The sequence below is a fragment of the Oryzias latipes genome, chromosome 10 (genome assembly GCF_002234675.1).
Source record: "Oryzias latipes chromosome 10, ASM223467v1".
Lineage (NCBI taxonomy): Eukaryota > Metazoa > Chordata > Actinopteri > Beloniformes > Adrianichthyidae > Oryzias > Oryzias latipes.
The window spans coordinates 27,330,332-27,472,011 of record NC_019868.2 but is presented as its reverse complement, the minus strand read 5'-3'; the positions used below and the strand labels follow the sequence as shown (position 1 = coordinate 27,472,011).

Genomic DNA, 141,680 nt, shown 5'->3' with positions numbered 1-141,680 from the left:
AATCCCAGGTAAAGTCTCTGCTTCAACTCCCGCAGTGAAAGCTGCGTCTCAATCTGACGCCCGTGTTTGCATCTCTCTGACAGAGTTTGAAGCCAAAGCCCCTCCTCCGCCACTTTACCTGCTTTTCCTCTCTACCTGTTCACCTGTTCATATCCTCTGTAGCTGGGATTTGTTTCCCCCGCGCTCCTCAGTGTGTTCTACACATAGAGCACAAAATACGATAGTAGTCAGGACGCTCCAGCGCAGCACAAGGATGAAAGAGCCGGACGCAGGTTATAGCGGGGATAGAGCGGGTTAAGCAAATGAATGGAAGAAGGCGCTCCGCTGAAGAAATATTCAATATTGTACACATTTTATTATTGGTCTGAACTATCTTTTATTTAGAAAAATCTTTTATTTTATCAGTCCAGTACGAAAAAAAAAAAGGGAGCCCGTTTAGCTCGTGCTGGTTTGCGGCGCCTTCCATCCGTGAAACCAGGGTTCGACTCCGGGCTGCTCCCTGTTCCCTTCTCTACCCCTGTGCCGGTTCCAAGCCCGGTTTGAGAAGGTTGCGTCAGGAAGGGCATCCGGCGTAAAACATTGCCAAGTTTACCATGCGACTTGTTCGCTGTGGCAACCCCTGATGGGAGAAGCCGAAAGAGGAAGAAGAGTACGAAAAAAAAAACATCAACAAAAGCTGTGTTGGGCGGTTTTTGGCTGGGTCTGGCGGTTTTCAGATGACTTTTCGGCTGGAAAACTGTGACTCTATCTGGCAACGCTGGCGCGAACTCTCAGTCTGTCATCAGCGAGTTGGTCTCTGCCCCGCGGTACGTCAAGTTCCCGGCAGAAGATCGGAGTGTTTATTGAAGCCGCCCCGCTTGTCTCCTCCTGCTATCAGCCCTGCAGGTCTCGCTCGATAAATACGAGCTCATTACGAAGCTGTTTTTTACGTGGCTCGCGCTTCGTACGGAGCCATCAGCGCTTTTGAAGTGCCATGAAAAATGAATAAACTAAAAAATATTTAATTATTATAAAATACTCATTATTTTCCAAAGTCACAGGGAGCCACAACAGATGCATGAAAGAGCCACATGTGGCTCCGGAGCCATGGGTTGCCGACCCCTGGTCTAAAGTAACACAAAGTTTAAACTTCCTTTTTGTTTCTTAGAATTACATAACTCCTCTTTTGCTGGACAATCATTGTACTTCACCTTTTTAACATGTAGCAAGGGACCCTAAAGGAGCCATTCCCCGTTTTACTACGTTTTACTGTGTTTTGTTTTACTTTTATTATAGTATTTTATTACTTCTTTGTGTTTTGATATGATTTTATGCTCCTTTCGTAAAAGCACTGTTATTTGTTCTGGGAAAAGTGCTTTAAAAATAAAGATATTCTATTCTTTCTGAAAACATTTTAATAATTTATTGAATACTGGACATAACTGCAAACCATAAGCTTTCCACTGCCAGGAATCTATTAGGAACAAGTTTACATTTAAAAAGGTGTATTTTAAAACAGTCAGAAAAATGTCTGTAGATTTTTTGATTTATTTTTTAAATCTGACTGATACAGATAAACCAGATAAACTGAAATTATGCAAATATCGTCCAATACCGATACGGACACCGATGTGTCGCCATCCCTACTACGCTGTGGTTGGGAGATTTTAAAGGTATTTTGCCCAAAAATGATTGAAATTCCAAAAATAAATGAGGTTAAAGAGCCATAAGTATTGAATTTGACCCATCCCTTTGGAGAAAATAAGCTGTAGCCACAGGCTCCGCCCCCTAAAATTCATAATTGTCAAGTGGGGATCCTGTGGATTCAAATCCACAAAATTCAAGCCAAATACATCAAGGTGGTTTATTTAAAGCTAATTTAAAAATGTAAAAATTTTTCAAACAAAATATCGTATAAAGGTGGACTCCTCAAGCATTTTTAGTTTCAAATTTTTAGGTCATTTGGGGAGATTATTAAATTAGAAAATCAGATTTTTCTTGTGTGATTTGTTATTAGTCTACAGCGATAAATGTGTGCATTTCCGCTGGTCAGAAAGATTCTCTGCGTGCACGTACAGCCCCCCCAGTGTGTTTGTGTGTCTGTGCACGCTGATAGACATCGTGGAGCCAAATAGCTGAAGGCTGAAGGCATTAAGAGAGGAGAGGAGGACATTAATCTAAAGAAAATTAAAATCTGGAGCGGTACGTTTAGGATGGAGAGCGACCGCCACTTCTGATAAGGAGTGGTTAAGGGGAGCACAGATTTAGATAAATGGGCAGGAGAGAGGAGGAAGATGAGGTAGAAGAGAGACGAGGGGGGACAGCCAGAGGGAAGGAGCAGAGGAGGCAGGGAGGTGAGGAAAACTAGGCTGTGAGGAGAACGCAGAAAAAAGCGAGGGAGAAAGAAGAGAGAGGGGAGGACGGTGAGAGAAAAAGGGTGGAAAAAAGGATCAAATGAAATCCCTCAGACCTGCTCTGCCTGCTAACACCATCCTGGCTGTGTGAGAGCGAGCTTTATGCAGCGCATGTAGATAGCGGCGGCTCTGTGGTCTCGAGCATCAATAACATCAGATTATCTGGAGTGTGGTCTGGTCACATGCAGCAGCACACGCGGTGAGTGATAGCGGTGCCACAGAGGTGGCTGTCTGGGGTTAGCAAAGCTGTGCTCAACAGAATGTTGGAGATTTAAGACTCCAGGAAGCAGGTGAGATATGGAGCAGAACCAACTGCAGGCTGCAGCCTCTGCTGTCCACCCCGCCGAGAAGAACATCGGCCCACTCACAGTCGTAGTTCACTACACCGGCCACTTTATTACGTCCACCTTGCTAGTACCTGGTTGGACCCCCATTTGGCCTTCAGAACTGCTGGAATCCAAGGTGGCATGGATTCAACAAGGTTCTGGAAACATTCCTCAGAGAGTTTGGCCCATATTGACATGACATCATCACGCAGTTGCAGCAGATTTGGCGGCTGCACATCCATGATGCAGATCTCCCGTTCCACCACATCTCTATTTGGTTGAGACCTGGGGCCTCATTTATAAAACTTTGCGTAGGATTTGCGTCAGAAGTGGCGTACGGATGAAACATAGGACGTGCGTACGCACAGAAATATTCGGATTTATAAAACCGTGCGCACGCACATCCTACGTATCTTTCCCTTAATAAATCACAACCAATTCTAAATGCAGCGCAGCTTTTGCGGCTTCATGACACGCCCATAGTTGCCCATAAATAGTCCGTGAAACGCCCACAAATGAATATTCATTGATTGAGAAACCACGGCAAACACAGAGAGGAAATGAAAAAAACGGAACTTCACTCAATGTGAAGTAGAAGTTATCAATGACGAGGTGGAAAACAGGAAAAAAGTGTTGTTTGGAGGGCACAGTGTGGGCATTACTAATGCCAAAAAGGCACGCGAGTGGCAAACGGTGGCAGACGGCGTTAATGCTGTAGCCTCACAACCTCGGACCGTGGCCGAAATAAAAAAGAAATGGTCGGACATCAAAGTCGAGGCAAAAAAAACTTCTGGCGCTGCATCGCCAGAGTGTGTCTGCCACGGGGGGGACGGGGTGGGGGGTGGGACACCGGAGCTGACCCCTCTTGATGACAGACTGGCGGCAATAATTGGGGAATCCCTTAAGTGGAGTGGTGACTGAGGTGCAGGGGGACACGACGCGCCAGATGCACCGGGTGACACCCCCCCAAAAGCGCCAACAGGACGGCTCGAGGAAGTCGGAACCGGCTCATAAGCCAGCAAGTGTTCTTGCTGTCCAAAGATGCGTTCACTCCGAATTCTTCCATTTGCCACATCTTCTAAGAGCGCAAGATCAGCCATTGTGCGTCATTACGCATTGTGATGGGGCATTTTATTTCCCTCCATTTAATTACATCTGACAAGCTGCAGATGTCAGTAATAATCGACGTGGAAAAGGGAAATTGTTCAGCGCAAATGTAATTTCTTGTTGCTTTCTGAATGGTTGAGACATACGCCATACATGGTTTTATCAAAAATAGAACAAAATAAAGGCATATGCATGAATACTATAATTACGTAGCTTATGAAGAAATGTTTTACTATGAAAACAACTTTCTCCAGTGAACAATTAATGCGTCTGTCCGTCTGTCCGTCCGCACACCCGCACCTATATCTGCTCCGCCAGACGGACACACTGACGAGAATATCAGTTTTGTACATTATTCCGTTCTGTTAACTATATTATTTATGAGGATGAATTGCACAACATGCCAATATTGCAGAACATATTTCACTTTTCGTTTGCAAATAAGTGTTCATTTGAATTTCTGTTGTAATTTTCGTTTGATTTTTTTGTTTGTTTCACTGCTGATCGATCAAACGGGTGTTTGTGTAGGCTGTTAATTGTAAGACTTGCTTTGTGAAGTCTTCATGTTATTTATGAGAGGCAGTATTGTCATTTTCACTTTCACGTGTTTCTTCCATCTGCCGACGGTGTCGCCGTTTCTCACCGTCACCTGTTTTTGTGCGTACGCCTGGGTCAGAGCTTGCGTGAAGGACCGCACATTTTCCCGTCAAGTTTGCTTTTTATAAATCTCAACTATTGAGTAGAGAGTGGCGTACGCCTTCTTTTGTGCGTACGCAACGTTTATAAATGAGGCCCCTGGTGACCGTGGAGGTCGTTTGAGTCCAGAGAACTCATGGTCATGTTCCAGAAACCAGTCTGATATGATTCCAGCTTTATGACATGGTGCCTGCTGGAAGTAGCCATCAGAAGATGGTACACTGTGGTCAGAAAGGGATGGACATGGTCAGCAACAAAACTCAGGTAGGCCGTTATATTGGAGCAATGCTAAATTGGTACTAAGGGGTCCAAAGTAGGCCAAGAAAATATCCCCCAAATCATGACACCTCCACCAGCCTGAACCGTTGATACAAGGCAGGATGGATCCATGCTTTCATGTTGTTGACGCCAAATTCTGACCCTACCATCTGAATGTGGCAGCAGAAATGGAGACTCGTTAGACAAGACAACATTTTTCCAATCTTCTGTTGTCCAATGTTGGTGAACCTTTGTGAATTGTAGCCTCAGTTTCCTGTTTTTAGCTGACATCTGAAATCCATATTCAATAATCTGAAATCCTCAGACCAGCCGACTGGTACAGAGAACCAAGAAGTGCTAGTAAACAGTGGAAAAAGAAAATGAAGAACCACCCTCCTCCTGCTTGTCCTGTGTGAACCCCATGGGTTAAACATTCAATCACGCGCGTCACATGCCTGGTGTGAACGTAACCTTATCAGAACTGAGTTTTAGTCATCAAACATCAGCCAGATACTTCTAACCAAAAAATAGTTGTGTGCAGACCATTTTTTGGTTTTATTTTTGTTTTGTTGATGTGTGAACTAAGTTATGTAATTTAATTTATTTACGACACTTTCATGTTTTAACCTTTATGATATCGACTACCCCCCACTCTAACCCCTTACCCCCCATCTCTGACAACTCACTCTGTTTCTTTCTCTCCTCTTGTTTCTTTTTTTACGTCCGGTCCAACAAGGAATGCATACAAATGTAATTTGTATAAATAAAGCTTAGCCTCAAATACAAAAGGGGTTTATACAAACATACTCAGTCTGCCTGTAGATCCATAAACCCCAATTTTAACAATAAAATCTGTCCACTACAAGAGGCACTCAGGTCTGATCTACTTGCTCAGCTGTTGGACAGGACAAGTTGAAAAAAAAAATATATATATATATAAATATATGTATATAGTGTACCATATATATATATAAAAAAGCCAGAACCAAATCAAATTTTTTAGTATTAATTAAACAGAAAGTCAGAGATCTCATGTCCACCCAAGATCCATAGAAGAAGATTGAGGCTTTCGTCTGGGCTGGACTCCTTAAAACAGTCTTCTGATTTTCAGAATGTTTAAAGTTGTCCCAAAACTATGACTCATTCAAGAAAGAAATAAAATAAAATAACAGACAATGGTGAGAATTTTTCAATACCAACTCTGATTTCATGAGAATAAAATACAGGAAGTCTGACTTGTGCAAATAAAAGGTTTGATTTCACCTAATTATTAAATTCAAGCTTCAGTTTGAACTCTAGTGGAACTTGAAACATTTATAGAACAAAGCTGACATCTAACCACAAAAGAGATAACACTTTAACATAAACACAACATTTTTCTAAACAATTGTTCTGATCTAAAAGGTTTTTTTATCCAGTAAAGAAACGTCCTCCTGTGAAAAGATTTCAAACTTTGAGACGTCTTTGCTCCGATCCACAGCTGGAGACTCCTGGTTGGGGTTTTTTCCCCGTTTTGTTTGAACCTGATAACTAAAAAGAAGGTCCGATCCAATATTAACCCAAACCAGGTGAATAAAGCTGAGATGTCATGATCATTTAAGCTTCTATCAGAAAAAATGAATGGTGCGTTGCACTAAGTGTCCAAATGTTGTGCGAACTGAACCAAATGGCTGATCTGGAACTGGATTTGAAACGGTCTCAGGACTCGCCGCTGCAGTCGCGTGGCATCCACTTAGCACCGCAGTCAATGTGAGGAGCGTTTTATTCAAGAGGAAAATCCTCCATCACGGATTATGGGATCAGTCAGGTACTCTAAATGTGCGTTTGTCAGGTGGACTGACAACTTTAGGCCACAGTGAGCGGCCAGTCAATCACTCAGAACAAAGCTCTGAAGCCTGCAGTCAAGCCTGGTGGACCAGGAGAAGGAGTGATTGTGTGTGAGGCTGTGTGTGTGTGTGTTTGTGTGTTAGAGTGACGACTGCAGCGGCGGCAGGAGAACCACTATAAGCAGCTGCTCTCAGATTCAGTGATATTATACCACTGAGATAATACCGTTTAAAAAAATAACGTGATTTTATAGCAGAACAAAACTGTCATTTTCACTATAAAACAATACTGAAAACTATACTTGCTATAATTCTCATTAAATGCTTCATTATAATGCATTTGTTAATGAAAATGAAATGTGTTCTGAGGGCCACAGTCTGGGAATTACATTAAAAACAAATTTTCTGCAAGTAAAAACTGCTTATAGGACCACAACATTTAAGGTACAAATGGAATTTACAAATGCAAAATTAAAAAAAAAATGTCAATTGCCATCTCTCGGTCGGTGGAGTGTCCTTGCCCCAGGTGGAGGAGTTTAAATACCTTGGGGTCTTGTTCACGAGTGAGGGAAGATCGGAGCGTGAGATTGACAGGCGGATCGGAGCGGCGTCCGTAGTTATGCGGTCGCTCTATCGGTCCGTCGTGGTGAAGAGAGAGCTGAGCCGAAAAGCAAAGCTCTCAATTTACCGGTCGATCTACGTTCCAGTACTCACCTATGGTCTTGAGCTATGGGTTCATGACCGAAAGAACGAGGTCCCGAATACAAGCAGCTGAAATGAGCTTCCTCCGCAGGGTGGCGGGGCGCTCCCTTAGAGATAGGGTGAGAAGCTCGGTCACCCGCGGAGAGCTGGGAGTAGAACCGCTTCTCCTCCACATCGAAAGGAGCCAGTTGAGGTGGCTCGGGCATCTAGTTCGGATGCCTCCTGGACGCCTCCCTGGAGAGGTGTTCCGGGCATGTCCCACTGGGCGGAGGCCCTGGGGAAGACCCAGGACACGCTGGAGAGACTACGTCTCTCGGCTGGCCAGGGAACGTCTCGGGGTCCCCCCAGAGGAGCTGGAGGAAGTGGCTGGGGTGAGGGAAGTCTGGGCATCTCTGCTCAGTCTGCTGCCCCCGCGACCCGGTCCCGGATAAGCGGAGGAAGATGGATGGATGGATGGATGGATGTCAATAACATTTTTGCATTTATATACCTTAATTATGGCTTTAAAATATCCATTATGGTGACATTTAAGTCATTTTTTCTTCTTCAAAAATATAAGAAAAACAGTTTCTGAAACCATTAACGGCCATGGATGTGAGAGTACAAAAGAATGTAACGTGACATGCAAATAATTAATAACTATTTTAATAAAAAAAAAGAACCATACATTCATAGAAGACTATGTTTATATGTTCATTTATTTATACATATCAGTTTGTGTTTTAATTTAGGAAGTTTACACTGCCCTAGCCAAGATGCATTCAAGAGACCACTTTGTAAAGAGAGTCTAAATAAACCACCCCCATATCCATATCGTATATTTGATTTTATCATAGTTTAATCTTAAAATTGTTTTGTGGGTTTTTTCCAAATCATTTTGTACCAGTAAATGGGCCAGCAGTTGGAACTAGCACCGTCGAGATAGAGTGACGTCATGCTGGAGCGTGCAGGTCAGTTTAAAAGGAAACAAAAAAAAAGTTTGTTTTTAAAGGGAAACCATCTGCATATGTTTGCAGACGCTACTGTACTTGAGAGAACCTGTGAATAAAATACACAAAATGTTCAGTAGTCCATTAAAAGCGTGCAACAACTTTTAATGAAAAGTCTAATTAAATGTGCGTGAACACATGTAAACGGGCGTTTCAGGCTTCTGCGTCCAGAACTCTAGCTTCACGCGTAGCTGCACGGGTTCTTTTGACCAATCAGGAACTTGGATTTGGTAGTGGCCTATGGCGTCCCTTTTCATTCCCAGAAGTACCAACACTTTGAAAATCAATTATCAAGGAGAAATGAATAATTGTGTTCAGTCTAGTCTTTCATACATCGCAATAGAGCTGTGAAAGAAAAAGCCTGGAGCAAGATTTCACCCCTTCCAACTGTTCGATAACAACAGTCCGGTGTGAACGCCGGTTCAGCGGCGCGTTAAGAGTGTGTTCTTGAATGTGCCTCACAAGGCAGGTGTAAACATAGCTAAGAGTCTAGTTCAGACAAGTCCACCAGGAACAGGATGCATAATTTTAACCCTCTATACAGCCCACCACATCCAAGAATGAGCTATATCAATCAATCTTTTCTGTCTTCCGTGTCCTGTTAAAAAACGTATTCAGCTTGGAAAATGTACATAAATCTTTGATCGAAATCAGATCTGTGTTTTCATTCTCCAATACTGGACTTGTTTATTTTATGAAGGTTGGAAATTTGAGAGAAACAAGAGAGAAAGTGTGAAAATGTTCATGTCTGTCTGAGAGAAGTGGATAAAGTGCATAATGAGGAGCACCACAGCCTTAAAACACCTGTAAGATATGCCGCGGGCTGCTTGCAATTCCCGTGATAAACCCACCATATTGGGGTAAAAAAAAACAACTTGTGTTAACAAAAACGTCCCATAATCCCTTCCAGGTCCAACTTGATCTGAGCTCGCGATGGTCAGCCTTTAAGTCCTACTTCAATTCACCAGAAGACCTTTATGCATTTTTGTGCAGCAATGGGCGAGTAATTATGCTCAACTTTAAATAATATTGAGGCACATAGGACCTGAGTTTTATAGTCGTGGCATTTTTTGTCTACCTGCAACCGTCCGACCAGTTTGCATGCTAACAGCGAAGCGAGAAGAAGCCTGCAGCGCTGCTGGACACGCCGACTGGTTTCCCGGGGCAGCTGGAGTTCCTGAATAACAGTTTGATGAGGTGTGTTTAGCTGATATTTTGCGGTGTGTAGGTGATTTCTAGTGATAGTGTGAAGGTTGGCTAGCTTTCCATTAGCCTGGACAGCATTCAGTCACCTTCACTTTCACCCTTCCTCAGGCCATACATTAGAATTCCCTCCATCCTCAGTGTGCATGTGTGTGTGTATGTGTGTGTGTGTGTGTGTGTGTGTGCCGTTTGTCTTGTAGTTGTTAGCCTCTCTGTGAGTTGGTGTGTAAATGTGTGAAAAAGTGAGAGCAAGTATTAATCTCCTCAATATTGCCTCCGTGAAATTGACATTCGACGGTAATTGTGTGGAGAAAGCCTTTCGCTCCTTCTCTTGCTCTGATTGGCTGAGGATATTACACACCCAGACGCAGACACACACGGTGTGACCGGTCACACTTCCTGTTGGGCAAAGGTAGTGATACAACAGCAAAACAAATCCCAAAGCTTTACCATGAACGGAACAATATGGAATAAGTGAAAAAAATGATGGATTTGCTTTTTTAACTTCTTAAAATGAGGACAATTTGTGAGGATGTAAAAAAAAAACTGTACGAATTTAATAGCAACAATGATTACCAAATTAATACCACAATAATGAATTACATACATTTACATGCATATAAATTCAGGTGATGTCCAATTCATAATCTATAGGGGTCACTGTAAAATGGAGATCGTTTCACAGGTTTGTTGGAAATGTTTCCCAGATTTAATAAGCTCCAACCACGAATGAATAGATCTGGCTTTGGAGCTTTGCTCCTAGTCATGTCAGATTGTGATCCGCCGGGCTTCCACTCTAAACTCCCATCCATGTCTTTATGGACCGTCTTTGTGCTCCGGTGCTGGAACAGCGAATAATCATCTCTAAACTCTTTCTAAAAATGTATTTCTACAAAAGTATGGAACACAGAGTGCGGCCAAGCAAGTACAAAAATATTCATCATTTGCTCATTTTCTACTAGTTCTGTTCATGTGGTGAGATAGAAAAATGTGTGAAAACTATCCAACAAAAGATTTAATTAAAAAAAAAAAAAAGACAGCTGGATAGGGTTTGTGGACACCAGTGCGTATATTGACCTTTTGATGGAGGATTTGCTTCAATAAGGTGACCATAAAAGACCAGCAAATGTGACAATTAGCCAGCGGTTGGCTCTCCTCGTCTCTGCCCGCTTCCTTCCACCTCTAAGCACCTTGGACAGGACCTACAGCCATTCCTCCTGCTGATTAAACCTAATAATTAGTTGTGTGTGTGTTTGTGTGTGTGCGTTTGATTTTTATCATAGTTTTGAGGACATCCTATTCTTCTCCAATCATGGGGCAGCTCCCTGTGGGCATTCACTAATTAAAATCAATAGTCTTCTCAGACTGACACCGACAGTCCGGCTACAGAGAAACAATGTGATCAACAGAAGGAAATACAAAAAAAAAGAACCTGAACTAATTTACCAGCTTCTACCATGATGGACATGTTTAAAGAAACAAATAAACCAGATGTTTTTGCCTGAAACGCATCCATTTCCATAGCTAAGAGGCGACTTTGACGTCTCTGTTAGCGAGATCAGGTGAGGAGAGGAGGATGTAGGAGGTAGAAGGTCACCTTGTTGACCTGAAGATGTGCCCAGAGATAAAGTCCCAATGCTTTTGTGCGTGCTCAATAGGCAACACCTACTGCAACAAAGCACAGAACAATCTTTAAACTAAAAGGAAAAAATAAAAGAGTAGAAGAAGAAAGCCTTTTGAGTGTAAAAGAGCAGTTTGTGAGTGTGTGTTTGTGTGTAACTGATGTGTTAATAGTGGATTGGGTGTAGATGATAGCAGTGGAGCAGTGTTTAGTCCCATCCCACATATTAACAGCTGCTTTCCATCCATCAATCACACACAGTCGGCGTGCCCGAAACACGCCAGCAAATAGACACATTCATCAAAACCTCTGACGATTGCAACACACAAACACACACATGGCTGCAGCTACAGTAAGTGCTTCTGCAGGCTCTCTAATAGTGTTGTGGTTGACAGAGTTCTGTGTGATGAATTGTGTGTCTCTTCCAGACTTCTCAAAGTTAATTTTCTAAAGACTGCTGCCCATTGGAGAGGAGAGGAGATCACAGGAGGTTCGGAGTGTGGTCACTGTGTGTCTGTGTGTGTGTGTTTGTGTGAGTGTTTGTGTGGGAGCAAGATGAGATGTCAGTATCATTCAGCCGGGATTCGGTCTGGATGCTATGGCCGCTGCTGGCAGCTGTTTAGATGAAAGCTTTACCCTCATTTGCTCCATTTCTTTTTTTCTTTTTTTTTGTCACCACATGAATTAAAGTGAAAGTTTAATGATGGTGGATAAACTGGTGGGATCTGATTTGTGTGAAAACTACAGTGATGTTGAACTTGTGTGCAACGGGGGATGGAAAAGCCCCCTTTTTTTTTTTTAAACCACATTCAGGCAGTGATCAGGAAGTATCCGAAGCATCGGAAATGGCAACAAAGATTAAATATAAATCAAAGTCGCTCACATATATTGTAGAGAGTATCATCGTTTCTTTGACTGTTGCCTTGATGGGTTTAAACCTTTAAATCTCTGATAAGATTTCAACAAAAATGTCTCACAAATGCAACATGATGCAACCAAACACAACTACAAACTCCTTAAAATGCAAAAAGCCAAGACGCAAGAAAAATGAAAAGGTGGCAAAGGTTTTCCAAAGGCAATGAAAGATGCATTATTATCGTTACGGCACATCCACACACAGCTGTCCGCTTTAAGGCAGGAGTTCATGAGGGGTGGGCCTGTCAGCGTTTACACTCTCTCCTGCTAGCTTACAGCCCCTCACATCCCCCAGGCTAACATTACAAGTGAAGCAAAAACGGTGAGCAATGTCGTAGATAATCAGTCGTACAGTTTGGATCCAGATTCCAGCTCAGACGAGGAAAACGTTCATGGATCCATTTGTCTGCAAGTGGACGCATCGGAATGAGCAGAGCACGGACCTCGTCGCCTTTCCGTCACAAATAAGTTCTTTTTCTAACAGAATTCTTCTTCTGCTCCAAATTTACAACAATTTAAACAGAGAAATACGTCAAAAAAGAAAATTTGCATTAAATTTTCTTTTAACTCATTCATCATTAAGAAAAAGGCCACAAGAAAATGTTAAAAGCACCATTTTCATCATCGTTGGGATGGAAAGTTACATCATCCCCATGCAGCACTGATCACTGTGGTGATAGTGACTGTCTAGAAACAGGAAAAAAAATGGAAGAAGTTATAAAGAGGATTGGAAAATATCCGAAATTCAACATCTGATTATCAGAGAATCAGCAGGATGAGCAGATTGTGTTTTCTTTTTTTTAAAGATTTGGTCAGAGCTGCTCTTGGACTAGTAGTCATTGCAAATGCACTAGATTGTTTGATTCCCCCCTGAAAGTGCAGTGTGAAACGAAGCTAACTAAAAGTCTCGTTATAAAGGGTCGTCTGTGGGGGCGAGGGGGGGGGGGGTTAAACCAGTGAAGATCATAGACCGCTCAGTGAACCCGTAGAGAAAAAAGGTTCATGCACATATTTTTTTGTTTTTTACAGCCGACAGGTACAAGTGAAAACGTATCCAACGTATCCACAAGAGGCCGGGATAGGCTTCAGCAGCCCCGTGACCCTGAAAGGTACAAAAATGGAAGAAGATGTATGAATGACATGAACTGTGTGTCAATTACATAATTTGAATGTGATATGTGCACCGTGTACGTGATATAAAGGTTTTACATCGGTGGTACATGTGTGGAAGGGTCGTGAAAAGCCACAAATTTGTGTATACATCTCACAAAAATCCCACACAATTGCGTGGGATCCATGTAATAAATGCATAGAGACTACGTAAAATACGCGTAAACAGCGCAATTCTGAACCAACCAAAGATTTTGAACATCTCAAAACTGAATTGGCCGAAACCCTAAACGGACATCTGCGCACATCGACGAAGGACGAATGCAAGAAACACATCTGAAATACGTACATCACGCACGTATCATGAAAGACCGACATTTCATACGTGGAAAATGCCCAAAATGTATGCGTAACTGTGTGACGTGGCCTTCAGTAAGAGTGAAGAAGGTTTGATTTGATTTGATTTGATTTGAAATGGTTTATTTCAAGCAATCAAATAGAAATAATACACAAAAACAATATAATCATCAGTTATACATTCATACGGTAACTAATCAAACTTAGGATAATTAGACATTAATAAATATTGCTTGAAAGGGAGTGGAAGGAAGCAAACTTATATAATCCCACCCCGTTATACTATAACCATTTTATTACATGATTTATCAATATCCGGTACCTAGGTTTTATCAGACAGAATTAATAATCATAAGGTATCAATAAAGCACATGCCAAAGATGAATTACTTAAGTACTACGTCAAAAATAACTATTTTAGAAATCAACATGGCAAATGCAGCATCTGAAATATATGCAAATTATGTTAAAACATAATACTATATCAGTAAAATAGACACAACACTGTTTCAGGAATTTTCATAGCAAAAATTTCATCAAGTATCAAAAGTTAAAAACATGTGCAAAGTTATGCTACATTAGGAAAGATTTTTGAATCAATTTATCAATTTTAGGAACTAGTGAAGTACTATCATCAAAAGTCAATCAATTTAACAATTTTCAAAGGTGATTAATCATTTGTTTTACTCTTTTTGTATTTTTTTTTTGTATTTTTCTTTTTTTTTATATAATAAAGTAATGCTGTGGGGGAAAAATAAAAAGGGTCCATAATTTGTCGAATTGTCCAAGGTTGGCATTTCTTCTTTTACTGATAACAGCCGATTTTCTTGGTTTAAACAGTTAATAGTTTTCTTCCATGTTATGTCTGCAGACATTAGATTCAAGTCCATATCCTTCTTCAGCTGATATCAGCGACGGTGAAAGTTGAGGTCAAGTTGTCTGCAGGTCAGAACCCTGCTGTTATTCAGGTGACGTCAGACATACAGAGAAAGTGATGATTCCAGGTGTCATATTTCTTGAAATTATTTGGCTCTTTGATTTATTACTCCATGTTGTTTCAGACGACCGTGATCAAGCACTTCTCAAAGTCTTTCATGGTGTTCACGACCAGAACCTTGGACCGGTCCTCTGGACCGAGTGGTTTGACGTAAATCCTGCAGCCTTTAACCCAAGTGTTCTCAATCTGCTTACGCTTCCTGAGAAGCCGTGCATGTTTTGAGATTTCAGCATTCCTTCTGGTCAGATGGTCGTTCAGATAAACAGCCGAACCTTTCAGTTGTTTCCTTTGGTTCATCAAAGCTAGCTTGTGTTTGTGATTCACAAACCTGATGAGGATCGCTGGTTTATCCGTCTCCTTTTTCCTGGGGAGCAGGTGGCAGGTCTCGATGGTATTGAGATCCAGGGAAATCCCTTTAGATGTGAGAAATGAATGTATTTGCTGTTCCAGCGTCGCTGCACCGAACTCCGTATTAGAACTGCTAGCTACGCTAGCGCTAGCATTAGCAGTGCTAGCTCCAGCTGCATTCAGCTTCGCTCGAGGCTTGATTGGTACTCCAGTGAGAATGACATTATTCATCCTTACTTGCTGTTCCACATCGTCCAGTCTTTTCTCCAGAATCTCGACCCGGTTTTCTCGCTGCTCGTTTTGAGCCCGAAATCTTCGGAACTCTTCCATCATCTCCCAGAGTGGTGTTAGCTTAGCCGACACTTGATCCATAAAACTTTTCAGCGTTTCTTGAATAATGTCAAGAGACTTTTTGAGATCTTCATATTCCTGGGGTTTCTTCGGGGGCATGGTCAGCTCTCTTTTTTGGAGAAAAATCAACTTTTTAAGTAATTTGAAGATAGTTGTATTCGCAGAGAGGCACGCCACGCGTGAGTCGCAGACGCGGCGTACAAATTCGTTTTTAATCCCCCAAATCCTTTGGACTGCGTAAGGAGCCCGTTAGTGCTGGTCATGTGATACGTGCACGCTCCATACGTGCAAGCCTGACTGTTAGAAAATTAGACAGCGTGTGGGACATCCTATAGGCAGGTACGCATTTTGCGTGCAGTTAGCAATGAGCCAGTACTCGCACATTACAAACGACTAGCGTGTGGCGTAAGGACACCGTGTGACATCTTCACCCGCACACGCCTCACAAATGCCATGGAGGCACATTCCACACGGCCAAAGAAGCTGAAGCTGAGAAAAGTGCAGATGCGCTGATATGCACACACTCACACAAACAACATAAACCCGCTGGTTCTTCTGCTGAAAAAAGGGTCATAACGCCGTCTGCTTTGCTTTAGTAATGTGCCGCTGGGTCCCTTCTGTATGGAGTTAGCATGCTCTCGTCATTCAGGTCAGGGTTTTCTCAAATACGCCAAAAACGTCTTTCACCTATAGGGGACTCTGAATTGCCCCTATGACCCCAGACACCTGATCTGTCCAGGTTGTACCTCCCTCCTCCCAATGACTGCTGGGAAAGACTCATCCATGTTACCCTCTCAGGATTAAAACAATTAAAAAAAAAGTAAAATGTGTGGCCCTATAAGTATAAATGTGAAGCCCTCAGCAGAACCTCACAGGAAAATTAGGAGTTTTAAATTCAGCTGGGTTCATAGATGCTGGCTGGCTGCTGCTCCACACATTTGCTGACAATTAGCCAGTCAGTCCTGTTTGTGTGTGACAAAGTGCTGCCATTATCCCCCGCTGACAAAACCTCTGAGGGCAATTTCTAGAAATTATTTCAACAATAGCGCACGCCAAATGTCACCATTCCCTAATTATGTTTATGCTAATTGTTAATTAGTGTCTTAATGGGATGATCTTAATTAACAATAGGCTTGCAGTGGCTGCTAGCATCAGAGCTGCTATAAAAGGAGATGTAATTGCTGCGCAGAGCTGATGAACATGGATTTATTGGGCATTTTAACCGCTGTGCTTGTCGTTTAATTCTATGATGGATAGAATCGCTGAGAGGAGCAGATAGCATACAGGCTGAGGAGAGGGGGGCCCGGCAGAGGGGACATGATGCATTTGTACAGGTGTGCAAACACCTGAAAGCTCACAGCTGGAGGGTCCGGTCCAGGATTTCTGCGTTTCCACAGGAGCAGCAGCAGATTTAGGAGGTGGACTTTGAAGTCCATCTTTTGATCTACTTTTAAAGCGTTTCCAGTGGTCTTTTAATTATGACTATGCTCTTTTTAGCCTATAAATAATTTTTTAAAAATTATTTTGTTAGACATAATTCCTGCAGAGCGTCAGAAATTCGCCACTGGGTTGTGGGCGGGACTGTTGGTGCAGAGCAAGTCCGCCCCCTTTCCCCACCCTGTTGCTCAGCTCCTGATTCCCAATTAATAATATTTACTTCAACGTCTATTCTGGGGATTTACTTTTGGAAAAGGTTTTCAACTCTTACAGCGGGTTTTTCCGCTTTCTTTCCTTAAGTTCTTGTTTTTTAGATGTCACTAGAGTGACATTTAAAAAGAATGACAAAAAAAGGTTTTTATTTTAAAATATCAGTGATCAGGTCTACCTTAAATCCCGCCTGAAATGGTTATATTTTTACATTAAGCTCAAGAACATTTAATCATTTTTAACCCTGTAACACCGGGACTTCTATCATCTGTCGTAACTATTTTACTGTTTCCACAATTAAATTATTTCCAGCTGATTCTGAAGCCGAGAAAAGCAGCTTTGCACTGATATGACAAAGTGTTGCATATGAAAAGCTGCTTTTCAGCTTTATGTAGATTGTTTGAAGAGCTTTGGTACGTCAAAGAGTGTGACATCTCCGATGATTAAGGCCGCTAAAAGTTTGTAAAAGTTGGGCACATTTTGTATCATTATTATGATAACTTTTTATAACAATGTCTTCAACCATCTGCACCATTCCATTGCTTCCACAAAGCTCATATTTTCATACAGAGTGATCCTTTCTATTTTTCTATCTGTACTTTCAGCAACAAAAATCAAAAGATTCCATTTCGGCCAAAGTTTTTTTTGTTTTTTTTTTAAGGAATTATTTAAGTAAAATCTAAATATTTGTTGATTTAGACAACCTGCTTTTTGAATATCATATGTAAGGGGTTAATGGCCTTTGAAGTGCGTCAATTCTGATAATTCACACTTCAAAGGCCATTAACCCCCTTATACCATGGTCACTTACAAAAGAAATACATATTCAACCAGTTTTTAGTACTTTAGTCTTGTTTTTTTTCAGTTTGGATCTATTTGTGACACCGACCTCTGATCTCGACTGCAGCGGCAAAGGAAAGCGATATTAATGCTGGTCTTCACGACGTGACCGGAACTTCTTTTTTAGGTGTGCATGATCACTTTTTTATCCACACCCAGCAACCAATCAGAATCGAGAAGTCATGGTATAACATTAATTTAAATGGGTTTTCCATTAAACCAGGAAATAGAAGCCTGTATTTAGTAAAAATGATGGAGGTGAAAAGTCTATCAGTTCTCACTCTACCAATTTCCAGATTGCACAAAAAGCGTCTGAGTGATTCCGAACTGAACTTTATTTGAGCTTTTTTTGCAGAAGTGTGTCAATGTTGTGAAGCCGTAAAGGTTAATGCTGCACGGGGAATGAGTGGATTTCTGTAAACAAATCGCTAAAAGAGGGTGAAAGGCCATCCTTTTTCTCCCTTTTAATTAACACGAAGAAGCCGTGTCGACGCTCCGCTCCGTAAATGGACTCCTTCATTCATCTTTTTGCTGGGATGTGTGCGCCATCAGTATGTTGATTGCCTCGTGGCGTGTCTTTTTTACGGTGGGTGTGTCTTGGTGGCGCAGAGGTCATAAACTGCAGAGTGGATACATTGTGTTGTGGAGATAAAAGATTCCAGTGGACAGATCAATAGGCCATATCAGCCTGCTGTTAAATTACTGATAACACTATTTGCTTTATTTGCTTTTTCCTGCCGCTGCACAAACGCCACAAATTCTGCGCCTGCAGCTCGGATGTTTGTGTCCACATTGGCGTGCATTTTGTGTCTCTTTATTTTGGTGAATCCATACAGAACAAACTCAATTTATCTGAAGTTTTTAGCAAAACAGAAAAATTGCTGAACCTGAATAAAAACTGGAGATTTGGGACATTTTCTGTTTTGTTTTTTTATAGAGAAGAGAGGCAGATAATCTGGTATAAATATGGACTTTATCAGGTTTTTTTCCCTTTAGATCTTTTCTTTCTTAATGTTAAACAAAATCATGATGAAAACATTAATTTCGTGTCAAAGGTCGTCACACTCGGTTTAGGTAGTGATGGTGTTTCTGAGAGCTCAACATACCAACATTCAGGGCACTGCAGAAACCTAGAAGGATTTTCAGAATAAAAGCTACAGCAGACATGTGCAACTCCATCAAAAGAAGGAGTCGACCGGTCTCGGGCGGGAAATTCTCTTGGTAAAGACGCGGAACGTTTTTCACGATAAAACAGATTGACGGCTTTAGTAATGCAAACTTTGACAGAGCCAGGTTGAAGGTGAATCTACGCAGATGAAAAGAATGCTATAGGTCTGAATAAAGAGAAGACGCTCGTCAAAAATGCGGATTTTTTTTTTGTTTGTTTATTAATCAATTCCATTGTAAGATTCAATAACACCATTTAATTTTATTGTAACACCAGTTTTTTTTAACTTCATTTAACCTACATTTCCTTATAACCGATTTTTAAATTTCAGGCAAATCGTGGATTTTGTGCTAAACGCAGCACATTTGGCTTACACAAAAAATACGCAATGTCTATTTGCCACCTTAACAATATAGGCTGTTCATGCACAAAATGCAGTCTTCAAACTTGATGGAAACCTATAAAATACTATTACATGTATATTATACACGTGTTATAAAATCTTGGATTGGCTAACGTGCTTTTCTCAAAGAGGGGATTCTAAGGTAGGCCTACATTCATTCCAAATTTTGTTTTGAATCATCTGCAGCCTAAAGCTCTACATCTGTGATTTGTGAATGTCTAATTCATTTGTCTTGATCTTATTTTTTTGGATTCTAAATAGTGTTTAAGTGAAACTGCATTTCTTTGTGTTTTGATTTTTCCTTCGGGGAAACACCGGCTCACCGGAGCAAATTATTGTTCTATTGCCTCACAATGAGGAACTACTCCAAATAAAACAATGCTTTGGGTGTTTTCAACATTTTCGTGTATAATTTTTCTGATGATGGAGGACATTTATGAAGTAAATTAAGCAAAAATTTGTGTTTCTGAGTTTTTCTCCATTCACATCAGTATGAATCAGGAGCACCAACGGTCCCGCCCAAAACTCAGAGGCAAATTTCTAATGGGCTTGTGCCGCACTGCAGAAACTCATAAAACAACACAGGTTTTTTTTCTTTTTTCATTTTTCGCTAAAAACAGCATAGTCATCATTAAAAGACCACTGGGACTGCTTTACAAAAGATCAAAAGATCGGAGTGAAACTTTAAAGAAAGTCAAAAATAATTTTGCACTAACGTTCAGTTTAGATCCAGATCCCAGTTCAGACGAGGAAAACAAAGACGTTCATGGATCTGTTTGTCTGACAGTGGATGATCAGAATGGAGCAGAGCAGGGAGACTGTGGCCCCGCCCTTAGGATTTTCCACATCACATGTAAAACCTTTTTTTAAACAGCATTAGTTAATCTGCTCCTGATCCACAACGATTCGAATAAAGAAATACTCAGAAAGGCAAATCTGACGATCTTAATTTCCTTTATAAATGTCCCCCATCATCAGAAAAATTCTACAAGAAAATGTTAAAAACACAATTTTTCATCAGAGTGGGTCTTTAACAAAGAATTATTGTTCCTCTGTTTGTCCAAAAGTTTATTTTCTGCTTCATTATACAAATAAATTCCCTAAGAACCAAGAACTGGAACTTGGATCCTTTTTTTTAATTTTTTTTATTTCTCGCAGTTAAAGTTTATCTGAACTTTACAGACTAAACTCAAATACATGTTTGGCCCCAACGTAGACATCTATATACCATGAATACATTTTATATTTACATTTTGTAATGCAAAATTTTTAGCTTAATAAATAGGAAGTGTTTCTGATGCTTTTATTCTGTCTGTAAATCTATTATATTAAATATACAAATATGGGTTTTTACATGTAGGGATTCTGTCAAGTTCTTTCTCCTCCATTTAAATGATATTATATGTGATGGCAGTTTTTCTCCAGTCATGTCAGTAATTCAGGTCCTGCTTTTTGTTTCCTTCATTGATGATAAATGCTTTACAGCCAGGAGTGTTTTCCTGAAAGCATGAACTACTAAAACACATCAACATGAGATCCCAAACTGAAATGAAATATTTGCAGATCAGAGAAGAAAGTGGTTTTGTCCGAGTCCTAAAGAGGGCGAAGTGAATGTTGTGTAATGTGGAGCTGCAGGACAGCAGCCTGCGGTTTCATTAGCCGCGGTATCTGCTGAAGGGAAGGTTTCCTTCTCCGTGTCCTTATAAATGTTGTGGAGTGGCCAGCTATGACCTGACGGCTGTTTGTGTGCGTACCAGCATGTGCACGTGTCCTCGCTGCAGTAAAGTGTATTTTATTGGAGTTAACACTAAGGTCAAATAAAGCAGATTTATTTCTACGGATTACTAGCTCTCTGCTGGCTAGTCCATAAAACAGAAACCAATCACTGACACACACACACACACACACACACTCGTGCAGAGGCACTGCAGAGCTGCGCAGCGGAGATATCATTGCTACAGTGTGAAAGCGCCACTCAGAGAGTGAGGCGTTATGTTGGGCCGCTTTAGCCCCGAAGGCCCTCAGAGGTCTTAAAGTGATTTCTGCTCTGAAAGGCTGGACAGCTTCTCATCTGGGTCGGCTCTGCAGAAATCCATTTACCAGCCACTTCAGGTGCTCTGATTCAGCGCCGCCTTGTGACGCACAGGAACACATCACTAATGTGAGAGATGATCATTTTCAGTTTACGGATGAAAACGTTTTAATGTAAAAGCACTTTAAATGACCTTTTTTGTCAATTGATCTGAATTAACAAACAGGGCAAAGCAGCAAAGAGCCCGTTTAAAAGTCTTTCCCGGTTTCACATTTTAAAACTTTACTTGATATAACCAAAAGTTGCAAAACCATTATTTAGAAGTAAAATACTTTTTTTTTTTTCCAACAGATTCAGTTGTGATTAGACATCAATTTCCCCTTAACCTATTCATAAGGACCACCATGAGAACAAAAAATTGAGTACATTTAGGAGAATAGAGTGATAAAATTATGAGAAAAACGTTCAAAATTTTCAGAAATAAATTGATAGAATTAGGAGAGAAAAAAGTCAACATTTTACAAAAATAATGTCATACAATTATGAGAAAAAAAGACTGAATTTTTAAAGAATAACCTTATAAAATTGTGAGTGAAAAGTTGAAATTTTACAAGAAACGAACTTGAATATTTATGAGGGGGGAAAAAAAAAGTCTAAATTTGACGAGAATAAACTTGTAGATTTATGAGCAAAGAGTTGTAATACAGCTAGAGCTTCATAAGTTATAAATGGAGAATTAACTAAAATAAAGTCAAATGCATACGGCAAAAATCTGTTTACAAAGACAAATGGCGTGAACAACAATATAAGGAACAATATCATGTTTCAGCATGAGAGTAGAGCCCTACTACAAGCTGTTACTTCACCAATGTTCTCACTAATGAGTCAACAAAGACTTTTTGGAAGAATATGGAGATTGAAAAAAAAATTGCTGGAATATCTCCGTCTTCAGAAAAGAATTGTTGACCCACAATTAGCGGATTTACGGAAAGCACGCTGTTCACGCTGTCAGCATTATAGCTACAGAGATCCAAATGCATTTTTGGCACACACACACACAGGAGAACTTCTTTAGGTCCGCCTTCCTAAGACTGGGTCGGACCCCCATTTGCCTTCAGAACTGCCTTAATCCTTGGTGGCATCAGTTCAACACGGTTCTGGACACATTTCTCAGGGAGTTTGGTCCATATTGACATGAACGCATCTCCAGTTCCACCACCTCCCAAAGGTTCTCTATCGGGTTGAGATCTGGTGACCGTGGAGGTCGTTTGAGTCCAGAGAACTCATGGTCATGTTCCAGAAACCAGTCTGAGATGATTCCAGCTTTATGGCATGGTGCCTGCTGGAAGTAGCCATCAGAAGATGGTACACTGTGGTCAGAAAGAGATAGACATGGTCAGCAACAAAACTCAGGTAGGCCGTGATATTGGAGCAATGCTAAATTGGTACTAAGGGGTCCAAAGTAGGCCAAGAAAATATCCCCCACACCATGACACCACCACCACCAGCCTGAACCGTTTTCTGCATTCACTCATTTGCTTGTGTCTACATCTTTCAAGTAGGTTAAAGTGTCTGCATTAACTTTAAAAGTCAACGGTTTTTTTTCCTTCTCAGCAAAAAAAAAAAAAAGGTTTTTGTGCCATGATAATAATAATAGTATTAAAATGGAAAACTAAAATCAATGTTTGCGGTTTAAATTCACTTGGTTCCTGAATGATAACTACATTTTACTGAAATTTCACTGAAAATTTGGACCAAATTTCAACAAATTCTGACTTTAAAGTGGAAGAACGAAGTACTGAAAAGTTCCAAACAAATAGATACTGTGCTTCAAATGTGAGTTTTCTTCTTCCCCATCAGCCATGCTTCAACTTTGACCTAGTTTAGTTTACTGTTTGAATCTATGAGACCAAGCTTGTGCACGGTCATTTTACGAAAGTTTAGGTTCCTGGAGGTGAAAGCGTCGCCGTAATCATTTCTGGAATCGATGGATTATCCAGCAGACTTTTAGCTGCAAAGTCTGATGGTTATCCATCGATTCCATCGATTAGCAGACAATAAAGAGTATTTCTGACCTTAAGACAACACTGATGTCCGACATAATTTCTTGCTTTGTCAGGAGCACTATAGCTCATAAATATTGATCCGTGGGTCCGTGCACGTGGAAAACCACACTGCCGGGTCAGCAGTTTTAGCCTCATCGTTTGTTTGATCAACCAGAACCTCAACCCTCATATTGTATTCCTGGGGCAGGAATATGAGAAGTAATAAGCCATTGACGCGTCCGGGGAACGGACTGTAGCTCTTAAATGCCAAACTGATTCTAAATGTGACACCAAAAAGTGGATGAAAAGGTGTTTGTATTTGCCAACAGTTGAAGAATTTGTCCGTTAAAACATTTTTTTCCTAATGTCTACGCTTCATTTTACTTGATATGGAACATTTCAGTGAGGTAATTACATTTGATAACAAAGTAGGTCAAAAATGTTTTAAAAGAATCTTCTAACAGATAAAACTAGTTGCAAGTAAATAAATAAATCTGCCGTTATTTTTGTTCTCTTGGTTTTGTCTCTTTCAAAATAAAAGTTCCTATTTTACTAAGAAATCATTGTCTTATTTCACGTAATACAAATACATTTCACTAGAAAATTCTATAAGCAGACCTGATTGGGTTCATGTTTTTTTAATTTAAATCCATATCTGGTAGATATTATGAAGACTGATGAAGGTAAAGATTCTATTTCTGGTTTCTTTTCTTGAAGCGCTCCCTGAAGGATGGTGATGTTTGAAGGTGTGTCTAAACCTAAACTGTTGATTAGTAACACACGCGTGTAAACCCTCATTGATCAGCAGGTATTAATGGCCACTGTCTCCAGATCTATGAAGAGGTGAGTAAACATCAAGACCAAAAATGTACAGTTTAATGTTTTTGGACTCCTAATCGTGGAACTTTAGTGTGTTTAAGAGGTGTGCTTAGATCCAATGCTTCACTGTATGTGAGAACTGGAGTGAGTGTAACATCACCCAAATGGCCAATTCAGTCGCCGTCCTTTGCTGTATGGACCCGCCATGTTGGATCCAGATGCCGAAAGTGCGCAGTGATTGGTCCAAGTCAATGTGCTGCTGCTACTACTAGAAAGCAGGCTACACAAAATCTGTCAAACATTTTGAACGCTGGATGGGGGGACCAACAGACAATGGTTCTTCTGACCAATAGAATGACTGCGTAACATTTTTTGCATTTCTCTACAGACGTCTAGGGGATTTTGGTTTGGTACTTCCGGTTTGGAATGCCAGGGGGGAGGAGTCACTCAGTCCAGTTCTCATATACAGTCAATGATTACAATGCAGTCTCTACAAACAGGATTGTCCTGAAAAACATTCAGGTCCTTTAATGTACGGTGGAGGGATGATCATGGTATGGGATTGTTGTTGTTTATAGCTCAGGTCGACCTCCTTTAAAGGCCAGAGGGTCCATTCCTCCTTTTGTTACTCACTTTATAGACTTTTCTCAGCCAAACAAACATTTTCAGACTTTTCTCTCGTGTTTAAACTCACACTGTTCAAATCTTTGTAGAAAAATAAGTCCTGTGTTGTAGAATGAAAACAAAAACTTGAAAGCGTGTCGCTTCTATTGAGAGGCCGCAGACAAAACAGCGCCTGACATCATCAGCCGGAACTTTACAACTTACCCGTGTTTGGAGTTGTAGAAAAACTTTTATTCGCATGGAATAAAACTGTAACTGTTGGGTCGCCAATTAATTTTTTACATTTCTTTTTTTAATTAGCGATGTGGGGCGACTTCCAGTTCTGGACTCCCGGTAGTGGCTGTTGATGTCTCGCTTCTATCAGCCTCAGACCCAGCAGATGCTCATCGACACACAGTCTGGTTCTGCTGGAGGTTTCAGACCATTTAGAGGGACTTTTCCTCTCCACTGTCGCCCGGTGCCTGCACAGTATGAGGATTACAGCGCTTAATCAACAGTCTATGTTAAATCAAATGGATTCCTGCAGGGGGACCGCTATGTCTTGGGGTATTTTTCAGTTTAGAAAAAGAAACCCGAAGCGGTAAGGGTGCATTAAAATGATTTTCTTATTGAATCTAATGCTAGATAATGCTTTTTTATGTTATTTCTTTATTTTATATATATTTATTTTTTTGTATTAAAAGTTAAATTGTGATGTAATGAAAGTTAAAACCTAAAAAGAACAATAAGCTATTACTTGGATGATTAAATCCTGCAAAGAAAAAGCATGAAAAGTATATTTTTTAACCCAAACTGTCCACTTTAAAGACTCAGGTTGCTTCTGTGTTGGTTGATTTCTTTTTTTTTTTACCTTTAAAATAAAAAAACAAAAATGCAGAAAATTGCAAGCCGGTTCCTTCATTTGGTCTTCAAGAAGAAAAAGGTTGACAATAAATTTAGAAATGAAAACAATAAATGTAAAAGCTGCAGTCCACAGAAAAAGCGATGAATGCTTTAACTATTTCTGACCAACAACTAAGGCGGGAAGAATCCTCCATTAATGTTCCCTTTTGCGGGAATAAAAATAAATAATAAAAATAAAAATAACAACCAAATATGAATGAATCACCAGCAGAAAAATCCGGTGGGAAAGAGGGACGGAGGGACATTTGGTGGAGAGACGAAGAGTTTAATGATTCCAGATGAGATGAGTGGTCCGGCTGACAACTGAAATGAACAGGAATCAATAGTGAGAGCGTCTGTCTGCAGCAGATAAGACGCACACACACAATGTTGACTATTAAAGACGACAGCTTGAGATATTACACTATTAGTTATGCTATTTTTAATCAGCTATCATATTTAATTAATTCTTCAGGTCAGATGCTATCTGAGTGTCTAACTGAGGGTTTGAGCGCGTGCGTGATGGCGGCGGCGGGGGGGAGGGGGTGGGTGGTCATCACTCCTGTAATGGGGAAACGGAGGAGTGTTAATCTAAAGAACCGTGAAACGACTTTAAAAAATAGAAAAACGGGAGGAATGGAGGAGGCAGACAGACGGGTGATGAAACCAAAAATGAATGGAAGTCTGAGTTTAATGTCAAGAAATCAAACAATTCAGGTCTTTTACTGGAATTTCACATTTGACACTGTTGGTGTGAAAAATTATTTAACCCTTGTGTGAGCCTAACATTCCGTTCACTCCAGAAATAAAAGCAATTGCATTGAATTTTAGAATTTTAAATCTATTGTGTTACTGATAAATTCAACTCAGTTTAATTCAGTTTTTAATTATACTTTTGTTTTGGTTACACAATACAGAAAAACCTCTGAACGTTACCACACTTTAAAAAAAACAACAACACACAAACCAACTGTCATAACTAGTTTTTCTTTTTACATTGTAAAGGTTTTTTTTTTAGGTGTTAATACGAAGTCATTACTTCTGAGTCATTTATATTAAAAAAAGAAAAAACTGTCAATCTAGTTTTTTGCAGGAAGTGAATCCTAAAAGTACTTTTTCATAACAACAAAATGTTGCTTTGACTTTGTGGAAAAACACTGTGTGTCGACTGTTTAGCACATGTATGAGCAAATAGAAGAGAAGGCACAGGATGTGTTTCTCACATGAGCAGGACTTTGCTTTTGCTTTGCTGTCCTGCTTCAGGGGCAGAACTGGAACCTTTTACTTTTGAGCAGCCCAGCTGCTTCCTGTTTTTAATGTCGTGTGTGTAAGCAGGTGTGTCTGTGAAGAGAGTTTGTTTGGCCTTAGAACCTTTTCTGGTGTTAAAATACTAATTCACGGGTCAAAAATGACCCATAAGACGATATTTGTTTCCTAGGGCTGTTCTACATATAAACAAAATCACCTTTCCTAATGCTTTTATAATTCATGGGTCAAAAATGACCCGTAAAACATACCTTGTACTGTAGTAGTGTATGACTCACATGTATACATAAAAAAAAAATCATTCCCGGGTCAAAAATGACCCATAAGATATGAACAAAAACAAACAATCCCTTTTTCTATTTCTTTTTCACGGGTCAAAAATGACCCATGACACAATCTTTGAAGTGTCATTGAGACCAACCCGTGAGCTCAGAAAATATGAGCTACACTTCAGCAGCACATGCCAGGTCTGCTTTCACTGAGGAGGAGGCATGTGAGGGAGTTGGACCCCCCCCCCCCCCCAACCCAAATGAGCATCTGAAGTCATCAACCGGTGTGAGATGACACCTAAACACACACAGAAATGAGCAAAGGCTTCCCATGAGCGCGTCTGAGATCCTGCAGTTGTCATCACGGCGCTCCAAACCGGCCGCCAGCAGATCAGGCGGCTCAAGCTGCTAATTATAGTAATTATGATTCATTACTGGCTGAGATTAATTTAATAAAGAGGAGGCTGCAGAGCTCGTTAACCTTCATTAGAATAATTATAGACACACGACACACTCCAGCACACACACCTACGTGCACAGTGAGGGGGGGGGGGGGCTGGGGAATCCTCCCAACGAGCCAACATGAGAGCAGCTGATGGGGAAGGTTTTATGAAGATCATCATCATCATCATCATCATCAGATTACTGTCTTCAGCTGCAGATTCCCTGAATTCCATCGATTCACATAGATGTCAAAGGGCTCGGTTCCGTTCTGACCCAGACGTTCCTCCAAATGAGTCCAGACAGAAGGTAAAACTTATTTATTGATACTTGACCCATTTTGTGCTCCTAAATTGGGGGCATAAACCAGAATTCCCCCTTCCTCCTTCCTGTCCCGCTGCACCTCTGGGCTGCTTTATAGCTCTCCTCCTCTTAAAATGCTAATATTTCCCAAGGTGAATAAGATATTTAATATATTGAGGTTTTTAAAATAAAGCCATAAAGGCAGGAAGTTGAAATGGGCTGAGCTCTCTGATTGGCTAATCGTGTCCCATTGTTTCAGCCATTATTTTGTCCAACTTTTAATTTCTTCCTCCAAAGGATCATTGAGCAAGGCAATTACATGGAGCTGACCTTGTGTATTAAGGCAGAGGAGGAGGACGTCCCATCACCTCTCCTCTTTTCTCTATCTTTTTTTAATGTCTTCCACAACAAAATAAAAAAAAAAGTAGTGAGGAGCCTCCTCGAATATTAAGTCCCTCGCATTAGAATAAACACGTCGCGTGTTAAATCAAAATCCAATTCTGTGCTCTATTATTTTCTGGCATAGTAATGACTGCCAAGGATTAAGAATCGATATTTCACCGCGGCGGGGACATCACCGCCTTTATTCAGGCCGTAATTGAGTTTGGAGGAGAGGCCCTGCCCTCCATCTGCATGCGGGATAAGAGCTGCCTTTATGTTTAAACACTAACTAATAACGGAGCCGTTCACGCGGCGGGGCGCGTGCAGCACCGCGTCAAATATTTTCAACCGTTTTGTGTGTTTTTTTTAATTTCTGCTTTTTTTCTTTTACTTCTTTGTAGAAAAAGATTGAAAGTAATAATAATAATAAAATAACAATAGTACTAACGGCGCAGAGACGCAGGGGCCGCCTCACGCACGTAGCAGCGAGATAATAGCCAATTAGGGCACGCGGGATTAATTTGTAGCCAATTAGAGACGCGGAGGTGAAGAAGAGCGCGTGAATATGCGCGAGAGCCCCGGGGGGAGGGACACAAGAGAGGAGGGGAGAGAGAAGGGGCGCGAGCTGCTCTTAGACTACCTGAGAGCGCGCCTAAGCCAGGTCAGACACACGGCGCGTGCGGAGCTCCGGTTTGGGATGCGCGCGTGAGGGCACGTAACCATAGGCAGCAGACCCCCGGAGAAGCTGCGCGCGCGGCGGAAGGAGGAGCAGCAGGAGGAGAGGCTCGTCGTCTGGCCGGACCAGGACTCGCGTGGGCCCTCTGTGGAAAAGTTTCGGGGCTGCGGAGACCCTGATGGGGAGCGGGACGGGACCCCCTTGAGGCGTCAGGTCCTCCCCGTCTGCACCTCCTCTTCCTTCTCCCCCGATCCGGATCCGCACAGGCAGCAGCGTATGGGACAGTAAAGTGATGAACAGGGACAGAGCGGTACCGGGACCGGATGGAGTCCAGGCCGTGCCGAACCGGGACAGGGCGCCGTGCGGCGGGGACGGGGGGCAGAGTTTGGGGGTTCCAGAGACCGGAGAGACGCTGGACGGAGCTCCCGCCGAGGACAAGCGGCTCTTCCCGGGCGCTCTGACCGGAGGCAGAGACGCTCAGGCCGCGGAGAACCACTCCGAACCGCCGCCCACCAACCCGGTGCTGGCCGCGCCACCACAGGTACAGACCGAATCACGGACTCTCATATTTATAAGAAAGAAAAAAGTAACCAAAAGAAAAGTCAAAGAAGAATACAAAAAAATGTATTTTGTTTATTTTCTTTAGAATGAAAATATCTGGAGTTCGGCTCAATAAAAGCACATTCATGGTAGATATATTAAAAGATTTAAATTAATTATTTTAACATTTTTAAAACCACATTTCTGAAAATCTATCTGACAGTTGTCATTTGTGTTTAAACTTAAATTTGAAAATCAAATAAGACTTGAAACCTGTAGAAATAAATCATTTTTTGTAATTTAAGAACAAAAATATTGGGATCTTCTATTAATAATTATTATAAAAACATTCAATACATCAAGACAAAAGTAAAAAAAAAAAAAAACATTCATAAAGTATGTTAAAAAGATAAACTCCAAAACAGTTTCCGGTTGTTGTTTTTTTTAAGATTCTTTCTGAAAATAAGAGCATTCCTCCGAAAAGCACAGAACAAACATTAAACATTCATCGAGAGAGTTTCTTGTTGAAAATCATGTGGGATTACGGGACCCACCGGATTACTAATCCCAGATGATCTCTGGGTTTTGAGCGACAGGAAAGGCAGTGTGTGAGAAAATGAAGTTCACACTTAAAGACATCGAATTTAAAAAACTAAATTAAGAATATGACCATCAGTCAATAACAATATGCAGTGAAAAAAGGACATGACAGATTTTTTTTACTCCTAATCTCTGCCATTGATTTGTTCTTGTTATGGTTGTTTGCGTAAACCTTCAAATAGTAATTATATCAATAATAATTCCTAAAGATGCATTTAATTGATCTCGTGTTTTAGGGCCCCACCGTCCACCGAACCACCTCCTTCTCCGTTTTGGACATTTTGGACCCAAACAAGTTCACGAGCAGCCGGCGGCACCAGCAGCTCACGAGCCTCCGCGCCGAGCGCGAGCGCGAGCCCGGCGACTATGAGGCGCGGAACCAGAGAGGAGGTTCGGCGGAGCGGGAGGTCCGGATGGAGGCCAGCAAAAGCTGCTACGGAGCGGAGGAATACCAGAGCAGTAAGTCCGAACTCAGGAAACAAACAAACAACACTAACTGTTCGCGCCTATTTCTATTTGTTTCGTTTTCTTACAACCTTTTTTTCCTATTCAGAGAAAAAATAAAACCTTTTTTTTTAAACTTACAAATCTTCAATTATGTTTCATTCTAGTTTAAATGCCTCAAACCAATTCATAGCGATCATTTGACTACATTTTCGTTTCTATTTACAACTTAAATTCATTTTTAAATTCAGATTCACGTGAGGATGCGTTCAATGTCGGGAATAAATAACAGCGCTGAAGCGGCGTTCACGGACAGCTGAGACACAAAACGACTAAAAGCTCATTTTAAAATAATGATTTAGTCCATTCAAACACAGAAATGCAAGCGTTTAAAACAGGAAGTAAGATTTAACTTTCAAAACAAAAGGGCGCATCTTTAAGAGCATTTGAATAAGATTTGTAACAGGCAGTGCACGTGAATGTGCGCGCGTGCGTGTTATTGATCCGTGAATAGCAGGTCTTTATTGTGGGAAATTTGAAGTCCATTATCTGTAATCAGCTGCTGATATTTTACACGTGTAACTTTTTGATCATCTGGTTCTTTAAAAAAATCTATTGAAGTTCGTTTTTAACCAAACAAATGTATATATGTTTTTTTATTTACTATTTAGTCCCTTTCCCCTTTTATAAAATGTATGTAATTTTTCTAAAAACGAAAAAAGTTCTGATAGTTTTATGTAGAGAAAAATGGAAAAAGATACATTTGCATAAAAAGACAAATTAGAGAATGTTTGTAAACTTCTAAAAATTGAAACCAGCTATCAAAACTATTTAAAAAAACAAAAACAAAATATCTTTAATCTTAAAGTGTTTTGTCTCTTTTTCGTTTTCAAAACTGTATTAAATATTTTTTCAGTGATTTTCTTTTTTTTTGGTGTTTGAAACAAAGTTCTCAAAAATAAATGTGGTTTTGTTTCACTGAATTTTCAGATTATTTCTGTGCTTTAGAGAGAAAAAAAATCAAATAAAATTAAATCAGAAAAAAAACCTTTAAAGATCAAAGATGTGACTTTTGTGACAGTTTGAATTTTTTTAAACGGGGGTAATTATATAAGCCAATCTGTTAAATGCTATCAAACAAACATCATTTTTATGGTTTATTTTTGTATTAAAACTGCTGGCCGAAGTGTTGCGCCTTCTGTTTGTTTCGGTACGTTGTTTCCGCTTCATTTTCTTACCGTAAATTCATCTTTTTCTCCGCTTATGGATGTTTTTCTTGCTTCCAAGTCTTGATCGACTGAACTTCCAGGACATTTTTTCTAAAAAATAAGAGAACCCGCGCTCCTTTTTCTTCCACATCGTCGTTTCTGGTCGGCTTCTGTCCAGCTGATCGGGCCTTCCGTCATTTTTCTCACGCATGCTCACAACGACCCAACGGAACTTCCGTTAAAACTTTAAATTAAATAAATTAATGAATATATAAAAAGAAAGTACACTTCACTATTTGGTTTAGGTTTATTATTTTAATATATTAAAAACACATTTAAAAAAAAGTTTTATTGGACAATTTGGCTTTTACCAAATCACAAAAAATAATAAATTCGTTTTATAGTTTAACTAAATATTTTTATCTGAAAACTCTAAAAACAATTAACTTTACTAATCAAATAAAGCTGTGAACAATAACAGTGTGATTCAACTTAGGCCCAAATTTACTTTGGTTTCTGTAAAAAAAAAATTATTTTAACTTGGAATCATAATTTTCCCTTTTTTTTTTTTACCAGTAAAATGGACACAAAAATGAAAACCACTTGATTTACTTGAGTTTTTTTGTCTTATTTTTCCTCTGTAAATGTTTCTTGAATTTATTTTGATAAAACTAAGTATATTTGTGCTTTCTGGGTTAAAACAGAAATAAAAATATATAACAATATGTCTTAGATACATGTGGATAAAATCAGAAATATAAAAGGTGTTCAGGTATGTGGAGAGATGCATGATGGGAAAAGTCTTGTAAACTATTGTGAGGAAGAGGCAGGACACTTCCTGTCAGGCCTGTGGAGTTCTGCAGCTTCCATGTTTTTCAGAGCAGATGATTCTCCATGCATCCCTGAGTGGATCCGATTAGTTTTTGCAGAAATTCTGCAGACTGTTGCACGTTTAGTTTGAGCTAAAATGAAATTTCTCATTGAAAGTATGGCTGCTTGAATGCAGATTTGCAGCTTCCTGCGGTTGGACTCAGGTCTTGGTTGTGTTTTTCAGAGGAGGGGTTTGTCTACAGAAGCCCGGAGGAGGACGACTTCCACAGATCCGGGACTCCAGACTCCGAGGCTCCGGACGGGACTTACAGCAGCGAGGAGAGCAGTTCTGCTCTTCCTACCAATGGAGACAGAGACCTGGGCCAGCACAGCCACTCGGACCCCGGCAGGGACGCCAAGAGCCCCGGCGGAGGCTCGGGGTGTCCGATGGGCGGCGGCCAGGCCGCGGGAGGACAGGGGGCCAAGCCCAAGAGGAAGCGCTCTGGCTCGGACTCCAAATCGGGGAAGCCTCGTAGGGCGCGGACTGCCTTCACCTACGAGCAGCTGGTGGCGCTGGAGAACAAGTTCAAGTCCACCCGCTACCTGTCGGTGTGCGAGCGCCTCAACCTGGCCCTCTCCCTCTCGCTGACTGAGACCCAGGTCAAGATCTGGTTCCAGAACCGCCGGACCAAGTGGAAGAAGCAGAACCCTGGAGCCGACACCTCTGCCCCCACCGGAGCAGGAGGAGCGGGGGGCGCCGGGGGCGCAGGGGGAGGCTCCGGAGGAGGCTTGGGGGGCCTGAGCCCCCTGAGCCCCTCCCCGCCGGTCAGCGGCCACCTGGCCATGCATGCGGGCTACGGCGGCCACCACCACCCCCCCGCAGGGAGCCTGGTGCAGCTGCCCTTCCTCACCGCCAGCCACGTCCTGTCTCCGTTTATGCTGGGGACGCAGAGTTACGCCGCCCCCGCCTTCTACAGCACACACCTGTAGACAAGTGTCCCACCGCAGACTTTTTACTGGGGGGAGGCTTTAATTTAAAGGGATTATTTTGATAGAATATCTACCAGAAACTGTACATAAATCTATGTTGTAACACCTTCTGGATGCTTTTAAACCATGTGATAGACAGCTAGATGGTTTCTCCCTTCTCCATGTCTTTTTTTAAATTTTATTTAAAGCCTGAACCATCATTTATGCTTTAAGGAATGGCTTGATCCTTGTCAGTACTGTGTATCTCCAGCTGTGATTGTTTTGACCTTTCCTCGACCTTTGACCTCCATGGAGCGGGTTGGATGTGCCGATTCCTCCACATGGTATTGTCCTTTGATATTGATGATTAAACAAAACAAAAACCAAACAAAACAAAAAAAGAGGAACTCCATGTGGTTGTGCGAGCTCGTGTCGGGAGGTGGAAGGATGTCAGGGGTTCATCCAACCGGAAGGAGGGTGGGGGGTTGCTGGTAGTTCTGGTGTCATGTGACCGATGATGCCAAAAAAAACCAAAAACAAACGTAGAGGATTCCACTTCAGCTGGGAAATACATATTAATAAACGTGAACAATCATTAAATCTGCACATTTAAGCACATAAAACCACAAAAACTGAACCCTATAGAAGTATGTCAAGAAATATCTTATTTTCTGTCTTGAAAGAAAAATATCGCATCAAAAATGTTTTTCAGTAGCATAATAATTTCACAAAACATGCATTAGTGACCAACATTTTGATCTTAAATAAGAAATCTTGACTATTTTTCTGACCCGATTAGCAGATTTATTTTATTTTTTTGCTTTTTTAAGGAAACTCTTTTCAAATTTGAAGAATTGTGGACTTATTTCTACGGTACCTGCTTTTGCAGTGCAGTATCCATTCCTACAACAAACCAAAGTTTGACTGAAACAAATGCCATAATCGTGTGATCTGTCACCTTTTCATAGAATATTCAACAGGAGACTTAAAGTTTAGAGACAGACATTAAAGAAAAACGATCAGGTCTGAGATAAGAACCAGACTCCACATATAACGCTTATAAAAGACCCGATTCTGATCATCTTTTGATCTATTTTCAAAGTGTTCACAGTTCTTTTTTTTTAAATTATTATGACGATGCTGTTTTTTTTTAGCCAAAATAAAAATATCTGTGTTGTTTTCTCCCATAGTTTCTGCAGAGCGGCATTAGAACTCAGCCAGACCAGAGCAGAGATCTTGTGGCCCCACCCAGCGTATTTTCTACGTCACAAATATGATCTTTTTCATACAGCGTTTTTTTCATCTGCTCCTGATTCACAACAAATCGAATCAATTAATACTCAAACTTATTTTAAGCTTAATTTTCTTTGTATTCGTTCTCCATAATCAGAAAAATACCAGATGTTAAAAAAAGCATTTTATTGTAGGTTCAGCCTTTCTGAACAATTAAATAAATAGAAATTAGTTCAAAAACTTGAAATAATAATGTGGAAAAAATTAAAATGACAAAACTATCCGAACAATAGATGTGAAAACCCCTGAGAACAAAAGAACCTTTTCCTTTTAGGCTTCTAAAGTCAATTTGACAGATTTTTGTTTTTAGCAGCAATCAACAGGCGCCTAATAAACCAAACTTAGACAGCCAAAAATAGATAATAATAATAATGATATACTTAAAAAAATGTCCCCATGGGTTCTTCAGAGTTAAATAAATCTGCGTGGATGTTTGGGAACTTCTCACCACTGGAGAAACCTAAAAACAGATTCTTAAACAGAAAATTCAAGATGATTCAGCAAGTTTTAGAATATTTAGTGAAGCAGAACAGTTCAGACCTTTGACAGGGTATACAGATGTTATTTATGTAAAAGAAAATCAAATGTTTCTATTTTTTTTTAAATAACTTTAAGTATTTATCATTGAACAGGACTAATCTGATATTTTAGTGTCAAGTAGAAACTTTTGAGTAAAAAATACACAATTTACGTAAATGTGTTGGGAAGTATAAGTCATTTTTAATTTAAACAATGAAACATCAACTTCATTTGAGCGGGAAAATAAGCGAAAACATAATCAGTAGGAGAAAAACGACAACAAAAAGTAGCTTAAAAGTTGGTAAATTGCTGCTGATGGATCTTCATCAGGACTTTGAGGTGTAGATCCCTGAACTTCTTCTAACATCCAATCAAATCATCCCACATGTATGACATTCCATTTAATAAGACCAGAGCACCAAAGTTTAGTTGTTAAAGAACAGTTTGACTCTCCGTCGTCATGGCGATCATGTCTTCCTCATGCCACAGAAGTGCAGGTCTCAGGTGGGAGGGGTCTGGCGGTGGAGACCTGCGGCTCAGTTGAGGGCGTAGTTGAACTGATTGGAGAACTTGTCGTGTTTCCTCCTGTCGGCTTTGCTCAGCACCTGAGCCACTCTGCGCATGGTGCTCCTGCAGAACGGAGCAGAAGCTCGTCAGGTGATCTAAGCCCCGCCCCCCTCCTCACAGGACATGCCTGCTGCCCCCACGTACTTGTTGAAGACTTTCCTCTCCAGTCTGGACCGGGACGTGTCGCTGCTCTGCTTCAGGTCGCTCAGGTTGGGGTACTTCTTCTTCTTCTTCCCTTTCTTCTTTTTCCCGCCCAAGCGATCGGAGCCCAGGTCCTCCCCCGTCGCTGCCTCGATGTCGCGCATCAGCTCCGCATCTCGCCAGTCTGCGACACAGAGATCCGTTAACCTGTCACCCGCCCGCCGTTAAGGGTAATAACTTCTTCCTGTTGACACGATCCCCCTCCCCCCAGTCCTATAAACTCCGCCGTCGCCCCAAAGTCCAGCTGTAAACGGCCTCTGGGATGATAACTCAGGCTGATGAGGTTCCAGATGCTCCAGGAGGTAAATCAAATTTGATGCAGTGGAAGTGAGACGACAAAGTAGAGCCGGGCAATGAGGCCAAAAAAACCAACATCTCACATCTTTTCCAAATCCCAAATTCCATTCCTGATTTTATTCCATTTCCTCCACTTTACTTTTTTTTCTTCTTTCTTTTAAGCAAAAACTCTTTCATTTTAAGTTTGGCTTGAACACAAGGTGCAACTAAATACAAGCAGTAAAAAGGTTTGTTAGAGCTGGAAGCCAGCGCATTTCATGTAGAGAGGAACACGGTTTCTGATTCAGCCGTTAAAACTAATTTGTCGTACTCCCACTTTCGGTAACAACAGCCTCCAACCGTATCTGATGCTCCAAGTTTGACCTCACAACCGTAACCGAACCAGTTCCAAGTGACAGGAGAAACTGTTCTCGTTTCGGGAACAAACTCCTCTTTGCTAGCTGCCATTTTCATGGCTGGGCTGACCTTACTCCGAACAACGGAAGCTTAAGGCAGTGGGATGCTGGGAAAAAAAAATTTGATTCCACAAAAGATTCTTCCTGAACGGCAAATTTAAATTATTAGATAAAATCGATTTATCACCCAGTCCTACAACAAGGCTACACTTAAAGGAGGTTCTTCAAGCCACGGAACAGCATCTTAATAGAAATATCAGGTTCAACTTCTATAAAAAATTGACACTGAACCAGATCGATGCGTTCACACACAAACAAAAATTATACAATTCAAGTTTAAATGTGTGCAACAATGTTGAATAATGTACAAGCTGCAGCTTAAAGATCATCTTCTGATCTATTTTCACAGCGTTCTCGGTGGTCTTTTGATCATGATTATGATGTTTTGTACGGTGGCCGACAGGGCTCACACTACACACAGAAGAAAAAACGCAACGAAATTACCCGAAGCACAACAACATAACCGCAACAACAGCATAAACCGCAGCACAACGGAAAGGAGGACTTTTTTTTCCTATCAGCGGGGGGAAAAAAATAACCACCAAAAAAAAAAAATTAAAATTAGGAGATTTTAAGTCTTAAGTCTCGTAATTTTACTAGACTAAAGTGGAAGTGAGCATAAAGAGCAGCAGGTGAACGCCGCGCAGTAGCAGAGCAGACCCACTAAACTCAACGTTCCAAATGTCTCAGGGCTCCAGACTGCGACCAATTGCTCGCATTTTGCGACCAAAATTTGAGAGTGTGCGACTGAATTTTACATCCAGTCGCACATGTGCGACCAGTAAATTTGCCTCCCCCACCCTCCGTATTTTTTTATACATTAAATGTGCAAGGGGCACGTCAATGATCAATGAAATAATCTGAGACGCGAGCGCATACGCACGCAGGCAGACACACAAACTCGCGCACATACTCATGAAACGCGAGCACACACTCTCGCGCGATGCCCGTCTGTGAGGCGGCCACTGCGTGTGAGAAGAATAAGTCACTGTAAGGAGCCAGTTTAGCTCGTGCTGGTTTGCGGCGCCTTCCGTCCGTGAAACCCGGGTTCGACTCCGGGCTGCTCCCTGTTCCCTTCTCTACCTCTGCCGGTTCCAAGCCCGGTTTGAGAAGGTTGCGTCAGGAAGGGCATCCGGCGTAAAACATTGCCAAATTTACCATGCGACTCGATCGCTGTGGCGACCCCTGATGGGAGAAGCCGAAAGTGGAAGAAGTGGCTAAAATATGTGGAGGGGGCGGGGCCTAGAGATATTCGCGCGCGCGTTAACATCTGTGGGAAGGAAACGGAGACAAATGTCATCACAACCTGATATGTGCGTCTGAACTATGAATAAGCGAACTATTGATTCGTTCTTCCGGCCTGCGGCTAGTGTACCAGTGCCAGAGTGTACAGCAGGGGTCTCAAACTCGCGGCCCGCGGGCTATTTGCGGCCCCAAAGATGATATTTTGCAGCCCCCGCCTTAAATGAAAATTTAATGTTACTGCAGCCCGCCAGTTTTAATGAATGACACTTTTTCATTGTCGTGCACGGAGATGACCAACCAATCACAATGGGGTAAATGACTCTTGGGGGCGGGACAATGACAGGGCTTGAAAGCAGGACACCTGACAGCCCCCTCCCTCCCCGGACCACATTAAGGAGTTCCTTACTTTCCTTTCTAGAACGTATCTATTCGCTCGTAATTTTCTAAATACATGCAGTCCGTGCTGAACTTTTCTCTGGGTCACACAGACCCGGAGGAAGGTTAAGTTTTGGTTACGGTTACGGCGGCGCATCAAACGGTTTATGCACGGCTGTTACGGCAGCACACCGCTCCCGCGGGAGTCGGGTCAGCTGGAAGAATAAATGTCCCACACCTACATGCGTGACAGCTAACGGGGCTTGAAAACGGGGCTACGTGGGGAAAATGCAACGATAGACGTGTTTGAGATGAACCGGCACCTCGCCTGGATCGTTGGGGAGACCAGGCCTGGGGGGGGGGGGGGGGGGGGGCGCTGTGGGATAAAGGCGAATCTGCAGCAAGACTAAAGGACAACAGGAAGTTGGAGTTGTCCTAAACATTCAATTTCGTTTTAATATTCCTCTCCCCCTTAGTGTGATCTGTGTTATTATATATTTATTTTACGATTATTTTAATGTTTTGTAATGCATGTAGCCTTTTTTTATGAATTGGTATTTTAAATTATTTTAATTAATCACTCAACTACAAAAACCATCAGGACACATGTCCCATAATGCATTGTTTTGTAGTCTGTAGGGCAGCTTTCAGTCAGTTCAGTTTCCAGCTGTGTCCGGGTAGGTTTGCCCCTTTCTCGCGATATTTTTGTGATGATTGACAGTTGATGTTGGAGCAAAAACAAAAATATATGTCACACACCAGGTGATCTGTGCAGCGTTGAGTTCACCTGGGTGATCTCAAACACGCTTATTGTGCATCTTGGCTGCACCTATTTGGTGTCACAAAGATAAATTTCCATCCATTTTCTTTACTATTTGTACTGTCATGACAGCGATGCTGCTGTCAGTTTACCTTCTTGTTGCATTTTCAAAAGTGAAGAATAAAATGTGACACTGAATTAGAAACAGCACATTCTTATTTCTGCATCTATTATTAAAGTATTTATTAGTTATACAGTGGAAATTAGTAGATTTGGTCAGCATGTTGATTTACGGTATGCGCCCCTAAATTTTCTGGTTGTGCCCCTAAAATTTTCAGTTAGGGGCCACTGTGCTCCTAGTGAAAAAAGTTAGTCTGGAGCCCTGTGTCTGGAAGCTCATTTGTTTGATTTATGATTTATTCATGTTTTATTTATTGATGGGTGGTTTGCAGGACCTCTGCAGCTCGATGATGAAGACACCGGTGTCTCTGCAGCTGTTCACCTGAAGCCTTTCTTCCTCCATTAAAGATAAGATCTCTACGTCTGTGTGACGCTTCCGTCTGAGAAAGAGGACCACTTTTTTAGCATTTTTCACGTTCTAACACTAATATAACAGACTATTTTCATTCCTCTTTATTGTTTTATGTTGAAACAGGACGTTTTATCTGGAGGAGGGGGCGTATGTAATACTGTTTACTTCCGCATTTATGTTTGGATGACAGATTCATGACGTAAGATGACACATGAACGTCAGGGTGTGTGAATGAAAAGGAGAATAAAGGCTGCAGCGATCCTCTACACCCAAACGTGTCTCTGAGCTCCTTATTTTACAGATGAAACTCTGCTTTATCCACACCGAACCCTGGAAAGCCGAATACACTGAAAATAATCTGATTTTGAGTCGCCAAAGGTTTTGTTTTTTAAACATATCCGGAAATAAAGCTTCACAAAAGGCTCCACATATTTCGTCTTCAAGCTATGCTCCGATAAATGGAAAACATTGGTGTTTTTTCCTCGTTAATCTATGACTTTTTTATCGTAAATTTAAGAGATTTTAAGTAGTACATTTATGAGATAAAAACTTGTAAATTTACGACTTAAAAGTCGTACTTTAAAAAAAAAAAGACAAAGAGCGTTAGATGCAGATGTCACTATGTGGAGAGCTGATAGATCTTTAGACAAACGTATATTTGTAAGAAATTACGTTATCTAGTAAAAAAACACCTTAATCCTGTCCAAATGTCACGTAGCCCTCAGGAGCGCCGAATAGTTTGAAACTGAATTGTTTTTTTTCCGCCGGTAGGAAAACAAAGTCCTCATTTCCTTTGTGCTGCGGTTTATGCTCTTGCTGCGTTTATGTCGTTGTGTTGCGGGTTATTTCGTTGGGTTGTTTCTTCTGTATAAAGTGTGAGCCCTGTCGGCCACCGTAGTTTTGAGCCAAAATAAAAAAAATTGTGTTGTTTTCTAATATATAGTTTCTGCAAAGCAGCAGGAGTTTGTTAGAAGTCGTGGGCGGAACCACTGGTATTGAGTAACCCCGCCCCCCGTTCTCTACCCGTTGATGAGAGCTCTCTGTTTACATGCTTTCCCTCTAGCTTACAGCCCCTCACACCCCCAACCTAACATTACCAGTTCTGATCCTCAGACGAGGAAAACTAAGACGTTCATGGATCTATTTGTCTGCGAGTCCATGTATCAGAATGGGGCAGGAAGCTCGTGGCTCCGCTCCATTTTCTGCGTTGCAAATACAATCTTTTTCTAACAAAATGTTTTGTCTGATTCACAAAAATTTGACTAAAGAAACACTCAAACACAATTTTGAGTTTCATTTTCATCAGAAAAATGCCAAAAGCACGTAAAAAACCCTCAAAAATATTATTTTTATTCGTGTGGGTCTTTAAACTCTTTATTAAATGTTTTTTTTTGGCAGCTTAAAAGTAAAGTATCTGCATTTAAATGAAGGAATTGGTTTGGTTTAATCTCCTCTCTTCTTGCAGCCATTAAATCCCCTTAAAGTTGAACAAAAACTCTGATTGAGAAGTGTAATGAAAGTCATTACAGCCGATAACGTAAATGAGCCGCTGCCGCTCTGGTAAACAGCCTCCTGCCGGCTAATGTGGATCCGGGTCGGGCGCTAATGAAAAGTGCAGTGTCATAATTCTGGGCGATAAAGTAAAAGCGGCGGTAATGCGGAGCAACGGCGATCTAAACGAAGAGAAACCTCCGGTTTAATGATGTACCGCGGCGGAAAGGGAGATAAACCTGCAGTAATGCCCGGTAATTACAGCCTGATGGTGGCGGCGTGGAGGCCGCCTCCTTCTGTCAGAACACACACCGGCAGATGTGGCGGTTATGAGCAGGTTTGACCCCCTTCGTCTGAACGGACCCCCGAGTTTCCAAAAGCCTAAAGCAGCTCTTAAGACTCACATCTGCAGAGAGACAGCAGCTCTGAATTTGTGTTTCTGTTCTATGAGAGTTTAAATCAGAAGCAAACGCAAAAAGAGGGAAAAGAAACAGAAAAAAAAGCAGACAGGACGGTTAATCAGTGCTGCAGCAGGGCTCTTTTCTCTGTCAACACCTTTTAGCCCTTCCAGCTGGGGTCAGTGTGTGTCGGTGTGTGTCGGTGTGTGTGTGAGGGCAGGGGCCGGCCACACACTCATCCACTCAGGCATCTGGGGTCTTTGGTGGCTTCATCTCTAAGCTACGCACCACTGAGCACGGAGGCCCCGCGCTTCTCCGTGCGCGTCTCCGTGCGCGTCTCCGTGCGCGTCCACGTTTGCTGGCAGCATCAGCCCCTTCCCAGCCCTGTCAGTCAGCTTCTCACGTCAGAGGTTTTGACGGTTTGTGTCAGATGCCAACAAAAACGTCGAAGAGTCAAATAAAGAGCGTAAGCAGCATTTTATGGGTTTTAAATCATATAATAGTTCGATTGAATTTTACTTACATAGCCGAACATAACAACACAGTTGTCTCAACTGGCTTCACACCGGCAATTATACATAAAACATAAAATCTGTTCTAAAAACGGCTGATGGCTACACTAAGTTTAACTGTGGGTATCTATTAATAATTGTTTTTCTTGTTTTGTTAATTTCTCTTCATTTCTAATAACTAATTTCTATTCCTGATTACCAAAAATGTAATTTTTGTTTCAAGCATATCGAATGTTTAAGCAGTTGCATAGATCAGAAATCGATGCGTCGGTTGAACACTAGAGGGCGCACACCCCTTCTTTCATGTAGGTGTATTCATAGAAGAAGATGTTTTGTTGTCCACGCTTGTGTCCGAATTCCCGCCCTAACCTAAACTTAATCTAAAAACAATATAGCGCGGGACTATCTAAAGCAATTCGGACACCACTCTCACTACTTTTGTTTTGTTTTTTTAAACGCCGAATGTGACGTAATCGATTTCACGAAGTGAAAATCTAATTGATATGAGCGTTTTGGGACAATCATTTATAAATCCACTAAGTTCTGAAGATGAAAAGTTTGATGATTTAATAAAATCATACATTCATATGCATTTTCTTTCGCAAAAATTATTCAAACGCAATGCATTGTGGTTTATATTTGCCAGTCTATTTAGCAGCTGGGACTTCTGGGAATTTTCTTGGGCACTCGATTTTGGAATTGTACATTTGGACAGCACTACATAATGGCAAACGCACTGAGTAGTGAAGGAATTCGGACATGACTTTGTCAAAAAAAGAATTAAAATGGAGCAATACGGTTATTTTATCGTGTGCGGCGACTTCACTAGCCGTCCGCACGCGTGAAAATTTGTGTCGGTCATAATTTAAGATAAGTTAAAATGAAGAAGTGATAGAAACAGAAAAAAAGATTAACCTCCACAAAGATGACGGGTCAAATCGGGATCAGAATGAAAAACCAGATCGTTTTAAACTCAAAAGTACACAAGGTAAATATTGTAAATTAAAAAATCTATTTGAAACTTTATTAATTTGAAACTTAAATAAAAAAAACTATAAACCCAACCATGTAACTAAAAAGTAAAATAATAATCTTTACTTTGCTTTCGGTTTTCAATTTTAAGTTTCATTTCAGTTCAATTCAATTCCTGCCCCCGACGTTGGGGGAGCGTAATCACGCCACATCAGAGGAGGGATGGCACAGGCGAAAGTCCCGGTAGCCAATGGGCTCAAAGCTCCACCCCCAAAAATAAAATTAAGATCGACTCCGAAAGCCAAAAGTAAATCGATGACCGAAAGCAAAGAGAGAAATAAACAAAAACCAAATTAAAAATGCAAAACAGCAGCTGTTACAAATGAACACGTTTTCCATCTGGTAACAATTTTAGCTTTACAGTTTTTTATACAAGTTTCAAATTTAAAAATAAAAAAATATCTAGTTTTTTTCTAATAAACAATTTTACTGTCAAGTTTAAAACTGTTTTCAATTTTTTTTTCTAACATTTATAATCTGGTTTTTGATTCACTTTAAGCTGATCCTGATTTGACCCCATAGAAGAGCTTCAAACGTCCGTCCCAACAGAAATAAGTTCTGGTAGCAACCCACTGTCCACTCAGCTGTCTGCATTCATTTCCTGTTTCAGCTGCTTGCTGCCGTCTGTCACAAAGGAGCTTCAAACGGCTCTGTCTGACGGTTTGAGACTGAAACCAGCGGGCGTCATGTGACCCAGTTTTAGGTTCGAGTCCCCCTACCCTTCCACAAAACTTTCAGCAAATGAAGGAGAAAGGAAAAATGAAAAGTGTCATAATTCTGAAAGATTCAACAATCTCCAGGCAAACTTTAGACAGGTGGTGGTCAATACTGCCTCCTGAATTCAGACATAAAACTGAAGTCTAGCTAAAACCATGGGGCATGATGGGAATTTTCCTGAGAAAACGTCCTAATTTCCATATTTTAGGTGTAAATTTGTGAGTTTTAGTGTCCTCGGCTCAAAAAAGCCTATAAATTGTTTTTTCTTCGGGGAAAAGAAAGAAAGACATAAAAAAAAAGTATTTTTCTCTAGATGGACTTGTTTCCACGGCGACACTAGAAACAGTTCAAGCGGACTTCGGCGTCCTCCTGTTTGTTTGTGTGCGGGTATTTGACAGAGGAGGTGAAGGGGGGGGGGGGGGGGGGGGGGGGGGGCTGAGGCCAGCGGTCCATCAGCTCTGTCAGACCCCCCCACCCCCACCACCATGAGATTGATCTGTGTGTGTGTGGGGGGGATCGCCTCATGGATCGATATTGTAGTTGATAACAAAAGATGCTATTTCACAACTCACTGGACTGCATGGCACCCCTTTCCCCCCCCACCACCACTAGTGCCCCCCCCAACACAAACACACTGAACTGCTGGTTAACAAGACCCTGCAGTCGGCTGAGGACATCCAGCAGATGGGAGAGCCTCTCCATCTCACACACAAAAAAACACAAACAGAAAGATGGCATTCAGAGGAAACACTGATGCCCTTACACACACAGACACACACAAAGACACACACAAACCATGTACTAGTGATTGGCACGCCAACAAATCCCCTTAGGTCTCGCAACAAAAATGTATGTATGCCTTTACATTCAGGGCATGCTGACCAAGCATGCTTTAAACGTTTTTATGTTCTCGAACGCAAACAGAAAAAAAATCTCTGAAAAGAACAAAATTGCGTTAAAGGGATTGTCATTTTTGGCAAATTTTACATCTGAAAAAGACACAAATGCAGCCAAACATGAGGCAAACAAACAAAAAAAATATTACTTTGAACAACATTTTCTTTTGGTCAGTTGTTTTAAAGAGTTACAAAAGTTTTCTTGTCGGTTCCAGCCTTTAGTTTAGCAGATATTTATTATTTTCATAATAAAATTTGACAGTACATTGACTGTACAAGAAAACTGGACTGATCGAGTGCGGTGTCACCCATAGAAAAGGCCTTACTCCAGTGAAATGAAGCAAATTTTGTCGCCGTTTTTCTGCAGTACAGAGACAACGTTTGTATGGCAACTACTCCCGCCATTCAGGAGTGAGCTGGTTGAAGGCCACACCCTTTCCACTGAAAGTGGGCTCGGGAGAATCTGTCAATTGGGCCACCACATGGTTTACTGAGGCATCTGATTGGCCAGTTTATAACTTGAATAAAGAAAATTTTAGGATTATTAAGAATGTGTTAAAAAAAAGTATCAGAGAAAGAATTCTGACCAATAGAATGACTGAGTAAAATCTGTTTATCTCTCTACAGAAGTCTATTGGATTTGAGCTGGCGGGTACTTCCTGTTTGGAACGCAAAAAGGGGGCGGAGTCTCTCGCTCAGTCCAGTCGCTCCAGGACAGTCAAATGTTTGCATTCTGCTTTCATAGCAGTTCCACAAACACTTGCCAGCATTTCTCCCACCAATTTTATGAAAACTAAACAAAGTGACATTTATTATTGTGATAAAATGTATTTATTTTATGTATTTTTAAATCATAACATTTGTTGTCTTGAGGGATTACTTTGTAGTGGAGAGTTACTGATTACAACAGAGACGCGTTTTTGTTGGTTTGTTTTTAGTATATCAGCTTATTTTACGTTTTGGAGTTAAAATAACATTTCTAAACTAAATCAGATGTTAGTAAATTACATTTTTATATATTTTATGGAGGCCATTGTGAGAATTCTTCAGGGCTTCCAGAAAAGCCAGTGAATGAAAACAGAAAACAAAAAAGAAGATAAACCAGAAGCAAAAAGATGCTTCATGAAAGAAAAATCAATAAAACAAAGGATAGAGAAGCTCCATCTGTAGACCAAAACTGTCAGAAGTGGGTGTAAAGCTAATAAATACCATAAAATCTGGAATCCTGAGAAGCTGAAAAAAGGCCCTCACCAGGCTCCTGCTCCCTCTTCCTCCTCTCCTCCTGCTCCTCCCTCTGCCGGTCTTCTGGCCTGCAGGGTCGGCCCTCCTCGTCTCGGGGGATGATGGGGCCGTGGAAGGGACACTGAGGACAGGCAGACACGGCTGAACCCCTGGCAGCTCCAGGAGCTCTCACGGCGTCACCGTCGCCGCGCGCTCACCTTGAGGCGGTCCTGCCGCTGGCACAGCTTCCCGCTCCCCAGCGGCGCCCGGCAGAAGTGACTGACAGGGACGAACCTCCCGGGGAAGGAGATGTATCGGCTCTTGCTCTGTTCCAACAGCTCCTTGTTCTCCACCTCCTCCTCCACCTCTGCAGGAACCCAGAACTGATGCTGTGAGGCTGACCTGCACAGAGAGTGACAGCAGGACTTCAGAGCTGCATTTCTAAAAACAACTGTGGTTTTAGTAGCAGAAACCACTCCGGTGTTGTGAGGAGGATGAACTAAAGGTCATCTTAACATGTCTGTTTGTATCTCTTACTTGATGATTTTGCCAGCGTTGGGCTGCTCCTGACCCCAGTAGTAGAGGTCCAAACCGAACGGAACCACTGGAGCCTGAGCTGCCTGTTGGCCTGAAGCGCTCTGAGAAGAAGAAGAAGCGGCTCCAGAGGAGCTGCTGCAGAAGAAGAGATGGAGGAGGAGAGTTCAATGCTGGTTCAAGCTGGGCCTTTGATTTGAATTCTCCAAGATGAGGGTGTAATGGAAAAGGGTCCAAGAACTAAACAAGAAGACATTTATGGGTGCAGAGGAAGACATGAGCTGCAGGTGACACCTTGACTGGTGGGGCAGAGAGATCTTCTGCCTGAGGAGGCTCAGAGTGGCAGCTGCAGAGGTGGGATCCTGTTGTTCTTCTAAAAGTCTCATCAGACGCCGGGAGGTGGTTTGAGGTGGAGGAGGCGCGGGTCGTTTAACAGGAGGCCTTTTCTGCTTAGGTTGGGCGGTGGAGGTGGACGGAGAAGGATCCAGACCTGCAGCCAGAGAGAAGAACATCCAAATCGACCGTTTTATTGAACAGTTTTAGGGTTATCTGTGTCATTCCCCGTCAACTCAGATGACGGAAAATGAAAAAATTAAGGATTTTATTTACAAACAATAACTGACTTCCGCGAAATGATAAACAGATCTAACGAGATCTGAGGACCTGACGGTTTCTAGACTTAACAGTTTATGTTGTCTAGTAAACAAAAACCCGGTTGGGTCCAAGTTCCAAGGCTCCATGTTTCAATGGCCGCGGCCTTCGGATGTTAACGGCTGCGAATTTGAACGAGTCTAGTCTTTATCCTACAGCAAATGCCCTGTCGCCTAGCAACCCTGAGTTCCAAACAGAGAGGAGTAGTGAACCAAGCATCAAGCTCAAAGTTTTCCTGGCTTATTTGATCCAACTTTTAATTTTGGAGGTGTAATTATAAAAAAGGTGCAATTATTTAGAACTCCGGGTCCCTCTTCACAGTCCACCACTGTTGTCAGAAAATCTCCAGGTTCGGCCGCAATGCATCTTGGGATATGTATAGCATAGAGGGATACACCGGACCGATCCTTGAAATCGGTAAAAAAAAGAAGAATTCGTTGGTCGCATTTGAAGGAGTCGTTGAATTTGGAGTGCGCTGGTCGCCGCCTTCCAGTGCAGCCCAAGAAAAACGCAGCCCTCCAATTTGGACACAGCCAACGACCGATCCGCTTTGTTCTCAAAGTTTTGAGAAATGTTCCTCTGTGAGAGTCTGTGTGTGGCCGAGGACAGATAAACCAGGCCTCTGGGGGGCTGAGGGGGACTTAAGCACAGACACCCATGAGATCATCCAGCAGGAGAGATCAGAGGCCGGCAGAAGACAGCAGCTGGGTCTTCGCTGATCCCTCACATTATTAGGACTGACCTGTGAGCTTTGATTCAGATTCACTTACTGACCAAACATCATTTAGACAGTAGAGGCTTTTCTAAACACCTTAGAAGTACAAGGCACGCTCATCAGCTCGGTCCAAGCACTGTCTGAGTCAGGGAGAGAGGTTGTTTTAAGGCTTTGGATTTAACAAACAGTTAACTTTGAGAAGAGAAATGATAATAAAAGAAATGGACAAAAAACACATTTCTACCATTTAGGAAAAAAGAAAACAAGTTCAAGGTTGAACCGATGTCACAACCGTCACAAACCTCAGTTCTTCAAAAAGACTGACTAAAAATTAAAATAATCCAAATACGAAATGAATCAAACTTTCATTTCTTCTACTTGCTATATTTTATTTTATAATTAATGTTTTGGTTTGGTTCACATAAAACCTGCAACACTGGAAGAGCTGCCCCCTGCAGGGCCAGAGAGGAACTGAGACAATGTTTTTTTTAATTACAGTATTTTCTGATCAGGATTCTAAAAATAAAAGTCTAAACTTTTATAATTCTGTCCGACAACAGTCCTGGACGCAGCTCTGGACCGGAACGACAAGATTGTTTTTGAAGTTCTTCTTTCTTACTGCACGGCCTTGAGGCAAAAAATACGACATCACCGTCTCTTAAGGAGCGAAAAAGAAAAAAAAGGTCAAAATTAAGTAACAATACCAAAACACACTGTTGGGAAATATCCAAAGGAAGTTTTGAAATTATTATGGGATGGCCACAGCACCTGCAGCTGGGTGGCCATTTTGTGGTAAAGTATGAAGTTACGCTTGCATCTGAATTAATTCCCTACTCCCTACATAGTGCACTATATAGTGTTGACCATTTTGTAAATAGTTCAAATCTACAATTCCAAAATCCACAAATTTCCCAAAAGTCTCTGCAAAAAATCAGTGTACATCGGTGCTCACTAGATTGTGGAACGTAGACCACAAGGTGTTGCGTTTGAACAAGTTATCTGAAAAAAATGTTGTATTTTGATTTATTTTTTAAAAACCACTTCAGGTTTCATCTTCAGAACAGAGCGGTTTAATGAAAAGTCTTTATAAAATGCTCGTATTGATTCGGTTTTTACTTACGGAAATTGGTGATGTCCTTTTTGCCGTTTAAAAAAGAAAAAAAAAACAGTAGTGAGCATTGGTGTACAAATTGAAACTTCAAAATCTAGGGCAATAGTAGACTTGCACTCCTGTTAGCGAGTAGGAAGGGAATAGGCTGAGTGATCTTCACATTTTCACACAATAGGGGAAAAGCAAACTTCTCTTTGAGCGATCGACAACCACAACCAAAGTTTCACTTTGACCATCTGGAATTTTCCACAAAAAAAAAAAAAAATCTTTAGTATTTTTACATTCCCACTCCTCCTCTGGGTTTTGATCCATCGCCTCCTAACTCCTTAAGCTTTACTTGGATAAAAAAATGTTAGTTTTAAAGTAAACAGCGTTAGTGTGGCCAGCTAGCAAAAGTGGCGTTTGCCTGTTGCTCTCATAACTTTTTCTGGAATGTTTTGACAAATGTAACTGAAGCTGAACGAAACAATATGAAATATGAACATATCAGGTGCGCTTGACAAAAAAAAACTCTGTTGTCGAAGAAATCCTAAAGTCTACTTTTGCAGATTCTTCAAAAATTACATAGACCTGTTCGTCATCCCAAGGCAACCCAAAAATCGAATGGTTGCTAAGGAGATAAAAGCAACAGAGAAGAAAAAAAAGTGTCTTTATGTCAGGAACATGTCACACGCAGCTCAGACTAGGGTGGTAGGGGCAGAACAGGACAGCGTGTTGCAGCTGCTCAGCCAATTCATATTTGCGTTGTTAAAAAAAGTTCTTTTAGACAAATGAAGTAAATTCAGACTTTTCTGCTGCACAGGTGATGGAAGAAAGACAACATGGTGGCAGATGTGACTGAAGAGACTCGAACTTTCCACTTTAATCTGAAGGGTCATTGGACTTCCATACCCCCCCCCATCATCCCTAATTCTCTGTTGGATGGTGAAATACCGACTCAATCTGCACTTTGAGAGCTCCAAACGACGGGGGATTCTCTGGGTGTTGCGGGCGTTAAGAGCCACAGATCGATGCAGGAAATGAGTACAGTTTGTGTGTGAGAGGGTTAGAAAAGAAAGAGTGGGGGGAAAAAGAGACAGAGGAAAGGCGGAAAGAGGTATTGATTTCCCAGGGTTAAGCAGGGCCTGTAATTAAAATGTTAATTTGAGAAAGAGAGAGATAGTGTCCTGACAGCAGAGAGGGGGATAAAGAGACTGATAACCGGAATGACAGAGCAGGACGGAGGAGCTGAGAGGAGGAGGAGGAGAGAGGAGGCCAGATATGGAGGGAGGGAGGGAGGGAGCAGGTGAAGAAAGACGAGGAGGGGAAGTGTGAAGGAATGATAAATGTGAGGCGCTGGCGGAGATGAAAAGAGTGAAAGACGGGGAAATGGCATCTGAGGGAGCAAAGGAGTCAGAGACATTAGAACAGAAAGGAGGCGCTAATGTGACAAAGGGGAGAACAGAGACACTTCACAGGTTTATAAATTAGACTAAAAAACACGCCCCTCCTTTAGCCTCTTCAAAAATGATCCTCAGCCATCGTTAAATATGACGCCCCAGCTGATCCCAAACCACAACCGCTCACTCTTAGTTGTGAATTCACAAACTTCAGTCCTAACTGCCCTTACGGGTGGGCAAAAAATGGACTAATCTGTACGGGACCTGCACGAAATAACAAGACCACTTGGTGAGAAAATGCTCATGCACATTTTTTATAACGTCATGCTGAGGCTGACAGGTCGTTTCCACTTATTCAAACTCTCAGAGGTACAGTACAGACCAGAAGTTTGGACACACCTTCCCATTCGGGATTTTGGTCTGTACTGTAAGTATATGAAGTAAATGTGACGCAGGCATATTGTGTAGAAATTTTCACTGTACTGGTAGTGCTGTTAATGTGATATGAGTGTCATCCTCGCGTGCAACCTGACTGTTGGAAATGAGAAAATCCGACAATCAGAGTGTCGTTTGTGTGGACGTCCTACGTGCACTTGCGTGTTCCGTGCACGCTCCGTGGATGCGGCATAAGCGGAGGGTCAGCAAGTGGTCAGTACTTGCGTCTTAGTAATCCCTTGTGCTATCCTAGGTACTTTAACATTGGGAGTTGGGTCATCTAGACCCACTAGACAGTGCTCTGAACCTTTTTTCTTCAATGATTTGTGATCTTCACTGGTGTCCATGGATTACATGAAATCTCTCCACCTTTATCCACCTTTGTCATGGTGGGGAGAACACGTCAATGGAAGGGTGGGGCCATCTAAGATAGCACAAGGGCTAAGGAGACGTGAGGACACGATACGACAGCATCATAGGCGTCATAACACTTCCCAATGCACCTACCGCACACGTTTTCTATGGCGGTGTAACATGTGGTGAACTAGAGGAAATGTAAGTTTCTTCTGCAAACATGGTTGTGTTTTTTAGAATACTCTGGAATGAAGCATTAAACACTAAAAAAATGTTAAACACAGACTTATAACTCAAGACCCACCTGTTTAATCTGGCTTCTAGTGGAAATATAGGAATACATGTTTTCAATATTTACATTTTTTTAATGTATTTATACTTTATTTTAAATCTTTGTGGTATTTATATATTTAATTAACTTTTAGTGATCAAACCTGCCCAATAAGATGTTTTTATTTATGTATTAATGTCTGTTTTTAGTTTTATGTTAAAGGATGTAGACATTCAGAGTTTATGTATTCTTTTATTTGTTTCTTTATTTTTGTGAAGGTCTTTGTTGTGCTATTAGCTTTAAAGTAAAAAAAAAGCTTTTAATATGTAAAGCATTACAGAATCTTTGTATGAAAAGTGCTTTATAAATAAAGTTTAAGTAAATAAAGGCCTGTGTGTTTCTGGGTCTCAGTGAAACAGGTCGCAGCCTCTGCAGAATATATGGGTCAGTTAACCAGCATTAGACAGGTAAGGAAGCAGGTAATCTGTGTGGTTCCATGGTTCTTTCATCTCAAATATTATCTGTTAAAATACATTTTAATTTCCCATCCATAACTACCAGAGGCAGGTGGAGTTTAGTGTCTTGCCAAAAGCTACCGCTGCACCACGGCTGCCCCATCCCTCACTGGCACCCATGCACGCTCACATTCACACTTAGGGACAACTTAGAATCATCAATCCACTTATGAAGCATGTTTTTGGACTGTGGGAGGAAGCCGGAGTCCCCGGAGAAAACCCATGCATGCACGGGGAGTTGAAGTTGAAGTTGAAGTTAAAGTTAAAAGTTAGTCCCATTAGCTGTCACACACCTAGGTATGTGGAATTTACTCCCTGCAATTGACCCACTGGGTGAACTGAAATTTGAACTCACAACCCTCTACCACAAGGACAATGAGGCAAGAACACTAACTGCTGCGTCACCGCCAATTTTTTGTTATCCTCGAGAATGACCACGTTTTTCCCAGCAACCCCTGCTGCTGTAAAGCTGGATCAGGTTCTCACTGACAGAAAACTCCTGATCCAGATCATCAGCGGCAAAGGACGAAGAAAGAACAGGAGAGAACTGGGTTTCACAGGGATAACAGTCTTCTGCTTGTGTGCTTGTGTGGTTGGCATGTTTGGGGTTGTGCAAAAGCTCTTGAGCAAAGACTGAAGCAGAAGAGACGGGAGTCACACACGACACAAAACATCAGATGCTCAAAAGTTCTGCTTTGAAAGCAGCAAAGAGAGGATTTAGGCCTCCTAACAAATGTTCTGCCTAATTGCTCAAAGAAGAAGAGCTAAAGCGCTGAACATGTTTTACTGAAACAAAGAAACGTCTTCTTAAAGGATGGCCGGAGCATGAGGTGTGATTTAAGCAGGACCTGTCGGTGCAGGTGGTAAAATCTGGGTGCAAGGCTAATAGGGGCTCATTAAAGAGGTGGCATTGTTAATTTGGCATGGCCCCTCTAGATCATTACGTAGCCCACTAATCACCCTGACACACACACATGCGCACAGATGTTTGGGACCCCATCAGATACTATCTAATTACTCCAGCTTCTAATTGATTAGTAATGGAGGGAGGTGCAGGTAAAGAGGCTCCGTGAGAATGTAATGAGTCAGGAAGCAGCTGGGGAGAGCTGGCCGCAGGTCAAAGGCCACGCAGCCGCGCCGCAACAATATGGCTGACCGAGCGATAACTGCACTGTCGACATGTTCGGTTATGGAGCCATTAACGCAAAACACATAAATACAGCTTCTCTCTGTAAGCCAGTGATGGAGGGGCGCTTGAAGGCTGCTGCTAGAGCAGCTCTGAGGGGGTTTGAATGCTCGCTGTCGCCTGCAGCGCCACCTGCTAAGAAGAACGGCAGCTTTCAAACTAATATTTAAGGAAATTGAATGTTGTATTGCAGCTGACATAGCAATAAAAAGAAACAGGCCCTCTATTATTGACCTTAATGCGTGACCTCTTGCAGCCTGGAGGCCAAACATGATCCATACAAGAACCAAGAAGGAGAAGACGACCGTGTCCAACGATACGTGTTGTAGAAGGGATGTTTTAAAGGACCAACTCAATGAAAATTGTGTTTTCAACCTGAAAATGTAGGATATAATTAAGCTTAAAATTGAATTTTTGAGTATTCCTTAATTCAAATCGTAGTGATTCAGGAGTAGAAAGAAAAAAAAAACAGTTTAAAAAATATCCTATTTGTTACGCAGTAAATACAAGGGCCATAGTCTCCCTGCTCCGCTTCATTCTGATGCATCCACTTACAGACTAATAGATCCTTATATGTCTTTGTTTTCCTCGTCTGTAGGGCTAGATAGCTCCAATATAGCTTGTTGCAGCGGTAGTGTTAGGTTGGGATTGTGAGGGGCTGTAAGCTAGCAGAAGAGCACGTAAACAGACTCTGCAACGGGGAGAGGGAGGGCTGTGGTTATTCCGCACCAATGGTCCGTCCACAACTCAAATGCAAATTTCAAATAAACTCCTGCGGCTCTGCAGAAACTATGTCCTGGAGAATAACGGTTGTGCTTATCTTTATCTCGTTATTTTATTGTTTGCACATGAGAGCACAAGACACCAAAGCTAAATCCCTTGGACTGTATCCCTTGTGCTATCTTGTGGGGTCAAAAAGACCCCACCCTTACTTTGACGTGTTCTCCCTACCATGACAAAGGTGGATAAAGGTGGAAAGATTTCATGTAATCCACGGACACCAGTGAAGATCACAAATCACTGAAGAAAAAAGGTTCAGAGCACTGTCTAGTGGGTCTAGATGACCCCACTCCCAACGTTTAAGTGACTAGGATAGCACAAGGGGTGTATGCACTGTATTTGGCCAATAAAGCTGATTCGGAAAAGGACGCAGGTTTTTTTTATTTTGGCTAAAAACTGCATCATCATAACTAAAAAACCACCAGGGAAGCTTTGAAAATACATCAGAAGATGATCAAAGTGAGTCTTTAAAGAACGAGTGAAAGACTGAAGAAAGAAAGGAAGAAAAATCGATCCGTTTCTAGAAGACAGGGATGCACACATCAGATTTCTGAGGACCCCCGTGGAAAAACCCACTGAAGAGTCACCCCACCTGCACTTCAGCAGCTGCCTCTTTGAAGTGGGTCCTTGTGTTTGTTTGTGCATTTCATAGCATGTGTGCGAGTCTAAAGAGATTAGTGCAGCAGCAGGTCTTCCTTTTGTAGCTTAACTTCTTTGTTTTTGCACGTGTTTGTGAGTTTGTGATGCGCACGTGTGTTTGTGCGACTGAAACTGACCGTACTCGGCACGCATATGCTCGGGAATGTGCGGCTCGTAGCCTTCTTTTTCTGGCACTTCGTCAAAATCGTCGTCGTCGTCATCTGAGGTGTCCGTCTTCTGAGGAAGGAAATCAGAAATGCATTTTAAAGAAATGAGATCAGAAAGAAGATAATGGAAGAAACAACAGGAGGAAGGCTTTAAACAGATCGTCATATAATGAAAAAAGCCTACAGAATCATAGACTATGCTTTAGTCGGTTGCCCTCCGATCGGGTTGCTTCGGTTTGATACCTGCCTTGCCCACCCATGTGTCTAAGTATCCTTGGGTAAGACACTGAACCCCACATTGCTCCTGGTAGTAACAAGTTGGCGCCAGTTTAAGGCGGCGGAGTGAATGTGTGTGTGAACGGGTGAAAGAGACTGTGACTCGCTTTGGGCTTTAATGCACCATAGACAAAGGCTATATGATTACACGCCATTTACCCCAACATACTAGACCTGTAGTCCAAACACACTGAACAGTCCTGAAACTCTGAAACTCTGATTCCAGAAACCAAATATAACATTTTAGTTGCTGTACCTCTAAGTGGTTGGTTCCCTTAAGAACCTGCTCTGTCCCACCTCTGCCAGCTAGCCTCAGCATGGTTGGTTTCATTGTTTTCAAGCCCTTAACCAAACCTGTGCTCAATAGAGATTACTTGTTGGTGTGAAGGTTATTATATTATTAGACTAATAAAATGCTTTTGCCTTAGCGCTTTAGTGGAGAGCAACTCTTTTAGAAGTGGCATTGCAAAAGAAACAACAAAAGAAGACACAACAAAGACAATAGTTATACTGGTCCTCCAACCTGCTGGCCCTGTTAAGATTCCAGCTGTGAGTTCACACCACAAACTCCTTTGCTCTTTGGTCTGCTGGACAGTTGATTTTCATTCAGTCACTGAACTGCACCAGATTCAAATCCCTCAACTCCAAGGCAGACCGGCGTTCACCATCACAGAAAATCCACGGAAAAAAATAGCAACACAATGCTAAACAATGCTAAACTACACTGTTAAATAGAGCTGAGGCTTCGCTGTTTAGCTTAGAGCCGTTTTCTCTATTCAAGATGATGCCAAACTAAGTGGATTAAATGCTATGTTGCGATTTAGTGACATATGCAGTGAAGGTGTGAATACATTATAACTGGGTCAGTTAATGCAGATTTAATCATTCTGCTCAAACTTATTTTTTTCAACCAAACAACCAACTTTTTGTTGAATTAAGAGTTTTTTACCCTTTACAATAGTAGCATCAATGCCATCCATGATGATGTTGGAAAGAGTTCAACTGTCACTGAATCTTTTTTTTTTTTTTGGTCACTGAATCTTTCAGACACTGAGTTGAGTTTGTATTAGGACAGGTGAAATGATCAGAAGCAGATTACATTCCTGCTCTGAAAATATTGTGAAAAAACACCAAGGCAAAAAAAAGTTTCATTTGCTTCAGTAGGAAGAAAAATATCAGCAGCATTTATCTTTGGAAACTTTTGAACAATGAAAACACTTTCACCAGCTTCCATTTCTAAATCCACACACTCGAACACAAAATGAAAACTAAAAACACAAACGTTCCTCCAGGCAGGAAGCTCAGAGACGCAACATCAAGAAAAACGGCTGCAAGGTTTCCGTCGTCCTGAAGGATGCGGTCCCTTTGGCTGGAGGGAGGGGAGGGGGGGGTGGTGTTGCATTTGTGTGTGTGTGATGGGCCAGACAAAATTTATGGTTTTTAATTTCCAGGCGAGGTTGTTAGCCATTGCTTTGGTTACAAGGCAGAACACAACACTTTCATACAGAGGGGTCATTTCCATTAAGCAAATGTGTGCCTGTGTGTGTGCTCTAACGCACACGCAAACACACACACTTGGAGTGATCAGCACGAAATTCACAGTGATTAGCGTTATGAGGAGCAGTAAAACCCAACGTTAAGCTAACCTCTTATTCCCAGAGGCCTCTTTTCATTTATTCGTTTCATTTGTGTGGACTCTTGCTCCTGTGTGTGTGTGTGTGTGTGTGGGTGTGTGTGTGTGAGGTGGTGGTGGGGGGGTTGTATTTCAGTCATCATCTGTGGACTCATCATTTGTAAACTAATTCAAACATTTTAATGGGCTTCAACAGCAGAGCAACCGTCCATCACGGGCCGTAAAGCTGCAGGGAGCAGCTCTGTCCTCTTCACGCCGCATCAGGGGCCCGACTCCAACGCAATACACATCACCGGGTCAACAACCAACTGAACAATTAAAACCGAATTAGCTTCATTACTGCGGCTACAAGCACAGACACGGAGGACAGAGAAATGCCATTTCTGACGTGTCAAGGGAACTTTTAAAATAAAAAAACAAACTAGTTCTGACATAAACATTTTTATCACTGGATATAACATTTAAACAAAGCACATGCCCAGGCCAATTCAATATAACTTTATAGATAATAAATTAGATACACTACAATGATTGAAGCAATTAGGGTAACCCCTTGCCACCTTAATTTACCTTCAGCTATGAAAAAAAATTACTTCCTTTTTTGCTGTCATGTAGATACTAATTAAGGTTTGGTGCATATTTGCATCAACTGGAATCAATGGGATAAAGTCTGGATTGGTTCGGCATGGGGATATAATTGTTGTCATCTTGTGTTGATGTGGGATAAGCAGATATCATAAAAAGATCCTATTGTTCATAGCTTGTTTTATTTTCAGATATCTTGAATGCAAAGTTAAGTTGGCATCATTGATTGTATATAAGAACTGGACTGAGTGACTGTGACATCAACCACAAAAAAAAACAAAAAAAAAGAAGAAATGACACGACCCTACCACTTTAAAGCGAGCTACACGAAATCTGTCGATCAAATTTTTGATTTGATTTGAAATGTTTATTTCAAGCAATCAAATAAGAATAATAAGAAGAATAATAAAAAAAGACATTACTATCATCAGTTATATATTCATACAAAGACGTATCAAATGTAGGATAATTAGACATAAAATTAAAGATTGCTTGAAAGTTGGTGGAAGGAAGTGAATTTATCTAATCCCACCCCTGTTCTACTGTAACCATTAAATTACATGATTTATCATTATCCAGTTTATAACTTTTATCAGACAGAATTAAGAATCCTTAAATATCAATAAAGCACATGACAAAGATAATTACTTAAAAATTATGTAAAAATAGACATAACTATTTTAGTAATCAACATAGTAAATGCAGATCAGTTATCTAAAATATATACAGATTATGTTACTTATAAAAGTCATGTATATGATTTATATCAGTAAAATATACATAACACTGTTTCAAAAATCTTCATAGCATAAATTGATCAAGTATGTTTCATTAGGAAAAATCATCAATCAATTTTTGGACCGAGTGGTTTGACTTTAATCCTGTAGCCTTTAACCCAAGTAATCTCAATCTTTTTAAGCTTCCTGAGAAGTCTGGCATGTTTGGCGATTTCAGCATTTCAGCATTTCATTCAGCAGATGACTGGACTTGTTTTTTGTTTTTTTAAATTTAACGACCCAGTACTGGACGTGTGAGGTGTGTTCTCCACGTTTGATCCATCCCTTGTGGAGCAGTGAACTGCAGAATCAGCCCCACCTATTTGGTGGTTTAGACCACCCCATCCAACCCCTTAATGCTAAGTGTCAAGCCGGGGAGGCATTGGGTTCCGTGTTTAAGTCTTTGGTATGACTCGACCGTGTATTTGAACTCGTGACTTTCCAGTCTCAGGGTGGACACTCTACCTTAACACCACTGAGTTGGTTTCCAGATCAAGCTGCTTTCCTGTTCTGAATGAAAGCTCTCCGTCGGTGGTTACTGTGTGTTTTGTTTCTTTGAAAGTATTCCCAACAGGCTGCGTGAAAAGAGGCAAAAACATTCCAGGAAAAACGTTTCAATAAACTTGGGAGACGTAGAGCTGTCCTGAACAATGACAGTCTCTGCTGCATAACTAACTCCTAAAACAGGTTTTCACAGACTCAACAACATCCGTGTTATCAATAAAAGCTATTCTCTCACTGTTGGTAAAGATGTCTCCGTGTGGGAATGGGAAGCTTTATTTATGTCCTGACGCAGAAGAAAGACAACGCAGTTAAACACAGAGGAACATTTTAAACACCAGAGCAAAGTTTCTGCATTACTTTACGTTGCTGCAACGATTATTCATCCTCAGAGAGCGATGGATTCACACACATAGTTGTAGTCTCTATAGGTTTTGCGCTTGTCTCCTTTAATCCCAGCTGGTTTATTCTGCTCTGATCAATGATCTAAAACTAAGGAGTGATCACCGAGCTGTAGGAAAATCCTGCCCTAACATCATCCCTTTTCCCCTTCTTTCTGCCTCTTTGTCTCTAATTCACCCTAATTTAATCCTGATAGCATCGAGCGCTGTCGGCCGGCCGGGCAGAGCTGTAAGTCTCAACGCAGGATTAGCTTTCCTCCAGAAACATTTTGCTGACAGCCCGCACGGCTAAAATATGGCCTCCATTCCCCCCACCGGTGGCAACACGAGGGGCTGCTTTGCATTTTAACAGACCTTTGGTTTATTCTCACTGAAAGGAAATCACACATAAGTCCCACGGAAAGATAAAAACTGCTTCTTTAAGAGAAACTCAAGATTCAGCAGACAAATTAGAAGTAATGGTTTCAGTAAAGCAGAGCCACGAGTCAGTGTGAAAAGAACTGAACATTAAAAAAACAGACAAAAATGGAATTTTAAAATAATTTTGGAGCACAACTGAGCTGAAAAAAATCATTTTATGTAAGGGATTATGAAATACTGCAATTACATTTTAAGCACAGATAAAATAAAACAGACTACAAAAGGGAAAACACAAAGAAAGAAGCACCAGCAGTTCCTTAAAGACCAAATCAAAGGAGATGTGTTGGAGTTCTGGGATGACCAGAACCATCTCAAAAGCTGAACAGTATGACGACCAATAAATGCAACATCCAACAAAAATATAGAACTGACGCTATGAGGGGAAAGATATTTACCTATAATGAGACAAAAGTCCACAGAAACAGGAAGAGCAACCGTTTGCTGTTTGGACACCCTTACTTTCATGTCAGTAATGCCTTTTTTACCCCCTGAACTAAAAACAAGTCACAGTTTTGAGGACAAAGTACATGAACATTTGTATTTATGCAGTGTGTTCTTCTCTCTACACAGCTGTGAGTTGGTTCAGCCACTGCTAATGTAGTTTTTGTCTTTTAGGCCTCAGTCACATGCACCTATATGAGGGCTGACCCGTATGCGTGCTGTGAGTTTTTGGGTTGTCCGGCGCCGTAGAGGGTCTTAGGGAGGAGCTGCTGCATCATAACCCTTGTGCTATCCTGAGCACTTTAACGTTGGGAGTTGGGTCATCTAGACCCACTAGACAGTGCTCTGAACCTTTTTTCTTCAATGATTTGTGATCTTCACTTACATGAAATCTTTCCACCTTTATCATGGTAGGAATAACACATCAATGTAAGGGTGGGTCATTTTGACCCCACAAGATAGCACAAGGGTTAAAGGGAGAGCAGGTGCGTCTTGCAGTTTCCTTCAGGCTCATGCGGCCACCTTAGGGGACATTATGAAAACAGATTGTACCGTTGTGATTGTAGCAAATGTGTTGTGAAGTATCTGTAAGGCTAAAGGAAGTTACCAGCACTTCTAACGTATGGGTGATGCTGTTGTACGGTGCCCTTACACAATACTCTAGTCATTAGTTAAGTGCACAGTCTGGCTTCTTACTGACCGCATGGAAATGCTGCATGCTCAGGGGTGTGCACGTGGAGCGTCGGACACCCACTTAAACTACACTATGTTTATTTTCCTCATTTCTCACAGTCAGGCTGCAAGCAAGAAGGACGAAATAATGCAAAATCAGTCGCACGCAGCATGCCCATTAAAAAATTTGCATGAACACCAAGCGGTTGTGGAGAAGGACGGTGAATGCAAAAACATTTCCAGTTTTTTAAGTTCAAAAGCATTTCTGTTCAAATTACTAAATGACTTTTCCAAAAATATTTGTTTGACTTTTCACCTAATTTCCATTAATAAAGGTGTAAATGTGAACTTTAGGGATTACTGCAACAGTAAAGTCTTGTATAGTCTGTTTATATGTGTCCAGCAGCGGAGGTGCAGGTTCCCCCCCTTCACACTGAGAATATGTTTCATTTAATTGGAAATAAAGTCAGGCATGAAGGAGTTAAAAATAATTACAGCCATGAAAACCATCCTTAACCTTAACTAAATGAATGGCCTCAAAGTCCACATAACAAAAGTGATGTTTGTGTGGACGACTGGGACCTTAACTCCAACAGAAATGTTCTCTGGTCAGGTTGTGGAGGAGATTTGGAGGCTGAAAGTCCCCCCCCTGACCTCAACCCTGTCCTTCTCCTTTAACTCGACTTAACAGCAGGTCAGGTCCCGTCGGTCAAACCTGGTCCTGGACCTCACAAATCCTGGTGTGCGTCTGACAGGATGCTGCTGCCTCCACAGGTGTCTCTTCAGCTTCCTTTCCTTTAAGTAAGACTCTTATCCTTTATAAAAATGATTTGAGGGAGACGCCCCGGACAACTGCTCCCCCGACTTCATTTGTCTCTTGGCAAGTTTGATGGCGCTGTGTTTAAAAACCCATTCAATCTTATAAACCAAAAATTAAATGTAGTCGACTGTGATGGGCACTCAGTGCATCTGCTATTTATATGCTAATGTACACTCGGGCCTGCCAAGGTCTGGCAAATTATTACTGCACAACCATAAGTCAGGTGTATGGCAGGAGGTGGGGAAGGAGGGGGGGGGGGGGGGGGGGCAGGTTAAACATCACACAGACACATATACAGGAGGAGAACGGGCAAAAGAGAGCAGAGGGAGGTGGAGAAGAGGAAGTGAAAATCTTTTGGAGACGTCTCTATTGTCTCCCTTGACAAGGTAATATAGCCCTCCACCTGGACACAAACACACACCAGGAGCTTCTCACAGAGCAAATAATTTAGTTCTGCCTTTAAAGCAGAAATGGGAAATGCGCCGGAAAAGCCGAACATCCCTAATGCCGTCATTGCTTTTATGCATTCCTTAAAGCAGTAAACGAAGGGGGGGGGGGAAATGGAGCACATAAAACAATTTTGCTAATAAAAACCTACAATAATCATCTACAAACACATCTGTGCATAGAGGGAATAAAGTCAAATAAATGCCAAAGCATAAAAACTTGATAAAAAGGAAAGTAAATTTTAGCATCAGAAATAAGTAAAGCAGAGCTGCATCAACTGAACAGACACACTGACTTCTTAGCTATCGGTTTGTTGCTGACGCTAACATTTATCTAAAAAAAAAAAGAGGTAGGCTTCATCTTATACTATTACTAGTAAAATGACGTTATTTAAAGTTCAAATGATTACAGAAACACAACCGATCTCGTTGTAAGTTGAATCAAAACCACTGACAGTACCTGGAAACTGAGAGTGTGACGTCCATAGAAAATGGTTCACTTCCGCCCCTAAAATAAAGTCAATTGAATCGCCTTATTTTTGGCGATGCGGCCATGTTGAAGCCAGACGGCATCAGTAAGCAGTGACTGAACGTGAGTTGGTCTGAGTTATTGACTGTATATGAGAACTATAGTGGCGTTCCAAACAGGAAGTACCCTGCTGGCTCCAAGAAGCCAAAATCCCATAGACTTCTATAGAGAAACGGCGTTTACCGGAGACCTTTTTTTTTAACATGTACTTGATAATCCTCCTTTTTTTTCCATCAGGTTTTTTCTGTTGTTCAAGTTATTCAGGTTATAAACTGTTCAATTGGATGCCTCAATCAAAGTAGGTGGAGCTTACAGTCCTGACATTTCATTGACAGCTTTGGGTATCCCACTTAATAGTGGTAGGGGTGTGGCCTTCCAACAATTTCCCTGCTGACTGGCGAAAGTGGTTGCCATAGAAACATCGACTCAGATTGACTAATCACGGCTTACTGACGATGTCTGACTCCATGGTGGCAAACGTGTGGCAAAAATAAATAAATAAAGGCGAGTGACCTAGAGAAAAGGGTGACGTCACACTCACTCGGTCCACACCCCTACCATTTGAAAGCAGGCTACATGAAATCTGTCTGACGTTTCGGATGATGGATGTGGGGATCAGCAGGCTCCGCCTACTTTTATTGAGGCATCTGATAACTTGCACTACAGAAAAACATGGTAGAAAGAATGAGGATTAAAAAAAAAAAAGGTATCAGAGCCAGAATGGTTATTCAGACCAACGGCTGTTAATTTCTCTACAGAAGTCTTTTGGCTTCTTGGAACCACTTCCTGTCTGGAATGCCAACGGGGGAAGGGGGGGGGGCACTCAGTCCAGTTCTCTTATAAAGTCAATGGTCAAAACAGATTAAAAGTGTTGGAGTTGATTAAAGCTAATCAAAGATATTCCTGACGGGAACATCTTCCGGTTTTCAGTGTTTATTGTTTGCTGAGGAGGCTGTGATTTAAGCATCGTTACAAACTAATTAGGCATAAAGCTTCCAGTTGAGCCTGACCTATTCAAGGCTTGATTTGCCACAACATCCCACATCTCTATTACCACCTTGCACTTCTATTCATTACTACCTAGAAAGGATCCCATGGGATCCTGTCTAATGGGGAAAAAGCTTTCGGCTCCCCCCTCTTCTCTGCCTACAGCTTCTTCCCATTATATCCCCCACCCCCCCTCCCAAAACACACATGCGTGGATGCAGCCGTCGTCTCCAGGGTGCAGTCAGCTCACATGATGTATAAGGTGACATCTTTATTTCACTAACCCAGCCTGGCAGGTCTATTAGCCGGCGCGGAGCTTCCCAAACCTTTCGCTGTCAAGGAGCTTATTCTCAACTGTCGGGTCCACTTCCCCCCCCCCGGACCGTCTCAATCTGTCATTAGAACAGTCATGATTATACATTCTCACCCGCCGCCGCCGCATCGAATGAGCGTTTTCTTCTCATATTTCTGTGAAAGGGACGGAGGGGATCCTTGCCCCCCCATCAGTCCCAGTGGATCCATCAACTCCAATTTGGGAAGCGTTTCTTTCACTTCAGCAGTGTGCTCTGATGGACCCTCATTTATGGCTTTATTCTCTCTATTTCCCCCTTTCTTTCCCAACCGTTTACATCTTCATCTCTTCATAAACGTCATGCTTTCACTCCTTCCTTTACTCTGCAATGGAAAAAAAAACTACCCCCCCCAGTGAGACCTCAACTACAATAATCAGCTCTTACAAAAAAAAATCCCATTCTTGCTTAAAGTTTCTAAATGTCCTTCTACATTTTTTGTACTTTTCTTTTTGCAGCTCTTCCTGTTTCAGATTAACATTATTTTCTCCAAATCTCTAATCCATAAAAAGTAGATTATTAATAATAAATCTGCAATGCTTCATGATCTTACGAGATTATCATCCCATTTCCTTACGTAACTGATAAAGAAGCACAGAATAAGGACCGGCGATGCGTCAAGCTGCAGAGGTGCAGTAAAGAGCATTATGCAAAATTTAAAGAAAAATAAGGCAAAAAACCAAACAGTAAACACATTATTGTCCAACTGAGGGAAGAGCGCCCCATTGAAGAAAATGAATGTACAGATGAGAGGAAAAGAATCCCAGCAGAAAGTAGAAAGAGAGGAATAGTCTTCTTTGTTTATCTGCAGAGAGGAGAGGTTGGTCACATCCATTGTGTGGAGACAAGATGGGTTATCAGCAGTAAACAAGGCCTTGGCCTGTATGAATGGAGCCCAGAGTGACTGAATACGCTCTAAAAAGCAGATATGTTTAAATACGTCGGCATGTCTCCATCTGTTACTCAACAGCACTCCACCATTCCTGTCGGCCCTGCGGTTAAAACGTTAGCGAGCCTATTCGGTCCTCTGAAGGCTGCGTGCCGACAGCGCCTTCGTCACTCTCACATTCTGAGCCTGAACGTTTTCACTTCCACAAAATATGACAACAAATGTTTAATAGCTTTCCAGTTCAGTGTTGCCCCCCTCGGAAGCCCTCTGGCCACTTCTGACCGGACCATTGGCTTTCTGAGAGAACTGGAGTGGGTGGCCCCTCCCCCTTGGCGTTCTAAACAGGAAGTACCTGCTGGCTCCAAGAAGTCAAAAATCGCATAGACTTCTATGAGAAACAAACAGCTGTTATTCAATCTTTCTATTGGTCAGAAGAACCATTCTTGCTCTGATACTTTTTTTACATCTTGATAATTCGTAAAGCAGGTTATTCAAGTTATAAACTGGCCAATCAGAGGCCCCAATCAAAGTAGGTGGAGCCTACAAATTGACACATTTCGTGTAGCCAGCTTCCAATCGGTAGGGGAGTGGCCTTCCAACAAGCTCATCCCTGCTTGGAGAGAGGTGGTTGCTATATAGAGACGTGGACTCAGACCGTTTCGGACCAGATCTTTCCTATTGATGTCAACTGGCTCCAACATGGCGGCGTCTGTCTTATGAAAAAATGGTGGTTGAATTGACTTCATTTGGTTGGAGCTGGAAGCACACCACATGAGGGCGCAGTCATCAACCTTACAAAAAGAAGGTTGAGAGAGCAAGAAAGGTGATGCCATTTTCCTGTATTTGAAGTATGTGAAGCTCTTTCAGCGAGTTCTGGTAAGAGGGAATAGATTTTTATAAAAATCATTGTATTTTTGTAAATGTTTGTATCTACTGTATCTTTAGAATTATGTGTACGTTTATGAGAGGGTGGAGTGGGCAGCGTACCAGAAACAAGACGGTTTAATAATTCATTCGTTCATCTTCTGAAGCGTTTGTTCCCTTTCGGGGTCACGGCGCTGCTGGAGGCTACCATTTGTGGGCGGAGGCGGCGGACATTCTGGACAGGTCGCCACTCTGTCGCAGGGCAGCTTTAATCCTGTATCTGACATATATTAGAACAGTGGTCCCCGACCCCCCAGGCCGAAGGCCAGAAACGGCACATAGGACAGTTGGTGCCGGTTTGCTGAGGGGGAAGAAAAACAAAATACCAATCTACATTTTTGTTCACAAGTTTGAATGGAAAAAAAAATGAACCGCAGCAATAATAATAATAATTTATAATTAGAATGTAGTAAATTTGTTTTCTCGCGAGACGGAAACTTCAGTTGTAGAATGAGGATGAGGAGGATGAGGAACACTTTTGGGTTAAGCAGAAATCTATATGACATGTGAATGGCTCCTACATGAAATCTAGTGAACAAATACAGTTTGAAGCAGCTGCAGATATTTTACAGAAGTTGAAGAAAAACCCATAAAAGTTAAGGGGAACCCCTTCAGCCTCGTACAGACCACTCCGTGAAAATGCTCTCTGGCAAAAATCGGTCTGTAGCCTTGAAACGGTTGGAGACCACTGCCTTAAAATGCAAATGCAGCTTAACAATAAATGTAAAGAACATGCTGTCACTCAATCCTGACTTCTGTTAAACACAAAAATGACACAAAAAACCCAACAGGATTCAAAGCTCATCACTGACTGATGCTGCTTGGTTTTTAACCACTTTTAAAGCCCCTCCTTTGTTCAGATGAGAAGAGAAACCTTTCATTTCATTTACGTTTGAAAACTCTTTCAGGTTATAGATTTTTTTTGTTTTTTAGTAAAATGCATCTGTAACGTTGATAGAAATACATAATAGAACTACTTTAACCTTTGGAATGGCATCACTGACACTTTTTTTAAATCCTACATTAAACTAAAACTTCTTCATGCCCGTGCTGTAAAATAAACAGAAGAATCTGGATTCAAACATATATAAAGTTTATGTTATGGTGCATTTCATGGTGCCTCTCTATCTGCCTCCATGGTGCCCCCCCCCCCCCCCCCCCCCCCTCTCCAGGGAAGTGTATTGAGAAGCCCAAAGCAATCGAGTGATGTGTCAGCAGCCCGATAGAGAGCCCCCAGTAATGGAAGGCCTTTTAGGGCTAAAAAGGAAAAGCTAATTATGATAAAGGGGCTGTAAGTTGTGTGGTTATCGCGGCGCCGGGCCGGCTGCTGCGGCAGGCTGGTCCCTGACAGTGATAACCAGGCGGAGCGGGACGCCCGCCGCTCTGTCACTGTCACTCCGCCACTCTTCTCATCTGAAGATGGATTCCCGCGCTACAACTTTTATGATTTTTTTTTTTTAGCAGTTTTCATTCATCGCTCACTTAGCCGTCCCTCCGTGATGCTCGCGTTTTTTTTTCATTTTGTCTCTGCACCATCGTGACCCGACAACCCGTTTGAGCCGAACTGTATTTTTTGAGCAGAACGGCGGCGTGGAGCGCGACGCACAGCCAGCAAGATCGACCTATCAGCTGTCAAGCCAAGGGGCCACATTACGACTACATCCTCCCCCCTTGCTCCCCAATTTTTCCTCTGTCTGATGCATTATGCATTATGGCACCTTGCCTCTATCTGCCTTCTCCCAAATGTCTCGACGATGATTACATCCATCCTCCGTCTCCGTTATGACACTTCGGTCCAGGAGCCCGCGGGACAGCAGCTTAGCAGCCGATGCGTTACAGAGAAAACCGTCAGACGCCTCTGAAGGATGCTGTTCTCCCTTAAAAGCAGGTTCATGCCAGACAAAAAGCTACAGACGACTTTCAGTCACTCTGCTTGCTGACGTGATGTCTTGAAGCATCAGGAAAACACTTGGAAGGGTTGTGTGTCACATTCAGTTTTGAGTTACTGTCCGAGGACTCCTGGACAGATCTGCTCAAACTCATTCGAGTCAATCAGCAAATGTAAGGGCTAAAGAAAAGAGAAAAAAAAAGATGGGCACCTGCAGTTTTGTAAATAACCTGTAAATGGCTGAAAGGCAACAAGAGCCTCCTGAAGTGACTGGGAGGCAGATTTATGTTCCTGATCTCTAACATCAAGCCTTTACTTTTTTATTTTTCATTAAAATGATCTTAACACTACAAGGTAATAAAGAAAAAGTTAAATAAAAATGAAATGTATTTCATAATTTCAGATATTTCTGCAGATTACATAATAATGGAATAAATCTGACAGATCAGGGATGTATTCTGCTTCAGACTTCTCCTTAGATTTGCAATATACATCCCTGACAGATCAGGGATGTATTCTGCTTCAGACTTCTCCTTAGATTTGCAATAAAATGCTGCCCTCTGCTGGTCACTCTCTGCAAAAACGCCTCAGAAAAGGACAAAACTCAACAACTTCTAAGTTTATTTCTTCTGACTTGTTGAGTATATTATTTTATCACATCTCATTTTATTTTGTTTTATTTTCCTTTATTAGTTCATATTACTTTGTGTATTTCTTTATAAAATGATCCTGAACATATTTTTTTTGGAAAAAACGCCTGTAAAAGTTTATATCATGTAGTTTTTCTGTATTTTACATTAAAATATGTTCAGATTCTGTCTGATTATTTTTAACTAACAAATCTGCCCTTGATCTGATAGGAACCACATTTCATACAATCCATCTACGCATAAATATAACATGAAATCTGTCAATAGAGATCATCTAAGTTTACTCTTTTTGGAGTAATAAATTAAACTATTTGACTTTAGCTATAAATCACTATATTTAATTAATCTAATGTGACCTAAGTTTTCATGAAATCTCGATTAATGATTATGAGTGATTACACTGTCAAAAAGGAGGCATCTTTTTACATTTTCATTCATTTTTTTTGTTTTAATTAATGCATTTCTTTATTTCTAAATGACTTTAATTGATCTGTGTGAATTCTTGTTGTGTTGTCTACAATAATGCTTAAAATAAACCCACAAATCAATTACAATAAATGTATTAACTTTAATGTTAAACAACAAACTCAAAACATTTTTCCTCTGTTTTCCCATCCATCTTCTTCTTCTGTTTAGGATCATCTTGATAATGTTTTTGCCTGGTTTGTTTGAGGAAACAAGTGTTTTTCATTTACAGTTCTATGTATTTTGCACTCAGATGTGTTCGCATTTTCTATGAATGGTAAAATAAAAAACTTTAAGCAGCAAACTCAACAACAAGGAGGGAAAAGCTACAACTTTAGTCCTGCTGAGGCCAAACTTTGTTCAAGAATGTGAAATGACCGGCCTGCATTTCAAAATGTGTTTTTCCATCAGTCCGTTTGTCTAAACCTGTCCTGTCTGATACTTTTGTTTGTGTTTTGATATTAATTTGTAATTATGTGTCAGCAGATGGGATTTTAAAAAATTATTTCTCCTATTTTAGCTTTTTTATTTTTTTATTTTAAGCACCTAAAATCTATGAAAAGTGCTCTCCAAATAAAAATGTTGAGTTCAGATCAGTTCAAGTTTTTAATAAGCATTGAAGTAATCATCTGATCCCTCATTTCTCTGCTGGTAGATCAATAACTCCACCTGAATGTGATTGACACACGGCTAGAAGGTTTGGGCTCCACTCACCTCTCTGCAGGATCTGGTCTGGTAGTCGATGTGAAGTTCTTTGTGCTTCTGAACAGCGCCCTCTAGAGACCTCTTCAGGTCCAGCGCTCTTCTCAGCAGCTGCTCGTCGGCACGCGACTTTGTGAAAACCTGCAAACGTGAAGTTTCTGAGCAGAGAAAACTGGAGCGTGAAACAAACTGTGACAAACCAAAGAAGTCTTGTCATTACTGCTGAACATCTGCGGTTTTTGTAACAGAATCTGGTCACTAGTGGTAAATACCGTCTTCACGTTTATTCTGATGCAGCGCTGTCCTCACCTGGACCCAGCCCTGCACAGCTGGAAGGTGTTTGGTTTGGATCAGTTTATGGAGCTCAATCACCGTGGAAACCACCGCCTCGTTGTCTTCTGTCTCCTTCACATGAAGACCTGGAAATTATTTTAAAATAACAAAAACATTGTTTTCTACGCAAATAAATAACAATACTTTTTTTTTTCACTCATTTAAAGTAAAAACAAATACTTATAGTACTTAAACATTTTACATAGTAAAATTTAGAAGGCTACATTTGTGAGATGTGTGCATTCAGTGGTCCAGTGGGAGAGTGTCTGCCCTGAGACTGGGAAGTTGTGGGTTCAAGTCCATGCATTGGGAGGTACTATTTATGACTAAATAAATGTTGTTTTATGTCAGGAATTAGCTTCAACACCAATTTAACTCGATTAAATCAGTTTAGAATACATTTTGTCACATTAAACTGGCCAATCAAGTCTGTCCAATTGTGAACATTTATCCATATAATTATTGGTTTTAAATACATTTTCAGTTACGACTAATGTTGGTTTTGTCAGAAAACAAGAAGAAACTACTTTGAAAGACAAGTAATATTTCATTTTCTACGAGAACATCCGTTAAAATGTCATTATTTTGTTTTATTCAGACATGTGAAGGTTAAACTCACCAGGACTGAGGTTCAGGTCCAGACTGTAAGCGTGAGAAATGAGCCCAGAGCTCCTCAGAGGCAAACACTCCTCAACAGACTCCTCTTCCTCGCTACTTTCTCCTTCCTCACTCCCATCTTTCACTTCACTCTGTCTTTTCTCCTCCTTGTTGTGTTCTTTGTTTTCAGTTCCTTTCTTAGGAGGATCAGAACAATCTGTAAATGTTTTCTCCTCTTCCTCATTTCCTGTATCCTGGTTTTTATTTCCCGCTGGAGTCCGGTTCTCCTCCTCTGGCCCGTCCTCTCTTCCTCGTATTCCTGACTCTGTCTCGACGTCCGTCAGGGCTTTACTGCAGCAGGGCTGCTGGACATCAGGCAGACCCTCGCTGGCCGGCTGAGTGTTTGAGTGGCTGCTGGTGTCCGTCTGGAAATCTGCCACCCCAAACTCGGGCAGGAGAAGCCTCAAGCAGGACTCCATCTCTGTGAGCGTCGACTCCATTTCCTGGTAGGACTCTAAAAAAAGAAGAGAAGTTTCCGTTTTAAAGACGGTGAGGAAAGATGTAATCGACAGAAGGAAAGGACGCCTCCATTCAACACCAGCTGGAAACTGAGCAGCGTACTTAAAAATGTGCATCTCTCTGGAGTTTACAGATATAAAAGATCCGTCCGTGAGGTTCTCACCTTCCATTTCTTTGGCCGCCGCCTCCACTCTGGCTTTGTAGATCCTCTCCATCTTCCTCTGTCTTTCCTCCTCCCTCCTTCTCTCTGATATCGTCCTTGCTTCGAGATCCTGAAAGTCCACCTGGAAAGAGAAGACGTTGATGTGAAAATCAGGGAAAATCCTACAGCAGATTTCGGATCCGTCCTGGAACGCTGCTCTGTCACGTCCAGTCAGGTCAATGTGGGCTTCTGCTTCTGCAGAAGATCTTTGCATTGTTGAGGTGGATGCAGAAACCCGAGTTAACCTGACATGCAATAAAAGAAAACTATGATTTATTTGAAAAATTCCAACTTAATCTTTATTAAAATCAGAGGACTATCATATTTCACAAGGTCCTGAATTAGTTCAAATGTATATTTCAAAGCAGCAAACGGTGATCATACCAATTTAAACAAGCACATTAGATATCAATAGAAGGACTAAAAATGCTTCTTTTTAATATTCTCAATACATTTTATTAAAATTTAAACTAGAAATCAGCTGCTTCCTTTATTTTTCACTGCACAAAAAAAGTTTTTTTGGAAGAAACGCTTTAGATGTCCGGTGGATTTGTCCAAATTTTAAGCAGGGTTAGTAGAAGACAGGCCTGCAAAAAATACTGCAAATTTATCGTTGAAATGGAAGTGTTTATTATTATATCATCGAAATGGAGTGTTATCGCAATATCCAGCTCTGCAATATGCATATCGTAAAAGACAGCGAAGATCGCAATAAATCGCAAACCTTTAATGTGCTAAAACAATCTTATGGCAGCTTAAAGCATTTAACGGATCAAATAAATCCCTTTATGCATTAGGCCAATCGCATGGACGCCTTCAAGTTGTTGACCAATCGAATGGAGGCCTATTATGTTAGATGTTCGTCACCTGTGTCGACGAGGGTCATTTGGAGTATAACTATAACTGTTGCAATGAAATGTGAATGATGTTTTTGTTTATTTTGCTATTTGTTTATGTACCGCAAATGACAATATTAATCTCTAATATCGTGAGTCTTCCTCATATCGTGCAGCCCTAGTAGAAGAAAACCATTAATCTGCCAGAAATGACTAAATCTGAAACCCTTAAAGATCATCAGCTCACAGTTTATCTGATGCATTCTGGATTATCTTTTTTTTATATTAAATTGAGTCAAATCGTGAAAAATCTTTGTTTGTTTTCCTTCGTTACTCCCCGTTAATCGGGTTGATCGGGTGTAATTCTAAAAAGCAAAGACTGCTCATCTTCTCTACCTTTTTAACCTGTTTGAGGAAGTGGTAGCCCAGAGCCAGTTTCTTGTAAGCAGAGCCATAAGAGGCTTGCCATGATTGGACGGTCTGGATGGCCAGTGACCGCAGCTTCTTGGCTACTTCTTTGGGAGGAGGGAGGGGCTGCTCCGTGTCCGTCTCCACAGTCAGCTCCAAGAACTCCTGCAGGAAGACGAGGAGCGAGAACATTTTTAGACACGCAGGAGCTTCACTGAAGCACAAACAGGGGCCAAATTCAGACTGTAAGCTGTATTTGGTTTACATTTTGCCTTCCTATCACATCCATGAATCATAAAAGTTTGAGTCTGTTTTTTCTGTGATTTAATTCTAAGTTAAAGCCCACATTAGTAAGGTCACTGAAAGCCATGACCTTACTAAATCTTAACAATAACAAGTAAAACATGAATCACAAACTCTACCTTAAACTGGACTTATGCAGATTAATCACATGTTGGTTTAATAATCCTGAAACATTTCTGATTTGTGGTCTCCCATGACGTAAAACTATTGATCAACCTGAAAGTTGTCGACCAGCAGTGTCCTGAAGTGGTGCGATCTGGAAAAGAGCTCACTGGCTATCTGGAAGGCTGACAGTCGGATCTCGCAGTGGTCTTGGTTGAGCTGAGACATCAGCAAGTGGTACACGTGATCGATGCAGTCATTCGACACTCTGAAAAAGATTTTAAAAACAAACAAACACTACTTTCTCCCAAACCTGCTGTGAACATTCAAATAAATCAATAAAAACTAACAGAAAAGTTTTAGGGCATTTTTTGATTGTAAAAATACAGTTAAATGCCCACTTTTTCCTACTATTTTGATTCTTACTCTTGCCATTTTTTTCCTGACTGTTATATTTCTTGTTTAGCTGCTGTAACAACTCAATTTCCCTCCGGGGATCAATAAAGTCCCATCTTATCTTATTTGATCCCTATATTTTCTGAATGATTAAAGCATGTGAGTTCCATACTTGCAGATCTTCTTCAGCTCCTTCATTTTGTCCGGGTTAAGTTGACCCTGTCCAGATGTGGTCAGCTCCTCTATGAGCTCTGCCGTCCTCTCCCTTTGGGGTAACTCCATGACGAACCAGAAACCTTTAGCAAAAAGACTTCAAGTTTATTTTATTAAGTATACTTGAGTCATACTCATGTATATACTACAAGTATACTTATACATAAAGTTATTATACCTCATTTAATATGCCTCACTTTTAGTATAGACTTATTATACTTGCAGTACACTTTTATATACTAAATTTAAGGGAAGTTTAAATGGGTTAATTATACGATGAATTAACCTTTATCAATGGGGTTGTTTGCTGTCATTTAGAATATGACATTTTGTGAATTAAGCATGAATGGAAAATGATTACCTTTTTGACACCTGAACTGTCCTAAGGATTTACTCGTTCAATTTTACTATCACAGACTCATTAAAATACTGTTTAAATAACCGGTTTACACAGAAACACATTAAAAAGGCTTTGTTTGACAGTTATCAGTGAATTAGCAGCAGTTAGCATCAAACATTTAGCTAATACTTAGACACTTACCGGCGGATTCCTCGAGTTTAAATTTCCTTTATTGAAAATATGTCTGATGTTCCTCCATGAGTTTTTGTCTACGCCAGTTCATAGCGCGGTGAATGAACCCAAAGTGACGAAAACTCAGAACCGTTTTGTTCTGTTGACATTATTTAATGGTCATGTCGTCGTTTTCCGGTGAGAAAAAAACGGAAACTTCCGGTAGGCATTTCAGAGTAAAGGCGTGCCAAAAAGCGTTACAAGTTTTTTTTTTATTTGGCAAATCTTTTACGCTCTAAATGCGCCCTTTTTCTAGTTCACACTCATTCGTGGCAAGGTGAATAAAACAAATAAATAAACGAAAACTCTTTAAGTTTGGCTTTCTTGACACTATTTAATGATTACGTTCTCGTTTCCGGTAAAACGTGGACATTTCCGGTTCGACATTCAGAGTAAACGCATGGCGAAACAGCATTAACTGGAGTTTCCTGAGTTTGGCAGATCATCTATATTCCATGAACAACTTGAATGTTGCTCGATAAATGTTTTTTTAAATCATAAAATAAATAAAAATATTTGATTATACGGCCTTCTCACTGATCCATTCAAGTTAATATTCTACTCCCACTTCATTCTGTGAAGTCATTTGGTTTGCTGGAGCCTATCCCAGCTTCTTCAAGGCAAAGCAAGGAAACACCCCGATAGTTTCCCAGTACCTAAACCACCACTTAAAAAAAAAAAAAGAAAAATTTAAATATGAAACGAAAAAGTTCCCACAGTTGGCACAGGCCAAAATTTCATAACCTTTCTTCTATTGTTTTAACAATAAGAAACACTGCCCCAAAGAATTGAATATATGAGATGACTTTTATCATGAAATTCTTTCTTTATCATGTGTGATGCTTGCCTGCGCAGAGAGTAAATCATAAATGTTGCCCATTAAAGCTCATTTTAAAGACTCAATAACGCCTTTCTTCCCAAATATAAATCAAAAATTGACAGCTGACATTTCTCTCCAGCACACCAGTGTCTTTGACTTGTGTGCAGTGTTTGTGTGCACTCTCTTGACTGGTCAAGTTCAAATCCGCTCTTCTGTTCATTTCAGTTTGACCTGCAGAGCATCTAGGAGTTCCACCAGTTCTATAAAATAGCCGTTCTCCTCCCCGAGAATAGTGTCTGACTGAATTATGTCCTGGTACTGGAGTCTGAGGGAGTGGAGAGAGCCCGCCAGGGCGCTGTCTGAGCGGTACCGATCCAAACACACTGGAGCCATCGCCAATAAAGCCCGAAGAGCCTGAAACAGAAAAGGATCCACATCCAAAAGGCAGATTAGATCATTAAACACCCACTGCCATCATAGTTTTTACATTTTCAAAGTGGTCTTTTAAATATGATTATGAGCCAAAATTAAAAACTCTGTGTCGTTATGTGGAAGGGACCATTGGTGCAGAGCAACCCCGCCCCCCTTCCCTTCTCCGTTGCTGAAAGTTCTCAGTTTAAACGCTCTACCGCCAACTTACAGCACCTCACATCTTCAACCTAAACACTACAGGTGCAGCAAAAATGGTGAGCAACATTGGAGCTATCCAGCTGTACAGTTTAGATCCAGATTCCAGCTCAGACCAGGAAAACAAAGACGTTCTTGTATCCAGGTGGACGCATCAGAATGGAGCGGAGCAGGAAGCTTGTGGCCCCACCCAGCATATAAAAAAAAAAGCTTTTTTTCCCCAACTGCATTTTTTGTTCTGTTCCTGAACAATTTGAATACAGAAATACTCAGAAATGTAAATGTTAATCTTAATTTTCTTTACATAAACCCTCCATCATCAAAAAAATGGCAGAACATGTTAAAAAAACACATTTTTCATGGGAGTGGATCTGTAACTCCTTAAGAACTGCCATGTTTTTTTTCTGACCTTCTCTCTGTGGTCGTGCTCCGTGGACTGCAGCAGCTGCGGCACCAGACTGCACCAGCCCTTCTCCAACAGCTCCCCCTGCAGGGACACCTGGGAATACTGACGCACGCGCTCCTCGTGGGAGGGGTCCTGGACCCAGTCCAGACCTGCCTGTGAGATCAGCTCCTGGTGGCGGACAGGATGGAGGTAAGTCTGACCGCCAGCAGACAAATGAGGAGAGCTGAACGCCAAAGCACCTTTTCACTGATCATATCGTAGAGCATGGTGACGATGCGCGTCTGCAGAATTCCCCCCACGTCCGCCCTGAACAGCTCCGACAGGACCTGCAGGCCTCCGTGAGAGACGAAGTGCTGCTGAGCAAACGGGAAGTGACGCAGAAGAGACGCCACGGCGAACAGCACCTGAGGCGGGCGCAGTGACAGGCGTGTGTGTGTGAGCTCAGCTCAGGTGATAACAAATCAGACTTTGCAACAGGAAGGGGCATTTACCTTCTTCTTGACGCTGACAGGCTGCACAGTGGCCAGCGTGGTTAATAGCGTCTGCAGAGCGCCGTTCTCCACCGCTTTCACCTGGACCACCGGGTTACTGCAGCAAAAAACGCCTGTTCAACACGTCAACACACAACGTCCTGTACATTTTCTCATTTACTGCCTTCCCTTTTCAACAACCGCTTCCCTAAATGTGTCCAAATATAATATTTGAAAATTCTTCTAAGAAACAGAGAATGCTTTATGTTAGGAGGTTCTTTATCAGAATGATAATTCCTAAAGAAAGAAATTAGATCAGATTTTGGAATACAGGAAGTTAAAGTTTTGGTGTTTACATTCTTATAAAATATTTCAATATTAAAACCTGTTCAGTAAATAGAAACTGATTTGTTCTTAAATTTCCAGCAAATATGCCACAAGAAAAGAGAGAAATGTGAAATTCATAATTTATTGTTATAAGAAAAAGTCTGTTAATAAAATAAAAACTGAAATTATTACTTTGAAAGCAGTTTTTAAGGATCTGAAACTAAAGGGGAAAAAAAAGAAAAATTATGACATCATAGCAAGAGAAAATGTCAAAAAAAGCTAAAAGGCCAAAATCTCTTAGGGGCTCTAAAAAGAAAAATGTACACTAACCAAAAGCATGTGTTGGGAATATCCAAAGGAAATTGTAAAACTATTATGGGATGGCCACAGGACCCACAGCTTGGCAGCAAAGTGTCAAATTGGGCAATTTTCACATTTTTGCACAATATCGGAAAATGCTTAGTGACCTTAGCATAATTTCATACAATCTACCAGGTTAACCGAAGTTGTGTTGAACTTTGGGGGAAAAAAACTACCATACATTTTTTTAAAATCCCTTTTACTGCCTTCTACAAATGTAAACTCCTCATAGGGTTTTTGATCCACCTCCTCCTAACTGTACCATTATGGTTGTGATAGTTTTCGTTAACTCATTAACCAATCATGTTATTAATTCATTTGTTACTCTGTGTTGTCATTTTATGTCGTATGTACCTGCTAACAAACAGGTTTTTACACCAAGTCAGTGCGGATGGATTTGTAATATTTTCCTTTAATCGAATCAAATCAAAATAGTTGGACAGTTTGTAGATTTTAAATGGCGTTCGTGTGGCGAGCTCGCAAAAGTAACGCTCCCCTGGTGTTCTCACATTTTTACTGCAATATTGTGAAAATTGAATATGTGAATCGCCGGCTGAAGCTGAACAAAATACGACACACAATATGACTATATTGGGAATGTGGGCGTGGTTAACAGAAAACCTCAGTTTCTAGGAAAATCCAAAAGTTCACTTTTGCGGATTCCTCTAAAACTAAATAGACCTGTTTGTCACCCCTAAATTGGTTGCTATGGAGATAAAACCAACAAAGAAGTCGGCATTTTGAATTTTTCACAGGATCCTTGTTGGGAGAAAACATCCGATCCTCGGACGTGTTGGTACCTGGACAGAGCGGATCCCAGGACGAAGGCGGAGCTTTCCTGCAGCCTGAAATCGGAGCTGTTCAGCCCGTCCAGGATGAGCTGCAGGCCTCCCATCGAGCACAGAGTTTGAGCGTTGTCCACCTGAAACGCACATGGGGTTTCTTTTTGTCCATCTGCTCCTGATGCTCAACAATTTGAACAAAGAAATGCTCAGAAATGCACATTTAAGCTCAATTTTCTTCCTCCATCATCAGAAAAACAAGAACCCGTTAAGAATATCCGAGTGGGTCTTAAACACGGAGAAGTTCCTCACGGCAGCTGGGGGGGGACGTTACCTGATGCACCAGATATTCCAGCTCCAGCAGGATGCTGAGTCTCTGCTCGGTGGTGGTGTTGGTGCTGTTCAGCTGGTCCAGCAATCGCCTCATTATCTGCAGAAAAGGAACATTCCTTAGCTGTGGAGGGGAATCCTCTCTATAATATCTTTCTATAAAACGTTGATGCTCTGGATGGATGGAAAAACGTTGTTTTGACATCCAAACAGTGAACACACGGAGGTACCTGAACGTCTGACTCCACCAGCAGGTCCAGTTCAGCCATGTCCTTCTTCAACTCCTCTAAAGGCCGAAACCTGGACGCCAAAGAGTCCTGCGGACGTGAAGATGGTCACGGTTCACAGCTTTACGCGCCTGAAGGCTGCCGCTCATCATATCCTCCGGGATGCTGACCTGAAGGTCCTTGTCTTTGCTCGCCAGGTTCAGCTCCTCCTTCATCTTCTTCATGGCTCTCTTCAGCTCATCAAAGTTGAAGGAGGACTTAGATTCTTCTTCTTCCTCTCTTGGATCAAAACAACAGAAACTTTTTGATGAACGCGGGTTTGATCCCCCAGCAAACATTGATGAGTTGGTCGGCACCTGTGCTCCTGGGTCCAGTATTTCAGCTTCTCCTCCCCCAATCTCACCTCCCTCTCACCCGTCTGCAGATTCAGCCTCACGTGGGAGCCGGCCGGCACCGCCTGACCTGTTTAAAGCCGCGGCGTTACACGGACACGGTAAAAAGAGGAGGATTGAAGACGCAGAGAGGAACTCAGCTTCCCCTAAACTCTGGTCAGTATTAGAAAAGACATTTCAAATTAAAATCTTCTGGATTTTAGAAGAGCAACAGCGAACACGACCAGGTATTTTATATTTAATCATAACTAAACGTCATCATAAAGGTGATATTTGGTTAAAAAATTTCAGAAGATCTCTGTTTTTGTTTAATTTAAATAGACAAAATGATTTTAAAAAGTGTGAAAATTAACATTTTTGAGAAAAAACAAAAGGAAAAAGATTTTGAGTGAACATGTTAACAGCTGTAAACAATGGGGGGGAAATACAATATATATATATCATGTTATTAAAATATCAAAAGTAAAAAATGTTAGGATTAGATTAAAAGTCCAATCACTTAAAATGTACTTTTATGACTAATAAAAACTTCTGAACGCCAAACACAGAATGAAAAAAAACAATAATAAAAGTTTCAGAGCAAAACCTGGTTTGAGTGTTTGCCACTCCTCCTTTGGTTGGACCACCTCCAGGTCATCATCCTCTACAGTCACCACCTCCTCTTCCTCAGTTCCTCCTCCTCCTCCATCTGTGTTTTCCACTACAGTCAGAGCTCCTTCAGACTGCACAAACAAACAAAAATATTGAAGAAATAGCAACTTTATTTTTAATTCAATGTTTTCTGCGGATAAAGATCCTCGGCAAATTAATCAATCAATATAAAAAAAGCAGGTTTTAGTTTTTTTCTCTTTAGTTTTTCAGTTTGTGAGGAGAAACTCCTGCAGATCTCACCTTCTGGCTGTGAATGCTGACAACATGCGAGCAAAGCAGCACAGAGGCAGAAAGCAGGAGGAAAATTCTGAGGGAAAGTCTGTGAAATTCTGGGATGCAAGTCATCGCCATGGCAACGGGGAACAGCAGGCCAGGAGTCAGGAGTCAGAGCAGCTCAACATTCCTAAATAAAACAGGGAAGAAAAACCTGATTGCCAACATTCAAGGACAGAAATATTGACGTGTATATTTAATTAATATTCTGGCATTTTTCTTCTTACTCTGTGTCTGCATAAAAAAAGCAAAAAGAAAACATATATTTTACTATTTGTCACTGAAACATTAATGTTCGAGTACTTTCCATCCAAAAATAATCCATAACAATATTTAATATTCTCTGAGTTACTGAAACTGTTGCATGGTTTTGGCTCCAGAAGAAAAACATGATGTGGACGAATGAATCCTTTCAACATAAAGTCCTGCAGCGGTTCTTCTTCTTCTTTTCTGGGTGACGCGCTAAACTGTTGCGGGTTGAATGTGGGGTTAAAAATAAGAGAATTCCTCCGAATAACTCACCTGCTCAACAGCAGCTGGAAGAAAACAAACACTGTTTAACTGTCAGTCCTTCCAAACGCTTCCATCACTTTCCACGCGCCTCTCATTGGTCCACGTTGGTGCTTCGCCTGGTCCGCAACGAAATTTATCTACAGCACACACGTTGAGCACTGCCACCTGCTGGTGTGGCGTAATACTGCAGCTCCAACATATTTTTGTTGTTTTGTCTTTTTAAATTATGTAACTCAGTTAGAAATGTTCAGACAAAGATTTTTGTCCTCTGTCTTTAACCCCTGATCAGTACAAGACAGTTTATTTTATGTTTTTATTTTATGTTAAGTAAATAAACAAAGTACAACAAAATAACCAGCTTTAAACTGATCAAAACAGGTGATTATTCAAAAAGTTTGCGGCCTTAAATTAAAGAAACACCTAAATAGAATATCAGGAGATGGAATTTTTCACCCCACTGAATTATATAATCCATTTATTGTTTTTGGATAGCACATAAAATGACATGAAAGAACATGTTGAGGGGCAAAAAAGCATTTAGTCAGCCACCAATTGAAGATGTTCTCCCACTTCAAAGGATTGGAAGGGCCTGTAATTATCATATCAATTATCATAGGTATATCTCAATTAAGAGACGAAAAGTTCCAGTTTGTAGATGACCAAATACTTATTTTCCACCATAATTTACAAATAAATTCTTTAAAAATCAGACAATGTGATTTTCTGAATTATTTTTTCTCATTTTGCATCTCATGGTTGAAGTTTGCCTATGCTGAAAATTATAGGCCTCTCTCATCTTTCTAAGTGGGAGAACTTGCACAATTGGTGGCTGATTAAATACTTTTTACCCCTCTGTAACTTAGTCCTACAAAATATTTTAATTCTTATTGTTCCAGAGGGTTGTCAAGGACCACAGAGTTATTCCTATTGTCAGAATCACTTTCTGACTCTGAACTACCATCTTTCACTAAACCGTCTTTCAAAATAAAGTGAGAGGGCAATGGTGGCTATTCAGAACCACCTATGGTGCATGTTATTGGACCAAGAAAAAACAGAACTCTACATTTACTAAATACAATAAATTAAATGGGTAAAAATATTCTTTACATATCAATAAGAAAATTGATTTTTTAAAACTATGATTTTTCTTTTGTTCTTCAAAATTCCTTGAATATTTCATATTCCTCCATAGCAAGACTTCCATTTATCATGAAATCTAAAATAAACGTGTATTAAAAATCTCAATTAAGGAAAAAAAAATGATGTAAAAAAGAAACAAATTTCTAAAGATTAACTTAAGACATTCAGCCTAATTTAATGGAGGACAAACGCTGCGTTCAGGTTTAGTTGGAAATATTTTAATAGGATTAAGTACAACGAAGACATGAAACAAAAAGAAAAAAAAACAGCAATCTTGAATTTTTAAAGTGAGTCACAGCAGCGTTGGTTCACATCCATGCAACACTTCTACTGCTGAGCGCACTGGTTCTCCATGCTGCTGCTGGACGTGACGTGGATCGTCTCCACGGGTTTCCTCTTCCTCGCCACCGCTTTGTTCTGCGGGAGGTTCTCGTCCGGCTCCGTTTTGACTTTCAGGTCAGCCGGAGCAGAGCTGGAGAAACAACAGACGGTAATCAGCACGGTCTTCATCAGGGAACCAGGCGCTGAGCGGACGCACACACGCGGACCTGGGGTTCGGAGCCACAACACCGTCGTCTTCGCTGATCCTCACACACTTGGCGGGCCGCGGCTCCGGATCTGAAGAGGAGCGTGTCGGATGAGCATTCGTGATTCGTCTTCGTTTCCGCAGAGAGTGCAGCGTGCTCACCGTGTGTGGAGGTCTTCATCTCCGCAGGGCAGATGCTTGCCTCAGCATCTTCCTTCTTAATGTTTGACTCCACGGCAACCACCTGCTGGGCTTTGTCGCAGGAGCTCTCCTCAGGGGGGGGCAGGACGTCGACGGGAAGTTTCTCCTTCTTTCTCTTTTGGGGGTTCCTCTTCCCGTCTGTGAGGGGACAGGAGATTGCAGCAGTTCTGCGGAGGCGGGGCAGCAGAGGCTGAACCCCTGAGCGCTTTCTCACCGTTGGGCTCGTATTTGTGCTGAAGCTCCTCGATGCGCAGCTGCAGTTTGATCTTGTCACTTTGAGCCTGTCGACACAAAGAGGTGGAACCGAATTAAAACCCGTTTTAGTGTCAGAAAAAGCCCTGCGAACGGTTAGAGACAAAACCCGACAGAAACAGGGAAAAGAGCGGAGGGTTCCTTGTCAGACGATGGATGTGATGCAATTTCCTAAATGTATTCATGTAAAGTTGAGAGTTCTGGGTTAAAGGAGAACGCTCTAGAAAACTGCTCCAACAGCTGCTTTCAAAGATTTTCTAATGGGACTACCCGAGATTGTGTATGAAAATGACAAAAACAAACCGCGTATAAAGCCGGTTTTAAAGTGTCAAATTCTCACACGTTTAGATTCTGCTAAGACCAACTCTGATCAACTTCTGATGTTGATTTCAGCCAGAATATAAAATAAAAAAACATGTCGTTTTCAAGGACATAGCAACCGTCCTTTCCCTCCCCATTGCTGAGAGCTCTCTGTTTACACCCTCTCCCACTAGCCTACAGCCCCTCACACCCTGCAACATAAACAGTTTAGAGCCAGATTCCAGCTCAGACAAGGAAAATAAAGAGGTTTATGATCCATTTGATCCGAATGGAGCGAGTAGGGAGCTTGTGGCCCCGCCCAGCGCTTTTTCTACGTCACAAATACGATCTCTGCTCCTCATTCACAATAATTTCAACAAAGAGAAACTCAGAAATACAGTTTTAACCTTAATTATCTTTCGATATGTCCTCCATCATCAGGAAAATGCTACAAGAACGTGATTAAAAACACAGTTTTCCATCAGAGTGGGTCTTCAAAGCCAGCTGGTGGGACGGTGGCGGCGCCAGGAGCAGCGAGCTCTCTGAGGTTTCACCTGTTTGAGCAGCCGCTCCGATGTGAAGAGCTTCCTCTCCAGCTCCAGGGCCCTCTGGCTCTCTGACAGAGACTTCATCCTCTGCAAGGACAGCTCGTCCCCCAGGCGCTCTGCGTCCTTCCTGAAGGCACAAACGCAGGTGAGCACAGATCTGTCAGAGATTCTGTGATCCAGAAACAAAAGCCAGCAGACTCTGTCCTTTATGAGGAGCTGCTAAAAGGGAAGAGAAGCGTCTGGATTCGGGAGTGGAATCTTCCTCCAGAGGATGCTTCCCCTTTGTAATCTTTTTACTCTGATTACTTCAGGGATGAAGCTGCAGGATTGCTGCTGAAATATGGGGTGAAGAATTGAAGAAGAAGGGTGCTGCCGTGAGAAGACGAGAGGTGAAGGACTCACACAGTGTCGCTGAGCTTCATCTTCAGCAGGTCAGTGTAGTACGTTTCATCCCGACCGTCGCCTGCATCTGCTGGGGCGGGGTTCGAGGGCTGGGACTTCAGCAACATCTACACACACAAACGGGCTTTTTGATCCAAAACATCTTTGCAGAACAGTCTTTGTTTTTTCCGTCTGCAGTGCAGGTGGAGCTCACCTCCACCTTCTCCAGCCTCTGCAGTTTGGTCATCAGGTTGTGGATCTCGCTGTTTTTCTCCGACAGCATGGACTGCAGCCTCTCCAGCTGAGCCGGGTCGGCTCGCGATCCCTGCAGCTGCATCAGGGTTGCAATTTGGACCTGCAGAACCAAAGAACAGAACATGCACGTCTGTCAGGAGACGGCAGAGATGTGGACGGAGAAGCTGCAGCTCCTGCCCGCTCGCTCGCCTTCATGCGCTGCATCTGCTGTTTGCTGAAGGCGTGCAGCTTCTGCAGCGACTGGTGCTGGACCTTCATGCTGATGAGCTGCCTCTCCATCTCAGCTCTGCGATCCTCCAGCTGGAAAGCAACAAGCATTCATCACTTGTTGTCCCAGTTTTGCTTTGCGACAAAGCGATGCACGTCTTCACCTCGGCAAACAGAGAATTCCCTTTCCGGTTTGGATCCTGAGCCTCCCGAAGAGCCTGATCCAGCTGGACCTGCAGGTCCCGGTTCAGCTCACGACATTTCTGCGCAGAAGACGGCAAGCATGGGGAAGATTTCAGAAGAATTAGGGGGAAACTCCTAAAGTGTCAGAGTGGAATCTTCACCTCCAGAGCATTGAACCAGGAAACGGCTTCTTTTTCTCTTTCCTCCTTCTCTTCTGTGACCCGCTGCAGCTGCCGCTGCAGGGTGCAAACAGCCAGTTCCAGCTGCTGCTGCTGGTACCGAGACTCCTGAACGTCCTGCTCCAACTCTGCCTGCGGCACAAAAACACATCACTGCACTCCAGAACACACGATTCAGGAAAAAATAAATAAATAAATAAATCAGAACCTTTCATGAAAACCTAGATTTTTTAGCAAAGATTGGGTTAGTAGCTTCCAGCTTAAGCCACAAGTGCTGCCTCCCCTCACCTTCACGGTCTCCAGCTCCATCACCTTCAGCTGCACCTCCATCATCTCAGACGTCATGGAGCTCTGGGTCTGTTCGTTCAAAGCTCGAAGCTCCTCCATCTTGTTGTTGAGCGTCTCCGTCTGCACCTCCAGCTTGTGGATCAGCTGCTTTTCATTCAGCTGGGATTTATCCAGATCCGACTGCAACCTGAGCAGCTGAGGCGGCACAGAGAAGCACAACAGCAACCGCCGCGTCATCGCTGGCAAAGGCAGGATGGCGGTTGTGGAGACGAGTGTCCAACCGTCGCAACCATTCTGCTCTTATTACCCGTGACTCCACTGGCTCGGAGTCACAGGTTTCTAGTAACTCAAATTAAGGCGCATTTGCTTTATGCAGATTTATTAAACTAAGCCCTTCACTAGATTCTCAGGAGCCCCATGGAAAGCTGACAGTTCAGTTCATCATCTAAGAAACTTCAATAGACTTTAGTGTTGTTAATTGTCCAAGTGTAGTTTAAAGAAAAGCTTGTTATTCATTAGGTTTTTCCTATCAATGGCAAAAGAGTTTTATCAGGTTTCCACAGGCTCCAGCTGACAGATGTTGTACCTTGTTGTGCAGCTCGCTCTGTGCAGAGCTGTGGCTCCTTTCCAGATGTTGCTGTTGGTTTTGAAGCTGCTGTTTCTGCTGGTTCTTAGAGGACTCGTAGTCCGACTGAAGCGACTCCAGCATCCGGGTCTTCAGTTCTACCTCCCTCTGCAACGAGTACTTCTCCTGCTCAAGAGCCTGTCAAACCAACAAAAGCACATTTTCTTGTCAACCACGCACCCCCTTGCATTTGCTACAACCGCACTGAGAACATAAATGTTTATTTATGGATTCTATTTGACCTCGAGTGCGTTGGTCATCTCTATTCTCTGCTCTTCCAGCTTGCTTTGCAGCTCCATCTGCTGGTTAAGAAGATCCAAACCAGCTTGACCGGCTTTATGGACCAGCTCCTCCTTCTCCCGCAGCTGGATCTTCAACAGCTGGATTTCGTCCTCTGCTGCCATCTAAGACAAAACTTATGACGTTTGTTTACATTCTGATGGAGTGCACATTTCTGATCTATAAGATAAATCGCCAATATACCCAAATATTTGTAATTTAATGACAAATAATTAGTCTGCCAGTTGTCGTGTAATTCCGGGTTAGTACCGCTAGGGGGAGACATATATCTGTTTCAGAAACCTGTTTCCCCGTTTTTTTAAGCAGTCAAAAACAGGTTTAAAAATAAATGTATGGTAAGACTTAAGTGAAACGGCTAATTTGTTGCTAAAGCTTTGATTAGATTTCAACAAATCGGCGCCTTAAATGACACGAAGGACGGAACGCCACCGTTAACATTTCATTGTAGTTTTTCACTTTTACTTTAGTTCTGATATTCAAATATCGACGTATAGCTCAATTTAAAAAAATGTGTGAGGGATTATAGCTGTACATTTAAACATTTACAAGTAAAACGCTGTTTTTAAAACGCAAATGTATTCGAATGAACCACAGCAAAAAAGTTTACTTGACAGTTTTGAATATGCGACGCTAGCTACGGTTTAAAGATGAACGTTGAATCATTTTCTTACATTAAACCAGAGAAATTATATCTTTAAATTAAAGATTAATTGTGAGGAATTATATTTCAACCAAGTACTTTACCTTTTTCAAAAACGTCTCAAACCGCCACTGTTTAAATTCAGGTCCCAAGTTATCGCGATATCTTGCGTGAACGGACGTTGGTGAAGTCAATCACAGCACCCTCTGTCGTCTCGGCAGTGCAAATGCAGCCATTTTTGTAGTTGATATGTGTGCAGTAACCATGGTTTAAAAAAGTTTAATCACAAAATACTTAACTTATTTAGTTTATTTCTACTTTGTCCCAACAGTATATTTTTCTATGTAATTGCATCTTAAATACATTTACTTTTATACATTCCAATTTATGCGCAGCAAAAAAAAAGACAAAATCACGAGTTGGTTTCTTAAAATACTTTTGTTTTAGTAAAAATTCAAAGCATTAATTAATTTTCCAAATAGCACCATTATCCACATTCAAATGTGATACAGTGTTTCTGTGATTGGTGTGTTAAAAAACATGTTTAAATGTATTTTCTAACAATGAAATGACCCATAAATGCTGCGTGGTTTAACACTTTTTCACTTTTCCTTTTTTTTTTACGTGTGCTGATTCGGAGCCTGCAGGTAATGTGCAAAAATAAGACACGGCAAGTTTCCATAACTTCAGTATAATCGATCCTTCACAACATTCAATCCATGGAATTACACTCTAGGCAAACTTTCATGAAGCTCAAATCAGATTCATACATGATTTTCACAGCTAGCTGAGAATCATATCGTCTCTTTTACTCCCTGGAAAAGAAGGTCTTCAGGTGTTTGGTCAGCTGATGCTTTCATAGAGCGTTTTCACACCGTGATCCAAAACTAATAGTGTTTTAAAAATGACATTTCTGTGAAAACAAACCATCTCAAACAACAAAGACAGAGCTGCTTTGTTATTGTATTTACAGGGAATCGTTTTATTTTCTCCTCAAGCTGCAGCAATGGAGGCGTCCTCTGGCTGTCGACCCTGAGGCTGAAGACGGAGAAACACATTTAGGATTTGGACAAAAGCTTTGAATGTGAGCGCTTCTGCTGCGGGTTACCTTTACAAAGATCCGCTGTGGCAGGAAGCGTTTTAGTGCTTGTGTGTTGGAGCTCTGGCAGCGCGGCAGGTTGATGTTGAGCTGGGGTAGTGTTTGGTAGCCGGCCATGAGGGGGTAATAGTTATACAGCATTTGCTGTTCTGTGCCCGGGAGAATACGAAGACGCACCTGCACATCAACACGGCATCAAACCGGTTAATAAAGACGGTAAAAGAGCAGACGTTTCACCAAAACCTTTTCTGTAGAAGAGAATGAAGTCCCATTTCTTTTTCAGGATTTGTTGTTAAATGATCCAAAACAACAGTGATGATTATGTTTTGGTTACTAAGTTATTAACCAGGAAGTTGAGAGAAAAAACTTCCTGATTTTCTGTTATGTTTGGTTGATTCTCTTCTAAAGAAAGATATAAACGAGTAAATACATATTTGTATTTCCAAACATACAGTAAAAAGACAAACGTATAGCAACCATTTGAACATAATATGTGGACCAGTAAGAATGGTGGTTTGATATGTGAATCGCAGTCGAAGTAACGACTTACAGCCCTGAAAAATGGGTTCGGATCCGGCCGTACCTGTTTGAGTCCAGAGAACATGAAGGCGTCTGACGGTTCGACGGCCATCTCCACCTCCTGCACCAGAGATGTTCTGTTCTCGATGTGGTAACGGACTGGAAGAGACTCTCGGACTCGCCCGAACGACGGCAAGTCTGCTCTCAAACCAAAGCAGGAGGAAAAACGTGACAGCATTTTTTGTCAACAACACCGTTACTACACTCAAGGCAAAATATGTTGGAAAACAATGATGAAATCCCTACTTTGAGTCCAGGTCAACACCAACCTGCATAAATGTAGACGGGAACCGACTCCAGAATGATGTGAGGTAGAGTGACGGTCGTTTGGATGAGCGGACCGTCTGGATTGGAAGACTGCCTGTTTGGCAGAGAAAAAACCTCTGAAGATTCCTTAAAAACAACCTGTTCAAGCACGATAGTGGGCGTGAGCTTACCTCCTCCACGAGATGAGGTACTGTCCTGTGGCCACCGTGTTGTTGTCGTTGGTCCCCGGCGGACATCGCAGACAGAAGCACTCGGTGGCACACTCGGCCGTCTGCAGAACAACTGAGCACAGACATGGTGGTTCAACCAGAGGGCCGCTGCCTGGGGCAGATTTCACAGCAGAGGAGACTGCGGAACCTTCTTGAAGCTGCGACTGGAGCTGGGGCGTGTTGCTGGTCAGCGTGAGCAGCTGCAGAGACGAGGAGGCCAGCAGGAGAGGCCACGGAGACGACGAAACCACGTCCGTCAACAGCAGGAAGGGGATGTCCACTGCAACCCGGTCCAGCGGCTCAAACTGCAGAAGATCCCAGAATTCAAAGGGATTTGAAAAACTCCCGTTTGGACCAACAACCTCAACATGTTCCTGCTGATTTTTCACTACCAAACAGAATGTTTGAAATGCTGGCGTGGAAAAAAAAACCATCTCTAGAACAAGCAAAGGATGTGATCATAGTGTTTATAAAAGCAAAAACCATCAGCAACACACCTTTGTGGACACAAACTTGACAGATACGTCAAATGGAACCAGCGTGTCTATAGTGACCGTCTCATCCTGAACAGAAAACAGAAAAACCGAAGATCAATAATCCGTCAAAGACTGAAGGACTAAATCAAGAGGTGACCAGGTTCTCCACCTTGTGACATTTGCAGATAATCTGCCGTCCTTCCACTGCTGTTTCAACGCTGTAGGCCACGTGGAACAAGAAGACCCGGGGTCCAGTTGACCCACACCTGAAGTATATACATTTCTCCAGCTGGACACAGAAAGGAAAACCCTCAGCGGTTGTGAGGAGGACTGCGCTGGCAGCCGTGCAGCGTGTTCTGGTCTGCTTTTGTGTACCGTTCCGCCGGGTTGCAGGTCCCCCAGAGGCACATCGGGAAGCAGAGACGCAGCAGAATCGTCACAAACCTTGAAGGCGTCGAGGGTCACGTGGGTGGTCTGGCTGAGGTTAGCGTCCTGTCCTGGAGAAGGCAGGTGTGAAAGGACCATGAGGGGATTTGAAATGTCCACATCCCGTAAAGAAATGTCTCCCGTGTACCGGTACCACGGATCGGTACACGGGGACCATCCGGTACTTTCTTAAAGCAGCTGCTCCTGCCGCTGAACTGAAACCCTCAAGCTAGCAGAGTTAACAGAAAACAAAGTTCCTTTTGGCAGAAAAGAGCCAGAGCGGAAACAGAAGAAGAGCCTTGGACTTCAAAATAAAAGAAATCTGCATTTAACAGATAAAAACCAGGAGTCTTTACTCTTAAATATGGATTTATTCTGACAAATGTTCCTACAGACCATGATAATAATGTATAATATTCAGGGACCAGCTGTTTGGGGTTTCGTGGATGCTGCTAATAAAGTTGTTCATACGGCGGATTCACATTTATGATTATATTTGGAAAATACCTGTTTTAGGTATTTTATAAAACAATTAACAATTAATTTATCTTTTAGAAATTAAAAGTCAGGTGAGACTAACGATTTTTTTAGCTTCCACTTTGACAGTTATGGGTTAAGGGTAAATTTTTATCACATTTAAATAGTTCCAACACAAAATCTAGAGTGCAAATAAAGTTGAAAGCAGCTGCAGATATTTAACAGAGGACGAAAATAAACTTCACCCTGAAAGGTTAAGAGAAACTGGAAGCTAAAGAGAAGTAAAAAGATAATATTGGATAAGCCCTTTTAGCCTCATAAACCCAGTCCATGAAAATATTGTCCGACATTGAGCCGCTGGAGAAGAAGAAAGAACTACAAGAAACAGCGACTGGTGTGTTTAGGTTGGAAGCTTCTGTTGCTGGAAGCCGGTTTGTTTTGTGTGATCACAGAATCCACGGACGATCAGGGATTCTTGTGCCGTTTGTCTTTACCTGGCTTCAGACCCGTTGTCAGCTGCACATCTCTGGCCACGGCGTCCTCCTGTGATTGGACGGCGAGGCGGATGCAGTACATCTCGTTGGTGAGGATGGGAGGCTGGTGGCTCAGAACCACGGAGATCTTTGGGACTCTGGAGATGATCCTGCACAGAAACAAAAGCAGTGCAGGGATGAAACCAAGTGCTTCCTGCCGCTGGATTGTTCCGGTTCCTAACGAGTCGCCTACATGGTGCTGTTCTGCAGAGTGATGCCGTCCCAGTCGAGCTCCGGATGCGCCTCGTTGCCGCGCGCCCAGCGCCGCGAGGACCTGCTGGACTGCAGGGCTTCGTGAGCGGAGGCGGCGTCTCCCCCTGCCCCCCTCCAGCTCAGGAACACGCAGCGGCCGTTGTCACTGCCCATCATCAGCTCGATGCCCGTTATCTGCATCATCGACATCGGTTAACCGCCGCTCTCCAGCTCTAAGTTTCCCCGTCACGCACACAGACCGCGGCTTACCTCAATCTTCTTCCCAACATCCTCCGTCTTTGCCACAAAGCTAAAACGGTAGCGTTTGGGTTTCCCCGGCAACAGCGTCATGTCCTCCTGACCGGATGATTCAGCCACACACCACTGGTTGTACTCCTGCAAGAACAAAAACAATCGTTTTGACATCAAGCTGACGGACGAAAGATTCTTTCAAAATTTCTAATTATTACAGATGAATCTCCATCACAGACAGTTCAACCACCATCCTCATCGAACCGCGACATCTCAGCCGGTTTTCCTCAAGGGGAAAAAAACCCTCACTTTTGATCAAAGACCTAAACCCTTTTGACTTCCTGTTTAAATAAAGGTGTGAGGAACAAAGGAGTAATGGAAGGGGCGATGGTGATGTTCTTGACAGAAATGGGGATGATCCTGTTTGAGCGCCACAATAAAACTTCTTTTAAAAGCATTTAGAGAAGATAAACGTTCAAGTTCATTCTTTGCTTCTTAAGTTTGTTTCTGCAGTTTAGGAGCCAATGCAGTAAAAAAAAAATAACAACAAAATCTAACAACATCACTTAAAAAAACCACCAGCTTTTGGAGCAAAGTTTGCCGTATTCACATTTGATTTTAACTCGTCTTAAACCTGTTAAACAACATTAAAACGAGCAGCATCAGAAGGACACTTTGTTTCAAATCTAAAGGAAAAAGAATTCAAATAAACACATGAGCTGCCACCTTTACAGCATATACAACAAGACATTTGTAACGTGTCTGTGTTTGTCTGTAAAGGTAATAAAAAATATCACTTTTTTTAATAACCTTCTTATTTTACTTACCAAAAAGCTGGCATTTTGAGGTAACCCTAATCTACCTTAACAGAACACAAGACTTTATGACTTCAAATGCATAAGAATGTGTAAAACTTTCTCCACGTTTCTCTACACAACCAGGCTTTAGCAGCTCCTGGGTTGCTGTCCGTGGTGCTGAAATGAGGGGAGCAGACCACCTGCTTCATTGATGATGTGTTTATCAATTAAAACTCATCAATAACTGTATGGTCAAACAATCTGTCTGCATAGATGAGCTCCTTTTTCAATTTTTTTTTGCAACAGCAAGGTGTAAAAGCATTGCTGGTGTGGTAGAAATACAAAATTAAAAACAAAACCCCCCAAACTATCTAAACTATGCTAAACTTTATAATTTCTTTATAATCTACTCTATAATTTTTTAACATTTATATAATCAGCCTTAAAATGATCAGTTTTTCAGACAGATGCCATCATACGGGCATCCTTTTGGCCCTGCAGTGTGCTCTGGTACCCCTGGTTAGAAAGCACAGACGTAAAAATAAAATCCTATAATAAGATCCTCCCACCCCTTCTTTATATGATATTTCAGAAGGATGTCGTTTCATTCTGTGGGTTAAGGAAGGGTGTATTTCTATGATTGTTGGGTTCTTTTTTTGTTTATAAAAAATATCTTTCTGCTCTTTTGGTTTTAGGATGTAATCATACAGGAAGAATTCAGTGGAAACAAGGCAGCTGCAATCCTGTCACTGTTAGTTTTGACGTGTTTAAACCAATAAAATGTGCTTCTCAATCCAGTTTCATGCACAACTGTCACTGTGCAAAATGTGCACCGTAAATGTTAAACCGATAATGAACAGAAACACCCGAAGGATCTGCGATTAAACATCAAAAATTCAGCTTTTGTGACAGCAAAGTTACGTTTATGAAACTAAAACGGACGAATCGGTTTAAACCTGGACGCCCCGGTTTGTTGTCTGGACTTTACCTGGTTGCTCAGGCTGACTGACAGCTTGTTGAAGGACACGGGATGAGGACAGTCGGCCCGGACAAAGACCTGCAGCTGGATGGGCTGGTCCACATGGAAACTGGGAGACTGGAATTTAGCCTTACATTGGACTGATGGAGGAGAACATCAAAAATGAAAACAAACACATTTGGGATTTTTAAATCATCGTGAAAAGGTTATCCTTTAAGGTTGGAGAGTTTCCTGACTGAATGGGATGTAGTCCTGAACTTCTATCGTCATCTCATTGGACCCAGCCAGAGCCATGCGGTCGGTCCACAGCGACCTGGCAGCGCCGACAGAAGACGGGTCACAGTCCGGCTCGGGTTCAGGCACGTCGTTCTGAAAACGACATAACCAAAAATAATAATAATAATAATGGATTGGATTTATCTGCGCTTTTCATGACACTCAAAGCGCTTACATTGTGTCCATTATTCATTCACTCCTCATTCATACTTGGTGACGGTAAGCTATGGTTGTAGCCACAGCTGCCCTGGGGCAGACTGACAGAGGCGTGGCTGCCATTTCGCGCCTACGGCCCCTCTGACCATCACCGGGAACATTCATGTACATTCACACACCAGTGGAGCCACACTGAAGGCAAGGAGGGTGAAGTGTCTTGCCCAAGGACACAACGACATTTTGGCTGGTGGGAGCGGGGATCGAACCGCCAACCCTTCGGTCATTGGACGACCCGCTCAATCACCTGAGCTACTGTTGCCCCTAAAACACACATGGAGGAATCCTGATCCTGATGAAGACTTTGTTTTGGCCGTAAATGTGTTTTGCTCACCATCAAAACTTTGAGGAGGTTCTTCTCAATCCTCGACTTTTGCTCCTCCTTCAAATCAGAGGCTGCGACACAAACGTTCACAAAATGAAGCGCTCCTGTTGTCGTGTGCGCGTCGGACGGCAGGAGTGTTGAGAACGGATGACTGACCTCTGCCCAGCAGCTCCATGCAGTAGAGGATGTAGTCCTTCACGCTGGCCATCAGATAAGCGCAGCGCAGAGCGGTGCTCAGGATGTCGGTCAGCAGAGCGCACCATCGCTCCGTGCGATAATCACACATCACATAGTCCAGCAGCCTGGTAACAGCACACACAGTTCATCGGCTTTCACCCGACTCCGGCATGACGGGTTCAACTTGAGCTGCGCTGGACTTACTTAAAGGCTTTGGTGTAATCTTTTGCATGATAGTATTCCTCTCCCATCTGCACCACTGTGACGACAACAGACAGCACAAAAAAAATGTTAAAAACATTTTTTTAATAACAGGAAACCTGAAAGTGTTTCTACGTACTCAGGTGACTCTTCATTCGAGGGCACTTGTACTTCTTGAATTGGGCCACAGCGTTACCGAGGAGCGCTATAATCAGCTCCTGACAGTGAAACACAGAGAGGGAAGCAGCTTTTACGGCATAAAATTACATTTATTCTTTATTGATCTGTAGCCTTTGCTGTCTGGCAACTGAAAATGAACAATGTGGCAAAATATTCCCAGAATAATCAGAAAATAATGGCTTCAATATGGCCAAAAAGGCCAATTATTTTATTATTTGTCCTAAATAAAACAAGGAAAAGCAATAAGTGCACTTGAATTAGGCACTTACAGAATGCGGTACATCTCTCTCCTTGATTTGCAGAGCGAGAATTCCCACCTTCTCCTTCTCTGCGTCCTGTGGGTCGATACCTGGAGAGAGAGTAAAGGCCACATGTCCATGAAGCTCCCTCCCCTCTAGGGATGAGTACCAAAACTCAGTACGGTACCGTTATACACAGAACTACCGGCACCAGATAAAAACGCAGATTTCTGTGTTTCACTTTTGGACAAGTCTATTCAGCGTCGCTGTGTAATTCTAGCCAAACGTTTGACCTTTCCAGGGATTGTGGTAGGTTTATGCTTTTGTGGCTTTCCTGCTGCTCAGAACGTTTCACAAATCAGAAACTGTGTTTAATGTGTTTTTTACTATCTAAATCATAATATAACCCAGGTTTGAGCAGTCCAGGTCCTGTGGTTTTTGAACTGGAGCGTAGTAAGCGAGTGAAGGTTTGTACTTCCCAGCAAAAGATTTGACTTTATGGATCATTCTGCATGAGAAAATGCTCGCTCGTACTCTGATGTCCTTGTCTCCAGGGCCGCTGGCCGTAGAAGTCCAGCCCTCCGCTCTGGGTGTCCAGTGGGTCGGGAGAAGGATAACTTGCTCCAGCCTTTAAGGATCAAGCAGTTTAACTAATGGAGATATGATCTTAAAATGAATTTCACATGTGAAAAGTGTTGCGACATCTCCGTACAAAATCTACATTCTAAGGCTGAATTTATGATGCGTTTGCAGCTCATTTATAATATGATCGTGACACAGGAAGTGCTTGTTTTTGTGGGTAAACGCGTCACCTGACAGAGCTGGTGAGCCAGCTGCTTCCTGTCCTGAGTGTAACAGGCAGCCTGCTGGTAGTAGAAACCAGGGTTCTGGGTCTGGATGGCTGTCAGACCCAGCTTTATGGCCTCGTCGAACAGCTCACCAAACGACTGGAACCTGGTGGGAAATAAAGTGCAGGAGTCGGTCAAGATCTCAGAAATCCTTAGAAGAGAGTAGATGTAAAGGAAAACACTGAACAAAAACGCTCAGAAAACGATCTTGAAGCCAAAATTCTGATTTTTTTTAAAATTGCTAATACTGTTTGACAGTAAAACTCCACGACAGAGCATAAGAAAAACTCATCGAATTTCAATTTTTGAATGTTTTCTTGTGTTTTTACTCAATTTTTTCTATGTGCAAGTGTTGCTCAATGCTAGCATCTGGCTGCTATTGAATTAAAGATGCCATCCATCCGTCTGGTTCAACAGTAATCTGATGCTTTCTCCAAAATGATGCATCCAATTAACAAGTGAAACTAAATCTTGCACACTAATATTTAATGATTCCCGCCGCTAAAAAATTGCACAACCGTTTTACTTTGATCACTTCAAAATAACCCTTTAACACGGTTAACACACAGTCTATTGGAACTCTTCGACCGTTTATGCGATGAAGGTGAATCGGCTGATTCTGACGCTGAAGAATAAAGTGGCTTTTCATGTCAGCTTTGCACTGATCTGCAACACATTACTAACACAGTGGTGGTGTTAAGTGTTGAACATCGGTGCTCTCCTCTGCTTCAGAATGGCGTTCATTGCATGAACGGTTGAAGAGTTGCGGTGGTTGAAAGAACACTGTGGAGTTAAAGCGCAGACTTTCCCCACTGTGTAGCCAGTGTTTTCTTCTTACTGTTTGGACATCCAGGCAGAGTGCTCGAAGGCCAGCTCGGCACAGCCGATCTTCTTCTTGCACTGGTCCATGTGTTTCCTGAACTGAGCTATAGCATCCAGAGGAGTGTTGTGCTGGAAACACAGGCGGCAGATCTGCAACACAAACACAGAGGGGGAAAGGAAATGGGGTCAGACTGGTGAAGCCTTCATCACTGACTGTATATGGGAACTGGACTGAGTGACCCCCTGGGCCCAGGCGTTCTCTAAACAGGAAGTACCCGCTGGCTCCATGAAGCCAAAATCTTGTGACAGCTATTTCTCCGTCATTCTATTGGTCAGAATAACAATTCTTGCTCTGATCATTTTTTTTTACATTATCCTTGATAATCACCATTTTTTTTTATTTGATTTTTTTTTCTGTAGCTCAAATTTTTCAAATCATAAACAGGCCAATCAGTAGGCGGAGCCTGCTGATCCCTTCGGCCAGTATTCGAAGAGTTAGAATGATTTGGTGTTGCCCACTTTCAAGTGGAAGGGGTGTTGACTTCCAACAATCTCACTCCTGATTGGAGATGGTGGTCGCCATAGAAACTAACCCCTAACCCTAACCCTTAACCCCTAACCCTAAAGATACACTTATCCCATAGGGCTAAAGTTGCCCTTTTTCTTTTAAACCAATGCCAACCCCGCAGACGATTTACCTTATAGTTGATGAATCCAGCCATGGTTTTGATCTCCAGCATGTTGGTCTCATGCGCCCTGAGCTCATGAACCAGACTGTACGCCGTTCTGTAGTATCTGCAGCCACAACAGTTACAGAAGTCAATCACAAAGTGGCAAAGACTTGGTGAGGATGAACATTAACTCCCAGCTATGTTATGCTGTGAATTTTATTTTTGAGATTTGACTGTTTTGGGGTTTTTATGAGAACCTGAAATGAAAACGCCTTCCTTGTGTCTTCTCAGTGCTGCTTTTCCAGTCTTGAACCGTCTTTTTAAATGAGCAACTTTGGCTTCAGAACAAATATATATATATATTTTTTTTTATTACTGCCATATGACACCACGTTAAACTAAAAATTAAAACAGTTGGAATAACCTCAAAAACAGCATCAGAGGTCTGGTTTCACTTTGGTTTAAAGTTCCACTCCGATCATCTTCTGATCTATTTTCAAAGCGTTTCCAGTGGTCTTTTAATTAGGATTATGCTATTTTTAGCCAAGAACTGTTGATTTCTAGAATATATTTTCAGCATAGCGGCAGGAGTTCATTAGAAATTCGCCACCGAGTTGTGGGCGGGACCACTGGCTCGGAGCCATCCCGCCCCCCATCCACTCCCCGTTCCTGAGCTTGTGGCCCGCCTGGCATATTTTCTACGCAACAAACCAAACTTCCAAACTGCATTTTTTTGGTCTGTTCCTGATTCGCTAAAATTTCATTTGGAAAAAAAAAAAGAAGAAGCTATTTTAAGATGAATTTTCCTTCTAAATGTCCTCCATCATGAGAAAAATGCCACAAGAACCTGTTAAAAACATCAAAAACAGCATTTTCATTTGTTGTGGGTCAATTAGTTTAAATAAACCGGAGCCTGTAAATGAAACAAAATGAACCGTCAGTGAAACTAACGTAATTTAGAAAAGCATTAATAAGGAGATTATGAGGATTGTGGTTTAGTGGTAGAGTGTCCGCCCCGGGACTGGTAGGTTTTGGGTTCTAATCCCAAAACCTCTCTGGTTAAAGAGCTGGATTAGACAGAAGAAATTTCACTGACAGCTAGACAGACTTCTGTGACCTATGATCCAGAATCCAGATCAGATGTGGATGTTACTACATATGTGAAGGAGTTAAGCCGTAGAAAGATTCTTTATATGACACAAACAGCAGCGAATAAACAGCTGTGTGAATGGACGGATTCAGTGGCTGCATGTCGTGACTGAAAGCGTGTGACAGTTGTTGTTCTCCACGTCCACACAGATCCCTCGGCTCACACTCACTTCAGAGCATTCTGGGTGTCCTGCTTGAGCTCGCTGAAGAAGGCGATTTTAAACTGGTGCCTGACAAACAGGAGCTGGAACAGACAAAGCGGTTGGTTTCGGTAGAAGTTCAGGTGAAATTATTTTTCGGTCAACAGTTCACACCTGGTGCGTTGTTTTGTTGAGGAACTCCTTGTGTGACTTTACCCGACGGATCTCTGTGTAGTAGTACGTCTGAGCGTGCTCATAGAAGGCATTTTCCAACCTTCATCATCAAAAGGCAGCGTCAGGTCATGTTTCTGCATTTATCTATCAAACCAAGACCCTTTCGGTTGGGACAGGTACCTGATAATGTAGCCCACTAAATGGTCGGTGTGCGGCAGAACGAAGAGGCTCTTGCCGGACAAATCACAGGCGGTGCACAGAGCTTGTGCTCTCTCTGATGCTACCAGGTCCTCACCTGCACAAAACAAATCAGGATAAACATTTGGCTTCACCTTAAAAGCCATAGAAAACACTGTGAAATGATATCCAGGCCTTACCTGGAGGTAAAGGAGTTTTCTTTTGGATTAAAACCACGGCCACCTTGGCGTTCCGGCCCTGCAGACTGGTCCTACAGGCAAACAAAAGCCATCAACTCCACGTTTAACTTCAATTGTTTGGTTGGTGATGTTCTTGGCTGCACACTGCTAAGCAGTGAGTGCAACAACAGTTCACTAATGCACCATTTAAACCAAATTGTAAAGGTCATATGTCACAAAAATGACAGCCGCTGTTTCCCTCTGGGATCTGAGCATCCCTCCACACCCCAACCCTATGAAAGTCTGCTGCATTGAAGTCTTCACTGGGGTTTTACAGTTAAAGCCGAATTATTTTACAATGATTCATGCCAATGTTTAGCTATTAGCGCAGACATTTCATTGTGTATTGCTACAACTAATAATACAAAAGTTTAAAACAAAAAGAGTAAATTAGACAGATTAAAAACCAATGCAACTAAGTCAGAATACTGGTTTGTCGTCACATCTACTTGAGTGAAAGTACTCTAATGAGGACAATTTTTATTAAACTACAGTGTTGCCTTACTCTACCGTGGTTCACCGTTTTTGCTATTATTTAGTGCAATTTTGCATGGTTTTAGTTTTATATTTTATTTACAGTGCAGTGGGTTCTGCATCCTGATTGGCTGTAGACCGAAGGTGTCCAAACATTTTGCAAAGAGGGTCAAATTTAGTGTGTGAGGGCCGATCGACCATTCAGCCCGTTTTGTGTGAGCTCGTATAACATGAAATCTAAATGAACTATTTAGGGGTTTTTTTTAACAAAGGGATACTTTTCATTTCTTCCCATAGAGCAGAATAGATCTGAATTCATTTTTACCAAAAATGCAGTTTTTAATTTGTGAGCCAGAAGTAAAATAAAGAAAAAAGTCTGTCTGGAAAACAAAAAGTCAATGTAAAATCTGGGCTCATGTGATAAGTTACACATTATCGACTGAAGCTCACGGTCAACTTTTACATTTAAAGCATGTGGACAAGTGAGTAACACAAAAAAGTGATCCCATTTTGACCGCAGAAAAAAACAAATCTGTTTTTCTTGTTTGGCCCTTAAGATCTAGCAACCACAGGTTGTTGCCACATGTTTACAACGACTTATTACATACTGTATTTTCCGGACTATAAGTCGCTCCGGAGTACAAGTCACACCCCTTGCCAAACTATGAAAAAAAGGGCGACTTATAGTCCGGAAAATACTGTAATTTGGCCAAACACATCCAAGAACTGCAAATCTTACAAAGTCCTGGGGGCCAGATATGATTGATTCTATGGTAGGAGCCTGCGGGCCGGTAGAAACTTGAATGCGGGCTGCGTTTGGCCCACGGGCCAGACTTTGTACATACGTTTTAGACCACTGTCAATCAACCTCCTCCACGCCATGTCTCCTGTACAGAATGCATGCAGCTCTTCAAATTTTACAATCCTGGACTTATTTTTCTATGAAGGTTTGACCTCTGAGAGTTTAAAGAAGAGAGAAAAGTGTGAAAATGTTCAAGTCTGTGGATAAAGCGTGTAGTGAGTAAAGCTAAAAGTATTTTGGTTGTGCGTTGGTCTGAGGGGGAAATGGTTTTTGCACTCCTGTCGTTTTTGCGTTGGACTGGCGTCTTGGAACGGTTGATGCCTTCTGCGGACGAAACGCCGTTTTCTTCACAGCAGAAAGATTCTCGGATTCGTCCATCATTGCAAGTAAAACTAATATTTCTTTAGGTCAACAGGACATATTATTTAACTTGGTGACAGCAATCGAAAACCATTTGTCATTGTACTTGTGCAATGACAATAAAGCTAATTTATTCTACCACAGCCTCATAGTTACAGATATTTTACATGTTAGGTTCCCAAGATAGCGCCACCCACAGGACAAACAATACAGTTCTTCTCCAACACATACAGTGCAGTGAAGAACACAACTGTTATCAAATGATTTAGTAAATGTGACATTTTATGTCCCCCTTCATCTCAGATGCTTGATTAGTGTTTCTTCACAAAAGAATCTTTGTGATTTTGCTTAAACTGGACATTTGTGCGTGTAAATTTATTAAATCTTTATGAGAGGCAAGACATTTTTTTAATGTATATTTATTACTATCAATCCTGTTTTAACAAATGAATATTATGATTAAGTGAAGCACATTTTCATTTATGACTTTTAATAAATGTATATTTTTTAATTTAAAATGTTTTTTTTTTTTTCATACATAAAGTCACATTAAAAGGACGTCCAGATAAAAAAATCAAACGTTTCCACAGACGCACGTGCTTATGTACGTCTTAGCGGGACACCAGCCTTTGCTGCTGTTCCTTCTTGGTGTCAGTTTGGTCTCTGAATGCCCTTAGGTGAGTTGTGGTGTCATGAATGCAGCCCTGCACCCCACTGGAACTTTCACACCTTTGTGCCACCTAATCTATAGCTTCACAACCAAAACCTCAGTGCAGTCTCCTCAGCGCCTTTACGGTTAAAGTTTGGCTAGACTTAATGTCATTATTGAGGTTATAGCTGATGCAAAGGCATGTCGGTTTGATTAAAACTGCAACGCAACACCCCCGTTGACAGCTTTGGGTTAAATGTAGTTTTGTCGCCATCACCTACCTGACAATTTCCACTTTCGTCGCACATTCAGACTGTTTTTCCTTCCACTGCGGGTCATCCCAGTCCAGTTCGTAAAACAAAACTACCAGAGCAGGAACCAGGTTCAGATGCTTGTTCATCCAGCCTGTTTTTAGGATGCCTTTGGGGATGTACCACTCGTAAGATGTCCGCTAATTAAGAAGAAAAACAAAAATCATTTACCTTCCTAAATGAATTCCTTTCTTTAAATCTCAGTAGGATTGTTAATCCCTGAGAAAAGTAATATTTTTAAATGAACTTTGCACAGATTCGTCACCTTGGTGCGACATTTGGGATACTCGTGGTCTCCTGCGAGCACTTTGAAAGAGATGGGGACTCTGTCAGCTCGACGGTTGGCACAGAAAGCGTCCCAGATGGCCCGATGCACAGCATTGTACACAACATCCAGACCAGTCAGAGCCACAAAAGCCATGGGCCGGCAGCAAAGCTCCGGGGGAAGGTCCCACTGGGAACCAGCCATCCTTATGCTTTAACAGACACACCTGCACAAAACAAACACGATCTCTCTATAATGGAGCCCCTGCAGAGGAAGCTTAAACATGTCGTTTAGTCAATGAAGCAGAAAATAACACATACTTTTCATTTATGAAACCTTAATGAGTATTTTGCAAGAAAAATACCGACTAAATAACATGCACCTATGCAAGAAAAACTGAAAATAAATAAATAAACAGACGTAAATATTATCCAGCAGCAGGTCACAAGACTTGGACTTGGTTAGCAGTCACTTAGCTTCTTAGCTTCTTAGCTTTGACACTTGTTTACATCTACCGGTGTTGAGCTGAACTTAGCAGCTCCCATCGAGGCTTCACGGAGCGCAGGGATTATCTGCTGCTGAGAAACATCCTCCACAACACGGACCGAGTAGCTGTCATTGAATATTTTTGAACCACCATCCGGCCAATATTATAAAACACAAACGCAGAGACGAAAGCGGAACTAAGCAAACAGGATAACGCTAGCAGAAGGCGATGCTAACCGTTTAGCTCAACGGAAAGGCGACTCAAAATTGCATGTCTGTGAGAGAGAACATCATGGACGCGTTCCTGGGGAGCTTACCTCAGTTGCATTGCTAGGTGAATTCGTGAAAGCAGTGCAGCAGCAGCAAGGCTCAGCTAATGGGCTAGCTGTCAGCGGCTCAGGAGTGACAAGCTGGCTAGTAGTAGTGGGCGAGGCTGAACATTTCCTTGGCGAGTATTTAGTTCTAGTTTCCGGCCGCCCAACTTCACAAAAGCTAGATTCTAACTCTATTTACCATTAGAACGCTAAACATTGCTCTGACATTATCTGTGAATCAAAAACTGACAGCGGATTTAGCTGCGGTTGCTGACGAGACCAGAAAGTCTCCAGCTAGTTAGCTTGTTCTGGGAAACTTGAACTGCACATCCGGCTTGGTTTTTCAAAATAAAACGAAGAGCCCTTGTATTTTCCTGCAGAAAAGAAAAGCAACATGGAAAAGGAGTAAAAGGAAAATAAAGTGCACAAACACCAAGTAATGAATGCAAATGTAAGTTTTTTTTTATATGGATTTATAGCAAATGCACATATTTGCTTAATGTAAAATGTTCCACAGTTTTCACATTTGTCTCTGTCTTGTCCTCTCAGTCAATGATCAGACTGTTTAACTATGTGAGGTTACTATTTTTTCCCCCCTTATAGCAATTCTTTTCTTCCCACTGTCTAATTTTGCTTGCCCAGCAACAAGGAATATGCATCAAGAAAACCCTTCAAGACAATGTTTGACACATATGGCCTGTTGTTAAAACACAATTAAAACAAATGAGCTTTATTATACACAATTTTTATTTTATAATAATAAAAATCATGATTCATTTAGCCTAGTTGAATGTATTTGCTTTTTGTAAAATGTCTCAAGAAAACCACAGTTGCAATTTGATACTTAAACCAAGTTGAATAGAACAATACAATGACGAAAATAGGAAATTTAAACAGGTTTGAAGATCCAATCTGATTAATGAAGAAAAAAAAAGTAAAATGCAGATTATGTTAGAGGTGAGCAGCAGCATTCTGTCCGGGATACCCGATGCCTTTCTCCAACTCCCTCCTCTCTCCTGTGGTCATTGTTGCAGCAACACAGTAGAAAAATAAAATCCACAAATCCTCCAATATTCCACATTCAGTCCTATAGATCTCCTCATAAGCCAAAGTGTGGCTGAAGCATCCAGAAGAAAGAAGAAGACAAACTTCTCCAGGCGAGAGAGAAGCAACCAGAACAATAACGTCATTTTTTCCTTTCCACTTTCGGCTTCTCCCATCAGGGGTCGCCACAGCGAACAAGTCGCATGGTAAATTTGGCAATGTTTTACGCCGGATGCCCTTCCTGACGCAACCTTCTCAAACCGGGCTTGGAACCGGCAGAGGTAGAGAAGGGAAGAGGGAGCAGCCCGGAGTCGAACCTGGGTTTCACGGACGGAAGGCGCCGCAAACCAGCACGAGCTAAACTGGCTCAACCAGAACAATAACGTCATAATAAAAAAATTTGTGAATACATTTTTTAATGAAAACAATACATAACTAAGAAAAATAAATCTGTAAAACAATTTCCCTCTATCCCTCTATCTTTATTTTAGGATTTAGGAAACAAGAAAAACATTTTACATAATAGCAAAAATATCACAAATTAGTTGAAGGCCAGATATTAACATTCAATTAAACAGACTGCCATAAAAAAAGAGAAATAGCACAAATATAAATTCTAATAAAATTATATTTATTTTATAAGTAATGTTTATATTATTTTTATGAATAAATACATAAAATACATTAAAAGTTATGTAAATTATAAATACTGACAGATGGAATAATTTTATTTTTTGTGTATTTCTTTGGTCAGAAATGTTGAAGAATTATCTGATGGGAAGTTTGATTTTCAAAAAAGTCTAGAACAAATCATGAGCTAAGAGAAGAATTTTAATGAAATAAAATATAAAAAGTGAAAAAAAAATTTTTTGTATCAGTTTAGTACAGAGGAAAAGCGGGGGGAAAAAGCATCTATCCATCCAAGCTTTAGTTTTCTAAGAGTTTAGTTTCCGGAAGCAATATAAGAACAATGCCTCTTTTTCTGAACCTACATCTGACCATTTCAAATATGTATTATTCCTTTAATTTCAAATACCATCCTGATGGGAAAAAAATAGTAAACTAACCTGCACCTGCAAGGATCTTATAACCTAGAAAATATCCACAGAAAATTTGAAGAAACACAGGAACATACATAATCTGAGATATCAGAGGGTCTTTGTAATCTTGGATAACTGCCTGAATACAAAGATTTTCAACTATTTTTTAGCTTGGGAACATTTTTAAGGCATTATTTAAAAGGCTTGTATTGTAGTTTTAAGATCCTGAATCTGTAACTGCAGTTTAAAGAAAGAAATTTTAAGACAACAGGAGCTGAAATTTGAACTAACAAGCAGCTTTAGCTTTTTGGTCTCCAAGAGAAGGTTATCATATTTCGGTTCATAGGTAATCCTGCTCAGCGTCGGTCTAATGAGCAGATAATTAAAAAAATTGAAAGACGCCTCAGAGGTTAAATTCTGGAGCAGCTTACAGAGCCCCCCCCCCCCATCCTGTTTCCTGTCATCCCGCCCCCCTCAGCCAGCAGGCGCTCAGCAGCAGCATCCTCAGATGTTACAGGGAAGAGGCTACAGCCATGAGGGACCGGTGTGCGTCTCTGGCTGACTGAAGGTGAGCAACCGGCTTGATTTCTCTGTTTTGTGGAGGGGGGTGGCACAGTGGGTGGGGTGACTTTCCGTTACTGCCTCATTAAGATTTAACCGCCAGCTCTGCTGATCTTTGCGCCGCATCACTGCGAGTATGAGGCTGACTGGAGTCTGCGTGTTTCCAGTGGAGATGATGATCTAAAGGTGACGGTGCAGATTTTATCTGCTGGACTGTCACTCAAAGCCTCTGGTCCTGCTGAAGGACATTTGCAGTTCTGTGTTGTAGCTTTGTAAATCCCTCCAACTAAACAACATTTAGGAATAGACTGAAAAGGATCATAAATTAAAAAAAATCTCATGCTTTTTAAAATCCAAAGTATGGTCTAATTATTGCAGATGAGCACGTGAAAGAATTTTTTTTAAATCGTAAATTGTTCTAATATTCTAACCATTCACAGGTTTTATTATCCTTTTATCTGGAAGTTATCCCTCCTTTTCAGTTGGTTGGCTGCCAAGTTTGCTGATCCTGTGTGCTGATTTGGGGCTTTGACCTCACTAAACTAAAGAAAAATATCTCACCCTCAGAATGAAGTTCATGCTGAAGCAGATCACCAGCATGTAGGTTACAATTCTTGACAATTAGGAGCAGCAAATCACAGTTGAGGAAGGCGGTTCTTCAGAACCTGCTGCACTTTGGTTTCTGTTAAAACTTTCCAGCTTTTCCTGCAGGACGCTTGAATGCACGCCACAAAGCGAGAGTCCGCCTGTGAGTTTGTCAGTCGAACGGAATTTCATGGCTTTTGTCATGCGGCCAGAAAATCAGCTGAACTGATACGTGTGTCAGAGTGAATGGAGCAGACCGTTTGCAGCCGAGGTTGGGCAACAGAAAGCGTGACGCAAGAATGCTAGATGAACTGCAGCTACATTCAGTCTCATGACATCTGGCAGGGTTGACGGCAGCTGTAGATATTGAAAACTACATTCTTTTGAGTCCAGAACAAGCAGATTTCCTCATTTTGTCCTTAAATTCAGCATGTTAAAACATGAATAAATGGAAGAAAGGCGTATTTTAAGGATATAAGTAGGATTACAGTTGTGCTTAATATTAATGAAAGCTGATGTTTTTCCACAAATATGATAATATTTGAGTTCTTTAAATCTGACATTGACACATCAGTAGGACGTTTAAAACAAAATTTTATGTTTTTTTGTGATTAAATATTTTTTTCAGACACTATATCCATAAAGCAAATGTTTCTGACTTAAGGTGGAAAAAAATAATGCAATATTGATTCTTTTAGCATTTAAAAAAACACACAAAATCTGCTAACTGAATAACACACTGAATAGAAATTGAAAAGTTGTCTTATTTTCTTTTTTGTTTTAATAAGATGCAATGCAGATCTTGGTCGTGCTGCAGAAAATTCAGAAGTTCCTTCACCTATTTTTGTTGTTGTTGCTATTTTTCAAAGCTACTGTTCATCCCCTTCTACACTTCAAGCTGGTTTAATAAATTCATTGAGGTTTTTCCCAAATTTGTGGAGTCCTCTTGTGTAAAATTTGGGTTTTTGATGTGGCAGGATAATACTGAAAAGTCCCTGAAAGGATGAATATATGCACTCGCACAGCTTTCCTCCTCCTCCTCGTCTGCTGTGACCCATGCAGCCTCTCGACACACCTTTGCCTTCCTCCACACATCCTCTCAACGCCCCAGCTTTTGTCCCGAATGCCTGCTGAGAAACACGAATCTGCCCAGACCACACCCCTCGCTCGCCCCTGCAGGAGATTCTGTTAGGGTCACAAAGATGCTGAGTCATTCCATCCCCAATCCCTCTGGGATGGTTGGCGTGCCTCCCTTCCCCAGCATCCGCTGCACGTCACACGTGCTTAAAATGGAATTTACGCACATCTGCAAAAAACGTGGAACACGCTTTATTTTTAGCGTCATGTGAAAGATGACAAGTTCTGTTTTACAGCTGAAGCGATTTATATTGTTGCTTACCGGACAATAAAGGCAGTGCTGCATTCACTGTACGTCATAAATAAATGGCTTTTTCTGTCATTAGCAAGTCTTCAAATCGCTTAACCAATTCACTGACTTCCAATTATTATGACTTAGACTCAAAAAATGTGATTGTTTTCACGTGTGTGATTGTTTGATAAACAACACACTCTGTGTCCTGAATCTCTGCATTTTGTTTTGTGAACATTTACATAAATAAGTCCCACTCCAGTCATCTTTTGATCTATTTTCAAAGCGTTCCCAGTGGTTTTTTAGTTATGATTATGCCTTTTATTTTGCAAAAAATAAAATAACCTGTGTTTTTTTCTAGGACATAGTTTCTGCAAAAGAAACTCACACCCCTACCTAACATTAGCGGTCCAACAAAATGGCAAGCAATATTGTGCAATCTTTGTTTTATCTGCACCCGATTCATTAGTCGGAGTGGGTTTTTAACTTGTTTTAATTTTTTCTTTAGCATTTCTTGTCCCTACTTTAGTTTTCAACTAGTTACTGTATTAACAAATGAGGAAATAAAAAGCGAAAAGTTTTTTTTTTTAGTGTTATAAGGTCTGTATTTATTATGCTTAACTTTATACGCACAAAAATGAAACTATAGCTGTCCTGTGAGTTAAGTTGCTATTCTTCTGACGACAATTACTCCACTAGTTGAATTTGGTCAGTTGGTTTTGTGCAAATTTAATGGAATATCTATTTTTTGTTACTTTTTTTAAATTGCACACTCGTGAATATGTCAGGTCTGGACGTTTTTGGTTGTAAGGAGTTGTTCTTGAGGTTAACGTTTTGCTGAATATGGAGTTTTTATCTAAAGGACAAAAATAATGTGGATTATGAGCAAAAAGGGAAACATGAAAAGGTGGAAGAGCGTGAAGGTTGGCGTCTCAGGTGAACGATTTATCTCCAGAAATGACAGACAGGTGATGTTTGTTACTGGGGCTGAAGACGGCGCTCCCCGCATCCATAATGTAGATTTGTGATCCATTTCCTCTTGTGTGACTTTTGCTGCGACCTGGGGTCAGTGGAACAACATTTGCATCATAAAATCCAAACCCTGGGTTGTTTTGGAGGAACTCAACAAAATAAGAGCCTTTTGAGTCTAACGTGTTAATCAGGAATACATGAAGAGAGGCAAGAATTGAGAAAAAATACAAAAACTTTAGTGATCTGGTCTATCCTTACAAGCTAAAGAAGATTCAATGTTTTCGGTTGAATAAAGGAGCCATTTAAAAGGACGGAGGCGTGAAAAATGTTCTGACACTGAGGCAACATAAACACTCATGTGAAGGTGAAGGTCTAACAAACAGCAGTGGGGCTGGATGAAACTTTCACTGTGTTTGCTCAGTGTCACTCTTACTTTGATCAAGGCCTTTTTTAACCTTTTATCGCATGCATTGCTGCCGGGGCATTGGTGGCGTCCCGGGGGTTGCTGCGCCCCTGACCTTGCAGCTCTTTTCCACGCGGTGAGGGAGTGTACAACATCTGAGCGGGGTGGACCGTATCCCCCCAAGGAGCAGGTGGGACCTCTTTTCTGGGCACACCAGGGAACCCTAATTTTTCCATCGTTGCCAACGGCAACTAGAGTCTGGTCCTCCATCCCCTGGCCCTGTCTGGGGCCTCCGCTGGCCACCGGTGTCTGCCTTCCTAGTCGTTTTCTACAGCAGTTTGTCCTCGGTGGGGCTGGCGGGCAGGTTGCCCAGGTGTGGTGTGCGGGCTGTCCATGGGTGGTCCCGGCCTGCCTCTGGTGGGGGCTCAGGACTCCCAGGCGGTGGTGTGCCTCTCATCCGGGCGCCGGCATGGGTCTCGTTGAGTCTGGACATTGGGTGTAGACCTAGAGCGCCTTGGGGTGGGACGGGTCCCTGTCCTGGCAGGGGCTCCAGCTCCTCCTACTCCTCGGCCGGGGAGCGGCTGGGTCTTGGCCTCCATTTCCCTCTCCGTGGTGGGGATCCGGTGCGCATGAGGGTGGTTGCTCCCGGGTCCGGGTTGCTGCGCTGTCTGCCCCTGGCTCTGGGATTTGGGGTGCCGGGCCTCCTGCCTTTGCTGGAGCATTCAGTGTGATCAAGGTACACTCTAAGAAGCACACATTCATAGGGTCGCTCCATATAAATATAATTATCATAAATAAAGCTTAGCCTCAACTACAACAGGGGTTCATAAAAATCCGTTGTAACAGTAAAGTCTGTCCAACACAAAAGGCCTTCAGCTCTGATCTGCTTCCTCAGCTGTTAGGCAGGACAAGTTAAAAAAAAAACACTTTTATTTTAAGTTCCTGTAATGCAGCATTCCTTCCGTATGAGATGGACGTGCGGTAAAAGCAGCAGAGGGATTCGATAATTTAGATAAACAGAAGAGTTAAAGCGGGGGTCACGTTCTCAGTCCTCCTCCCACGTTCCCTCTTATTCTCTGGGGGGTTTTGTTCTTGAGGACAAACACTAAGAGGTCTTATTTTGGAGGGGAAAAAGGCTTCTGGCTTTCTGTTGGAAAACCAATTAAAACACAAATGTCTACGCTCAGATATGCTAAACTGAACAAATTACAAAGTTCATTGATTACTTTCAATGTGTGTTATACAAAAAAACACAAATGTAAACATTTTCCATGCAATGAAGAGCGGATAAATTCTTCACGCAAAGCTTCTTTTGCTGTTCCAACTTCAGAACATTTGTTATTCTGGATAAAACAGTCCTTGAAGTTCAGGTGAGAGGACAAAAACTTGAGTGTTCCGGCCTGACAGCTGCTGATTCATGCAGCTTCGGGTTTGGGAGGACGGTTTTTAGATGTTTCGATGTGTAAAATTTCCAATCTGAAACGCAGACTGAACAGCTGCTTTTTTCTGTCACGTCAGGAGTTTTATTTTTGGTCTTCCGATGTGATGAATATCTAAGAGTGTTCTCTGAAATGTGTGTAGATTGTGGGTTTTGGTAAGCTGTAATTAAAGAGAAGAAAAAGATTGTATAATTTAAAAGTTCTTATCAAAAAAACGATGTTGTTTTGGTACCATAGACAATTATGAATGACTACAAAATCTTTGGAAAACACCTTTTCTCTGTTTTTATTTATGTTTTTAGTGATTTGAGCAACATTAAGGTGTAATTTGCATTGTAGAAAGAGAAAATTATATAAAACTGAACTAGAATTAACATGATTACTTAATTGGGGTCACTTTTACCTGAATTTATCTTGTTTTTCTTTTCGTAAATTACCTTAAAATCGGTAAAACTGAACTGCACAGTAATAGTACAGGAACTTTAAAGACAAACTTAAATTAAAATAGTGTTTTTAACATGTTCTTGTAACATTTTTTTGCTGATGGAGGAGATATATAAAGAAAACTACGTTTAAAATTTCACTTCTGAGTATTTGTTTATTCGAATGATTGTGAATCAGATCATATTTGTGGCGTAGAAAATAGCTCCCACAAGCTTCCTGCTCTGCTCCATTCTGATGCATCCACACAGACAAATAGATCCATGGACGTCTTTGTTTTCCTCGTCTGAGCCGGAATCTGGATCTAAAGAGTTCGGTTGGATATTGCTCACCATTTTTGTCGCACTGGTAATGTTATGTTGGGGGTGGGAGGGGGCTGTAGGCTAGTGGGAGTGAGTGCAAGGAATGATGGGACATCAGTGAAGGCTTACTTCCACACCAACAGTCCCGCCCAAAACTCAGAGGTGAATTTTTAATGAACTCCTGCCGCTCTGCAGAACCTGTCCTGGACACGTTTTTCAATGTGAGAGTCAAATGATAAAACTGGGTCTACAGGTTCTTTACAGAGGGCTTCATAAAGGAAGCCTCATGCTCCATTTTAAATGACAGAAAATATACATTTTACTAAGATGATCTGGAATTGACAGATATGAACAGGAAGAGTTAATTAAGAGTCACTTTTACCTGAATTTTTCTTGTTTATTTCTTCGTAAATGGATAAAAACTGGACTGCACATTAAGAGCACAGAAGGCTGGAGCGTTTGCCTGCTTCCTGTGTGTAGTTTTTCCTTTGTAATGCATCAGTTCATCAGTTCATCCCACGATCTGCTCCTTCATGAATGAAGGAGCAGATCGTGGGATCCAACATGGCTTAGTGTGGATTTGCAGTGAAGTGTCACCATACTCGCAGCTTGTTGTTGTTGATAGGTGGTATCGGTGCTCAACCAGCCCAAACAACAGCTGATAAGTAAGTGTGTGTGTGTCTGGGGGGGCATCAATAAATACAGATAAGACAGCGGGAGGGACACTCTGATAAGCTGTCGCCTCCTCTGCATGTTGGCTTCACTTTTTAAGGAGGTTTTCATACATTTTCCTAGAGATAAATGTGTTTTCCAGTGAAGGTGAACAGGTGGAAATTAGTTTTAAACGCTAAAGAAGTGAAGTTGAGTGAAGTGTCCCTGTTTCTTTTAGCACACATGCCTCCATCTTTCTGAGCAGAGAGTCTGAAAAGGTGGAGCCAAAGCCGGCTCTCACTGCTTAGGGGGGACGGACGCTGTCCCTTTCTGGTTTCACTTCTTATCCAGCCTGCACACTTTCACGTCTGACCTTTACCAAATCTCTCTGGATTCAGGTTTTATTGGCATGCTTCATCGTGACCACGCTGGCGTTCACATGTGAGATGATGTGAGCAGCGGGCAGACAGGACACGGGTAAGAGATGCTTTTGCTTTGTGGCTTCAGAGGGAAACGTTTGCCTTTGAGATCAATCTCTTTTAAATGTATAAAAACAATCTGCTTTAAAAAAACCAGAAATACTTTCTTAAAGTACAGATATAAAGATATAAGTACAGTAGATATAAAGTACAGATCATTTATGAAAGAAAAATCTTTTATAAATGAGTCTTTTTCGATAGAACGTGAGTTTTTTTCCTCCTTTTTCCAACAGCTGACACCAAACAGCCGTCAGATCTCTGAACTTTTTTTAATGTTTCATATCAAGTTCTCATTCTTATTTACATAAAGTCATTTAAACTTCACATAAGTTCATGTATTTATAGAAGCGGTACTGGTTATTTAAGACATAACAGCAAAAGTAAAATTTTGTTTTAGTTCATTTTTTAAATAAAAATATATTAAGGGAAAGGTTTTCATAGAAAGTATTTAGAGTTTTTTAGTGTTTAAAGAATATTTTTAAATCAGAATTGTGTGTGCAAATTTTTTTAGTCTTTTTTTTTCTGTGATGAAAACATGCATGTAACAATACTTTAGCTTTGCTTAAAAATAAACTGTTTTAGGGATGACAGAGATAAATGCATCATAGTGAACTTTTCTATGGCTGCATAAATGTTGAGGTGATGTAACGGACTGCAGTCAGGTGGTCCACGGCACCTCTACGCTCCGCCCCTGAATACTCATTACATAAATCAAGTTAAATTTAAGGTTGAATAGTTTACTATTTTGTTCTTTTTTTCAACGATTACTGGACAGATGACTGTACATTTAAGTGGTATGTTGCAAATTAGTGACATGAAGGGGGTTAAATTAAGGTCTGGAGACAAATTTTGGGTCAAATCTCTTGAAATTTTTTGGATCTGTCATGTTTTTGTATCGAACCATTCTGCCATCACACATCTGTACTATGCACTGCTAACATCACTCACTGAAAATGAAGTTATTATCATGTTCTGGTGTCTACAAAACGTTTTTATTTTTTTAAAGGAGCAGCATGTAAAACAGACTAAAATTTACATGTGGAAAATTTAGGCAAATTTTCTGCTCTGTTTTGAAAAAACATTATGGGTAATGAAGTATTTGACAACTTGTGCCTTTGTATTAGAGATCGAGCGACATGGTTATTTCATGGTTATTACTGAGAGCGATTACTAGCAACCAAGAAGGTAAATATCCGATATTAAGAGCTGATATTCCTTTGCAGTCAAAGTGAAAATATTAATATTATGATTTTAGAAAAATCAGACGATAATCAGTCAATCAAACCTATAATCAGTCAAACGATCATCAGTCAAACTGAAAATTGGCCTGGAAGACAATTGGTTGACCTCTAGTTTGTACCTAAAATGAGTGGTGATCTACATAAAATGTTGGAAGCAGTTGGGTTTTATTTTGACAAAATTTCTTTCACATTAAATCCACTCACAGGGATTTGTGCTTAAAATGCCAATTTTTTATATTTTGTTTTAACCCTTGTGCTATCTTAAATGACCCCCCCCCCCCTTACATTGACGTGTTCTCCCTACCATGACAAAGGTGGATAAAGGTGGAAAGATTTCATGTAATCCATGGACACCAGTGAAGATCACAAATCATTGAAGAAAAAAGGTTCAGAGAACTGTCTAGTGGGTCTAGATGACCCAACTCCCAACGTAAAAGTGCCTAGGATAGCACAAGGGTTAAAAATGTTTGCATACATCCTGTTAAAAATTAATTCATATTCTATTAAACAGGGGAACAGAAAACGCCATGTGGTCAGAAGGGAACTTAGATCAGTTCCTCAAAAGTAAAATCATTTTTAACGGCGTATCTTCTTCCTGAGGACAAACGCTTCATCGGTTCACCAACATGGGCTTGGCTGGAGGTCAAGTCAGCAACACATTTACATTTACAGTCCTGTTTCCCTCTCAGACTGAAGCGACAGAATGAGTGAGCTGGCAGCCTCCGGGGCGGTGGAGCCCCCTCCGTCCTACATGATCTTTCTGGTGGTTTTCCTCTTCTTCCTGACCGGACTGCTGGGGTTCCTCATCTGCCACATGCTGAAGCTGAAGGGCTACCGCTGTCGAACCGGAGACATGGAGGATGAGGAGGAGGAGGAGGAGGAGAAGCTTGCAGCCAGTCCAGATGGTAACCTGAGAGAAAAATCCAACTGATCTTTAAAAAAGCCTCAGGTTTTATCATTTTAAGTTCAGTAAAGTGAACAATGGAAATCTTGTGCAGAAGGTTTATCCAACTTTCATTGTGGGGTGTAGGTTCTAAGATAAAAAACATTAAAGATAAACAGATAAACAGCTGAAAATATAAATTATGATTTTATTAAATTATGATTTGAATGAAGGTAAGTTTTGAGCAAAGAATTAGGCACATATAATATTAAAAACACTAATATTATTAACACCATTTCTCTGGTTGGAGAACTCTTATTAGCGTTTTAGGCCACTTTTCTTTAGATTTTTTAAGGAAATGTTGAATAAATTTAGGTTGTAAATATTTAAAGCACTACTCCAATCATCTTCTGATCAATTTACAGAGCGTTCCTTGTGGTCTTTTAATGACGATTGTGCCGTTATTAGCCATGTTGTGGAAAAAAACCCCTTCCCATCATCCATAAGCGAGAGCTCTCTGTTTACACACTCACCTGCCAGCTTACAGCCCCTCACTTCCTCAACCAAACATTACCGGTTCAACAAAGATGGCGACTAACATCAGAGCTTTCCAGCCGTACAGTTTAGGTCCAGATTCCAGCTCAGACATGGAAAACAAAGACGTTCATGGATCCATTTTTCTGTGTGGATGCATCAGAATGGAGCAGAGCAGGGAGCTTGTGGCCCCGCCCAGACTATTTTCCACGTCACAAATATGGCTGCTTCCGGTTCACAACAATACAAAAAAAATACAAAAAATAATGATTAGTCAGAAATACATTTTTAAGCTTAAATCTTTTTTAATCTCCTCCATCATGAGAAAAATACCACAAGAACATGTTGAAAACACCAAAAACATGATTTTTTTTTTTTTATCAGAGTTAATCTTTAAATTCAATGGATCAGAAGAGATTAAATCAATAAAAGCTAAAACAAAAAAGGTTTGGAAATACAAGGAATCCTCAAGTTCATTTTTTGTTTTATTAAATATAAATGTAAAACCAAATCCACCATTTGTTATAAATAACATCACAGGAACAAAGGACTCTGTTTATTTAATTAAAAGCTTCTGGTTCCGAATATTTTTGTTAATATATTTTGTTTTTTGTCACAGATATGTGTGTTTGTCTTTGTAAAAAGCGAGCAGTCCAGCAAAATTTCATTTAAAATGTACTTAGTTGTGTCTATTGTGGGTCACAATGTGCAGACAGATGTTGACGTCTCAAAACAACAACTAGGAACTGTTGTTAACATTATTACATGTGACTCACAAGCTCATTAGAATACCATTGGCGTGAATCAGACAAATAACTGTGTTTAAATGGAACAGTTTTGACAGAAAAAAGTCCAGTTTTTTAAGCTAAAGCACTGAAAGACACATTCATTTATCCAAACTGAACAGATTTTTTTAAGTTTGCATCTATTTAAAAACGTTTTAAAAGACTGACATTTTCCTTGATCTAATTCACATCAGATTATTGCTGCTTTTTCATGACTGCAGGAAGCAAACTGTTTTACTTTTCTTATGCTGATCAAATGAAGTAGATGGAAATGATTTGCATTTATAAACTCTGCAGTGTCTCATTTATATATTTTATATATATATATATATATATATATATATATATATATATATATATATATATATATATATATATATATATATATATATATATATATATATATATATATATATATGTGTGTGTGTGTGTGTGTGTGTGTGTGTGTTAAATTCCGGTTTGTCTGTGTTCCAGATGAATATGAGGGGAATCAGGACACAGTGGAGCAGATCCTCAAATGTATAATTGAGAATGAAGGTAACTGATCCTAAAGTCTCATCAATTAATGTTCAGCTCTGTTTTTTTCTTTATTGTGGTCTCCTTTTTCTTGATGCATCTAAACCATATTCATAAAACAGTTAAAATTCTTCAATCAATCCATATTTTATCCAATTTCATGTGAGTCACTGTTGGAGACTAAGAAAAGAAACATAGATGTACTCGTGTCACTCATTAAGGCAGGAATCTGAGTGAACGATTGTGTGTTTTTAAATTAAACCAATGGTTTCTGCCAAAGTAAAGCAGTGATTTTTTTCTCTCCTTTCATCTCCAGCAAACATGGAAGCCTTCAATGAGCTGCTGGGGAACCACAATATCTGTGTGCTTCATGATCCCAGGTGAGCTCCGCCTAAAACATCTGCATTCAAATCTATTTCTGTCTGTTTTGTTCTTAGATTATGTTCGGGATTGAGTGGTTAAAAAAGTAAAATTACTAAAGAAATACCAAAGCAGGGGTCTGCAACCTGATGCCCCAGAGCCCAATGTGGCTCATTCAACCCTTTAATGTGGTTCTCTGGTTAAAAAGTAGTATATTTTTGGACTAAAAGGCAAATCAAGCAAAACAAAACAGTAACCGACTAACATTACACCAGGCAGTAGTGATGATAATACTGCAGCATCCTCCAGATTTCCTCAACTCCCCTTTTCCCCCTGTCTCCAACATCCCTCCCTTCTTTCCGCCCTTCTTCTTTTCCGTCCGTTTCAACAACAAAGAACAAGATACAAATTTAATCAATATAAATAAAGTTTAGCCTAAATTACAAAAAGGATTTGTACAAATATACATCTTGTGTGTCAGAAGATCCAGATCCCCCTGTTGTAAAAGCAAAATATGTCCAACACAAGAGGCCTTCATCTCCTATCTGTGTGCTCAGCTGGTGGACAGGACAAGGAAAAAAACAAACAACAACACTATTTAACTCATTCACAAACAGTTGAAGGACAGCATGGATCCCTTCAAGCGGCCCTTGACTACAGTACCAAGCAGTACAGTACAGTACCAGATCAAGCCGTGGGGCTTTGTTGCTCACCAAAGTCGTAGGTAAACATTTTGACAGATCTTTGAGGGCCGTAATACACGGAAAATCAATTGAAGGTCAGTTAGCTCACTCAGTTCTGACTTACGAATTTCTGGCTGAGATGCAACAACAGCGTAAGACAAATTGTGCATATTTCTTTTCACTGCTGACATTGCACTATTTAGCACAGCATTTTCTGCATTGAAATGATCTAATTTGGTACAGAGTTCTTTTATTTTGAAAGGAAATAATGTGAACCTCTTTTTAAAAGTTTTTTTTAATTTTTTTTTATTTAAAAAAAAGCTATTTCTCTTCATTTTTATGCTTTATTTATACTATTAAAAACCATGGTTCATTTATATTTTTCATAACCGTAACAATAACATAAATAGAGCTGTGTCTTGTTTTGTTGTCTTTGTTGTAGTTGGTAAGAAATAGAACCACATGGCTCTTCCAGTGTCGAAGGCTGCAGACACCGGAGGACGTCAGGTGGTTTAAAAACAGACATGTAGTAAAAGCTGAACATGCAATACACACAGATTGTGATAAATCTAGTTAGGTCACACATAACCAGTTCAGATAAAGTGAACAAATATAAAGAGCTGGTGTGAACAAACTAGAGGAGGTTCAAGAAGGTTTGGCAAAGGCAGCGTCTGATCACCAAACAAGCTCAAATGCAAGTCTTAAAGATATACTCCAATGAAAACGGTGTTTTGAACATGTAGCATTTTTTTCATATATAAGGAAATTAAGCTTAAAACTGCATTTCTGAGTATTTATTGATTCAAATGGCTGTGAACCGTGAGCAGATGAAAAAAAACAACTGTACGGCTGGATAGCTTTTTGTTGCACATGTAAATTAGGGGAGAGCGTGTAAACAGATGAGTGACGGGAAGTGGGGGCAGGCTTGCTCTGCGTCAGCCGTTCTGCCCACAACTCAGAGGTGAATTTCTGATAAACTCTTGCTGTTCTGCAGAAACTATGTCCCAAAATGTACGTTTAAAAAAAAAATTAAAACGTATTTAGCTAAAAACGGCATAATCAAAATTAAAAGACCTGTGGAGGCGCTTTGATCAGAAGATGATCGGACTGGAACTTTAAGGCCAAAGGGGAAAAAAAATTCAGAAGCATCAGTGTGACTGAAAGTGTCTGTGTTGAGATTCAGCAGACGAGCCCTTCAAGGAGAAGGCTCTGTCCTTCAGAGAGCACAAAGGGGGAATTACATTTCAGAGGGTCCACACTACTGGAAGTGCATCGCTGGCTGTTTCCCATCATCCCACTGCTGCTGCAGCTTTCTCTGAAAAGAGTCAGCTACATTTAAATTATTTGCTTAGGTTTACCAACTGAAAGTGTCAACTGCATTTGACAAGCTGGAGAACTCACAGTTTGGTTACTGTTTCTTAAATGTTTAAGTGGGGAAAGTTCAAACAATGAAAACATGACAAAAATAATGTCTATATCTGAATTCCCTTACTACTCCTTTGCCTCTAAAGGACCATATTGTTTGGGACGATCCAGTGACTTGCATTTCAATGCGATTCAAACACATGCTCACTAATTCTCCTTCTTGTTTCACAGCAAATATGACGTCACCCTTTGGTCGACGTAAAAACCAAATAAATATGAACATTTTACCAAGACTATGTATGAATCCACTGTGTTCTGGTGATGAAAACCTGGATGATTTATTAAAAAGTTAATTTACATACATTTATTTAAAATGACAACTCGTTCAAACGCAATGCATTGTGGTCTATATTCGCCAGTCTAGTGAGAATTGATGCACCCTGGTTTTCCCAGGGCACAAGGTTTTGGACACGCCAGAAAAACGGCGAATGCTCTATAAAGTGAACTTATTAATGAGTATTGAAGGAATTCAATCACTACCAATGATTTTAAGACATAAAGACTAAATACTTTACCTTCTACAACACTATTTTTCAATAGTGTGAAAATTCTGCTCAATAATTAATTGAAGACTTCTGCTATAATCCCATATTATTCCTTCACTATTTAGGTGTTTTGGGCGCATCGATTTTTTGCATGAATGTCAGATGTTAAGCTTGTTATCTTGTTGTGAAAACCAATTCAATCCAGTTTCTTGGTGTGGATTTTTAGGCTACGAAAGGAATCCATTGCAGGCATCCCTCCCCATCTCCACACAGTCCACTCCGGCACCAACCTCAACACCTGCCACCTCTGTGCCCAGGTTCGATCCAAAAAGGGCCGAAGACAAAGCAGAACTCCCCGCTTCAAACAACGGCCCAAAGAGCAGACGGTGTTCTCCGTTGGAAGGTAAGGACATTCTCCCCTTGCTGGTCCAAGGAAATAAAATGTGAGAACTTGATGTTTGATCGTTGGTCCCTGTAGATTTCGGGTGACACACACTGATAAGAAGCTTTTTGGAGGCCCGACTCCATTGGCGTCATTTGGAGATAATTTGGACCAGTCACAGGACAGCGAGGACAGAAAGGACGCCGAGTACAACATCAGAAGTATGTTTGGAGAAGCTCAGCCGCCATCGGAAGGCATCAATGGAGCTGCAAGCGCTGGGAAACGGAAGAAGAGCGTGAGCATTTTTGGGCTGAGGCGTGGAAGTGACCCCATAGGTATGAAAGCAAAACCAGGTATGGGCAGAGCGATGGCAGATTTCAAGTTTGCTGTTCACCATCCACCCGCAGTTCTGGAGGAAACTCCGGAGGCCGAGAACATTGGAGAGGATTGTGAGTCTTCCACAAAACCCGCTCCCAAGCTTGACGTTTTAGCTAAAAGTGATCCTCAAAAAACAGGATTGGCTGATTCACTGTCCATCCAACGCGGGGATAGCAGATCTGATTTAGATCCTCAAGAATGCTCCAAACTAGGTACAAGTCAAGAACCTCATGTGAGCATGACCCAGTCTTCTACAGGAAACACTGCAGCCCTTGCCCCAAATTCCCTTCCCATTCTGTCTGAGAGAACAGTAAACATTGAAAACAATGTGGTGAGAACAATAGAGATTTGTGATCCTGGACCACTGCAGACTTCAACACCCATCAGCCCTGTTCCAGCATCCATTCCCAGTGTGGGCCCTAGTGTCCTTGCCCATCAACCTCAGCATCAATCCACTAAGGTCTTTTCCATCAGCCAAAGTCCCCCTGACCTGAGCTCCAGCTCAGATGTGGAACCAGGGTACGGGGCTGGTTTCCGGTTCATTAGTTTAGGTTCATCCCCTCCATCTTCCACCGCAAACAAAACCTTGTCATCAGTCTCTTTAGTAAAAACACCTACCTCCTCGCTGGCTGAGTCACCAAGCCCTAAAAGTAACTTAAGGAACTTGCGTCCTGAGGTAGAGAAAGCCAACTTCTCCTCCACTCTTTCACTGAGTCTCCCAAGTGGACCAGGAAAGACAGACCAAGAACCAAACCCAGGTGCTGGATGTGTCCAAAAAGGTCTGAGTCACTCTAAAAGTATGACACCTGCGACCAACGTGGACATCTGTTCAAGCTCAAAGGAACAGCAAACAGACGGAGACAAAATCTCAAAGACTGAAATGAGGAGACCTGGAATCCTAAAGACATCCGAACATTCTCCACCTTCTGGTCATTCGTCTCCTGATCGAGCTTCTACGGACAGACTGAGCATGGCGCCTTTGTCACCTTCACCCACTTTGTCCCCATCGCTACCTCACGGCGGCAGAATGAGTCATGTAACTATCGTCAAAGCTAGCCCTGACAGCAAGAGGGAGTTCTCTGTTGTCACCATGGTGGAAGACAGAGAAGTCCCTAACGAGCAGGAAGACATTTCTGTTTCTGCAGGTGTAGGGTCTAAAAGCCAGAGCAGAGAAACCTTAGAGTCAACAGATACCCAAAAACCGGAGAAGGACCACGTCAGAGACAACAAGGAAACTGAGATGTTGGAAAAAACAGAGGAGTGACGCTATAGTCATGCTAATCCCACAACTGTGAACATGCTTTTGATAAACTAACCAGAGCTGTTCATACGTTTGCTGGACTAAAAGCTCCGAGCAAATATGATGCTTTTCTTTTTCCCACCAATCAGTTGTTCTGAAAAAAAAACATAATTTATGCACCAGCTTTATGTCCTTACAGCAGATCATCCATTTGACCCTGGAGAACCAAAGTAGCTAGAATTTGACCGCCGTTTTTTTGTGTTCAGCAGAAGTCGTAGACTGAAAGACCAGATTTTATTAGTTATTTCGCAAATCTTTTTTTTTTTTAACCTTTTTTTCCCCTCCACCACAAAACTCACCAAAATTTGCTCACACCTAGTACCCAGTGACAATAAATTTGAGGTATTTTGCCAGTTTATGACCAAGTGTGAAATTTAGCAATTTTCACGTTTTTACACAACATGGGCACAAAAAAAATAGAACTTTGCTTGAGAAATCTTCACAAAATTTCACACACACACCACCAGATTAAGTCTACAACTTCAGTCGAAGTTTTATTGACCTTTGACCTTGGGAAGACTTAATCTTGAATAAAAAAAAAACAAATCACTTTTAGTGCCAACTGCAATTTTAATTATAAGTCTGTGGCCTTCTAACTACTCGAGCATCATTTGGAAGCTACAGGAGAGAAAATGTTGGAATTAAAAACAGTAGATTTGGAATGCCGTTAGCATGGTAAAAGTGGCTTTTTTTAAATTTAAATTCATTACATGAATCATTGGCTCAAGCTAAACTAAATCATATGACATACGATATGAACATTATAGTAATGTGGGCATGGGGAACAAAAAAAAACTGTGTTGCTAAGGAAACCCAAAATTTTACTTTTGCAGATTCCTCTAAAAGTTACACAGACCTGTTCGTCACCCCCAGGCGACCAAAAGATAAAATGGTTGCTATGGAGCTAAAAAACTAACAGGAAAGCTGTCATTGTGAAAAAACTTTTTTTTCCCCCTGAATTTGTGATGTGCAGCTCTAACCAGGGTGGGAGAGGCAGAAGAGGGAGAAAACAAGGCAAATGTGGCCGCTGCTCAGGCAGGTAGGGTGGGTCAAAGAGGGGAGGTGGGGGGGGGGGGGGGGGTAGCCCCTGTGAACCATTCAACGCCACCTTCTGGCTTTTTTTTAGTTTATTTTTTTTTTTGCCCCAACCAAACAACAAAAGCAAACTTAAAAAGCTCAGAGGGAAATTTCTTTTTTGTTCTCCAGGGTTAAACATTTCTTTGAGTGTTCGTTATGTTTATGGGTTGTTTGGAAGCCTTTTCTCTTGAGTTTAGTCTGAAAATTTTCTTTATTATTTGATTGCACCAATGAGTCAGGAATACCCTGCGAAATTAGTTCATAGCAAAGAAAATAAGAAATTAACAACCATGATGCTTCCACCACCAACAGATGAAGCAAAACCCTGTGCTTAAATTTGATTTTATTTCTCCAACTTTAAAACCAAAACCTATAAGTTCTACACACATTGTGAATGTTTTCTGAGATGACACATCTCTCTTTTTGAGCCATTCTTGGTGGTCCATGATGATGGAGATGATTTGAAATACCCTCAAAGTTCTTCCAATTTTGCAAAAATGGTGATTTCAGATAAGTTCTTGATTTTTTTTAGTTTGACAAGCATCAACAGGAAATCTTCAGCAAGTGTCTTTTGTTAAAGTTGATACTAGGAACATTCAATAATCTCATTAAATTATACTATAAGAAGGCACTTAATAAAACCTACTGTGAAGATCCTCTGACTAAATATTAACACATCTTGATTCTTGCATTTTGAACCCAGTTAGAGATTTTTCTTCAACTTTCTCGTAATTTTGTGCTCCTGTTGTACACATTTTGTATATTTTAAACACTCATTTTAAACAGTTGCACTGAAACGGAATCGGAGGACATTTATTTTCATCTTTGAAGCTGCGCTGCTAAAGTCACTTACGTCACCATGCTGTTCGTTTTTAAATACATCAACAAAGAAAAACATAATTCTGACATGAGGACTCGAGATTTGACCTGGAAAAAGAAAGTGACTTGTTTGCATTTATGCCGTTTCCCAACACACTGCCTTTCATGTAACTTTCACTTCCTGTCACATAAATGTTTGCTTTATAAATAAACACCTGAAAAAATGGTCTGTTTTTGTGAGAATCACTGTTGTGCCGTAGTTTGTGTTTTGTGTTTAGTGTGTGGATGCTAAAAAAAACCTCCAGGCACTTCATGATCAAACTCTGCTTGTTCTAATATTTCTTACCTATAAGTGGGTTTTTAACATTTTTGTTTGGTTTTCTGATTTATTTATTTTACCTGAAGGTTTTCGAACAAGCAGAACCAGAAAATCCAGTACTAACAATATCCACATTAGCATTTCACTTTATAATAGAAAGAAAAAAAACATTTAGATGCAGAAACAACAACTTATGAAAAAGGACACAAACATCAAGATCGTAAAGTGAGTAACATGAATTAAGACCAGAAAAGCAGCAACACTGTAGTAAAAATGGAGGAGGTTACCTGTTTAGTAGTAGTTTGGGTTTAGATCGGTTAACTTACATGGAGCTGGTTAGGGTTTGTATGCAAACTCACATCTGTATGATAAGATTCAATGTAACTTCAGTCCCATCCTTTGACTGTATAAGAGAACTGAGTGACCTCCCCCCCCCCCCGCTGGCGTTCCAAACAGGAAGTTGCGCCAAAACGCCAAAATCTCATAGACTTCTATAGAGAAATAAACAGCTGTTAGTTCGTCATTCTATTGGTCAGAAGAACCATTCTTGTCCTGATATCTTTTTTCTAACATGTTCTTACTAATTCTCTTTTTTTCTATGATATTTTAGTCAAGTTATAGACTGACCAATCAGATACCTCGATAAAAGTAGTTGGAGCCTGATGGCCCCCACGTTTAAAACATTTGACAGATTTCTTGTTGCCTGATTTCAGGTGTGGCCTTCCAACAGGCTCATTCTTGGTTGCCATAGAAACGAGGGCAGACCCGGACAAATCACAGCTTACTGACGATGTCAGGTCCCAACATGGCGACGTCCATATGGCAAAACAATAGATGGATCAACTTCATCTGGTTGGAGCAGGAAGTAAAGCCTTTACTCAGTCCAGTTCTCAGATACAGACAATGGTCCCATCTGAGGCAGGTTTGGAGCTCCGTCCGCCGTTTTGTTTGCAGCTAGGTGCTCTTGGAGTTTTCCTGGGTTTTGCTGTTCCATGCTGAAGCTTCAGTTGATCCAATAAGTCAGAAAAATGTTTCGTTTTAAAACAGAACTCCAAGCAAGCATGTGGTGACCAATGAAACTTCCCTGCAGTCTCAATGCTGAGTTGAAGAAGGTGTTTCTGCTGGAGGAAGAGGAGGCGCTCTGCACTGAAACAGCAGACAGAAATGAGCCGTTAGTTTCAACTAAGCTGTGTTGCCTTCATGAGTAATTGTAAATCAGAGACATACTGGTTTTATTCGACCACTGGGGATCTGTGCAGGAGTTTGAACCTTGACAGAAGCTTCTGAGGGAACGCAAAATAAATTCCGTCACCTTTTACATTTGTATTAAAGAAACACAAATATGAATCAGATCTACCTGAAGTGTGGCCTTCAAGGTCCGAAATCACCACAGGAACTGACTCTTCAGTCTCATCGCCACCAGCAGAAGTAGCACCAGCTTGTGAACTGCCACCAGGAGGTGAAGACATTGGTGGACGGGTTGAGATGGAAGACTTAGATGGACTTTGGTGAGTCTGGGAAAAAAAAAAAAAAAACGCATTGACACATAAGACAAACTGAAGCAGCTTGGACCAGTTTTCTCCAAAAACCTGTTTCACTTCTTCATCATCTTTTTCCTGCAGCTCCTCCTCTTCCTCCTGGAGAAGCTCTACAACCAGAGATGGGAAGACACCAATCCGGCCATCCAGTTCTCCCTCCCAAAATCCATCATCCACCTAATAAAAAACAACAAAAACACTTCTCGTAATGCACACATAGCAAGTAAACAATTTCCATCTGTGGAGTAGAAGTCCAAGCTGTTTGGAGTAAGGTCTAAAAAAAAAGGAGAATGGTTAGACAGGTGTCAAGGTGTCCTTAAAGCAGGGATGGGCAACTCCAGGCCATGAGATGTGTCTGCATGATTTCCAGGTATCCAAGCCCTGCTCATGACTGATGACCTGGTCCAGGCGTTTCCAGTCAATTAGAAAATCGCCAGAGCAGGGTAAGTTGAAAAACATGCAGGAACGCGGCCCTCGAGGCCTGGATTTGTCCACCACCTGCCTTAAAAGTATAATGTACCAACGTGACGTTTAGATCAAACTGGAGCCAAGAAAGTATAGCAGCAAAGCCAAGAGTCGGTTTAACCGCACTCACTGCCCCGCGGCGACGAGTTAGACGAATGAGCGCCCCCTCCTGGAAGGAAAGCTCCTCTGCACTCTGACCCTGGTAGGAGTACAGAGCTCTGGCTACACCTGAGAGAGTGGGAATAAATTAAATTGATCAGCAGACTATATAGAAAGAAGACCTACAGGTAGAATTTAAAAAAAAAAATCAGCTTTAAGTCTTAATTCTACTGGAAAAGTACTGAGCGTTATCACTGTTGCCATAACAACTAGTTTTTTGTCAGTTCAAGCCTATATGTACATCACTCATACAGACTCTCACAGACCTCTGCCCTCTGTGATCCCGGCGGAGGACTTGGAGCTGAGTGAACAGTTCAGATGAGGGGCACCCCCTGCTGGTGAACACAGGAACTGCACGTGGCGCTCGGGGACATAACCCACCTGACCACACGAGTTACACACCTACAAATGACACGTCACTTAATGCCGAGCACGGATGTAGCCCAAGCAGACAAAAACATTTAAAGAAAATTAAAAATGCTGCCGCTCTAGTTGAACCTTTAGCCAATCCTCCATATCTCCATCTTCAATCACCTGTAGCTCCTCCCCTTCGTTAATTGACAGCTCATCTGATTGGCCGGCCTGCATAAATGTGCAGAGTTCTTTAAAGGTTCACAGCAAAAAGCTCCAGATATTCATATTTATCGATATACATTATGTGTTTTAGGATTTTTTAAATGTTTTTTGCACTACAGCAAACAAATTCTATACCATGCATGCTTGAAATTTTAAAATATAGACAACAATTCCTGTCAGTTTGATCAGTTTCTATAACCTGGAAGCTGTAGAGAACTCTGCAGGCTGCAGGGACGACGCAAACTCCAGAGGAAGAACTCGGCTCTGCAAAAATGTCTCCGTTGTCATCGTTATAGTCCTCAAAGTCGGTGAGCTCAAACTCCTCCTCCTGAAAAACACAACAATCATCAAACTTTTCTGCTGAACTCACACCACTTCTTATTGGCTAAAAAGGTTGTTTTCTCTTTTTATAGAAATAATTAGAGTTCAGTGGTTTCTTTTTTAAAAGATTCTTTTCTCGGACCGTCCCACAACAGTCCATTTTTAGATCAAAACAGGTTCAACTGATTAAAAGCAACAAAAATATTACAAAAGAGTTCTAGCACACTGTGTAAATGCATGTTTTTATTTAGGATGCACACATTTTTTCATTCATGGCCCATTTTTTTAGAACATTAAAATCCCACTCCGATCACCTTTGTGTTCGCATTGGTCTTTAAATTATAATTATACAATTTTTTTTATTGTTTAATGTACATAGCAACCCTGACCCCCCTTCTGCTCCCCATTGATGGGAGCTCTCTGTTTACAGGCTCTCCCGCTAGCTTACAGCCCCTCACACCTCCAACTTGGAGCTATCCAGTCGTACAGTACTTATCCAGATTCCAGCTCAGATGAGGCAAACAAAGACGTAAGTGGATCTATTTCTGCATCAGAATGGAGCGGAGCAGGGAGCTTGTGGCCCCCCGTTGGTACAGCATATGTCAAAAATGACAAGCTTTCAGCAGTATTTTTTCATCCTGATTCACAACAAATTTTAAGCCTCATTTTCTTTATTTACATCCTCCATCATCCGAAAAATGGCACAGGAATGTGTTAAAACGACAAAAACCAGCATTATTTTAGGAGTGGGTTTTAAAGCTGCAGCGTGACATTTGAACTGAGACGTCCAGCAGATTCTCCACTGCTCCGCCTAACAGGTGGTTCTTTTTCTATAATTGTATTCCTCTTTGTTTTGAGGCACTTTATTTACCTCAGACCTAATTCTGGGAATTTCCCCAGAATGTCGTAGTCTTTTTGATTGTGATTGAATGTCGAGCAATCTTTCTGTTTCAGTCTCAATTTTTCTCACAATATAAATCCAAAATTCTGACTTTAAAATTCAAATTAAAGCTTTTGCCTCACACTTTTCCCCCAGAAGTCTTCCTTTCAGTTCTGAATTTTTAATTAATATTCCCAAAAATGTTTCAACTGTTTAATTTATGTTTAAGCTTAGAAGTGATTTGTCCTCTGAAATACAAAGCAGATGCTATAAGCTGGTTTCTTTGCTCACTGTGAAATCTTCTGTTGACCTCCTCTGCTCACTGAGGCGCCTCTCCCTCTCCAGCTCCTCCTCGGCCTGCTTCATGGCGGCGTGGAACCAGCGCTCAGTTCCACTGACGCTCTCTGACAGCAGAGCCAGGCGGGCCTCAGCCTTCACTCTGCTGAGCTGAGAAACCCAGCAAACCACAGACACATGCAACAAACTCAGAGCTTTGATATTCTTTGATATTTCTGTTCAATTAAACCCCAAAAGATACAAGATTTATTTATTCTTAATGACATTGTATTAATATTTCAAAACACACATATAAACAGGATTGGGACTCCTTTATTTACAGACTGCTGCAGTTCTGTGTCTGCTCTTTTATTCGGACATGAAACACATTCCGGGAACCCAAAAATGTGTGACATTTCTAACCGTTTTGTGAAGACTGAAAATCCTAAAACCTCCCAACCTTGGCTTTTCTGACACTCTCCTGAACTTCTGCGATTTTCTGCTCCACACTGAGGCCGGTCTCTCCTGACAGGAGCTGCAGTCGACTCTCCAACATCTGCAGAACCTGAAAAAATTAAGAAGAGAAATTAAATGTTTAAATTAGAAGCTGCAATTAAGAGTTTCTCATCTGAACCCGTTAAAAACCCACTCTGATGAAAATCCTGTTTTTTGACATGTTACGGGTGACGGGAAAGGGGGGCGAGGTTGCTAAATGTTAACGGTCCCTCATTTCAGAGGTGAATTTCTGATGAACCCCTGCAGAAACTATGTCCTAGAAAACAACACAGGTTTTTGGATTTTGGCTAAAAGTGGCTTAATCTTAATAAAAAGACCACTGCTTTGAAAATGGTTCAAAAGAGGATCAGAGTGGGGCTTTAACTGTGAAAAGAAAAAACTGTAAAAATGGTCTCCCTTCAAAATGAAGTGTGATGACTTGATGACTCATAAACATTTATCAAACGTAAATTTTATTTTAGTGAACGCAGACAGACAAAACAGATTTTTGGGCTTAGTTAAAGCTGAACTCAATTCTGTTTTATAGCTGCAGAACATTAACATATCTGCAGACTCTATTTCAATCAAAATGTTTGTCTTAAGGTGAACTTTTTGGGTAACAGGCTGCTTTAACTAAGTCATTTATGAGTTACTCAGCCGTTACTTTACAGGGATTTTACTGGCTCTAATTATGTAACATTAAAAGTTTAAACCATCCGCCACTTTGGATTATTTTATTTTTTTGTCTTTTAATCCTACGATAGAGTTTTAGTAGTACAATTACAAGATTTTAATGTGTGAATGAAAAGGAGAATAAAGGCTGCAGCTGTCCTCTACACCCAAACGTGTCTCTGAGCTCCTTATTTCACATATGAAACTCTGCTTTATCGACACCGAACCCCAGAAAGCAGAATACACTGAAAATAATCTGATTTGGAGTCGCCAAAAGGTTCAGAATCTCTTTGTTTTTTAAACCTATCCGGAAATAGAGCTTCATAAAAGGCTCCACATATTTCATCTTCAAGCTAGGCTTCGATAAACAGAAAACTTTTGTGTTTTTTCCTTGTTAATCTATGACTTTTTTGTCCTAAATTTACAAGAAAAAAAACTCGTAAATTTATTAGATAAATCCTTGTTAACTTACCAGAAAAAATCTCGTAAATTTACAAGTTTTTAAAAACTCATAATTTAACAGTTATGACTTTCTTTTTCGTAAATTTACGACTTAAAGTCGTAATTAAATTTTTTTTTTTTCCGTAAACTGGCCCTAAAACTCCGTCGTACAAAAGTCACATTTAAACCAGATTTAGTGTTTAATTGGAGCTACAGCCGATGCTGAAGTTTGTATTTGGGGTAAAAAAAGACGTGTGTGTAACATGTATCAACTGTGAAAAAAAAAGTCTCACTCGCTCTCCATGAGCAACTATCTTGTGGTCCTTTGCAGCCTTGGTGGCCCATTTCTTGGCCTCCTTGACCAGACAGCCCCCCTCCCCAGTCGTGCTGCTATCCTGCAGAGAAGAAACCTGTGGGGAGGAGAAACCTGCAGGTTTCTAAACTTGGAGAGGACATAAAAGTTGACTCACGAAAGTAAAGACAAAACCCAGAAGCTTTTGCATTTCTTAGATGACATTCTTTATGGATTTAAACACCAAATATTCATTCACTCACCAAAGATCAGTGTCACATCTTGCATGTTTTATTGTTGATTGCAAGAAACACCATCCTACTAAATTGGTTTAGGCCCCGCCCACCAAAGCAAGCTCAGTGGATACTGAAGCCGGCATGATCATGTCTATTCATAATTCTCCTTTATCACTTGATAAGCTGAGACGTCATTAAGCGCACCTGTCACCTCATGTAGTTTGAGGTTGTTTTTTTCTTTGGTTTGGTACAGAGAGGGTGCACAGGTCACGGTATATTTTGTTGACCGCCTTTCGTGTTTTTGCTTTTGATCGTTTGCATCTTATGTGTCATCTGTGTCAATGATGAAGCGCAATAAATCAAGACACAACTAGTGGACTTTTTCGTCAAATTTCGTCAAATTCACCTGCTCCTCATCAGCCACTCTACATATTCTTCAGATGGACCTCCAGCCGATGTCAGACTATTGTTCACCTCCTGCAACAATGTTGGCAGTTCTATCAGAGCTGAAAGTAATTTTTTATGTGTCCTAATCCTCCCGTTCTCCCTTCAAAGAGCCTGCCTGGCCCCACAGTGGCCACCCGCCAGTTTGCTCCCCTGCCTGCAAAATGTCCAGCCCGCCATCCTCACTCTCTACATCAGTTGAAAATAAACCCTTGAGTTCAGTTTTTGTTAACTATAGTTCCTGAAAAGGATTCAACCTTTAAGGTAAATCGCAATAATATTGATGAAACCTCAAAAGGCTATTGGACAGGCTGTGGACAAAAATGTCTTTCATTAAGGTCAAGACAAACCACTGGGTTACATTCTACATCATTTACCCAATTATATACATCTTCTTCTTTCTTCTTCCTCTTTTCCCATCAGGGGTCGCCACAGCGAACAAGTCGCATGGTAAATTTGGCAATGTTTTACGCCGGATGCCCTTCCTGACGCAACCCTCTCAAAGCAACCGGGCTTGGGACCGGCACAGAAGTAGAGAAGGGAATAGGGAGCAGCCCGGATTCGAACCCTGGTTCCACGGATGGAAGGCGCCGCAAACCAGCACGAGCTAATTATATACATACTCAGTAGATATTAAAGAATAATGTCTTCCCAAAAAAAGACCTCAACGACCAAAGATATAGCCGGTGTTTTAAACAAATTAGACCTTTAGGAAAGAGGAGGTTAAAAAGGAGTTCCACAAAAGTACAAAAATAATAAATGTACAACAACAAAATAAGTTTATGTCGTTCATGCATCTGTGAATATCTATTAACATTTGTTCCCACAAATGCTGTAAAGCAGAAGCTCATGCTGACCTTGTCCCGTGGAGCAGGCTGGAAGGTGAAATCTGGTGTTTTACTGAAGGAAATTGATTCTTGGAGAAACTCTTGAACATTTCTGTCTCTGGTCACCTGACAGTTAAAAAAACAACAACAAAAGCGTGTGTTATTATTGAACAGAAAGCATTTTCAATTTTACTGCTTTGCAGTGAATTTTCCAGAGTGGGAAAATTTCACAAGTCAGTTCCGGTTTGAATTTTTGTCAAACTCCGTCTGAGTTATTTTATTAAACTTCTAAAAGGAATTATTTTGTGCGTTTTGCAATGGCAGCCCACACAATGCCGATCCATGCCATGTCGGGTTACCCAGTAGCTTCATCATGTTTGCTTGTTCTCAGAAAGGTGATGGGATTCTGCTCCTCTCCTTGCCTGTTCTAAGGAGGTCACCAGAATGCTCCTCTGCTGTCTGACGAAGAGGAGGGGTACTGGAAACGCTTCATTTCTGCTCATCTGCACTAAAAGAAAAAATCTCCTGGGACTCTCCCCTTCTGCATGCCATTCCAAGGTTGGTGGGGAGAGTCCACTTTTGCTTGCCCCTTAAAAGGTCACCTGAATGCTCCTCTTCTGTCTATCTAGTAGAAAAAGGGTATTGGGGACACTCTAAATTCTGCTCTAAGGAGACCTCCAAGGACACTCCTCTTCTGCATGTCTTTCTAGGAAAGTTAGTGGGGACTCTCTTCTGCTTGCCTCTTCTGAGGAGACTACTGGATGCTGCTCTTCTGCATACCTAGTTGGAGAAGGACACTGGAGACACTCCTCTTCTTCTCACCTGCTTTTGGGATTTTTCCTGGGGAACTGCTCTTCTGTGTATCTAGTAGGAGGATACTAGGGATGCTCCTTTTTTTCTCATTTGCCTTAAGGAGATCTCCTTGGACACTCCTCCTGGATGTCATTCCAATGAAGTAAGTGGGGACACTTCTCTTCTGTCTACCTAGTTGGAGGACAGTGCAGACATTCCTGTTCTGCTCACCTCCTCCTTGCAGTTGTCCTGGGACACTCCTCTTTTGTCCATCTGTTCTAAAGAGGTCACCAAGATGCCGTTCTTTAGCCCCATGTATTGAGAAACTCACAGGGTTGCTCTTCTTCTGTTTTAACTGTTCTAAGGAAGTTGCCGAGGATCCACTTCTTTGTCCACTGGAACACTGCTCTGCTAGCTGCCTTTTTAGGGGATCACCCCACAGGCTGCTCGTTCTAAGGGGATAGCCCATGGCCATGGGTCGCCTCTAAACCCCTTTCCCGATGCTAGCCTTTTGTTTGGATTTCTAAAGAGCCTTTCTTCCCACCCAGCATCATGTTTTGTTGTCTTCAAGTCTGTCTTAATACCTACGGTTCTTCCATCACTACCATTTCTGACAACAATACTATCTCAAAATGGTTAGATGGTTGATTAACGAGCATAAGCGTTACACACAAAACACAGACCTTGGTTACACTGTCCCATGTGCTGATGAACCGCTTCTGTATGGTCAAGCAGGCGTCCATTTCTGTCCCACACAACAAGGTAAAGTGGTGCCTTAGGTCATCATAAATATCCCCATCCATCTGCTGAGAAAGACAAAAGAGAACAAAAGACATGCTACTGTATTACTGGTGTTGTGAGTGACTCCCATTGACTGTATCTGAGGACTGGAGTGAGTGAGTGTGACGTCACCCATAGAAAATGATTTATTTCTGGCTCCAACCATATGAAGTCAATTCAGTTGCCATGTTTTTTTTAGCGATATGGACGCCGCCATGCTGGAACCAGGCGACTTTAGTAAGCAGTGATTTGTCTGTTAAATGTTTTAAACTTTCAACGTGAGACCACATAGTTTTCTCTAGGCGTCCGATTGGCCAGTTTATAACTTAAATGGGTTGGACTAGAGAGAAAATAGGATTATCAAGATGTTGAAAAAGGTATCAGATCAAGAATGGCTGTTTATTGCTCTATTGAAGTCTATGGGACTTTGGCTTCTTGGAACCAGCGGATGCTTCCTGTTTGGAACGCCAGCGGGTAGCAGTCACTCATTCCAGTTCTACTATACAGTCAGCCGTTCCTCTCATCATTATAAACACAGTTAACAATGTTTGGACACAAAGGTTTGGCCAAGCTTTTGTGTGTTCTCCAAGAGAAGGATCTTCATAAATGTTGGTATCTGAACAAGTATTTGTAAATTCAACGGGTTTGTGTTATGCAACACCTTTGTTTGTCTTTCTTCTTTACTGGAGATGCTCCAGAGTCTTTATTTTTTTAATCTTCTCTCTGAAACTGATGAACCCTGTTGGGTTCTGATGAAGGAGAATCATTTCCCTTTGTGCATGTCTACCAGCAGGGCTTTTACGTACAAAATGCTTCATGCAGTTGTTGTTTAATTGCTTATGCACAGACTGACTGGTTATTTTGGGGATTTTCTAATTGATGAGCTGTTAAGAGACCTCACCTTCATAATGAGTGGTAGGTCATGTGAGTGGTAGTGCTGTTGATGGGCGTTGACCGCAGCCACGGTCAGCAAGTACTCGTTACGGATTTCGGTCAAACGGTCATCACACTCTTTAAGCCTGGCATTCAGCTGCAGACACATAGACATATTTGGTTATCAGAAGGTCGTAACTGGCACAAATGAAACAATGTTCTAAAAAACTGTGCAGCTTGGAGACATTTTCCGTAGTTGGTGCGATCCTATCCAAGTTGAGGCATCCTCCCTATCCTCAGGACCAGGGACCTGAAATTAAATGGCTTGTGATGGTCCATTCCGCCCAGCTAAAGAGCAACCAGTGTTTGGACACTGATGTTGGATTTGAACCCGGCAGCCCCTCCATTCCACCTCTGCCTGTTTGACTGTCCTGTTCATTGCTAAAGCAAAGAGTATCACAGATCCAACCTGTGATAAAGTCCTTTTCCAGGCTTTGCCATGAAGAAGTCATAGATCCAAAGGTGAATCCTTAGATAGTCAACACTAAATATGTTTTGTCAACATGCGGTTTCAGGAAAACAGGAAGATAGTGATCAAACGGGAAATTTAAGGGTAAGAAAAAAAACAATTTTTTGCATGTCCATACTTTAGCGCTCATCTTCTGTATCCCTGTTTTGAAGTGGAAGATCCCATGTTCACTTTTCCTGGCTCTGGAAAACAAAAAAAAGAAATTGACTTTTTCCTCAAATATTTCATTCGACCAATGGGGATAGATGGGGATAGAAGATGACAGCAAAGGTAAATTGTGTCAGTCTCAGAGTAACAGAGGCCGAATCCGATTTCATTCCCTGCCCCTACGTTTAATCCCCCAAGCAGAGCCTTCAAATCCGGACATTACCACCAATTGATGACGTCATGAATATTCCCCGGCTTTCTACATGAGCGCTTAGCTGCAAGCGCTCGGAAAATACGCAACAGTGGTTTCACAACTATTTTAAAAAGTAATGCAAAAGCAAAAAGTCAAATGGACACCTGCACGCCCTCGTGAATAAATACATTTCTCTTCCGCTTCACATGCACGACCAGGATCCGCCTTGAAAAAATGAGTCTGGACACCACTACAGCTCCTTATGCCCCTACAACTGGAGCAATAGGGAGGAGTCAGAGGGGTAGGGAATGAAGTCGGGTTTGGCCAGAGTCTAAAGCTACGTTCACACTGCCCTCGTCAACAATCATTCAAGAGGCCACTTCCAATGAAAAGTCTATGTAAACGAGGCAAAAACTCACGTTTTGGACTAGGACCATTTTTTGACTGTTTATACAAAACATGTGGCTATGGAACACGCGTTTTAAGTTAAACCAGGTCGAACTTTAATCCATAAGGGATTTGGTAATGAGGCCCCCTTTAATCTAAGGAAGTTGAAAATTGATAACGGAGGAGAAGTTTGCCGTTTGCTTCTATGACACCAAGTCTTTCATATATTTGAGAAGAGCTGTGAAAGGAAAAACTTGGAGCGAGATTTGGACCACTTCCAACCGTAACAGGGGGACATTCTCTAGTAAACGATAGAGAAAGGAAAGAAAAACGAAGAAGAAGCCCATCCCTGCTTGTCCAGTGTGAACACCATGGACGGTACACATTCAAGAATCCGTGCTTGATCGCCCTTCAAATGAGGTGAAGTTCAAGGTCCTCACTTGATCTGTGCATCAGCAGCTTTCTCTCTGGCCACATCAGTGATGTGAATGAGGTGATGGTAGCTTTTTTTGACCCCGTGCAGCTCCCGTAGTGCATCCAGCACTTCACCCTGCACCCGCTGAAGTCGTTCCAGGCCCTAACACACAAACACCTGCATCAGTGAAAAGCAGGTGCTGCTATCCACAGATCAATGCGTCCTTTTACCCACTCACCCTCTTCACGCGAACGTCCTTGGCGTTGTGGAGACTCCTGGAGGCGTGACCGGTCAGATTGCGGTACTGTTCGGCAGCAGACAGTCGAGTTGCTGCGATTTGAGCTGTGGCATCGACCAGAGAGCGCCACGCGCAAAACACGCTCCTGAAAACACGGAGTTACGACAAATGTTCTGAATTCAGCCTCAAAGAAAACCTGTTAATTGTTGCTTTATATCAATAAACTGACATAATCTGTCACGTTTTATTTTCAAGTTGTTAAATTTGAACAGGCTCTGAAGAGGTTTCCATTTGCCTTAGAATTTTGTTTTTAATTTGATTTAAAAATCTGCATGAATATTTTTTTCTATGTGAAAACCTGTTTCAATAACTTGATTTACAAAGTAATTCAGGTAACAAAGTTCCTCTCTCCAAAGTTAAGGCAGATTTTGCTCTGCTTTCAATGATTATTCGCACCGAATAGCTCAAACTAGTCAAGGTAAGAAGTTGTAACATCCGTATGAGCTTTGTGTTTGTGTATCGTTACCCAGATGTGACGGCGTCCGTCGTTCCTCTTTGCCAGTCTCTCTTTTGATGCTGGATCGCTAATCTCTGAAGAGCCTAAAACAGTTTCCAGTCCAAACGCAGTTGGGTCACATGCAGACGTCTAAATTATTCTTTAATTCAGAAAGGTTAAATGTTTTAAAGGTTTTAAAAGGTTATTAAAAGTTCAGGTCTAAATGTAGAAATAGAATCAGGAGTTTGTTGAATTTCTCCATTCTAGTCTGTTTCCAGTTCATAGTCTTAGGAGGGTCTCATTACTAGCTGCTAGGTCATTTAAAATGTTTTTTTTTGGTTTGTTTTTCTTTTAGTAGGCTTCACAGTTCAGTTGTCATGTTAGTTTTATCTTTTTTAACTTTCATAATACCTGCATATAAAAAATATTTTTCTGCAGCATCATTTTTGAGACGCATTTTACCCAACTTTTTTTAATTTAATTATTTTATGTAATTTATTTTTAATTACTTTAAAAATAAAGTAATTAAAAATAAATAACTTTTTCAATTTTTTTACCTTATTACCTTATTACCCTTATTCCTTATAACTTACTACTTATTAATATATATATATATATATAACATTTATTTTTTCTGGCAATTATATTTGTTTTCAGAAAATAAAACTGCAGTCAGAGTTTAGATACAAAACCAACATAAATTAAAAATATGTTTAAAATGATTAAAAAATAGGAACTTTGAATTTGGCATTTTTTTAAGGTCAATTCCACCCCCCCTCCAACACACACACACACACACACACGCACACACACATATTCATTTATGTGATGTCTGCACAGACATGACACATTCTGCACCGAGACGTCAGTATCTCCTTAGAACATTTGTTTGCTTTTGTCATGTAAAGGAAAAATAAGTTTATACTGTATGTTTTCACTTCAGAAACACTAAATTTCACTGATTTTTTTAAACTGGTTCCTTGTTTAAATATCTTTTTTCACACAAAACCAACTTCCAAGTAACTTTTAAGTTTGAAACATCTTATTTTTAGCAAACAACAAAACACGTTTTTTGTTACTTTGCATAATATTTTTTAGCAGATATTTTATCAATAAAAGGTATTTTGTCATTTTCTTTTTCCCCCCAAGAAACAAACTTTCTTGATTGGGCAAAACTGAAAAGTTTTTAGGACAAACTGATCTTAGTGTGTAATTCTAATCTAACTTTAAGATGATTGTGGTACAGAAAAAAGGACGATGAGACTGTTATAGAGCTTAAAATAGGATAAATTGGGGTAAAAGTGTATATTTTAAAGAGTTAAAGATGAAAAACTCTTATTTACAGACAAACATTTCCAATAATCAGATCAATAGACCTAAATATGAATGTTTATGACTACTAGATGTATTTTGTGTCTTAAAAGGAGAGCATCACATTTTATTTTAGGAAATCTTACCAAGACAAATTCTACCAGTTCTATAAGCTGATTTCTTCACTTAAAAAAAAAAAAAAAAAACATCTTCTATTCTATATTTTCTTAACGTGTTTTAAGTTGGACTCAGCTGCATGTGAGCTGAAGGAGGGAGGACCAGGAAAAAAAAACAGCCCTCAGATACAATTATTGGATCAAAAATCAATTCAATCTGAGTGTTTTCAGTAAACGCCGTTTGTTGCCGGTAACCGAGCAGGTAGTGAACAAAAATAGCTTCTGCAGACGCACCTGACCATACTCCTTCTCTATGGCGGCTCTTTGCTTACTGAAGGACCTGTGGGAGCAGAAAAAACCAAAACAACATCCAAATCTGTAATTCAACGCCTCATTTTTTTGTTTTTCTGTTTGTTTTCATTGCTCTCTCTGGCTGGCAAATAGAAAGGCGCGTCTTTCTACCTGATCTCCTCCAGCAGTTCGATGTCCTGATGCTGTTTGGTCTGCAGTTTGCTGAGCTGCTCTGAAAACACCAGCTTCACCTCTTGGATCTCCTTGAACAAAAACAAAACGAAACCAGTTCAGGTTTGGGCCACTTGAATGGTCCCATGATCTGGTTTCAATGGCTGGTAATGACTGGTGTTATTGCTGGAAATAGCATCATAAAAAACATGGAGGAAATGGCTTTAAACTGACTGTGAACTAATCTTCACGTACAAAAATCTGTGAGTTTTTTGGTGCAAATATTAAAAGTAGAATGATTTAGAAAACAGATTTTAGCAGAAAAGGCTGAAGATCTCCATCATCCAGGTCAGTCTAGTTCCCCGGTTTTAGGAGAAATTGCACCAACTCCTATAAAAATGGGTGTTTCTAGTGTTTTGAATGTGTTCCTGTGACATTTTTTGGATGACGGAGGACATATAGTACCTTAAAATTGAATGTCTGTGTATTTCTTTATTCAAGCAGACGAACAAATAAGCTTATTTGTGGCGTAGAAAATAAGCTGGGAGAGCCACAAGTTCCCTGCTCCGCTCCACAATGGGAAGGGGAAGAGGGGGTAGGAGGCCCGGCCACAACTCGGAGGGGAATTTCTACTTCTGCTCTGCAGAAACTATGTACTAGAAAAAGACACAGGTTTTTTTATTTAGGCCAAAAATGGCATCATAATAACTTAAAGACCAGTGGGAAGACTTGGAAAAGAAATGGAAAGATCATCAGCAGGACTTTAAAGGCTTGAAGAACTGAAAAAGCGACTTGGATGAGCAGAGAAATGTTTTCTAAATGGACTTAATGGATTCTGACAGACAGAAACCCGCCGGTGTTCAGTTCAAAGCATTCTGATTTCTGTTCTGTTATTCTCTGTTTTACAACAAGCCAAAGTTTCTGGTTTTTGATTCAGACCTGCAGTCTTCATGCCAGCAATCATTCATATTTTCCTTTTGTTTGGCTGGGAAATATTCGGGTTTTAGAGCAGTAACTCTGTTATAAATGTATTTTTTATGTCATTTTCTTTTCACTAAAGAAGGTTTCCTCACCCAAAATTGTTTAAAGCTATTTAATCCCCCCCCCCCCCCCCCCCCATTTGGTAGACAACAGCAGGAAACAGTTGAAAACAAATCTCACCAACACGTTAACATTATTCTGAGTTACCACTTTAAAATAAAAAAAGGTTTAATTTGAAAACATTAGAATAAGTATAACGGGTATATTTATTTTTAAACTTTTTTATTTAATTTAGTAGAAAAATCATCTTATTTGCCTTATGTGCTGCTCACCACAGTGATAGGCTGTCAAAAGAAGAAAAAGAAAACCATGCATTTTATTTGATTTGAATGAGCATCAGCATTAATGAGTCAGTTTAGGAGATCACACTTGAAGTAACAGTAAAAAAACTAGCAGGAGCTGCAGTTTCAGAAGAAAATGCAGGATTGAATGCTGTATGTGTGGGGAAAAAAAGCTAAATTTGCTGAAGAAATGGCTGAACTAATAAAAATGTGTTGGCGAAAAATGTGCGAGCCGGGTCTTGAACCGGGGACCTTCTGCACCAAGCCTTTTTGGTACCTAAGGAGCAAAAAAAAAAAAATCCTGGAAATCCTAGAATATCTCAAAAAGTTCAAGGTTTGAAGGACCAGACGTCATGGCAGGAATAAACTGAGAGCTGAACATTTGAATAGTTGAATGGATATAATAGGTGAAAAAATGTAGATGGAGTTAGGTGCCGAAAAAAGGCGGAAGATAATATAAGAAAAATATTAATAAAGAGAAATAGGAAAACAAAACAGGTAAACGTTCTCTCTTCAGCTTTTCATTTAAGTTATTCATCTGCAGGATCTTACCTTTCTAGGTGGTGGCTGCATATTTAGATGCGTCCTTCCGTTGTGTTTTTTTGAAGCTTGCCGTCAGCTGTTACTTCCTCAGTACTTTTTGTAGACTTGCACTTGTGCAGCTCTTCCTCCGCCGCCCTCTTTTTTTTTCTCCGCCTCGCTCTGGTGTGCAGAGACAAACCACCAGAGGGCAGCAGAGAGACAAGATCTCAGTCCTGCACAGTTGAGGCATATGCAGGAAATACTTTCAGACTAGTAAATGCAGTAAGTTGAGGAAAATATTATATTGTTTGTTTTTATTAAGAAACTATGCATTTTGCAAATGACAAAACATTGTTTTTATACTGAATAAAGTAAATAACCCAAGACAGGGGTCTGCAACCTGAGGCTCCAGAGCCACATGTGGCTCTTTGGTCAAAATAAAATAAAAGGCTTTTGAGTTTTAAAATTAAATGTAAAGTAACTCAAACTTTGTTCAGCTCGTTCACAAATTACACAATGTAGGTATCGCTCCACGAAGTTCCGCCGCAATTCTCCAACATGCCATCAAATCTTCGTAGTTTACCAAAGTCCGGCTGAAACATCTTGACAGATTTTTGAGCGCCGTTTAAGACAGATATTAAGCACAACTAGAATTCCTACTTAAGCCACACCAGAATAAACAAAATTTGAACAAATTCCAGAATTTTAAGCGCCTCATGGTTCAAAAAATACAGTGGGGTCAATTAATTGGCTCTGATTTAATTTTAGTTCATTAGACTTCCGGCTGAGATGCACCACAAATAGTAAAATAGTCTGTTGTTTTTATTAATACTGCTGCAGTGAGAAGATCCTATGTTTCACAGGGTGTCTTTTATTTTGAAAGGAAGCCTCTGTCATGTTACAAAGTATTTCACATTAAAAAAAAAAACTATTTTTCTATTTGTGTTTTATTGATGACCCCCCCCCCCCCAAAAAAAACAAAACAACAACAACACAATTGTTCATTTTATTTTTCATAATAGTAACAAAAATAAAAATAAAAATCTTTTTTTTTAATTTTTCTAAAGGGAGACGTCTGACTTCTACTGGGTTGGAAATCTTATGTTACTTTTATATATATATATTTTCCATCAACCCTCTTTTTTCCCCCTTCGGCTCTCACTAAAGTGGTTTTCAGCTCCCAATAAAGGAACAGTGGCAAAAAATCTGATGAAAGTTTGCTGAGGGGTAAAAAAGGGGAGCACCTCCTTCATGCTGGGAGTGGGTCATTTTTACAGGTGGAGCTCAGGTTATTTTACGCACAAGTGAAGGAGAAACAATGAGTGAGCTCGACACCATGCTTGCAGAAATTCAGACGTCAGAAACTGACGTCTCCAAAGCAAAGGAGGTGTTGCTCTGTCCTCCCTGTGAGGGGCTGGAAAAGGTGGCTAAGAGACAGAAAAAAAAGATAGATGGATAGATGAAGGGAAGAAGAAAGCAGTGTATTGCATGTCCAATAATAATAATTCTTTCTAAAAAAATAATAAAGTTGCATAAAATCAGAAAGGATTCTGGCCAAAAAAGTCACAATAATTTGCATTTTGACAAAGCCAGCAGTACAGTCATCCATCCTGCAGCCCCCTGCTGGTAGTAGCATGGTACTGCAAATTGATGACGAAAAGCACTTGATTTGCTAAAACATTTAAGCTTTCAATAAATATTTCTAATTCAAAATTATTGTATGGCATTTAGATTTTAAAGATGGATCAGGGCAAGAGGACGACAATTTTTTAGTCTGATTCTTTGAATTTTTATTAACACTTTACTTGTTTTTATTTGTGTGAGATAAAAACAAATGGTTAATGTTCATGAGAAGATTTATACATATGTTTTAATGCTACATGTGATTTCTAATGTGAAATCAAAATTTTATAATTAAATTAAAAAATCAGCAAAGATCAGATAATTGGCTGAAATTATAGAATTTCTCATAAAAATGTGAAATAAGGAAATTTTCTCTCTATTTTTCCGTCTTGGTATTCACAATAATTAGCGTATATTTGCTTTTTGTTTTAATATTTTGTATATATATATATATATATATATATATATATATATATATATATATATATATATATATATATATACGCAGTACAGACCAAAGGTTTGGACACACCTTTTCATTTAAAGAGTTTTCTTTATTTTCATAGATTCACACTGAAGGCATCAAAACTGTGAATGAACACATGTGGAATTATATACATAAAAAAGTGTGAAACAACTGAAAATATGTCATATTCTAGGTTCTTCATAGTAGCCACCTTTTAATTTGATTACTGCTTTGCTCACTCTTGGCATTCTCCTGATGAGCTTCCAGAGGTAGTCACCTGAAATGGATCTTCCAACAGACTTGAAGGAGTTCTCAGAATGCTTAGCACTTGTTGGCCCTTTTGCCTTCAGTCTGCGGTCCAGCTCACCCCAAACCATCTGGATTGGGTTCAGGTCCGGTGACTGTGGAGGCCAGGTCATCTGGCGCAGCCATCCATCACTCTCCTTCTTGGTCAAATAGCCCTCATCCAGCCTGGAGGTGTGTTTGGGGTCATTGTCCTGTTGAAAAATAAATGATGGTCCAACCAAACCCAAACCGGATGGAATAGTATGCCGCTGTAAGATGCTGTGGTAGCCATGCTGGTTCAGTATGCCTTCAATTTGGAATAAATCCCCAACAGTGTCACCAGCAAAGCACCCCCACACCATCACACCTCCTCATCCATACTTCACGGTGGGAACCAGCCATGTAGAGTCCATCCGTTCACCTTTTCTGCGTTGCACAAAGACACGGTGGTTGGAACCAATAATCTCCAATTTGGATTCATCAGACCAAAGCACAGATTTCCACTGATGTTCATTTGTTGTGTTCTTTAGTCCAAACAAGTCTCTTCTGCTTGTTGCCTTTCTTTAGCAGTGGTTTCCTAGCAGATATTCTACCATGAAGGCCTGATTCACAGTCTCCTTTGAACAGTTGTTGTAGAGATGTGTCTGCTAGAACTCTGTGTGACATTGACCTGCTCTCTAATCTGAGCTGCTGTTAACCTGCCATTTCTGAGGCTGCTGACTTGGATGAACTTATCCTCTGCAGCAGAGGTGACTCTTGGTCTTCCTTTCCTGGGGGGGTCCGCATGTGAGCCAGTTTCTTTGTAGCGCTTTATGGTTTTTGTGACTGTACTTGGGGACACTTTCAAAGTTTTCCAATTTGTCGGACAGACTGACCTTCTTTTCTTAAAGTAATGATGGCCACTCGTTTTTCTGTACTTAGCTGCTTTTTTCTTGCCATAATACAAATTCTAACAGTCTATTCAGCAGGACTATCAGCTGTGTCTCCACCTGACTTCTG

The 141,680-nt window shown here is 41.1% G+C and overlaps 7 protein-coding genes across 15 annotated transcripts; 2 read left to right on the top strand and 5 right to left on the bottom strand.

Annotated features, from left to right (window-relative positions):
* Positions 1-28,971: 28,971 nt before the first annotated feature.
* On the top strand, positions 28,972-34,950 carry nkx1-1 (NK1 homeobox 1). The gene is made up of 3 exons (XM_004073666.4): positions 28,972-29,535; positions 30,371-30,593; positions 32,841-34,950. Exons 1-3 carry the CDS (start codon positions 29,287-29,289, stop codon positions 33,584-33,586), a joined length of 1,218 nt encoding a protein of 405 aa, XP_004073714.3. The 5' UTR covers positions 28,972-29,286; the 3' UTR covers positions 33,587-34,950.
* Positions 34,951-35,358: 408 nt separating this feature from the next.
* Positions 35,359-73,743, bottom strand: uvssa (UV stimulated scaffold protein A). Of its 2 annotated transcripts, none has more exons than XM_011480545.2 (15): positions 73,619-73,743; positions 73,037-73,160; positions 72,583-72,736; positions 72,052-72,228; positions 70,781-70,901; positions 70,121-70,612; positions 69,478-69,587; positions 69,181-69,309; positions 54,784-54,883; positions 46,905-47,100; positions 46,614-46,748; positions 46,295-46,478; positions 46,107-46,218; positions 36,089-36,269; positions 35,359-36,007 (listed from the first exon to the last, which is right to left on the bottom strand). In XM_011480545.2, exons 2-15 carry the CDS (start codon positions 73,144-73,146, stop codon positions 35,914-35,916), a joined length of 2,295 nt encoding a protein of 764 aa, XP_011478847.1. In that variant the 5' UTR covers positions 73,147-73,160; positions 73,619-73,743; the 3' UTR covers positions 35,359-35,913. The 2 variants fall into 2 exon arrangements, with proteins under 2 accessions (XP_011478847.1, XP_023815152.1); XM_023959384.1 differs by having other exon boundaries at positions 46,614-46,745.
* Positions 73,744-74,259: 516 nt separating this feature from the next.
* Positions 74,260-79,945, bottom strand: sil1 (SIL1 nucleotide exchange factor). Its single transcript, XM_004073597.3, has 12 exons — positions 79,836-79,945; positions 79,281-79,443; positions 78,976-79,111; positions 78,354-78,459; positions 78,168-78,276; positions 78,001-78,087; positions 77,775-77,870; positions 77,459-77,580; positions 75,993-76,089; positions 75,741-75,905; positions 75,505-75,669; positions 74,260-74,882 (listed from the first exon to the last, which is right to left on the bottom strand). Exons 2-12 carry the CDS (start codon positions 79,389-79,391, stop codon positions 74,685-74,687), a joined length of 1,392 nt encoding a protein of 463 aa, XP_004073645.1. The 5' UTR covers positions 79,392-79,443; positions 79,836-79,945; the 3' UTR covers positions 74,260-74,684.
* Positions 79,946-81,162: 1,217 nt separating this feature from the next.
* Positions 81,163-86,061, bottom strand: spdl1 (spindle apparatus coiled-coil protein 1). The gene is made up of 14 exons (XM_004073596.4): positions 85,956-86,061; positions 85,154-85,315; positions 84,873-85,049; positions 84,287-84,481; positions 83,981-84,130; positions 83,801-83,899; positions 83,619-83,729; positions 83,389-83,529; positions 83,196-83,302; positions 82,800-82,920; positions 81,908-81,974; positions 81,655-81,831; positions 81,515-81,584; positions 81,163-81,438 (listed from the first exon to the last, which is right to left on the bottom strand). Exons 2-14 carry the CDS (start codon positions 85,313-85,315, stop codon positions 81,294-81,296), a joined length of 1,722 nt encoding a protein of 573 aa, XP_004073644.1. The 5' UTR covers positions 85,956-86,061; the 3' UTR covers positions 81,163-81,293.
* Positions 86,062-86,274: 213 nt separating this feature from the next.
* On the bottom strand, positions 86,275-101,958 carry trappc11 (trafficking protein particle complex 11). Of its 2 annotated transcripts, none has more exons than XM_004073595.4 (30): positions 101,633-101,958; positions 100,830-101,055; positions 100,535-100,704; positions 97,930-98,000; positions 97,733-97,847; positions 97,553-97,652; positions 97,409-97,482; positions 96,117-96,213; positions 95,435-95,568; positions 94,561-94,702; positions 94,283-94,376; positions 93,779-93,858; positions 93,469-93,547; positions 93,333-93,387; positions 93,108-93,253; positions 92,961-93,022; positions 92,374-92,506; positions 92,147-92,277; positions 90,380-90,505; positions 90,111-90,304; positions 89,879-90,027; positions 88,857-88,978; positions 88,651-88,770; positions 88,503-88,568; positions 88,154-88,310; positions 87,967-88,078; positions 87,799-87,890; positions 87,534-87,667; positions 86,960-87,127; positions 86,275-86,889 (listed from the first exon to the last, which is right to left on the bottom strand). In XM_004073595.4, exons 2-30 carry the CDS (start codon positions 101,031-101,033, stop codon positions 86,845-86,847), a joined length of 3,372 nt encoding a protein of 1,123 aa, XP_004073643.1. In that variant the 5' UTR covers positions 101,034-101,055; positions 101,633-101,958; the 3' UTR covers positions 86,275-86,844. The 2 variants fall into 2 exon arrangements, with proteins under 2 accessions (XP_004073643.1, XP_011478846.1); XM_011480544.2 differs by having other exon boundaries at positions 86,464-86,889; positions 101,553-101,633.
* A 2,225-nt stretch (positions 101,959-104,183) lies between these two features.
* LOC101166145 (RELT-like protein 2) lies at positions 104,184-122,968 on the top strand. 3 transcript variants are annotated; one of them, XM_023959382.1, is made up of 7 exons: positions 104,184-104,281; positions 110,835-110,913; positions 112,846-113,061; positions 114,833-114,895; positions 115,191-115,254; positions 118,054-118,230; positions 118,306-122,012. In XM_023959382.1, the coding sequence occupies exons 3-7, from the start codon at positions 112,860-112,862 to the stop codon at positions 119,849-119,851; spliced, it is 2,052 nt and encodes a 683-aa protein (XP_023815150.1). In that variant the 5' UTR covers positions 104,184-104,281; positions 110,835-110,913; positions 112,846-112,859; the 3' UTR covers positions 119,852-122,012. The 3 variants fall into 3 exon arrangements, with proteins under 3 accessions (XP_023815150.1, XP_023815151.1, XP_023815149.1); XM_023959383.1 differs by lacking the exons at positions 104,184-104,281; positions 118,306-122,012 and adding an exon at positions 122,816-122,968 and having other exon boundaries at positions 110,648-110,913; XM_023959381.1 differs by lacking the exon at positions 104,184-104,281 and having other exon boundaries at positions 110,782-110,913; positions 118,306-122,009.
* Positions 122,969-122,976: 8 nt separating this feature from the next.
* fchsd1 (FCH and double SH3 domains 1) lies at positions 122,977-138,434 on the bottom strand. 5 transcript variants are annotated; one of them, XM_020706810.2, is made up of 21 exons: positions 138,338-138,434; positions 136,464-136,555; positions 136,296-136,341; positions 134,605-134,678; positions 134,079-134,223; positions 133,866-134,002; positions 132,817-132,880; positions 132,198-132,326; positions 131,200-131,322; positions 129,755-129,850; positions 128,219-128,335; positions 126,778-126,882; positions 126,333-126,488; positions 125,040-125,168; positions 124,763-124,846; positions 124,531-124,666; positions 124,236-124,333; positions 123,692-123,817; positions 123,460-123,616; positions 123,330-123,385; positions 122,977-123,248 (listed from the first exon to the last, which is right to left on the bottom strand). In XM_020706810.2, the coding sequence occupies exons 1-21, from the start codon at positions 138,356-138,358 to the stop codon at positions 123,195-123,197; spliced, it is 2,145 nt and encodes a 714-aa protein (XP_020562469.1). In that variant the 5' UTR covers positions 138,359-138,434; the 3' UTR covers positions 122,977-123,194. The 5 variants fall into 5 exon arrangements, with proteins under 5 accessions (XP_020562469.1, XP_020562466.1, XP_020562465.1 ...); XM_020706807.2 differs by having other exon boundaries at positions 123,330-123,616; XM_020706806.2 differs by having other exon boundaries at positions 122,977-123,616.
* Positions 138,435-141,680: the final 3,246 nt, after the last annotated feature.

Bases quoted from the DNA above. Each gene is read 5' to 3' on its own strand.
- nkx1-1 (XM_004073666.4), top strand. From the start codon at position 29,287: ATGAACAGGGACAGAGCGGTACCGGGACCGGATGGAGTCCAGGCCGTG. The intron at 29,536-30,370 runs GTACAGACCGAA...CTCGTGTTTTAG, and splicing joins TGCTGGCCGCGCCACCACAG to GGCCCCACCGTCCACCGAAC. The intron at 30,594-32,840 runs GTAAGTCCGAAC...TGTGTTTTTCAG, and splicing joins AGCGGAGGAATACCAGAGCA to AGGAGGGGTTTGTCTACAGA.
- uvssa (XM_011480545.2), bottom strand. From the start codon at position 73,146: ATGGAGTTACCCCAAAGGGAGAGGACGGCAGAGCTCATAGAGGAGCTG. The intron at 36,270-46,106 runs GTGAGGGCCTTT...TCTGTGTCGCAG, and splicing joins GAAGAGGGAGCAGGAGCCTG to ACTGGCGAGATGCGGAGCTG. The intron at 36,008-36,088 runs GTACGTGGGGGC...TCCGTTCTGCAG, and splicing joins GAGAGGAAAGTCTTCAACAA to GAGCACCATGCGCAGAGTGG.
- sil1 (XM_004073597.3), bottom strand. From the start codon at position 79,391: ATGGCGATGACTTGCATCCCAGAATTTCACAGACTTTCCCTCAGAATT. The intron at 78,460-78,975 runs GTTTTGCTCTGA...GGCTTTAAACAG, and splicing joins GTGGCAAACACTCAAACCAG to GTCAGGCGGTGCCGGCCGGC. The intron at 77,581-77,774 runs GTAACGTCCCCC...TGTGCGTTTCAG, and splicing joins TGGAATATCTGGTGCATCAG to GTGGACAACGCTCAAACTCT.
- spdl1 (XM_004073596.4), bottom strand. From the start codon at position 85,315: ATGGCAGCAGAGGACGAAATCCAGCTGTTGAAGATCCAGCTGCGGGAG. The intron at 84,131-84,286 runs GTGAGGGGAGGC...TTTGTGCCGCAG, and splicing joins TGGAGCTGGAGACCGTGAAG to GCAGAGTTGGAGCAGGACGT. The intron at 82,921-83,195 runs GTGAGTCCTTCA...TTGTGCCTTCAG, and splicing joins ATGAAGCTCAGCGACACTGT to GAAGGACGCAGAGCGCCTGG.
- trappc11 (XM_004073595.4), bottom strand. From the start codon at position 101,033: ATGGCTGGTTCCCAGTGGGACCTTCCCCCGGAGCTTTGCTGCCGGCCC. The intron at 90,506-92,146 runs GTAAAGTCCAGA...TTGTTCTTGCAG, and splicing joins CAGTCAGCCTGAGCAACCAG to GAGTACAACCAGTGGTGTGT. The intron at 88,079-88,153 runs GTTCCGCAGTCT...GTCTGTGCTCAG, and splicing joins CCAGTCGCAGCTTCAAGAAG to TTGTTCTGCAGACGGCCGAG.
- LOC101166145 (XM_023959382.1), top strand. From the start codon at position 112,860: ATGAGTGAGCTGGCAGCCTCCGGGGCGGTGGAGCCCCCTCCGTCCTAC. The intron at 113,062-114,832 runs GTAACCTGAGAG...TCTGTGTTCCAG, and splicing joins GCTTGCAGCCAGTCCAGATG to ATGAATATGAGGGGAATCAG. The intron at 118,231-118,305 runs GTAAGGACATTC...TGGTCCCTGTAG, and splicing joins ACGGTGTTCTCCGTTGGAAG to ATTTCGGGTGACACACACTG.
- fchsd1 (XM_020706806.2), bottom strand. From the start codon at position 138,358: ATGCAGCCACCACCTAGAAAG. The intron at 134,224-134,604 runs GTAACGATACAC...CCGTGTTTTCAG, and splicing joins ACGGACGCCGTCACATCTGG to GAGCGTGTTTTGCGCGTGGC. The intron at 132,327-132,816 runs GTATGGACATGC...ATGTGTCTGCAG, and splicing joins TACAGAAGATGAGCGCTAAA to CTGAATGCCAGGCTTAAAGA.